At 36.4% G+C, this 144,179-nt stretch overlaps 1 long non-coding RNA gene across 1 annotated transcript; it reads left to right on the top strand.

Annotated features, from left to right (window-relative positions):
* Positions 1-59,706: 59,706 nt before the first annotated feature.
* On the top strand, positions 59,707-141,946 carry LOC149565825 (uncharacterized). Its single transcript, XR_016362071.1, has 2 exons — positions 59,707-59,973; positions 141,557-141,946. It is a non-coding gene; the product is annotated as an uncharacterized LOC149565825 (long non-coding RNA).
* The last annotated feature ends 2,233 nt before the right edge of the window (positions 141,947-144,179 follow it).

Here is a 144,179-nt window from a genome sequence, read left to right as displayed (position 1 = left end):
TCAACCAGGTTAAAGCATCAATAGATTTTGAGCATGTATCCAACCTAGTTGAACCAGGTACTAAGTTATCAATTTAATACTTGGTTAAAATAGATTATTTTCAATTTTTCCATTAACTTATCCTTCTATGTAAATCAAGTCATGTATATGCAATTATTGCATATGAGAATAATGATGAAGGAATAGATTACTTTCTATATTGGTGTATTGAGCCCAAAAAGAAACTGATAGCTGCAGTCATTGATGGTGAGGATATTGAGTACCCAATGGGATTTTTTGTTGTGATAGGCACATGGCTTAGAAGGTAGTATATTTTTGTCGCCTACCATGAATATCTATTTAAGTCAATTTTTCATGTATAATATATTGAAATTTTGACTTTGAAATGTCTTTACAATTAAATGTAGGTACCCTATCAAGAAATCTATCACATGGTTATTTGAGGATTTTGAGACACACAGACATAGCCTTCATTACTCTAACCTTATTGTTGCAACAAATATTTAATTGATACCATATCGTGGTAGGCCTCTTAACAAGAAGTTGTGAAAAGTATGTGAATTTGATCATGAGGCAATACTTGATACAATAAGGGTTAGAGTTGATCCAGAAGGTTCCCTTGATTGATTGCATGCTATTTAGCTAAATCACTCTATATGTGGTAGAATAATTTTGAAAATTTTGTATATATGTTATGCAAAATGTTGCAACTTCACAGTAATGTGCATATTTAGATGCCAAATTTTGTATATAAAGAAGAGAAGACATGTAACATGTGCATATTTTTATGCCATATTTTGTATAAAAATTCGATAAGAGATGTCACATGTGCATATTTAAATGCCAAATTTTGTATATAAAAAGGAGAAGACATGTAACATGTGCATATTTTTATGCCATATTTTGTATAAAAATCCGATAAGAGATGTCACATGTGCATATTTAGATGCCAAATTTTGTATATAAAAAAGATAAAACATGTGACATGTTCATATTTGTATGCCATATATTCTTTTTAATGGGTTTGATGATATCCTCAAAAAATATTTAATTACCTTCAATTATATGGACTTAGATGGCTGTCCTCTTGCATTTTTCTTCCAAATTTCCCAAAACACTAGGAAAATAAATTATATATTTGGATACCCATTTGGCTTCTCTATAACATATGTAAAACTTGGATGGGTTGTTTTGGACCGTGTCCTTGTTGTCACACTATGTCACCCCTTTTTAGGCTTAAAATAGCCCTTTGAGTGGCACAAGGCATGTTGATGATGTCATCATGAGGTCAATAGGGTCCACAAAGATTTAGGGTTAGGTTTTTACTATAGGTAAGGTTTGTGGTTAAGTTTAAGGTAGGGTCAATTTGCAACTTTTTGCAAAAATTGCAAAAGTTGCTCAAGCAAGTTTTGAGCAATTTTTACTCTTGACATCTTTTGGTTGAAAGGGTCCATCTAGGACTATTCTAGGACCCTAGTTAAGATTCCTAGGATGTATTAAGTAACCTAATACCTTAGTTGCCCATCCTAACACCTTTTAACCTATTTGATAACTTTTGGCTTATTGACCAACTTTTGACCAACTTAGGACCTAATCAGCAATTTTGGCTTTTCCTAGCAATCCATGACTACTCCATTAGCTCAAGTTTTTCATCAACCTTGTTTCAGCCACAATGTCCCTTCGATGGTATTGACCACAATGAACAAAAGCATCCCTAAGGGTCTCTAAGCACCATCGAGCTACGATCTTTGATCGGGCATTTCTCTGAGCTTGTACAAGGTATTGATGAACTGTCAAGTGCTACAGGATCACATTATCTAGGCCTACAATAAGATATCTCAATTTTTAGAGATTCAATTTTTTTTGGATTTGGCACCCATATCTCACCTATTGCCAAAAGTTGCAATATCACTCAATTAAAATGAGCAAGGTTGTGTATATTTCAAACTAATGGTCCTAGGATCAAATCGTTTACTCTGTTAGCTCTAGTTGGTTGGGTTTAGCCTAGGACCAACCTCATTTTAGCAAAAACATCCCTCCAACAATATCGACCACACTAAACGGAAGCATCCCTATGGGTCTCTAAGCACCATCGGGCTACAATCTTTGATCGAGCATTTCTCTAAGCTCATGCAAGGTATTGATGAATTGTCAAGTGCTATAGGATTATATTATATAGGCCCACAACAACCTATCTTAGTTTTTAAAGATTCAAATTTGTTTGGATTTGGCACCTGTATCTTGCCTATTGCCAAAAGTTATAATGTTGCTCAATTAAAATGAGCACGGTTGTGTATATTCCAAATCATTGGTCCTAGGATCAAATTTTTTGCTCCATTAGCTTTGGTTGGTCAAGTTTAGCCTAGGACCAACCTTGTTTCAGCTACAATGTCCCTTCGACGATATCAACCACACTAAATGGAAGCATCCCTAAGGGTTTCTAAGCACCATTAGGCTGTGATGTTTAATCAATAATTTCTCTGAGCTCATGTAAGGTATTGAAAAACTATCAGGTCCTACATGATTGTGTTATCTAGGCCCACAACAACCTATTTCAATTTTTAGAGATTTGACTTTTTTTGGATTTGGCACCCCTATCTCGCCTATTGCCAAAAGTTACAATGTTGCTCGATTAAAATGAGAAAGCTTGTATATATTTCAAACCGTTGGCCCTAGGATTGAATCATCTACTCTATTAGCTTAAGTTGGTCAAGTTTAGGCTAGTGCCAACCTCATTTTAGCCACAATGTCCCTCTAATGGTATTGACCACATTGAATGGAAGTGTCCCTAAGGGTCTTTATGCATTATCAGGTTGCAATCTTTGACACCAATATAAAAATTATGACATATTTTTACTTTTTATGTCTTATTACATCAAAATTAGTGACATATGATTACATGATATAATTAATATGATAAACATGTTACATTTTCTATATAAAATAATGAACATTCATGTGTTTGATTAATTGTAAGAAAGTAAGGTGAAACACAAGTTTGTATGGACACATTGAACAAGTTGGATGGAAATCCAAGTTTAATGTCTATCAAAATGAACAATATATTATGTCATATCAATCATATAGTTACAAAAATATGTTTTCTCATCAATACAATACAAAATTTGAATACCTAACAAATGTCGAATGTGTACAATACAAATGTGGAATGTGCACAATACAAATATCAAATATATACAATACAAAAGTTGAATAACCGACAAATGTCAAATGTGCACAATACAAATCTCAAATATATACAATATAAAAGTTAAATATATGTCAATGTCATGTGATGACCACAACTACATATGTATAGCACTATCAATATCTATGATTGTGCATAATCATTAAAATTGAGTCTCTTTGATGTAGTTTATGGTTTGCCAAGTTTTTGCAGAATAAAAATTAAAATACACTATCAAATATCTTATCTTTAAGTAATATGAAAATAACTAGAAATTGGGTTCTAAATTGTGGATAGTTGAGTTGTTCATTACCTCATCCCTTTGTTCCATAGTTCGACTAAATGATATCAATAATGGGCTCCTTCATTGATGGATGGGACTCCTCACAAAATGATGAGGTAGAGTGACGATGGGAGGCACAACTATCAATGAATCAATGCTCATGGGAGGCACAACCTGCAGGATAAGGGATAAAATGTTAGCATTACAGAGTGGCATTAGGGATTACAAATAGAGTTTTGAAAAAATGTATTGTAGCCTGAGCTAGATCTCCAGTGCTAGTAGGAGGTATAAGCACTGATGAATCAATGTTGCTATGAGGCACAACCTATATGGTAAGCATTAAAATATTAGAATTGTAGAGTAGGCATTAGGGATTTCTATCACACACGCAAGCAATCCAAATTGAGATCACAAAAGGGCTTCAACTAAGGCTCTACATACATACATTTGGCCTTTGTTGTGTTTGACCTCGTCTTTGATGCTCGAGACTCCTAAAAAAATGAAATGGGAAAGGATTTGCACGAAGTCTCAAAGACTATTGTAATAGGTAAAGATATATAACACATGTTAATGAGACAAATTGTTGATAATTATTATAAAACTTTAAAATAAAAAAAAAAAACATGTACTCTAGTGGTTTGATATTTCATAGTGTAGAGAAATTCCAAAAATATGTGTAAAAATCATGTAATCCTTGTGTCCTACAGATTAGGGTTTCTCTTCTTATCATTTTTCAAAATCTTGTGTTACCCTAGTCATGCCCTAGTTTCTATGTTGGTTGAATTTTATTAAATTCTCAAGGTTTGTCATCGACATAGTCATCAAAATGTCCTAAGTATGTTAAAGCCCTAGGTTTTTCTTGAATTTTTGAAAGGGTTTGCAAAAATCCTAAGTTGTCTTCTCTTATAGTTCTACGGTGTTCGGGTTGCTCGTATGAGGATTGTGCTCTCTTTCTTTTGTTTCCATGGTCATGCTTCATTGAATGGTGTAGAGGCATAAAATAATTTTAAATTTATGGGTATATGGTTGTATAACTCGTAAAAACAAAGTGATGGACTTTGGAGATTTTTGGTCATACGATTGATCCTTGGGCGAAGGTGTGTAAAAGGTTTTCATATATTGTAAGTTTTGACTTACGGTTCCACAGTGATGGGTTATCCCAAATGAAAAAAAGCTTCTCATTAAGGTACCTCCAGCTATACATTTTCCTTTTAAGTGTACGAGTGTAATAAGGTCTAAAAAGGTTATGTCTATTGATTTATAGGGGTACAAATAACAAGTTGAGTAGATGGGTAGAAAGGTGTATTGGTTTGATCTATGCTCTCATGTTTTGCTGAATGGCATAAAGGATATCTCACAAAGATATTAAATGGGTTTTACAATTCTACGCACAAGGGAAACTTGTAAGAGCGAAACAAGGTTTGATTTCTTCTAGGTGCCTTCATTGTTTTGGCTTGCAGGCAATCATAAAGTGGTGTCATAAGGAGGAACATGTTGTGTGGGACCTAATAAATTTCCACTTGGGCCCTGAGAAGAAGGAATTAGGTTGTGACATGTCACATATGTCAAATGGACCCAACCTGCATGGAAGATAACTTAAGTCATTCATTTTGCATGTGCTTAAATCAACGGTGATGTTTTTTTCTGAGATCTGATTTGGGTCGTTGATTTGTTGAAAGAAAAGTTTTCCCTTATGCTCTTACATTTGCAAGGATATCATGTGGAAAAAGAGGTGCTTCATATCTTTCTCTATGTAGATGAGGTGGGTTTGGCATGTAAACGTAAGAAACTCTTAAAGGAGCAAGATCATTTATTTTAGTGTAGGGGCGTAAAAGATGAAATGAAAGGAAAAATGGGTGCTTATGCTATTACAAAATCTGTTGAATCGTAAACATGTAAAGATATGTCAAGATTGTTTGAGATCTTATGATGAAAGGGGTTGTGTAAGGGCATAAAATGGATTGGAAGGCCAAGCTTAAGGAGCGCTAATGCTTCTACACTTGAAGTTTTCTAAAGCATCACCAGATAAGCATAAGGGTTTGATAGTTGTATCTTCAAAGTTATGAGGATTGAAGGGTTTGGACTGAGCATATAAGCGGAAGACCAAATTTTAAAAGGAGGATGGTTGATTGTCATGCTAGTTAAGAAAAAAGGCAAATTCACCATAGCCAAGTAAAAACAAAAAACAAAAAGGTACTTCATGATCGTATCACAAGGTTGATATTCTTTGCTAACACCCTACAAGGATGGTATTAAAGCTCGTGTATGTAGAATTTATTAGAGCTAGTAGATTGCATGAATAAAGTATTAAGATTTGATTCAAAGTTTAGAGTATTCGCCACTTTCGAAGAGCTTTTGTTTTCTATTCTGAAAATTCTTCAAGTGTCCATAGTTTTGTGATTTTCCATGCCTTTTTTGTAGGAGTTTGAGATATAATTTTGTAGAAAACAATGGCTAACATGGATGTTGAGGAGTTCCCTGCTAAAGAAGTAGAAGCTAGAGAGGAAGGAGATGATGTTGTTGAAGTAACAATGGAGGGAAAAAGGAAGAAGGGCATAGCCAAGGCTGAGAAGAAAACCCAGGTCTGAAAGCCAAACAAACATGTAGAGGAATGGTTAAAGATACTCCCAGGATCATCTAATGCAATTTTGGCTAATGACCATGTTCTTAAAGACCCTTACTTCCTATGCAGAGATGCAAAGAGCCCTAAGGTTGATGGGTTTAATCTGTTCATGTATTTTTACTAGAACAGAACTGAAAATGTACCAATATGCAACCCATGGAATAGGAACATGGAAAAATTAATATTTCCTAAATTATTTGTTGATGTGAACTTGTTGAAGGCATTGATAAATTCTTATAATCCAAACACAATGTCATTCCATAGGCATAATAGGAGCATTTTATGCATACTTGATAGGACTTCTTTTATAGAAACTTTTGGTTTGGAGGGGTAGATGGATGTACCAATAGATATTGATGACTTAAAGGGAAAATTTGGGAGGAATAAGACTCATTATTTGAATAGTATGATGCTACCCTAGGCAGGGAAAATACCAAAGAAAGTAGAGGATCACTTGCCATTGAGTAGATTCAAGAACTATTTTAAGAATATTGTGTATGGATTACATAAAGTTCTAGGAAGTGATGGAGCAGAAGATTGTGTGTATGGCTCATTGTTTTTGATAGCATGTGACATACAAGACCTTTTCCACAACAGGGAATATGATTATGTGGGTTTCATTATTGATAGCATGCACCATTAGATTATGAATGCCAAGAAAAGAGAGATGAAGGACTTCAAGTTTCATCATTACTCATTGCTAATGCACTTGATCCTATACAAGAACATTGTTATATCAGTTAGGATTTCATTGATCAAATGTTTCATGAATTTGGTGAGTTGCCTGTGTAATTATGGACTTGTATTTGGGATAGAAATTTTCACCATTCAAATGCAATTGTGTTTTTCAATTTGTTTAGTTCTGTGATCATGAGAATGGTAGATCATACCTTCTTTAGGGCCCTTAATGTTTTGAAAACATTACTTTTTGGATGAAAAAATGAAACTGGACCATAATTGAAGTGATATATTTTTGTTTAAGGAGTGTACCTTGATGAGAGTTTATGCATGCCCACAGCCACCTCATTTATTACCTAAATATCTTCCTCCTAGGTTAGCTATTATTGAATTCTTTTGGCAATTCTTATTGATGAACAAAGAGATGATTCCTACTTCCCTACATAAACCTAAATTTGTCTGTAGATGCTTTAAAGTAGGAGATTTTATAATTGGGAAGAATGCTTATGAGGAGCTTAGTGAATATCTAGGTCAATATAAATTTGTTACTAGACCTTATAGAATGTATGACCCAAAAAACTATATGACCAATGAGGTCAAAGCTATTAGGGGTTATATTCTACCTCCTAGTAAACCCATCCCTGTGGAAGATTTGATTGCAAATATAGTAGCAAGAGGGGATTTTGATGAGTTACTAGGAATGTATGCTGAAATAAAAAAGGTATAAGATGCCTTAAAGAGGAAGAACCCAGACTTCAAGGGTTTTTACATAGATATGCCATATCCTAGCAATTTGAGAAAGATGGTTGAGAATTTTGATCATATTATGGCCCAAATGCCAAGTGAACCAATAGGAGAAGAGGCAATAGTGAATAGAGAATCCCCTAAGCTTGATGTCCAGTTAGAAATTGATGTTGAGGAGGAGGAACAACCATCATCTTCTACATGGGTGGCAAAAGGAAATAATAGAAAAAAAATCATGCATATCCCAGAAAGGGTGGTGAGTAGAGCCCTGCAAATCATACCAGGCAGTGATCAATATTTTGCTAATATTAGGTAGAATTACTTTCATGAAAGGGCAATAGAGGCAAGAAGAGCCTCAATTGATTTACAAATTGCAGCCTCCAGATTGGATGACAGACTCATCCAATCTAATAAATTCATGGAAGATGATGATTTCATTAAATCATTTAAATTTAATTTTTTTTTATATAAGATTAAGAAAAATGAGCTCACAGTGAGCCTTATGCTAGGAGAAGATCTTGAAAAGAATAAAGAATTAATGGATAAAGTGCTAGCATATGATCTATATAGTGAGACCATGACCCCTACAAAAGCTAGGGAGTTGGTTCATAGAAGTGGTATGATTCTAATATTAGGATGGGAAATTGAAAAGGCCTTTGTACTTGATCAGATCAAGAGACAAGACAAGGCAATCAGTTATGAAGACAACAACAGTGAAGGTTGGAAGAGAGGGTTAGGTTTTAGTATAAATACTAAGACCTTAGTTGTATGGAGTGTTGCCCCTAACACCAAAAAACCTAAAATGATGAATATAGAAGAGACTGCTCAGGGCAATATGATTGTATGGACATTGGACAATACTACAGGCAAAGAAATTTCCAGCATGGTTAAACACTTTGCATTCATGAATGAGGCAAAGATGGAAAAGATTGAGGATAGGTTTGTTGTTTCCTATAATGAATGCTTAGACATCAGGAAGTTGTATGAAGAAGAACTCAAAACAAGTTATGTGCAAAAACAAAGAATAGAAGAGTTGGAGAGAAAGGTTCAGAGCCTAGAAGAGGAAGTTGCATCTTTGAAGGACCAACTCAAAATAGTAGTCAAGGAAGAACATGCACAAGGCAATGTGGAGGAGGTTAGGCACACAATTGAAGTAGAAGTCCAAATAGAGGATATACCCATGGGGGTAATAGTGCTAGTGCCAGTACCAATGGTAAATGTGGAAGGTGAGGTTCCTCAATCTGATAGTGCACCAAAGAGGGGTATAATGCTGAGTATGCTAAATCACAAGGTAAGCATCTTGAAGAGAATCTCTCAAGATGCATATAATTCATTCACCAATTTGCAAGCTACTGAGCAAATGTGCAAAGAAGCAGTAGGTTGGCTTGACCCCATTTTCTAACAATGGGGACCTTACATGCAATTTTTTGATAGATTGATACCTCTGCTAGCTAAGAAGCCAAACCTTCCTGATAAGGTCATTTTTGTTAAAGAGGGTATGGATAAAGTAAAGGATTTGTTACAGTTCTTTACAGGAAAATTGGCAATCATTTACAATAAGATGAAAGTGTTGGTCAATGGTTTTTATTCCTTAATCCTTTCTATTCTTAATTCTTATAGCGAAATAAAAGATTGGAATGAATGGTCTAGTTCTTTTGACCATATAGTAAACTTGCCATAGGTGGCATCCATTTTTGAAGGTAACACTGATGAGTTTTCTTTCAATGAGCTCATTGATACTTTCTTCAAAACTGAAACTAAAATGAATAAATTCATAACAAAAGGGAAAGCAGTTACAAATGCTAGGTGGCAAAATTTTGTTGGTGAATTAACAATCATCAAAGCATGTGAGTTGCCAAAAAAAAGAGAAGTCATTGTATGGGAGGTAATTGCAGAAATAAAGGTTTTACCAATAGGAAGTAGTTGAAGAAGAGGACAAATTGAAGATTTGTTGCTCCAACTATCATATGCAATTGTTTCTATTATTTCTTTTTCTTATAGATATAAAAATATTTTGAAATTTTTTTTGTGTTCCTTGTTGTAAAAGGACACCTGTCAGTCACATTTTTCCCTTTGCTTGTTGCAACTCATGCTTATATAAATGAGTTTTCAAAGAATTGTGATGGGTCCAAAGGCTTGTATAATTTTTACTTCTTTCAAGAAAAGTGCAGTCAATCCAGTTATTGTAGCAAACTTCATGATGTATCTTCTCTATAAATTTTTCTGAGAATACATTGATGTCACATGATCCTTGTGTCTTTTCTAGAATTATTTTGAGTTTTACTACAATTGTATACAATTTTCAAGGAAAATTAATACAGAATTGAGTTGTTCCCATATTTGTTCTTGTTGAATTTTGTCTCCTTTGTTATTACCTGGTTATTCTAATGTTGTGTGAGCAAAGCTTATCCACTTGAATGCAATTCCCTTGGATTGTATGTCAATTCATTATTGCTATTGATTTAATGAATTAAGTAAATTCTTTAGTGAATTCGATGGGATTGCTATGGTAGTAGCAAGGATGTCTATAAGAATGAATTCTAGTAAGAATTGCTGATAACAATTTTTGTAATGCAATAAATTAGATCTATAAATTGGAGTAGGCTCTGAGTCCTAATGGAATAGGCACTAATCTAGTTAATCCAATCTGCAGATAGGTAGATCATGAATAAGCATCAAGTCTAAAATCAAAATCAATTTTATTTTACTGTTTGAAGATTTTTAAAGATGGTCAGCACTTGTTTGCATGTAATATTTTGGCTTTAGTTAGCTGCTATTGTTGGAAATACTTGCAAATCTGAGAAGAATTGTGATCAAATCTACTTATGAGGGATGCATGTGAATCTAAGAATGTCAAGAAATGGATAAACTATGTATGTGTTTAAGATAGAAGATGAGAATCAAAATGAAACTAATATAATTCTCATACAACAATATGCATTTGAATCATCCCCTAGGTATACCACCTTGGTTCTGCAGAGCCTAAAGAGTAGAAAACCATGCTTGGTTTTGTTGAAGTTGGATCTAAATGGTTTACACACATAATTGTTACTAGGAAGTAGCTAACCCTTAGATTATGTGAGTATTATCACTTTGGTATTGAGCCTTTGTTGTTCAATAGTTGAAAAACACCAACATACTCATTTGTAAATGCAATTGTTTAATATATATATATAGAAAAAATGCATACTATAACCTAAAATTTATGAGAAGGAAAATATTAAATTTTACCTCTTCCATTGCCTAAACATTGGCAGTCTCGGGAGCATTCATCAACTCTACAATACTGAATTGTTTCTACATATATTCAACAAACAAGTCAATATGTATTCATCAATATTGAGTACATGTATATACATTCATTCTTATTAAATTTTAAAATATAAACTTGACTTGTATTTAATACCTTTTTTTGTTTTGGTGTTCTTGTTGATTTCTTTCCCTTTCCTCTAGACCTCAAGCTATGTGGAGTACCCTAAAGAAGACACAAATATAACATAAGATGAATCAATAAGACACATCATGAGTTCAAATCAAATTTTAAACTTGATAGGTGTGCAAGCTATGATATTGCATATCTCTCAAGGCCAATGTTAATGGCAAAAAGTGTGGCATCATCAATTTGAGAAATTTCAGTCCCCGACAAGCCCTATAAAATAGTAAAGAGTATTGTTATAAATATGACATAATGTTGTAAATGGAAAGAAGGCACAATAACAACAAGAATATCATAGGAGGGCAAGAAGACAAAAGGAATTGAAGGACAATATTGGAAGGATGGTACAAGGCCTAGAAATTGAAAACAATGAGACCAAGAAGGAAAAGAGAGATGTGAATGAACTTTTGGCACCTTGTCAAGAAATAAAAGTGGAGATTCATGATCTCTATACTCTTGCAAGACACCCTATGTGATATGGAGGTTCTTCAATGTGGATGGTTATATGGAGGATGAACTCACATGAGATTCATTAGATGGAGTTCGGGTATGCTAGGAGCAAGATATGTTGATGGCAATTGGATGGATTTGATGAATTTGGGAGGGTTTCATTGATGGTAGGAGATGGAAAGGTATTATTGTACTTTTAAGAATACCAATTAAGAAACAATATTTCAATTCCAATGTATTATTGTACTTTTAAGAATATTTTAAAAACTTTACCTCAGGTGTTCTTACTCCTAGCCTCGTACCTCTAGTAGAACGAGTACTATGTGATGTTCTCGTACTACTTGTTGCACCCTGCATTGCATATTTTTTGAACATACCAATCTAAAGTTCTCTATAAAATTTAAAAAAATATTTACTTTTATGATATTTCTAGATGATTAAATAATATCATGTCAAAACTAATGAGCTTCATTAGATGGGGCTTGGGTAATGTTAGAAGTAAGAGATGTGGATGGGAATTGGATGGATTAGATGAATGAGAGGGTTTCAATGATGGTGGGAGATGGAAGAGGATCTATAAGTGGGTTGTTAGTGTCATACCAATTAAGAAACAATATTTTAAAGCCAATGCTCATCATGATTAGGCTTATTAAAATAAGCACATTTTGGTCTTTTTGGATTTGATTTACCTCCTTTAAGAGGAGGTGACCCTAATGAACTGTGAGTGGTAGAATCAATCTAAGACTCTATAGAATGAGATTTCTAAGTCTTCTCCTTCATCCCTAAAGATGGCCAAGCTAGGAATGCATGACTCTATGAGCCTATGAGAGAATCCAATTAAGAGAGCTAAGATTGGTCTTGATTCAACCAATCAAAAAAACCTCAAAGGATGGCATGGTAAATATATTACCCAAAGCATCTTTGATGGAATAGAAGGTAGAAGAAAAATTCTAAAAGTTTCCACGAAGCTTAGAAAGACTCAAGTAGATATGCTCAATGTCAGTCTTCATTTCCCATAACCCTACAATATAGATCTCAGTTACTTGAATTTCATCAAGAAGTCCTCAATGGAGGGAAAATAATATGGTATAAGTGAGGTAAGCCCTACCTTAATCTAAAGTGCTTTGAATTCATTCACTATACCAAACAAGCCTTCAAACTTGGTCCACATTTCTAGAGGGGCATTGCACCCATCGAGATGAAACTATAGACTATCTGAGACCTATAAGGAAATCAATCCTATTTCCTCATCCATCTTGTTCCTATGCTACATGACCTTAAAAGGCCTCTATAAAACTAGTTGCACTACATTTAAACAAGACTACAACCCTTTTGACCAAAGAATTCATGTCATCAAGGTCTTCCATGTGTAATAGTTATGATGGGCCAAAAGTTCTAGACAAGAAGAGGTCTTGGCCATTGTTTTAGAAGGTGTTGAATTATTTTTTAATGTATTTATGGTTTACATAAGTAAATAACATGAATAATACAAAAAAACACCCTCCACAATGCAAAACACCAAACCCCAACTACTTGAAGGAATGCATAAATGAGAGAAGAGAAAAAAAAGCTTAAGAAATGAATCAAAAATACCTAGTGCAAAATACTGGTGAAATGACAGATAATCTAGAAAGTGCTTGAGAAAATCTTTCTGGCATTTTTTCAGAATGAAAAAAAAGAGCTATAAGGAAGAAGTTATGCCCCCTAGAAGATAAAAGTCATCAACAAACTTCAAGCTCCATAACAGGTACAAAACTATAAAAAAACCCCAAAAATATGTGTGTCATTATCTCCATCTCAGAACTAGCTTTATGACACTTCTCTTGGATTGAAAAAAGACCCTTGTATGCTCAAGATATTCCAAGAAAACCAATAGGGCCCTTGTAATAGCAATAATATATATATCTATGTGTGTGTGTGTGTGTGTGTGTGTGTGTGTGTGTGTGTGTGTGTGTGTGTGTATGTATATATATATATATATATATATATATATATATATATATATATATATATATATATATATATATATATATATATATGTATATATATATGTATATATGTATATATGTATATATACATATATATATATATATGTATTATACATATATGCATATATACATATATATGTATATATACATATATATATATACATACATATATATATATACACCACCGCTAGTGGTGTGGTGGTGGCAAAGTAGAGGTGCCACTAGAGCAAGAGGCAGCAACAGGTAGCAGTGAAGCTTGTGGTGGTAGTGGCGATGCTCATGCTGGTGGTTGTTGGAGAATGTTGGGGACGACTAGGAAAATGGTAGGCAACATTGAAATTGCAAACCCCAGACAGTAACCACAAACCATAGTGGGGTTGACAAAAAAATGCCATGTGGTTTGTTGAAGCTGCTATGATTTTTTGATAATTGTAGCGCTTGAAGCACTTTTTCTTTATATTAAAACAAAAAATCTTCTCAATCTATGTGCTAGAGGTTGTATGACCCTGATATGAAATTTTTTTGCCTCCCAAGTCAATGTTGTCCAAAATTGACAAACTTTATATGAAAATGGGGTTTTGACGCCTTTTGAATCCATCCATGAGGTTTGTTTGGCCTCAAAGTGCTCCAAAATTTAGAGACCCCCCTATTTTCACAAGAAATACTAAAAAAACTCTAGATTTGTTCTATTAAACCCTCATTCTCTTATTCTCCAAATACTAAACAAGCTACAATAGATCTGGCTCTTATACCATGAAGGATTTGAGCAATACGCAATATAAATCCATAAAGCCCTTGAATACCTACATATAAAATCTTGTCACAGAGAATAAAAAGACAAGAAGAGGTGAGGGTTTTCTCTAAAAAAATATAAATTGTATTCTCAGAAATGAAAAATATGCAAGATAATTACAAACGATCTATCCTTATAGAAGGAGATTGAAACCCAAAAAGGGTAACCTTAAAGGTAAATGTTATTTAATAATTACTAATTAATTATTAAATGAGAATGCAAAAAGTGCATAAAGTGAAATCTTAAGAAGAGAATAAAGTGAATGTAATAAATGAAATGAAATTAACGCTTTACTCTAACAGTCATTTTGAAGCTAAAAGAACAACCTTTAAAATATTGACAATTGGGTACTACTAGCCAAATTTACACAAGGATGCAACTAGATACACCAAGAAATGTGATAAGTGTCAATATATGGGTAGACCCACTAAATCAAACGAGATGCCTTTGAAACCTCAAGTAGTTGTTGCACCCTTTGATAAATGGGCAATTGACTTTGTAAGTCCTATTGAACCTTCTTCACAAGGTAAATCCTATATTCTAGTTTGCACTGATTATGTAACTAAATGCGCAGAGGCTAAACCCATGAAACACCCAAGGGATAACAATGTTGCAAAGTTCTTTTATGAATCCATCTTTACACAGTTTGGAGTCCTTGGAGAGTTGAGATTTAATCAAGGAGCTAAGTTTACATCTAATCTAATAGTTTCTCTCATGAAGGAATATATTATTCACCATGGTAAATCATCACCTTACCATCCACAAGCTAATGCCTAAGTAGAAGTTACAAATAGAGAGTTGGAAGCCATTCTCACGAAAATAGTAGCACTTCATAAGAAGGATTGGGACATGCACCTTCTTGAAGCTCTTTGAGCTTATAGAACCACTTGGAAATCTACAACAGGTTTCACTCCTTTTGAGCTCGTCTATGGTAGGTCAGTTGTAATGCCTATGGAGTTTTAATATAAAACATTAAGGACTACTTTGGAGCTTGGTATGAAACTCACTATTGCACAACAAGACCAGATCTTGAGTTTAAATGATCTTGATGAATGGCGCAAATCTGCATTAAACAACATTGAACTCATCCAACATCAATGGAAGCATTGGAAGAATAAGTTTTTCAAAGTTAAAAATGTCTATTATATGTGACTGGACACTTCTCTATGATTCCAAATATCAACACAATCCAGGCAAGTTTCAAACTCGTTGGTTAGGACCGTATGAAATTGTTGTTTTCTTCCCAAACGGAGTGCTCCAGTTATCTACCATTGATCCTGTTTGATTCAAGTTACTTGTGAATTGGAATCACCTCAAGCTTTATAATATACCAGTTAGTCATGAGGAGTTCATGTAGTAGTTTTAGCATAGTGAAGATATACTCATTCCTACAGCCAAGTAGTCTGAGTCTTCTACCTTGACTACTACTAAATCTTGATTCCATTCAAGATTTTCATAATAAGTTTTTTCTTCTTGAATGTACTTTCTCCACCTTACATTTCATCTCAGCCTCTCTTTTTTCCCTCCTTCCACCCCATCCCATCACTCCATCACTTCTGATGATCTTTTTCAGAACACTTTCCTGCAGCACTTACCACGTATGTGCAACATACTCTTGCATATGCTTTATTTTACTCACTCTTTATTAGAAATTCATGTTGTTTAAATTTATCACTCTTGCATACCCTATCCTAGTGGGACCCATCTCTTTCCTTAGTTGGGGGATATTCATTTTTCAAAATTTCAAATCGCATGTAAACTTTAAGAGTTATTGTCTTATGAGATGTTTGTTGTCACATATTGATGACATGTCCTTTTGTGACTGTGTCATTAAGGGAGTTAAGGACATTTAAAGTTGAGCTTAACTTTTAAATATAATTAGCAACATGTTCAAGGTGATAGACTTGTACACAAGCAAAAAATTATGAGACTTGATGTAAGGAAGGATATCATGAGATTTCGTGCTTTAAATCTTTTAAGAAGCACATAGTAATAGTACATCATTTTCTTTATTTGGTGCCATAACATTGCAAATTCTGTTAACTAGCCATTGTTGAGCTCTAGAAACACCATGATTTTGCCAAAATTTTGTTGTGCATAACAATGGGTGGAGGTCTTTAGATATATGAACCAGTTGATCATCGAGTTTTGTTGGGTGACATGGCCAGTTGCAAGATGTTCAAGAGAAGAGGATGGTTAGAATATTGCCTCAATATTAAGGGATTTGATGAGGTTTCTCTTGAATTTTTGAGAACCTTGAAGGATGGCTTTACAATGGTTAAAGGCCTTAGAATTTAATTTACAAAAGATGTGGTAGCCAAAGTCACTGGGTTAACCCAAGAAGGAGAAAATTAAGCAAAAGATTTTGACCTACAAATGACTAGGGCATAGTTCAATGTGCATCATGACCCTGTACTTGACATTGACAAGAAGTAGGGCAGCTCTAGATTATCTTTGCCTTTGGATTTTATCTAGCCAACAACATTCATCATTCAATACTTCACTTGTGAAGATTTTCATAAATACCTACATGCCCTACATCTCAAGATTTTGGCTCATGTATGGCATGATTACAGATAGGTAAATCTTCCCAATTTCATGTTTAATATTTTTAAGAAGTAAGCTTCTTTAGTACAATCAAGAATGGATTTTTTTATCTCCCATCATTATTTGATCAAATTAGTTGTGGAAAGGGAGTTGAACAAACACTTAATTGGGACCTGGGAAGAGTTTTTGCAGTTGAAACAGGTAGAGCCCAAATTGGTTGACCCTAGAGGTCAAGGTGTTGGACAACGGGAAAGGACATCTACTAGTTTTTGTAAGGTTATTCCCATGACTAAAAATGTTCTTGAAGCCTCTCCCTCTAGTCCTAGACCAACTAAGAAGAGGATTTATAAAATTGATACCTCTACTTCTAGCAAAAAGAAAAGAAAAAATAAAGAAGCTGCCAGTGCCCCTAAGATACCATCGTCTATTAAGACTAGGTCTACTATTAGGGAAAGCAAAGGTAAAGCTATGGAACCTGAAGAATAACCTGATGATGAAAGTAATATTAATGAAATCCTACATTCACAAGAAGATGAAGCTTTAGAAAAACCTCTTGAAGAACCTACTATAGAAATGTCTACAAGTAAGAGGAAATGAATGAATCCTCCATGCCTATCTACACCTCCTACAAGGTGAAGTGTGAGGTTGTCTAAAGGAAGTAGGGTTATTAAAACCCATGTTCCAATGGTTAACCTAGAGTCTTCTGAGGTTGAGAAGGAATCCTTTTTGGAGAGAAAATTGCAACAAGATATAGCCACCAATAATGAGTTTAATAACCAGAGTCCACAACCTAAAGTTGATATTACTGTTAACTATGTACTTATTTTTGGAAATATAGATGGAGTAACTAAGAGGGGGAGGGGGTGAATCATTTTCCACAAAAAAAAATCCACAGATCCCTTAGATGTCATATAAAACTAGTTACTATTGTTACTCGGTAGCCATACAGAAAATGTTGTAACTCGGTAGATGTAATGCATGTTATCTTTAACAGATCTTAAACATTCAAAGTGAATAACATGCATGCATAAAAGAAATAAAATGAACACATGAGACACTAGATTTAACATCGAAACCGATTATGGAAAAAACCACCAAGTAACTAGCTACTGATTTTCACTCTTCTGAAGTGAACCCTATTAGGAGCCAACTCTGTTAAAGGTTACAAAACACACTATTATGTGTGACCTTGTTAAAGGATTTAATCACCCTGCTAGGAGTGGCCTTGCTAGAGGATTTTAGAACACTTCAATAGAACTGTCACCTTGTTAGAGGATTTACAAAAATGGTTGTTAGACCAACTCTGTTAAGAGATTTAGAAATCACTGCTACAATGGTGAGAAAGTAACAATGACTTGACCTGAATGAGATGCAACTGAATTGCTGATACAAATCTCTATTCTGATTTAGTAGATCCTCTTTTGATTGAATACAACTTTGTTTCTCCTCAAGGATATCTAATCCTTCTCCAAAATTCGTTCACACTTTCCTCTTCACATAATCAATACACTTGCATGCTTGCTCATTACACTGATCCATACTTTAGAATTCACAACTTGACCTTTTATTTATACCTTACAATTTGTCAAGTCAGCTCATTTACAAGTTACAATTATCAATAATCATTACATTAGTCAGCTACAATCATTACATGAAACAATTAAACTTTATTTTTCAAAATAATGAAATCCTTCATTGGTCAACACTACTCGGTAAACACTGCTCTAGAAATGATTTCCAGTGTTAACCAACTGAAGCTTCAGTGAACACAATCAACTATGCAAAATCCTTTGGAGACTAAGTGAACTTGATAAACACTAACTTTCCTTCATTAACATTGTGAGCTTGGTTAACACTGACATCTGCCACAAAATCCTTCAACATCCAAGTGAGCTTGGTAAAAATTGTTTCCATAGAGTAACATTCAGGAATGCTTGGTAGACTTTGGAATTTTCTTTGCTGACCAACTAAGCTCTATAGACTCTATAATTTTCTTTTTTGACCAACTAAGCTCGGTAGACTCTTTTTGATAACTGATATGACATTTATGTAACATCAAAGACAACACACAATTGAACAATTGTATCCAACAATCTCCCTCTTTGGCATTGATGGAAAACACAACATGTCATAGCAGATGAAATTTGAAAACAAGTCTTTTTTGAATGGAACATTTCTCCCTCTTAGATTTTATGCCACAAACTTCTCTAATGCAATAATCTCCCTCTGTGAAAGAATTACATAGCTTCTTTTCTAAACAACAAACTCTCCACAAACAAATTCAAATTTTAGAAAGATATGACAGTACATTCTCCCTCTTTGGCAACAAATGCCAAAGACAACACATACCAAATGAGTAACAATGTACCTTGAGTACTGATTCATATGCAATGTTTCCATGACTATGCTACATCAACTAATAGATCTTGAACTTGGTTCCTGTTGATGCATCACTAAAACTTTATTTTAGTGAGCTTCAGATAGGGGAATGACCCCTAGATTACCTCTTAGATACAAGAATGCATCCTTAAAAGAAGCTATGTAATTCCTTTGCAGAGGGAGATTACTACATTAAAGAAGTTTGTGGCATAAAATCTAAGAGGGAAAAATGTTCTGTCCAAAAAAGACTTGTTTTCAAATTTCATCTGCTATGACATGTTGTGTTGCCATCAATGCCAAAGAGGGAGATTGTTGGATACAATTATTCAATTTTGTGTTGTCTTTGGTGTTACACAAATTTCATATCAGTTATCAGACAAAGTCTACCAAACTCAGTTGGTTAAAAAAGAAAATTACAGAGTCTACCAAGCTCAGTTGGTCAGCAAAGCAAATTCTAGAGTCTACCGAGCATTCCTGAATGTTACTTTGTGTAAACAATTTTTATCGAGCTCACTCAAGCATTGAAAGATTTTGTGGTAGAAGTTAGTATTAAACGAGCTCACAAGGTTAACGAAGGAAAGTTAGTGTTTACCGAGTTCACTCAGTCTCTAAAGGATAGTTCATAGTGTTCACCCAAGCTTCAATTGGTTAACACTAGAAATCATTTCTGGAGCAGTGTTTACCGAGCAAGGTCAGCCAATGAAGGATTTCATTGTTTTGAGAAATAAAGTTTAATTGTTTCATGTAATGATTGTAGCTAACTAATGTAATGATGATTGATAATTGTAACTTGTAAATGAGCCAACTTGACAAATTGTAAGGTATAAATAAAAGGTCAAGTTGTGAATTCTAAAGTATGGATGAGTGTAATGAGCAAGAATGCAAGTGTATTGGTTATGTGAAGAGGAAAATGTGAATGAATTTTGGAGAAGGATCAAATATCCTTGAGGAGTAGCAAAGTTGTATTCAATCAAAAGAGAATCTAGTAAAGTAGGACAGAGATTTGTATCAGCAATTCAGTTGTATCTCATTCGAGTCAAGTCATTATTACTTTCTCACCATTGTAGCAATGATTTCTAAATCTCTTAATAGAGTTGGTCTAATAGCCATTTTTGTAAATCCTCTAACAAGGTGAAAATTTTATTGAATTTTCCTAAAGTTCTCTAGTAAGGCCACTCCTAGCAGGGTGATTAAATCCTTTAACAAGGTCACACCTAACAGTTTGTTTTGTAACCTTTAACAGGGTTGGCTCCTAATAGAGCTCACTTCAAAAGAGTCAAAATTAGTAGCTAGTTACTTGGTGGTTTTTCCCATATTGGGTTTCCACATTAAATCTAGTGTCTCATGTGTTCATGTTATTTCTTTTATGCATGCATGTTAATCATTATGAATTTTTAAGATCTGTTAAAGATAACATACATTGCATCTACTGAGTTACAACATTTTTTGTATGGCTACCAAGTAACAACAGTAACTAGTTTTATATGACATCTAAGGGATATGTGGATTTGTTTTGCTAACCAACTGAGCTCAGCAGTTTGTGTAACATCAAAGACAATACACAATTGAACAGTTGTATCCAACACTTATTGATAGTGACAAGGAGTCTAACAAACCGATAGCATCTGAGGAGTTTGAAGGAAGTTCTATTATGCAAGATGCTTGTGAGAATTCAAAAGACCTTCCTTCTAAGGACTATGCATAAATCAAGCAAGAAATTGTTGAGGAAGTAATGGAAAAGCTTAATAAGGATGGATTGGATACACTAGTTGAAGCAATAACTAAATCTAGTAAGGAAGAGAATGTGGTGAAAACAATTGTCATAAGCAAAGGAGAATGCCCTCATTTGACATATGAATGGATATGTATTTTTAACCAAGAACCATTGCCACCACCCATTCTGTCTACATGTTTTTCCACAAGGATTAATTTGTTCCAACAATTGTTATGGGAAAGAGCTCAATGGAAGATGGAAAGGGAAAAATTTAAAAATATCATTAATGAACAAAGCTATCAATTAAAATAGAGTTTAGACGAGAATGAAGTTTTAAAAAGGAGAATTGAACAAGTCATAGAATTGATTCTTGAACTAATGAAATGTGGATCACCATCACCGGTGTGTGGATTGTTTCTCAAAGAGCAACTTATATATTTTAAACTGACTAGAATTATGGAAGGGTTTAATCCCTCCATTTCAAATCCACATGATTTTTATGAAACATTCTAATCTATTTTAATTCCTTTAAAGAATTTACTATGTGAATTGTATCTCCATAATTTGGTAGTGCCTAATTACATAGAGTGGAACTCACTCTTGTATATAGGGGATGTGCAGTTGAGAGCAATGATGTCTCGGATGCAGAATGACATAAGTAGGGAACATCAAGTTGCACCTTACATGGAAAATGAAATGACAGTTCCTCTACTCATGAGACCAAAAGTTCAACACACTAGACAAACATTTTTGGATTGAATTTCTATCCTAGGAAACCCTGTTGGAGCTAGTAAAGTATTTTCAATCAGAGAAAAAGGCTTTGCAGATTAGGAACATTACTCCTCTCAATATGTTGAGACAACAATTTTTTCTTCTAGACAAAGGTGGACACGGATTCCACATGACCTGAAGATAAGAGAACCCCACTCTTCTTAAAATTTAACTCTTTTTACTATCAAGATTCCATGGTATATCGATTTGGGAAGGAATCAACGCAAACATGGGCTCCCCTTAATGTATCAACCTCCTTTTCTCTTGCAGCCACTACTGGTAGTGAATGAAAATGTAGAGGATCATGATATGACAATGATAGAGAAGGCTCAAGGAAAATTATGGGTACTTTGACTATGTTAAGAATGAGCTAGGGGAGAGGGCAACCAGTGATTGGAGAGTTTAGGCTAGAATCAAAAACTTCATGGTTGTTGGGGACAAACAATAGCTCAGTTGGGGGGAATGATGGGCCTATAAAAGGCCATTGTTTTAAGATCTTTTTATCTTGGTTTTAAGCAATTATCTTGTAGAAATAGTCATGACCTTATGGTTTTAAGCATATGAACTTATGTTTTTATGTATATGTTATGTAGATGTTAAGACATGAAGTAGAAGTATGGATAGTTCAAATATGCTATATTTTCTTGAATCTATGGACAAAAATGGTATAATAAAGTAATATTACATGTTGATAAATGTGTCCCCATTTATGCTATGTCTTGGGTAGTTTTCCTCCTGTAGCCATAGGATTTGCAAGAGTGGTAATTTGAACTTCTTTTCTAATATTGATGATGAAATAAATATATGGTTGTGGAAGTTGTGTGTTCATTGAATATTTTTCAGGTATTTGTTGTGGATATTTTAGGGTAAACACCTCAGTGTTAAAGTTAGTGAATTGGATTGTTGAACCATCATAAGTGGAGCAAGTCATTATATGCTTTCTGTTGGAACATCACATGAATGTAGCCTCCACAACTTGCTACATTCCTGGAGGATTTAATCTTGATTAATGTTGATTTTGCTTCAAAATTTATGAGTTTGTAATTGATCCTCATTAATGGAGTGGTCGTAGAGTCAGGAAGTAGTTGTAGTTTCCTTTAAATAACATTTATTGTAGCTTTAAGTGCAATTTTTGAAAGAGAAAGAATAGGAAGTTAATTTTCATAGCAATAGAGTGTGATACTATTTTTAAGTGTAATCTTTCACCATGAATGAATAGAATGAGCAATTCAAGTTCATTTATTTATATTGATTATCTTTTCTATTCACTCATCCAAGGGGGCCCACTTGGTGAGTGAACTATTCTATTAGAATAGATTTCATTTCCTTGTTTGTTTCCTTGCAAGATAGAATAATGTTGCTCCTGCAGCCATTGGTAACAGAATCAGTTAGTTGTTCGTGTAGCATAGACACACAAATAGGTTTATCATTTGTAGTATTACTTTAAGCTTTGAGTTAAGTTGTTGTTTCAGTTGCTAGCATAGATTTCCTTTAGCATTGCCTTCACTTTAGTTGTAATAACTTTAAGGAGAATAAGAGCATATGCTTTGCAATCATCCTCTCAAGTTTACGCTCCTAGGTTGACAAATTAAATGAAGTGAAAGTACTATTTTAGGAAAATCGCATGAAGTTGGCTAATCATAGAATCACTATGGAAGGATGTCCAATCCTTTATTACTAAGGTACTAAGCCAACTGACCAAACAAAAATTTTAATTTTTGTGAACGAAAATAAATATTTGGCGATCCTAAAATAAAGACAAGCCTAAAAGAAGAAATAGCTGCAGAAGGAAAAGCTTATCATGATTCTTCCTAGGGTAGCTAAAAATATGTCTTTAGGTGCCTCAAAGAATCTTACAATAGATATAATAGAGGTAAAAAATGATCAGATAGATCAAGAAGGAACCAAAGTTGATGTGAAAGAGAAAGTGGTGGATAAAGAGGCAAGTTGGGGGGGCAGGGGGTGGGGGGGTGTTATTACAAGAGTCGTACAACCCCTCTTCCTCTTCTTTACTTTTATCACTAGAGCTATACTTAAATAACCTCATGGATATGAAAAGGAGGCTTGAAGCTGTAGAGGCTAAAGTAAAACTAGAGAGTGAAAAATTACATGAAGTTATAGTGACTAGTTAGGAACTCAAAAGAGACAATAAATGGTTGAAAATTAGGTCATAAGTCTAAAAAACAACATTAAGAGAGGCCTGTAAGAGCTAACCAGCCTCAAACATGACATGGTCTAAGAGAAAATAATAGAGAAGGGTTCCCCAAAATCAACAACTTATACAACACAAATAGAGGAGATTCAGGGAATACTAGCAGAGATGATAGTGAGAGAAAATGAATTAAAGGAGAAGATAAAGTAGGCCAAATCTTGGGCTCAAGTGGCAAATGCATCATTATGAGAGAAAATGGAAATAATTGAAAAGAAAATCAAGAAACATAATAAGAGGAAAAAGACAAACAAGAGAAAGTAGTCAACATCATTATTAAGGATTGAAGGAATATGAGGAATTTGAAACAATAGGTATTTTAGCATGAGACTTCCTCAAAGACAAGTTGAATTGGACATGGATTATGAGACAACAAAAGGATTTGTAAAAGGACCGAAGTAGGGAAAGACAAAAATATGAGAATTACTCTAGGTAGTATAGAGGACAAGAATGTGATTTTGAAGAATGTGGGGTCACTTAAGGGAACTCATATGTTTTCGATGATTATTTAACAATTATTTAGCAAGAGGAGAGGAGGAAAGAATGGGAGAAAGAAAAATCAGCAAGGGGTGCAAGCAAATGGGTATGGCTGAAAATTGGTAAAGCATAGGCTGCTAATAGACCAAGAACACAAAAATATGAACTTGGGGTCCCATGAGAGCAGCTAAACATGATGACCTTGAATTGTAGGGGATATTTGTGGAGAAGAGGATTGGGGTTAGAGCCCATAGCTAAGCAACAAGACATTATTTGTCTCATAGAAAAACAAGAACATGAAGGATGTAAAGTTCTAGAATTTGAAGGATAAAATTAAAATTTTGTTTGGAATTAAGAGAGAGAAATAGGTAAAGGTCATGGTGGGGTCACAATACCAATAGAAGAAACTTGGAACAAACATGTAAAAGTGGAAAGAGAAGATCCAAATAAATAATTTTTATGGCTGAAAATAAAGGACAATGAGGAGATCACATGGTTGGTTACATGTTATTTCATGCCTAAAGCTCAAAGTTTTACAATAAGAGAAACCTAGATGATGAAGACCCTTTTACAACATTAAAGAAAGATATATTTTCTTTTAGTTCTAAAGGAAACACAATTTTAGTAGGCCATTTCAATGCTAGGACATTAGGTAATCAATCTATTCAGCTAGGAAATGATTTAGTTGAGGACTGTAGCCCCTTGTAGCTAAAGGAATGTAAAGGTAATTTCAGTAAAAGAATTTCTAAGGATGAGAAAGGATGTGTGTCACACTTTGGAGTAGAGTTGTTGGATTTATTTAGCCTTCATGGGATGGTTATTTTTAATGGCATGAAGTATTGGCAAATTTCTAACATAATCACTTGTAAGACATACAATGGGAAAAGTGTGATGGAGTATGTGATATGTTCACACTTGATTATTCCCAAATTAGTGGATATTAGGATAGAAAGCTACATTATAGAATTAAACTTGGATCACATGCCTTTATTTATTAAATATGATGCTAGAGAAAGAGGAAACAAAGGTTAACATACCAAAAATGTTAGAACAAAAGTCCTCATAGACTATGAGAATAAAGAGATATTTTGCTATGCTCTTGAACAAACATATTCATTTAACTAATTACAACAACAATTCCAAGGATAAAAATGGAGAGAATGAACATCTAAACAATAGTATATTGGTCCCCTAGTTCAAAGCACCTTAAAATGATGTAAGAGATCAAAGTCAAAGAGGGGAGATTCAAATACCTTTCTAGCTAATTCATGGTATGATGAAGAATGCAAGGTTGCATAGAGAGATCTAAAAGAGAGAAAAGAAAGAAAAGATAACATAAAGAATTACATGAAATTGATAATTTAAAAATATATATAGTTATGTCACTGCTTGAAGGAAATAGTTAATCTCACTAGAGAAACAAAATCCTAAAGGATTTTGGAGAGAGTTGCAACAAGTTAGAAAAAAATATTATATATACTCAATGGTTGGATTGTATATCTCTTATATGAGAGGCCAAATAAAGGGTCCACCTATTAAATATTGCACTACAATAGAGTTATTTTCTATTGAGAACATTAAGGTGGGTATACAGAGGATTTCAAGTGGCAAAGCTCAAGATATTGATGGTCTGCAAGAAATTTCTTTAAAGTGGGGGTAGATCTCTTGACCCTGCACATCAAGAACATTTTTAATAAGGTAACTCAGGGATGCTTTTCTATTGATTGGACTACTAGCATGGTTATCCCCCTATACAAGGGTGGGGACATCAATAACCCCTCCAATTATTGTACCATAATGGTGAACCCCTTTTTAAGAAAACTCTTTGGGAGTATATTAGAGCATAGAATGTATGGTTGAACAGAAAAAGAGGAGAAAAGTGCAAAGGGTCATGTTAGTTTTAGACCAAAACACTCTACCACTGCATTGACCATTACATCAATCTATGGTATCTCATTGAAAGTGTGTGGGAAAAGCAAGGTGAGGAAGCTTCTTGTTGCTTTGTGGATTTTAGGAAGGCTTTTGACATTATCCCTAGGCATAAACTTTGGTACAAAATGGAAGAATTGGAACTTCCAAAAGAATATAGGTTTTTTGTTTATAAATTATATGAATGGGTTCAAGAAAAAATTAGAACTAAAGAGGGTATATTTGAATGTTTTGGGAGCAACATTCGGGTCAAGAAGGGATTCCCTTTATTGCCTACTCTCTTCATCCTCTACATTGATAAGTTAGAAGAGTGGTTAAAAAAGGTTAATGGAGAAGGCATACAAATGACAAATTATGTGATAAAATTACTTCTTCATGATGATGACCTTATCCTTATTGCAAAAAACTATGCAAGATTTGAGAGATCATTTGGAAAATAGAGTCCTTTTGCTTAGAGGTAGGGATGGAGGTCAATATTTATAAGACTAAAGTCATGATATTCTCTTTGAAAAATAAAAAATAGAAACACACATTCATATTTGAAGGCAACTTGTTAGAAATAGTGGAGGAGTATAAATATCTTGGCATTGACTTCCATTATAGATTAAGCTGGGAGACATGCATATCAAAAAGGATTTAAGAGGTATGAAAGGCCTCTTACCTTCTTTGGAAGAGATGTAGCAAAGCAAAACTATGAGATTGGAAAACTAGGTAGACCCTCTTGATCTTTTGGTCATTTTAGTTATTCTGTATGGGTTCAAGGTTTGTGGGAGCAACATGTCAAATCATAAATTGTGAAAAATAGAAAGAATCTAGAAACATCTGATTACTACTAACCTCAAGGTCAAGTCAATGGTTCCTCATGAGATCCTTTTGGCAAAGGTGGGCATGTTCCTAATTGAGGGTGTATCAATTATCTAATTGCTAAGCTATCTAAAGTAAGTGGAAATTATGGATAAAAATCATTGGCCTAAATGGGTGGCTAAGAAGGAACTAGTACATAGGAAAAAAATGTCGAAGAAATAAAATAGCAACTGGTTGAACAAATAGAAAATTAACCCTTAGGAGTGTCCAAACACCAATAAAGAAATAAAGAAATGGGTGTTAGATAAATTTAGAGCTACCATGTGGGAAATTCTGATAGGTAGGAAAAAGACCTATTGCATTAAAAAAAAAATCAAGCATGGAGACATGGGGAGAAAGTACATTTAGGATCCCTAATTAAAGAAAAAAGCACAATTTTAATTTCTTAGTTAAGGACCAACTCTCATCACTTAAAATGTGAAACTAGTAGATGGAAGGTCCCTAAGAAGGGTGGGAAGAGAGAATATGTACTTTTTGCAAAAAAGGAGTGGTTGAAACGTGCAAAAAATACAAGAATAACCTACAAGGGTGCAACATGAACTTTTGAAGAGAAAGATTACACTAGATGACTCACTTCCCAATATAGATCTATAACAAAAAGAAACAACCTAGAGAAATTAAAACAAGATGCTTAACAAGCCTTTAGGTCCCTTAGATTGGTGGTCTCATGGACGTCATTAAAACCTTTCATTTCATTTCATCTTGAGCCCCAAATAATTTTACAATGATATTTAGAATCCACACTTTGTAAAGTATTATGTATCTTTGTAATGATTTTGGAATTCATAATCTACCAATGTATAACATGGTTCACATTAATATCCATGTCATTATTCATTGCCATCTACATGAGTTACACTATTATGTCTTTACACTCAGTCAAATCAAAGCCAAATCATCTCCAATAAGCCAACATGGATGATGCTATTTACAACATGTGTGTATCATATTAATTCATGCAAAGTATGCTAACCAAAAAGAAACTTTACAATATTTCAATATAAGCCAACTGAATAAGTCTTTAGCTCAAAATGTTCTTTGTAACTTCTTTTTAGGTTGAGAGTTTGATTTCTTGCTATCTTAACATTACCTAAAGTCACCTATGATCAATTTTTTTCCAAATGATCTAAAGACATAAATGTCCTTTATGAATGAGGTATTGATAGCAAGAAGAACATAAAATATAAAGATAATCATTCAAAGAGCATGCTATGACACATATTCAAATACATAGATTGCCTAACAAGGAAAATAAATTTAAAAAAATCTCAATCACAATATGCAACTACAATATAAATAAATAATCAAACTTTATTCGTATTGAAATTTCATAATTTTGCCTTAAGCGAATACATGGTAGTCATCTCTTGTGAAAGAATATCTATGTGATCTTACTCTGCATGAGAGCAATCTAAAACTATGACAAAGCTATGTTAAACATAAAATAGTCTTTGACTAAGTTGTAAAATAGTCAATTTATTTTTTAACATCTTTTCATGGAATTGACATGGAGTCTTTTCTCCTTATTCCAGGAAAAACTAACTAATTCACTGCATGTATTTTTCCATGTTTATTCGGTTGATCAAGGCTAGTAGTTCAATTGTTGCATTATTTTTATCAATCTTATTCAATGTATTTGATGCATGCAAGACTAGAATAGACTATTAGTTGAAACAGTGTAAGAAGAACATACACTATCTATCATTCCTCAATTTCTTCAACTCCAATTACTCCCAAATTTTCTCGTAGATATTCAAAAATTTCTTTAGGAAATGCTTTAGTGAAGATGTTGGATAACTAACCTTAGGATCTACAATAATCAAGATTAATTTCTCCATTGTTAACCAATTCTCTAATGAAATGAAATCTCACATTAATTGTATGCACCCTAAAATGGTCGCCTAGACTATGGGCCCCAAACTTCAATTTATCAATTTCCTAAATCAATTCATCTATTTCCTGAATCAATGCATTACAATATTTTATTGAATCAATTCAAATCATTTTCCTTGATCAAATTGCAATTAATTTAATCATTTCAAAATTTCCTAAGGTTTGATCAATTCATCAATAATCTTATTTAATTAAAAGAAAAATATCCCTTTTAAATAAATAAAATAATTTTATTTAATTAAAATAAAATCTCTCTTTTAATTAAATAATTTTATCTTATTTAATTAAAAGAAAATCTCTCTTTTAATTAACTAGTTTTATCTTATTTAATTAAAATCTCTCTTTTTATTAAACAATCTTATCTTATTTAATTAAAAGAAAACGTCATTTTAAATAAATAAAATAATCTTATTTAATTAAAAGAAAATCTCTTTTTTAATTAAATATTTTTATCTTATTTAATTAAAATCTCCCTTTTAATTAAATAATCTTATCTTATTTAAGCAAAAGAAAATCCCTCTTTTAATTAAAATAAATCCCCTCTTTAAACTCCTTTTTTGATGAAAAAAAGAAATAAATCAAATAAAATCTTATAAAGATTCCTTTTTTTGCACATATCTCTAAGTGGTGGGCTTTTTTTCCTTTTACTTGTCTTTTCAGGGATTTATCCCACATTGCTCTTGTGAGAAGCCTCCTACCTCCATAGTTTTCTTTATAAGGAGCCATCTCCTTCTCATTTAGATAGATGTTAGTTGTTATAGTATTGTTGTGTTGCAGGTTTGGAGAGTGGTTTTGGAGGAGTTTGAGCTTTGGGGATTGGACATTGGAGCTTCATTGCAACTTCTCTCTTCTTGTCTTCTTCTCTCATGCATCCATGACTTCCATCATCATGCTTCATTCTCGCATTTTCATATTAGCTTAGAGTCATATTTGCTTCATAAATTAATTTTGCATTATTATTTCCTTTCATAGATTAGATTTCATTTCTTGCATTGATTTGTATTGTCATCATTTAGGGCCTATTTGGCTGTAAGAAGTGCCCAATGTGACATTCATCTATGCTAGAATAAGCTCTCTTCTGGTATTCATGCATTCTTAAAATAAGTTCTAGAATATTATTTTGAGTTGTTTGGTTGACCAGGAAGAGGTGACGAAATATGCATATTCTATGTTTGGTTGCAACAATTGAAATATGAATTGGAATAAGTTTTTTTTTGAAATTTTAATAATTAAATTATTATTTTTAGTTTGGTAATATTTTAAATAAACAAGATTTTATTTATAAAAACTAATTTTTTAAAAAGCCAAATTATTTTAATTGGCCTTTATTTTATTTTTTAAATTGACTTTATAAGTGAAAGATATACCACAACCTTTGAAATTCATCAAAATTCAAAGGACATATTATATTGTATAGTATATTATTTCTAAATTAAATCAAATTATTTTAATGAGTATAAGTGTTGGAAATACAAGTGGGAAGAGTAAACTTCTAAGAGAGGCATAGGAGTGTGGGGGGTGAATCAGGAGTTTAAACTTGGACCCATAAAACTTTTATCATTCATTCATCATATACATTAATATGTAAACTGAAATAACATGTAAAGCATATGCATCTAAATCATGTAAACATGTAATCAATCACAAATATAACACCAAATATAATTACCCAAAAACCCTCCAAGTGAGAAGGTAAAACTGGGGTGGGGATGACATCCACAAATCTTTACTACTATAGCGATAAAGTGTATCTAATGAAAGTTACAATGATTTGACCATGAATTATGGTCTACCGTGTGAAAGATCTACCCTGTTAAAGGCTTACAAAGATTGTTAGGTCTCACCTTTTTAGAGGATTTCAACACCCTATTAGAAATGTGCCTTTTTAGAGGACTTCAACTTATAATTAAGTAAGTACCCTGTTAAAGGATTTCATACAGCCTGTTAGGACTACTCTGTTAAGATATTTAACTAAAATCACCAATTAAAATGTCTCAGCATAGATCCTGTGATTGGCACTTGCTTTCCTAATAACATATCACCTATGCACAATGTCGTTTGATCCTTCATGATTAGATGTCTCCAATGTTGTATCCTTCTCTCTATCCTCTATTCTTCTCTAGGTAATTTTGAAATTCATCCTTACTTCTAAGTCACCTTGAATTCTCTACAAACTGTCTTGTTCAAATTCCTCAATTTGATCATTCACCCCTTGTTACTTCATAAAGAGTTTAGGGCTCTATCCTCCTTAAGAAGACTTAGGTGGCTTAAGGTTAGGTATGAATCTACTACTGGGATTCATCCATTTTTCCACTTAAACCTTCCCATTTTTTGATTGGTTACATGTAATTGCATAGGGAATCCAAATATAGATTCATACTTATCTTCAAAAGATTGTACTATATCCTTAAGTCGGCTCAAAAATGATTTACATAGTTTTTTGTGCTATTACAAAAAAATATGTCAAAACTGTGTCACTGGGCATATGAAGTTACTAATGCTCGGCATGCATTGTTCTGTATAGTATGACTTGGCACCTGCATCCACTATTTACTCGACATGCTCTATCTACTCAACACTTAAGTGACTTGGCACTCATTGCAACTCAGTATGGTCTAATATTTACATGTTGTGCTCGGCATGTATTACTAGTTTGGCATGAACTAAGTAAATTGCTTAAGTGTGTTGACACTCACTTGTCAAAACCAATCTGAGATCAACAATCTCCCCCTTTGACATGAGTGTCAAAAACACTTAAATATAAAATATTATCCTTAACTTCTCAAGCATAACATATCCATGACTTGGCTTATATACAAAACTTTCAAATTTTCAAAATTCTACAATAACCTATATACCTCAAAATTGATAACTTCCCTTAAGTTAATTTGCTTGATTTGTATACAAAATCTATGCTCCTCTCTAACTTCAGTGCTCTATATTTCATAACCTTTCATTTGATATGCTCTGTCATGATGTATCTCCCCATTCTTTATTCTTCCTCTATTTCTATCTCCCCCTTTCTTTATTCTCCCACATTTATTGTTAGATCTCCTTTTTTCTTTTTTCTCCCCCTTTTTGACACTTATGTCAAATGGGCTATACACATATAGTGTGTTTTTCCAAAAAGGATTTATGGACATCCATTATGATCTTGAGGGCTACATCCCAGTTGTCACGTGCAACATCCAATTACTTGATTTGGATTGCAAGCTCAATAGCAAGGTGCACTAGGCCATCTAAAGTAGAAAGATTGGGGTCTTTCTTTAGTAGAGTCTTGGCATAACCTAGTTCCTTATGTAGTATCTCCATGTGTGGGGTAAGGGATTCTTGTATACATGTCAATTTGGCTCTTATGCTAGCCTCATCTGCTATCAGTACAACTAATTAACTTTTTGTCTAAAGCAGTGTTCTCAAATGCTTCTCACTTTGAGCTGGGTTTTGAGGTAGCTTAGTACCTGATATGTTGAGGTTCCTCTCCAGACTCAAAATATGACTCTTGGTCTCTTGAGTCAAGATTGTAGGATCACATAGCTTTGTGTACAGTGAGAATATATTCTCAAGTACCTTCTTCACCTCTTCAAATTTAGTTGCTTATGCAACTTGAGTTAGTGTTATTTCACTAGATATTTTCTCATTCACCTTTCCTTGAAACTTCTTCTCAGAATCAAGGTCTTCATTACTGACCTTTTCCACTATATCTATCAGTTATTATATTAGTGGCTTAGTCTCTTCAGGAGTTGGCAGGCTGAATGCATCTAAAAAGATGTCTTTAATATCTTGGAGTGCTTGCTTCTGCTTGTGTTCTATCCTAAGCATTTCTTGATGCTTTTTCTTTTCTAAGGCTTGTTATGAAATGCCTATTTCCAATGTCATGGTGTCATTTTCGAATCTTGGAATCACAATTTCTTCATCAAGGTTTATGTCTCCATAGTGAATTACCTTATCAACCTTTGATGAGCTAGGGCTTGGCACTAAGACTTGTAATGGAATGACTTCTATGCTTGGCTTTTGAAAAACCTATGTAGAAGGAGTGTCAGATGCTAGTAGAGTTACCAATGCTTGGATGGCTTCTTGTTCCTTCACATTAGGTGTTAGCTCATGCTCTTCAGGCTTGCTTTGATCTATCACTACGACTTGAATAGAACTTTGTTCTTGTGTTTTAGGTATAGATGAATCTATCTATCCTATTTTCTATTGTCCTTCAATATCTTTCTCTTTTGCTTGCTTCTCTGCAATAGTATCAACTTTAGCACTTGTATCAACCTTAGTAGATGTATCTACTATTGTTTGAACTAAAGTTTGTACATTAGTAATTGAAGGGATGACAAAAGGTGGTTCTTGTGTATTCACCTTTTCCCTTGTGACCTCAATTACTGCCTTTTGCAATTCTTCTACACTGACCAAAACTAGATTTTCACATAGTTTAGCTTGGAGTGTAGATTGGTCTGGAATCTTCTTTAGGTCTTCTGTAGTAAGTGGATTGATGTTTTGAGCTAAAGCATTAGAAAAATCCTTAATAGTTATAGCCTCAGTTATTACACTTATATCATGAGAGGGACTGACATTAGGCATTTGTGTGTCCTACACACTTTATTCATCTTGTTGTTGCTCAATTGTTACCTTGTCACCATCTTGCTTTGTTGTTTCTTCCCCAATTGTATCATCTTTCTTATCATCATTTTCCTTGTCATCATCATTGTCATCATCCTTATCATCCAGTTTACCGTCTGAAGGGTCAGCTTCTCCTTGTTTTATAGTTGTCAACCCATAAATAAGTTTCCATATTTAGGTTGATTTCTTGACCACATCTTCAATGTTATTTTGAAGAATGTTGAAGGATCTATATTTAGGTGTAAACCTAACTGCATACCTCTTGACAACCTTAGCAATCTGTCTCTTTGTCAGCTCTGGCATTACTTGAGCTAATATTGTTTCCCTGATTTGTTTTTCCAAATTCAAATGGTAATACCATTTTTTCTCAATAGTATCATATAAACCTTTTGGTATTGTGTTGGCAAATTCTAGTGGAGTGTTCTTAAACTTAGACATCATGGTATATAATGCCTCTTCCACTTGATTTTTCTCTCCTTTTCCAAGTTTATCAAAGTCGATGTGTATCAAACTAGATAAATTTGCATTGTTTTTTATATTTTCACATAAATTTTCAAGATCAAATAAGGGATTGAGACTTATCACTTTAAATTGGTTATTTTCATCTGATTTTGTCCTCTCTTCATCTGAATCTAGTTGTGCCACATATTTTCTTCTTTGTCTTTTATGCTCTTGGCCACCTTGCTCTATTTGCTTCATCTTGTCCCTGGCCTTTTGAGTTGTAGCACATGTACTAGCTCCAGTGATAGGAGAAGTGGGCTTGGTTGGGCTAGGTTTGAAAATTTTCTTTGTTTTGCCACTAGTTGTACTTTAGCCTTCCTTTTCTTTGGCTCAGTAGGAGTAGGTGTTTCCTTGGCTTCTTCTCCCTTAGCACCTTTAGTTTCCTCCTCTTCCTTGTCTTCTCCCATGCCTTGGGTTAGAGCTAGAGGTTCTTCTACTTGTTCCTCCTCTTCATCCTCTTCTTTTTCTTCTTCATATTCTTCCTCTTCTGCACCTTCTCCAAATTTTTCTTTCAACTTCTTAACTAGTTTATCTTTCTTCTTGAGTGTGGAGGTAGTTTTCAATTCCATGGTAATCTCTGGTTTTACCATCTCATAATTGCCAAATATTTTTGCACTTTTATCTATTTCCTTTGCTAGTAGTATTGTGATGGTTGTTGAGGCTTCATCAACATTAATTTCATACCCAAGTGGCCTTAACCATCTTACCCTTGGTGTGACAGCTTGCACAAAAGTGTAATCAACATCAACAAGAAAACATATGTCATTATAGTGTTGTTCAACCAAAAAAATTGGTATCCTTATTCTTTCCTTCATTGATTTCTTAAAATCTTCAAAGTTGTCATCAAGGTTTCAAATTTTTCTCCCATCTATTCAATGAACTCATTGATCTCCATTGCAATTGACCTATTGGTCTTCCACCCTATAGTACCAAAAGAGGGAAATGTATTTTATACATAAAAGAATATACAAACTAGAATTGAACCAAATTTACATTGTGCACTCTTGGTTTTCCTGATAGCTCCAAGATTTTCCATCAATTGTTGTAATTGTAGCTCTGGCAAATTATATGTATGATCTTTCTTTACAATGTTGTAGTCAACATCCATAGCTATACAAGGTACACTATTCAATCTACTAGATTGATATAATTTATGAGAGATTACCCTTACAACAAAGTTTAGCAATGGACCAATGATGGTATCTATAGTCATACCTCTCTTATTCGAAACTGCTCTAGTGTTCTTAATTACTTCCTTGTAGTCACTTCTAAGTGTCTTTGATTGATCTAGGGTTGGGTAACTAGTAACACTATGAATTATTCTCATGGTGATCTTAATTGGTCCTCCTTCCAGCCATAAAGAACCATCATGAATTCAACTTAGTACAATTCTTATCCACTCAGTTTTAAACACATTCAAAAAATCTAAGGCTCGTGTTAAACCCTTTTTTTCTCAACAATTTTGTATTCCTCCTTCAAAACACCATTCTCACACAATCTGTTATATGCATCTCTAATCTCCATGTCTCCTATACCTCCTATTTTACAATTGTAACACTTCCTCACATCTTGCACCATAATTTCCCTTGGCAGGATCATTGACAGTGCGCCAGAAGGATCTTGTTTATAGGAAATATCAAGAATAGCTTTAAATATGGGTTGCTTAACTTCATTACTGACAAGATGAAAATTCAAAACTTCCTTCCCTTCAACATTTTTCGAACTAGATGCCATTTTGTCAAACTAGGATTTATGCAAAAGTAATCTGCGTAGCTTAGCATATGATAAATACCTTGTGAAATCTCATAAATTGATGTGATATCATTACTAGATTCTCTACAAATTCTTTGGATAGATTTCTAAATTGTCTTATGCTCTACTTGCTCTTTCTTGAATTTGAAATGATGAATAATGAGCAAAAATTGATCATATACCCTTCAAAAACCTTGCATTTAATGTTGAGTGCTTACACAACTGTAAGCTCGACATCAACCAATTTTAGAATCACTCGACATCCATTGATATTTCCATCACTTGGTAGCTACTATGAGCTCAGCATCAACTAGATAGTCTAATAGCTTAGCATCAACTAACATTCCACTTGGCACACACAAGAAACATTTCATGCTCAACAACAACATGAAAAACTTAAGGATTAATTTAAATTTTCAACATCTTGCATCTTTATTCATGCTAATGTAGTCCTTTCAGTACTATCTCCTTTGGAACTGATGTATGATATAACACTTGAATATCAGTTCCACATACCTCTTGATTGCTTAGTTTGATGAGGTGTGATCACTTGACCCATTGGGTGAAGTGATCCCTTCTCCATTTGATGTGCTACAAGCATCTTTCTTTTTCCATGTCTTTTTCATCTCATCTCTGATGTGTTCAACATCGGCCTTTCCTTTGCCTTTAGCAAATTCACAACTTGGTGCCTTTGACCTAGCTGGAAAATGCTTATTGATGTGACTAGTCATCAAATAGCTAAAACATGTAGTCTAACTCAACCACCTTTTGTAGTTACCACTAAAGTGTGTCCTAATACAATTCTCAGGAATGTGTCCATATTCTTCACAATAGTGATAGGTATATCTTGTATTATAATACCAATTATAAAAGTTTTCATTGTTTCTTACCTTTTTTGGCTTATTTGATGACCACAGATTTGGATTTGTATTCAAAGGCTCTATGTCCATACTTCTGACAATTGTAGCAATATCCTACAAATCTTTGTTTATGCGTGGTCCTAGTTCTACATTCATGTTCCTTATGACCTTGATTGTTGCACTTATGACAATGAGTCATGTTCTTAGGCTTGACATTTTGATTTGTATTCTTGCTCTTGCACACATTAGTAGTATGTCCTTTCTTACCACAATTATGACAAGTAGGTTTGGATTTGTTACCTTTGATGTTCCTTTCTTCAACGACTTTGGATGATTCTCCTTCTTTATTGCTTGTGTAACCCAGTCTTGATGCATCATTTTTGGATATAGGGAATCTCAATAATTGCTCAAAGTATTTGATCGCTTCATTTGGCTTGTTGAGACTTTCAACAAATTCCTTTTCTCTTTTTAGGCTAGTTTTTAATTGTTCATTCTGCAACTTTAATGTAGTTATCTCAATGTCCTTGACATTCAGTTCATAGTTGGAATTCATCATTTGACTTAGAGTATCCAATTGCATGTTGGAAATCTTGGTTAGTTCTGTTGACTTCTCTTCCAATCTGTTTTCCAGAACTCTTTTGTCTTCTTCAATCATGGCTTTGTCTTCCATGGTTTTCTTCTTCTATTTAATCACCTCACATAGTAGTATAGCTTGTGATTCTTGTTCTAGCTTGACATTTCTAATTTCCTCAGCTTGGATTTTGTTCTTTTCCATTAGATCTACAAGTGCTACATCAAATTCACTAGAGCCACCATCTGCAAATAGCTCGGTAGTGTCTATCTCTTTGTATAGTGTGTCATTCTCTACAATAGCAATTTATTTCCTTCTCTTCAAGGATTTCTTTAGTTCCTCTCTTGCCTCATTCAATTGATGTAGTATGAGATGTATTTCAATCTCTTGATTCTCAATAGTCTTTCCCATCTTGTAGATTTCCATTTCAAGATCTTTCCTCAAATTTGCAAAGCTTCTCTTTTAAAGAACTATCCTCTGATACCAATCGTTGGAATTACAAGTGGGAAGAGTAAACTTCTGAGAGGGTAGGGGCAGGGGGGGGTGAATTAGGAGTTTAAACTTGAACTCATAAAACTTTTATCATTCATTCATCATATGCATTAATATGTAAATTGAAATAACATGTAAAGCATATGCATCTAAATTAGGTAAACATGTAATCAATCACACACATACAACCAAATATGATTACCCAAAAACCCTCCAAGTGAGAAGGTAAAACTAGGGTGGGGATGACACCCACAAATTTTCACTATTGCAGCAATAAAGTGTATCTAATGAAGGTTACAATGATTTGACCATGAATCATGATCTACCTTGTGAAAGGTCTACCCTATTAAAGGCTTACAAAGACTATTAGGTCTCACCTTGTTAGAGGATTTCAACACCCTGTTAGAAGTGTACCTTGTTAGAGGACTTCAACCTACAATTAAATAAGCACCCTATTAAAGGATTTCATACAGCCTGTTAGGACTACTCTATTAAGAGATTTAACTAAAATCATCTATTAAAATGTCATAGCATAGATCCTGTGTTTGGCACTTGGCTACCTGATAATAGATCACCTCTACACAATGTCTTTTGATCCTTCACAATTAGATGTTTCCATGTTGTATCCTTCTCTCTATCCTCTTTTCTTCTCTAATTTATTTTGCAATTCACTCTTCTAAGTCACCTTTAATGCTCTACAAACTGTCTTGTTCAAATTCTTCAATTTGATCATTCACCCCTTGTTACTTCATAAAGAGTTTAAGGCTTCGTCCTCCTTAAGAAGACTTAGGTGGCTTAGGGTTAGGTATGAATCTACAGTTGAGATTCATCCATTTTTTTGCTTAAACCTTCCCATTTTTGGATTTCCTGCATGTAATTTCATAGAGAATCCAAATATAGATTCGTCCTTATCTTCAAAAGATCGTACTCTATCCTTAAGTCGGCTTAGAAATGGTTTACATAGTTGTTTCTGCCATTACAAACAAATATGTCAAAATTATGTCACTCGACATATGAAGTCACCGATGCTTGACATGCACTATTCTATATACTATGACTTGAAACCTGCATTACTCGGCATCCACTATTTACTCGGCATGGTCTATCTACTCGTTACTTGAGTGACTCAACAGTCATTGCAACTTGGCATGGTCTAATATTTACATGTTGTGCTCAACATGTATTACTAGTTCAGCATGAACAGAGTAAATGGCTTAAGTGTGTTGACACTCACTTGTCAAAACCAATCTGAGATCAACATATAAGATCAAAACTAAAATCATTTTATTTTTAAATATATTAAAGAAAATAAAAAATACAAATAAGATGAGATCATTAGTATGACATTTAAATGATCTTTCAACATAGTTTTAATTATAAGACTAAACACACGATTTATTTGTAAAGATAATTTTATGAAAGTTTAGAAAGATATCAAATCTAATATTAGTCTTTTTTGTCATTTAAAAAAAACACATATTAAATGTTAAATAATGTTGACCTAGTTTATATATTATGATGAATAGAGAAAATAGTCTAAAAATGCATTTGAGTGACAAAATACAATTAAATGACAAAGTCACTGACTTAACAACCCATCAAATTAGGTTTATTAAAATTTGGAATAAGAATAAGCTATGCTTATTCCATCTTTTTTAAAGAATTCTGCTATGCTCATTTTGGGGTAAAATTAGGATAGACGAATTCTAATTCCAATTTTGTATTTTGCAAACAAATGTCAAATTAGTGAATACGAGTATTTAGATATTCCTATTCCCGCCTAATTCCTGCAACCAAACAAGGCCTTAGATTAGTTTGCATCTTCATTTTCATGCATATTTTGATATTTAAATCTCTCATTCTATGGTGTGCTTTCATGGGCAGAAACTAGGTCAAATTGAGGGCCTTCATTACAAACCCTTGTGCTCCATGAATAGAGAGCTATGAGTCACCATTTGAGATCTCATTCTTGAGAAATCTTGGATATAATGACTTTGAAGTGTGTCAACATTTTAGCACACATTTTTGGCAGCCACCATGGGACAACCCACCTTTACATGTTGATTTTGGCTTTTTTTGGAGCTAACCCCCTTCTATAGATTTGTTTGGAGATGAAAAACCCTAGATCTTAAAAATTTGATCATATCTCCCAAATGGCTTGGTATTTTGGTCTGAATTTTATTTTTCAAGTTGGAAAACAATAAGGGAAGCTTTGGTTAAAAATTCATAATTTTCCAAGGTGATTTTCATTTTTAATAATTTTTTCCTTATTTTTCATGAAAAATAATTTTTGGGTGCAAATTAGCAAATTTTTTTGGAAAGTCTACATTTTTGGAAAGATCTTTGAATTCTAAATAGGGCAATTTCTTTGTGTTTTGAGTTTAGAGCTCATATGATTGCTCAAACACTTGGCTTACAAAAATTGGTTTGTTTTGAAAAAAATAGGTCCCTGTGGCACAAATGAAAATATTTAATTCTAACATTTTTGGAAAGGTTTATATTTTTTTAACAAGGGTCTATTTTCTATATTTAGGAGTTTTGGTCCAAATTCATGGCATATTGGTCCAATCTTGTTGACTAGGTCAGAAAAAATCAAAATTAAAAAAAGGGAATTTAGTGATTAACTTGCATTTAATTTTCACATGATTTAATGCATGATGTCAGTTTTCATTTGGGTTGTGTTTTGGTTATTATTACTTCTAATGATCATATTTTGATATGTAACCCTAGGGTTTGCATAAGACATATCTATCTTGTATTGGTTTGCTTGTTTTCTTAGAGCACTTGCTTGGTTTGTTAGATCAGTAAAGCGATACACACGCGTTTCTTTGGATCTTAGGTATTCTTATACATCTCTATAACATTTAGACTTTGGAATTAAAAGTGAACCTCTCATGTATTTGGATTGAGTGTTTTACATGCTTTCATCATTCATATTTCGATTGGTGCTCTAAAATTGGACCTAGATTTTCTTTCTTGCATACACATTTCACATAGTAATTAGGCCCTATGAACATTATTTGTGGTGATCTTGAGAGAGTGAGCTTGATTCACTTGCCTTACATGTGAAGCTCTTCTTGACAATAGATCCCCTTGTAGGTAAGGAAGGATTTGATATTATTTCATTGTCTCGTTTGGTTTGTCTTTGGCATTTGCTGGTACTTTCTCTCTTGAGATTGGTGGTTATTGTTGTTGGCTTTCTAAATCTCAAGAAGTGATTTCAAATTAGTGTGTCAATGAATTTTTTTTCTATTTTTGGGTGAGATGAAGAGGCTAGAGGAGTATGTTATGTTCCCTTTTGGGCACATCAGAAACTTGGAACCCTTAAATCCAAACTAAGTCCCCATGTGGTCCAATTTTGAAAATCTTTCTTGATTAGAGAGGGTTAACCATAGTGGACACTCCCTTTATTAGGTAAAACACATGGATGGAACCTCAAGTGGTAGTAGCTACTTTCACTGTGGTAGCAACAACTGCTATATAAATGTCCTTGTGGAAGAAATCTCCATGGTTGTATTCTTTTGTTAAATTCTTGGAATGTGTCAAAACCCTGGTGCTCCAGCATTGAATTTTGCCCATTTGAGATTGCAAGAGTTGCAGAGTTGACCATTACTAAGAACCATAGTGCAACCCATTTTTTCTTTTTTAGGACTGTGTGCATGATTGGAAAACATTTTGAGAACATAAATAGTAGTGGTTCTAGGGATTAGATTCATAATAAGAGACTATTCTTGTTTATGTGCAAGGTTGCTTTGTCCCTTGCCCATTTCTTGTAGATGTTTTCTTGAACTCCCTAAGTGTTGTCTTGTGTGCCTAATTTATGATAAAAATCTAGTAATGAATCTAGTCGATCAATTAAAACAAACAAGAAAATTGAGTTCCTGAGTTGAATCCTTCGATTGTTTTGTTTTGACCTCTTGAATTGGTAATCTTTGATTTTAGGAGTGATATTTCTTGGAGTCAGTGAGTTACAAACCATCCTTGTTGAGAAGATAAACCTTTGGATTCTTTGATATCACACTTGGAGAGTCTTAGTAATCTCTTGTCCATTCACTTCCATTGAAATTCAATTTCACTTAATTATAATTTGGGTAGATCATCCTCCTAATCCATATGTGTTATGGTATTCACCCAAAGTAGAAGGCACCTCTATGACAGTGTTGGTTTATTCCTATTGCAAAAATTCTATCTTATCATCTCTCATTTGCACAAGTGAGTGCTTTTACTATCCTAGTTTGGTACCAACATTCTTAGGGTTTTCCTATCACCTAGTACCTTTTCTTTCATGTTGGTTACAACAAGATATCAAGTAGATCAAGGAAAGATACCTCAATTTGTTTTTAACCAGTTAGCCTTAGTTAGAACTTGCCAAAGACTTAAGAAAATTGAGCATGAAAAGAAAGCCTTCCTACATGAACAAGCTACAAAGGAAGATCAATTTAGATTCCTAGAGTTAGAGAGACAAACCTTGTTGGAAATAGAAGAGACAAATGATCCTACTTACCTTTATCTCACTAACTGCATAATGGGAATGCAATCTAAATTTAAAAAATTATTAGAGGAGAAGATTACATCATTACATGAACCATCTTCTTTAAGGTCTATATCTTCTACTCCAAGACATCAATTGTCTTCATCTTCTAGATACAAAGACCTCTTGAGAGAGAAAGCGAGTAATAACTCTGGGCGTATGCCAATATTTCATGATGGACCTATCCTTGACAAAGATGAGAATTACAAAAATGGTCCTAGACATACTTTTGAGAGAACTTTTACTCCTTTGCGATTCTCATGTGACATGGTGCTTGAGACCTTAGTTACAAACAAGATCATTACTTTACCATACAATTTTTCTACACCTTATGAACCTAAGGTAAAACCTTCATGGTAGAGAGATGATCATTATTGTGGTTACCATAGAAATAAATGTCATAAAACTGAAGGGTGTATTGCATTGAAACATATAATTTAAGATCTTGATGTTGAAATTCCTAGACTTATATGATGAAGATACTTCTCTTGAGCAAGATCATTTTGATGAACCTATGTCTAGTGATGGTTTCCTTGGTACCTCCACTTGTTCTAGTACTTATGCAACTCCCAAAAGCTTAAAGCTATCCAAAATTCCTCCATCAAACAAAGATCTTAATGTTTTCCACACTGACTATGCATATCCTCAAGGGCTACCTCTAAAAGAAACTCAAAGTAATCTACACTTGGCTACAAACATTTTTCATGCTACTAAGACTAAAGATTCTCGACCTTCATTTGATGCTATACCTACAATGCTCCTTCAACTAGTCATTCACTATTTTCTCAAGATACTATCATGCAAACCTCATATTATCCCTTGTCCTTAGAAGTGGCTCCATGTCGAGAGGACTCTCAAAAGGATAAAGATAAAAATTTCAATATAGATCAAAATCAAGCACCCCTTCATCTCCTTTGAGATTTCAATCTTCCATATCCTATGTCTTATCGACCTCCTAAGTATGATGAAGACACTACTTCCACTATTTCCCTCACACTTACTAAAAATTGTGAACAAATTTACATGCCTATTCTATCCAAAGAAACTTGTCAAGCTCAAAGTATTCCATCTTCTTGTTCTACCACTCCATGTTTGTTTCTACGTTCTACTCTTCCTAAGTCTTTTCAAGATCCAAGAAATCCTATCAAATAATTTTCTCCTATTCAAGATGATCATGATACTATTGAAAATCCTATGCTCACTCTAAAGATGTGGATGTCCTTGGTTGTAATATAGACATTGATGGACTTATTGATTATCCTTTTTTATCTTCCATGTCCATCCTTGGACTTCCTCCACCAATACTAAGGGCTTCATGTCTTCCTTCCATCTTTGGTCCTTATGTCCCTTCATTTTACCCTCCTGACTCTCCTAATTCATCATCCATCTTGGGTCCTTACATCCCTCCATCTCCTATATTTCCTAAAGATGAAAGTGGATGGAGATCCTTGAATCCTTTTCATCCACCCACCATCTAAACCGGTCATATCCTCTTTCTTCAATTAGCCCTAAGTCTTTTGGAAGTAACTTGAATGTTTAATACAATACAAAGAATAAATATAAGAATCCATCTAAAAAAGAAGATCACCATGTCTCCTCTAATCAACATAGGGGCATAATTTCAAAAGAGATATCTAAGAAGAGAACTACAAAACAAGTATGGGTTCACAAATCCATCATTGAAGATATTCTCTTTAAATCATCAAAAAGAAATGAAAAGCATACGACTATATGGATTCCAAAGTCTCTCTTGAAAGAGTCTAATGTTGAGCAACAAGTGAAGTTGACATTCAATCTTACAAAGACTTCCATTTCATCTTCTTCCAAAAGAATTCTTCCATTCCATGTGCCTAAACTACAACCTCTTCTATCTATTCACCATATTCCTTTACGTATTCCTTCATTTATGTTTCCTCCATCCTCTCACCACCCTTCAAGGTGTGTGTTGGCATTGATCTTTCCTTCCTTTTCGTTTACCCTTTCACAATCCTTCCATTCACTATCCTTCTACCTTCTATCCCTTTTCCTCATCTTCATGTTCCTCCTATCTTCCAACCTCACTCGCTTTGCATAAAACCTTATCCTCCATTTTTCTCTTCCATCTTCCTTTCCCTATTAGCATCTTTGAGCATATCATTTTGAATCCTTAGTAAATCATGGTTTATCCTTTCAAGGATCATTATATAAAAAGCATGCCTTCTTCCAAAAAAAATTCAAAAAAAAAAAAATTGAAAGTGTGCCTTGGTGAAAACCTAGAAATAGGCCCCTTGGTAGCAAAATTAAAGAGAAATAAATTCATCCTATGGTGAAAACCACTCCCTTGTGGTGTCTGGGATAAGTACCATAATGAAAACCTAACAATTAGGCATCATGTGTAGTTCTTCTACATCTTTCATTCATTTCGTTGTCTCACTTTGATCTTGACAATGTTGACCTACACATGAACATTTAGCTATCTTGTGAGCTATCTTATGATGGTATTGCTTTCATTCCTTTCATGTTTAGCCTTCATATCTATTTTCCTCCATTCATTCTAACCTTTCGCTATCCTTTTCTCATTTTGTTTTTATCTAATAAAAAAGAGTAAAACATGATGCTATGAAGTCTCTTGACTTTTATACTTCTTTGGACTACATCCTTTCCTACTTTTGCATTATGCTTTCATGACTTATCATATGCTAGCCTTTCATTGCTTGTTCAAATGTGCTTTACATGACAATTTTTTTCTAGCTGGGGTACTCTTGAGGAGTTTTCCCTTGAGGATTTCTTCTCTTCATTTTCCTTCATTCTCTTGTCGTCCATCTCTTTTTCCAACTCGTTATTCCCTCTTGTCCTCCACCTTGCTAGATATTGGGACTACACAATGTGATCTTGCTTGGAGTTTGATGCTTGTTCTATCTGGGGGCATCCTTTGTATATATTTATTGATCCTCAAAAATCCAAAACAAAATGATATATTTTAGAAAATCCAAAAGAATGATATATTGTCAAAAATTCTAAAAATTGAAAAATGTCTTAAAAAATGATCATCTTAGTCAAAACCTAGCAATAGGCACTTTGATGTCACTCCAAAAAAAAATATATTCAAAAAAATACAAAAAATCAAAAATAAATAAATAAATAAAATTTGCAATAAGATCCTTAGTACGTGTCCTTGACACTTAGCCTTTCTCTATCATGCCTTGTCCTTGTTGCCTTGGTTTGGAATTGGTCTTTGTCTTTGTCTAAGGGGCATAACTATATTAGCTTTTGTCTCTTGGATGTGTTAGTCTTTAGGACACCTTGCAAATGGTGTTTTCCAAAACCACTCCAACTATATTTTTCAGTACAACCTCTGATATCGAGTGTTTTTAACACTTATTGGTTTGCTCTTACCCAATTTTGTCATGTGATCTTACATACTTGCAAGAATTTGATCCTTATCCTCGGAACTTAATATCAGTTAGCACACTTATATTTTTAAATGTAAACACTTAATACTTGAGCTATGTCATGATCTTTTCTTGTGTGCTGACTGTTATTGATTTTTGTTGAATGTTCTTGTCTAATAAGTCTCTCTGATATGCCTAGCTAGAGGACTTGGGACATGGGGTGTCTTTTTATTTTATTTTTGTTTGTGGGTGTGGTCTTGAAACTCTAGAGTGTCTCTTGTTGTCCCCTTGAAACACTTAGGAGATTTGAGGCATCATCCTTCATATTTTTGCACAATGGTTCTTATGGTCATTGCAACATTTATGCCTTAATGTGAGCATGGTTTTTATACATTAAATTGGGTAAGCTAACATTGAAGTCATCTTGACCTTTATGTCTTTGATGCTTGTGTTAGAATCTTTCCACATTCCAATCCAATATAAATCACATTCATATCTTCATTGTTGCCCTTGTGACTAGTGATGATTGTGTGATTTTTCAATGTTTGTTAATAATGACCTAGTGATCAAAATAAGTTCCTTCACATTCTTTCATGAATGGTGAACAAAAAATCCTATGTTATAGTTTCCCTATTGCAAGTACACCTTTGCATTTTTATGTAGGTTGCATTATTAGACTTTATTTTTAGGTTGCATTATGAGTTTGAGAGGGTTTTCCTTCATCTTTCTTGTGGAATTTTAATCAATTGTGGTCATGTATTGATCTTCATTTCCTTATCTTCTTTTGTGATCTCAATCGAAATTTTCTATCTTAAACAGTTGAATGATTTTGAGGCATTCTCTTTCTTGAGGCAAATTCTCTTTTTTCTTTCCATTTCTTTCCACCTCTTCCAAACTTCTATCTTGCATTTTCTTTCACCCCACTTCTTTTCTTCTAATTCAACTTTGGAGCCATAATCTTTCATGCTTGATGATCTACCTTGGTTCTGTGATCCTTATATTTGTCATTTTACATCAAGAACCTTATCTTTAGTTCGATTTGATCAAATTTATTAATTTTTTGTTTCTCCTTTATTTCATTTTGATTTCGATCACAAGGGGGTAGTACCTATCAAACTTCAATCCTTGATTCATATTTTATCAATCTTTGATCCATCTGGGACAACCTCGTCTTTGCCAAGACAAAATTGTTATAAAAAATTGTATTCTTTGTATTCCTAAGTTGACCACACATCTGTGCTATTTTGTGATCCCAAATCAACCTCACACTTCAATTGCATTATTTGACTACATGTGTTCCCGAAATAATCACACATTAGTGAAAGAAGGGCAAATATATGCTCCCTAAAATGGTTGCCTAGACTATGGACCCCATTCTTCAATTTATCAATTTCCTAAATCAATTTATCAATTTCTTAAATCAATGCATCACAATATTTTATTAAATCAATTCAAATCATTTTCCTTGATCAAATTGCAATTAATTTAATTATTTCAATATTTCCTAAAGTTTGATCATTTCATCAATAATCTTATTTAATTAAAAGAAAAACATCCTATTGAAATAAATAAAATAATCTTATTTAATTAAAATAAAATCTCTCTTTTAATTAAATAATTTTATGTTATTTAATTAAAATCTCTCTTTTTATTAAATAATATTATCTTATTTAATTAAAAGAAAACATCCTTTTAAATAAATAAAACAATCTTATTTAATTAAAATAAAATCTCTCTTTTAATTAAATAGTTTTATCTTATTTAATCACAATCTCCCTTTTTATTAAATTATCTTATCTTATTTAATTAAAAGAAAACATCCTTTTAAATAAATAAAATAATCTTATTTAATTAAAAGGAAATCTCTCTTTTAATTAAATAGTTTTATCTTATTTAATTAAAAGACCTCTTTTTTATTAAATAATCTTATCTTATTTAATTAAAAGAAAACATCCTTTTAAATAAATAAAATAATCTTATTTAATTAAAAGAAAATCTCTCTTTTAATTAAATAGTTTTATCCTATTTAATTAAAATCTCCCTTTTAATTAAATAATTGTATCTTATTTAATTAAAAGAAAATCCCTCTTTTATCTAAATAAATAAATCACCACTTAAAACTCTCTTTTTGATGAAAAAAGGAAATAAATCAAATAAAATCTTACTACTGAAATTGCATTGTACATCCAGAATAACCCTAAGAAGACATGATCCCAGGCAGATACTTGGCATGTTCCTCCTCTACCAAGCCCATCGCAAGGAAAACGAAAACCAAGCTTCGCTTTATCAGGTATTAAATGAGAACGCTTTTTTTCCCTTTTACTTGCCTTTTCAAGGATTTATCCCACATTGCTCTTGTGAGAAGCCTCCCACCTCCACAGTTTCCTTTATAAGGAGCCCGCTCCTCATTTAGATAGATGTTAGTTGCTATAATATTGTTGTGTTGCTGGTTTGGAGAGCGATTTTGGAGAAGGAGTTTGAGCTTTAGGGATTGGACATTGGAGCTTCATTGCAACTTCTCTCTTCTTATCTTCTTCTCTCATGCATCCATGGCTTCAAGCATCATGCTTCATCCTTGCATTTTCATATTAGCTTAGAGTCATATTTGCTTCATAAATTAATCTTGCATTGTTTTTTCCTTTTATAGTTTATATTTCATTTATTGCATTGATTTGCATTGTCATCATTTAGATTAGTTTGCATCTTCATTTGCATGCATATTTTGATCTTTGAATCTCTTGTTTTATGGTGTATTTGCATGGGCATAAACTAAATCAAACTGAGGGCCTTCATTACAAACCCTTGCACTCCATGAATAGAGAGCTATGAGTCACCACTTGAGATCTCATTCTTGAGAAATCTTGGATATAATGACTCATAGAAGTGTGTCAACATTTTAGTTCACATTAATATGTTTTCTTCTTTTGTGAAAGACATGGTTTATAGAAAGTGCAATCACTGATTTATTATCACAAAAAACATGTGTTGACTCCTCTTGTTCTTGTAGTAGATCCTTCAACATTCTCCTCATCCAAATTGCTTGGCATGTGACTAATGTGATTGCTACATATTCCACTTCAGCTGATGAAATAGTTACTATCCATTTCTTCTTTGATGCCCAAGAGATTGCACCTATACCACAATGACGTATATATCCAAAAGTGCTCCTTCTATCATTGAGATTACCTGCAAAATCACCGTTAGAATAACTAATCAAAGAAAAATCATTAGTTTTGGAATCTAAAATTCCATATCCTTTTGTTCCTGCAACATATTTGAGTGTCATTTTTCCAACTTGCCAATGTGAGTCTTTTGGTGACTCCATGAATCTTGAAATCAAATTAACACTATACACAATGTCACGTCTTGTAGCTGTGAGATACATCAAACTCCCCACAAGTTTCTTAATAAAAGTTGAATTAACATAGTGCCCAAAATTATTTTTGCTAAGTTTTGTTCCTGTTAAAATTGGTGTTGGTGCTAGATTACAATTCATCATATTGAATCTTTTTAACACATCCTTGGTGTACTTTGTTTGACAAATAAAAATCCCTTTGATTAATCAACTTCAATGCCCAAAAATATGTTATCAAACCCAAATCAGTCATTCAAATTCTTCCATCATTGATTTCTTAAACATTTCTATAGACACATTTTTAATGAAAATTAAATCATCAACATTCAAGCATACAATCAAAATCTAGCCTTCTTTGTTGATATTTGTATATAAGGTGGACTCATTAAGACTCTTGCAAAAACCATTGCTTTTCATGTATGAATCAATTCTACTATACCACACCCTACCATCAAGAACCTTTTTCAATCTACACGCTTTATTTTCATGCACATGTACCTCATAACTAGGAGGTTTGAATATAAACTTCTTCTTCAAGAAAACCATTCAAAAAGATGATTTCACATCAATTTGAAAAAAATTCCAACCATTTTGTGTAGTTATAGCTAGAACCAATCTAGTTGTATCAAGTCTAGCAACTAAAGCAAATTTTTCATTATAATCTATACCATATTATTGCGAAAAACCTTTTGCTACCAATCTAGCCTTATACCTTTCAACTTCACCTTGTGCATTAAATTTAGTTTTAAAAACTCATTTAATTCCAATGCAATCCTTACCTTCTGGTAGATCTACAAGTTCCCACATATCATTTCTTTCTATGGACTCAATTTCTTCATCCATGGCTTTGATCTAATGTTCCTCCTTAATTGCTTCTTCAAAACACAATGAATCACAAGAGAAAAATGCAAAATTTGAACAAAAATCCAAACTCTCATTTCCTTGATCATCAATATCTTTCAAACTTCTCATCTTTTTTACCTTTTTTCACAGAAGGTGTATTACTTACAATTGGAATAGGTTGATTTCTAGGACTTGATGTTTGATCTTACACATGATTTCTTTGTGGAGTTCCTAGTTCTGCTTGATTTGGCTAACACACTCACTCTCCATGCTCTTCTTCTTTAGGTATTGGTGCTCCAATTGTTATTACCTTGTTTATTTTTCCATCCCATGATTAGTTCTCCTTAAATATGACATCCATGCTTGTAATCATCTTCTTTGAAATAGGGTTATATAATTTGTAAGCTTTTGAATCCTCACTATATAACCAATGAAAATACACTTTTCACTCTTATCACCCAATTTTCTTCTTAGTTCAGCTAGAACCAAAACATATGCAACACAACCAAAAATTCTAAAATGAGATACACAATGTTTCATACCACTCCATCTTCTTGTGGGATTGCGTCTTTCACACTTTTTGTGGGACTTCTATTCGAAAAATAAACCACACATGTAGCAACTTCAAACCAAAATTCAATACATAAATTCTTTGCCTTCAACATACTCCCTGCCATGTCTATTATGGTTTTGTTTTTCCTCTCTACTACACCATTCTGTTGTGGTGTGTATCTAGTTGTAAATTGTTTCTTGATCCCATGATATCTATAAAAATCCAAGAATTCATTAGAATTGTATTATCCACCTCTATCAGATCTAAGTACCGTGATGAAGATGGAGATTGCTTAGGACCACATATGTTATCTCCAAAAGATCTCTTTCTCTAATTAAATTTCCTATTGGAAAAATTTCTCTATGTTGTTTTTCCATTATATGACTTTCACAAAAATTTGGAGGTATTGAAATAGGTGGCGAACCTTTGACTGTATTCTTCTTCTGCAATAAACTCAAGCCATCAAAATGAAGGTGTCCATACCTCAAATACCATAACCATGTCTGATCTAGGGCTTCTACCTTGAAATTAGCTTCCATAATTCCTTCAATACAGTGGATTTGAAGAGGATACATAATGTTCCTATTCATCTCAACTTTAGCAATCAACCTATCTGTAGAATTTCAATACAAGATTGTGCACACATTATCATTAAAAATAATTTAATACCCCTTTTTAGCTAATTGACCAACACTCATTAGATTATGTGTTAATGCAAACACATTGTAAACATCTTTTTCAATTTTTAGTCCATGCAAGAATAACACCTTTTCCCATTGTAACACCCCGCTAAGGGATCCAAAGAATTAACCTAAAATTTCACTAAGTTTTGTAACATTTAAAAATAAAAAAATAAAAAAATCATGAAAGTAAAAACCATTTACAACTTATACATAGTAACAGAAGCAATAGCAACAATTCAAAAGAAAGTAAACATAAACATTCATAACAGGTTACATTCTTTAAGGATCCCTTAACGTTGAATCACATCTAAATTAACTATTAATAAATTCATCTAATACAACATCCACATGAAATAATAATGAAAAGTCCAATGTTCTTAAATTATATTTCTGATTGCTCAATCATCCACTGTACATGCCATAGGGTATGAAAGGCTTAAAAGAATATACATATGTGAAATAAAGTATATCATCATTCTAAATCTAATCCATGATGCAACAAAGTAAAGGTAATCACATGCCATACATGATACATCATCATAAAAGATAACCATTTATCACAAACATAATTAACTAAGTGCACGATTCCTCCCAACCGTAAATAGCATCATTAGACCATCGTGGGTCCTAGCCATCCCTCCGTGCATAACATTCGAGGAATGTTATTCCTAAAAACATACTACTTCATATGCATAAAGTAATCTAACATGCAAAATAAAGCATAAGATAACATCATCTAACATATGCAAATCATCAATGTAAGGATACATGTCCACCATCATAATCCATGAATAGAAGATAGACGCCAACAAGAGAATGCATTAGCCATGATGTCTCGTATGGATCTCAAATGATAAGAGTGGAAAAGCACTACCACCCGACCGCGTGGTACCTAAATGGTCCACTCCCACCGCGCTGAGGAGATAATCTCAAGTCCCAAACAGGCTGTCAAAATAACATAGCATAATACTCTCTAAGTCCATGAATCCTAAAAGTATACTAACTCAAGGGTTCCAATCAAAAAATTGACATCTAATCCCAGAGGCACAACAAAGACATGTAGGAAACCTACTATGCAAGTAGGAAAGTGTCATCGCACGGATCATGCTAGAGTTACCCTAGTAGTCTCTCAATAGACCTCGGCTCCCTAGTGATCCCTATGCGGCCACTAGTATCCTCTCATATAGACAAGGCATACTACGGAATGCAAGGTCGCAACCAAACGTTCTCTCTACTCCCATCCTAGTTTGTACTAGCACTCGAGGCATGGGCGAGAACAAAACAATTATGTTTTTAGGTTCATTAAGTCAGTATTAGGTGTGAATGTTTTCACTTATTAAGATAACTTACAATGAGTTACCCTGGCAGCCTCTTAGGGCCTCGGCCCCCATTACAAGCCACTTCTCGACACTACAAGTAGATAACCTACCCTAAGCTCACGGAATCATAAATCTCAAAATCACAAAAGATAATCCACAATATAAACATAAAATCTCCATGAGTCAACTGAAAAGCATCATAGATAATCATGACCACAACAATTCTCTATTGGCAACTGAAGGTATCCCTGATAATCACAATAATCATTGGTTCTTAATAAGCAACCAAAAAGTATCTCAAAGTAATATTGATCGAAGTCTCCAAAATGGTTGAGTCAAAACATGTCACAACATGACATCATCAAGATCAGATAAATAATTCAATTCCATCAAATGACTGGAAAGTAACCCAAGTATAATTGATCGATGACCCAAAATGGTTAAGTCAAGTGTCTCATACATACGAATCTCAGCTTCACACAAGAAGACTGGAAAGCAATAACAATCAACAAATACAAACATCTCATAGAGCATACCATCACATAACCATGGTTGGGTTTATAAAGATCGAAATCAAAAGACATTATTATGACATCACAATCATAACCCTCGAGCATCTGGTAAACATCTTATAACTGGTCAACACTAGTCAACCCAAAACCCAAAACAAGAAGCATAGAGAAAACACAATGCAAGCACATGTTTTGGTTTGCTAAAATTACATAGTTGAATAAGTGTGGAGGTCTTAATTTTCGTTTTCAAATTTAGACATCAAGTGGAGAAACATTTTGTACGTTTTCCTAACCCATGTATTTTTTTGATGGATTTAAGTTTTCCCCTCTAACTCTTAGAGTTCAATTTTCTAACTGTTCTAGGAATATACGTTATACTTATTTTGGTAATGAGTTATAGTTTTTCAATAACTCAATTTACGATTTTGAGAAGCACTAAAATATTTGATAACTTAAATGTTATAACTTTTAGTTAACCTTAATTAGGTTACACTCTAATTAAATATATTGATTAATTTAAAATTATTTTATTTATTTAAAATCTTAAATATTTAAAATTTCATTAATATATATATATATATATATATATATATATATATATATATATATATATATATATATATATATATATATATATATATATATATATATATATATATATATATACATACATACATATATATATATATACTAATAATTAATATATATAACAATTATTAATATATATATATGTATATATATATATGTATTATATATATATATATATGTATTATATATCTATATATATACATATATATATATGTATTATATATCTATATATATGTATTATATATCTATATATATACATATATATATATGTATTATATATCTATATATATACATATATATATACACATATATGTATATATATATGTATTATATATCTATGTATATATGTATTATATATCTATATATATATATACATATATGTATTATATATCTATATATATATATATATATGTATTATATATCTACACATATATGTATTATATATCTATATATATATATATATATATATATGTATTATATATCTATATATATATATGTATTATATATCTATATATATATATGTATTATATATCTATATATAATACATATATATATATATATATAATACATATATATATATGTATTATATATATATATATATATATATATATATATATATATATATATATGTATTATATATCTATATATATATATGTATTATATATCTATATATATATATATATACATATATATATACACACATATATGTATATATATATATGTATTATATATCTATATATATATGTAAAAAATTCGATTTCAAACACAATTTTAAAAAAAGTTGCAATCCATACATAATCCGAGCTGTCGTAATACGTAGGTACCCTGTGGTGACAGCGGTACCAAGTACCAGCTGTCGATGCAGCGTTCGACTGCAGGCGGGGTACGAGGTGCGGGTCCATCCCCCCCACGACTCTCAATAATTTTTTTTCTATAAAAACGTTTAATCAAACCCGCATTAAAGATTTTCTTTTATTAAAACAATTTGGCATTAAACTTTTTTTTTTATAACGTTTTTTTTTTTAAACGTTTGTTTTCAATGCGCGATTTGGTTTTTTTTTGTCATTGCGTTTTAACATATATATATATATATATATATATATATAAGTATATATAATTTTTAAAACAGGAAGGGCTTTTCAATTCTATCAATTAGGAATTCTATTCATAATAATCGTTCCTCAAATTTACCTATTAATTCATCTAATAGGTTTGATCATTAACAATTGAATCCTAGTTTCAGAAATTATTCAAATCTACGCATGTGGGGGCTTTCTCACATAAAAAATTAAATATCCATTACAAGATCTAAACAACTGGAACATTCACACATAAAATCCTCAAAAAGTATTCAGAAGACACGAAGAAGACAGGAAGTGCAAGAAGTGAAAATGAAATATGCAAAAATCACAAGTGTCTACCTAGATACTGATGCTAATCACTTCTCCTCAGAATTTGCAAAGCAAGCTCTTTCCTTCTCCAACATTCTCGGGTCCTCCCAAACACGCTCCCTAAGCTTCTAGGAGTGCCTAAATATAAAAAACTCTCAGGAAGCACCTAGAATGTCTCTAGAAACAACCAGAAGGTGTTGACAACTAAGCATGAGTCTTTTCGAACCTTCTAGGTGAGTCATAAGATTGTAGACACCATGTGCTTAATTTGTGCGCTAACTCCTGTGTTGTTGACATATGTGCAATCAAGAGGTGCGTTTACTCCTAGGCAAGCTTATAACTTTTATTTTAATTCTTTTATCTTTTCTATTATTATTATTTATTTATTATATATTATTATTATTATTATTATTATTATTAATTTTAATTTCTAATTTCTTTTATTTAATTCTTTTCTCAATTAATTCTCATTTAATTAATTATAATCAAAATATCTAAAGGTCATGATATCATATTAATTTTTTTCAAATAATTAAATTATTAATTAAATCTTTTAATTTAGACTTAATTAATAGAAAATTCACCATAGACCTCCAAGATAAAATATGAAAACCCATCATAGAACAATCCATACAAAATCAGTCTAAAGGGTTAAAAATCACAAATTATGTTATCTGACACATTCGGAAGGTAAAATATCCAGATACTTGTCCTACTTCACTAGGACAAATGATTTAGGGGTTTAGGATTTGGACTTGAGAATTTATCTTCCCTCTCTTACCATTGAGATAGTGTGATAGGGTATGCTCATCTTGGCAATTCAGGGAAGTCGATACCCGGTACCTACAACCTGCATAAAAACTATGCATGTACATACAATATATATATATGCTAAACTAAATAGGCAATGGCAGGAAGTGGTGCATCGTGTAGATCCCGACTAGTAGGTGACTACGACTCCCTTCCTTAACCACATCAAAAATGCCATACATAAGAACAAACATGCACACCATACACATGCAAGTATGGGATGAGTATCCATAATAAAAACATGTGATAATAAACCATCTAACTAATCATCATCAATAACTGGAATAATGTAATAATCATCATGCATATATGAAATGTAGAGTCTAAGTAATCCTATCACATATCAACTGAGTCCATCACACAATATTTGATAGTCTCAAAACAATGTTACTAATAATCATCAACATAGAACTAGCCCTAAAAGAGTTCGACAATGATAACAAAATGCAAACTAGGGGCAGACACTACACCCATTATAGACACTATACTACCATTTTCTAATTTAATTTCAAATTTCATGGAATCATCCAAATTAAAAAATAACTCCCTATTTCTAGTCATGTGGTTGCTACAACCACTATCTAAAAACCATACATCCTTAGAACTTTCTTGTGCCACATTGCATGTTATAAATAAACTGTCTAAATTACTATGAGATATATTTGAATAATTTGCACCAACATTTTCTAAATTTGTGTGTTTCTTTTGGCATTCAATGGCCAAATGACCATACCTCTTACAATAATAACACTAGTTTTAGATTTATCAAACCTTGATGATCGTTGATTTCTACCATGTCCTCTATTATTGAAACTCTGATTAGGCTAATTTTTCCTTCCTCCTTGATCTGTATTCACTTGTCTAGCTCTACCTCTTCCTCTTCCTCTAAATTTTGATCTCCCTATTCCTCTTGATGACCTTTGAGCTCTGAAAGCATTCTCAGAAGATGAATTATTATTTGTGTTAACTCTAGACTCATGAGATAACAAGGAACCATTAGTTCATCCAATGACAATATTGATAAGTCTTCTGATTCTTCAATGACAACTACAATTGAGTCAAACTTATTGGATAAACTTCTAAGCACCTTTTCAACCACCTTCTGATTAGATATATCATCCCTATGTGTCATCAATTGATTAACAATATTCATTACTTCATTAATTTTTTTAATCTATATTATCTGATGCATTCATATTAAGATTCTCAAACTTTCTTCTTAATATGTGTAATCTTGCTACCTTCACCTTTGTTGTACCTTCATAAATAACTTGTAAGGCATCCCATGCTTGCTTGGATCTCGTTGCTCTAGAAACTCTTGAAAATAATGACTCATCTATTACTTGTTGAATGAAAAGTAAAGTCTTCGAATCTTTCTTCTCCTTATCCTTGTATCTTTTTCTCCTTGTGATAATGCCAGATAGGCTACCTGATCCTGTAGTTCTACAAAACCCTTCTCAACCGAATCCCATATATCTTGAGAGTGAAATAAAATCTTCATTTTAACATACCAAATATAATAATTCTTACCATTAAATATCGATATTTGAGGTTGCGATATACTATTGATCATTGCCATGTCTATAGATGTAATTCTCCAATTTCAGCTTCAACTTCCTCCTTCAATGTAACATATTCAACTCCTCAAAATGTTGGCTTTGATACCACTTTGATAGCAAAGAGAACTTTAAATCCAAAGATAATCATTCAAAGAGCATGCTACAACACATATTCAAATACATAGGTAGCCTAATAAGGAGCAAAAATTAAAAACAATCTCAATCATAATATGCAACTACAACAAAAACAAATAATTAGACTTTATTCATATTGAAATCTCAAAATTCTACTTTGAGTGAATACATGACAATCATCTCTTATTAAAGAAGATCTAAGTGATCTTACTCTACATGAGTGCAGCCTACTATGACAAAGCTATGTTAAACATAAAGTAGACTGGGACTAAGTTGTAATATATTGGAGTTTTACAAGCTCTTAAACCACTAACCTAATAGTTAGTTTATTTTATTAACATCTTTCATGGAATTGACATGTAGTATTTTCTCCTTATTCCTAGAAAATATTAACTAATTAACTGCATGTATTTTTGCATGTTTATTCAATGGATCAAGACTAATGGTTCAACTACTACATTATTTTTGTCAACCCTATTCAATGTATTCGATGCATGCAAGACTAGAACAAACTATTAGTTGAAATGGTGCTAGAAGAAATTACACTATCTATCAAGTATATGAATCATCCCCATCAAGATTCTTCTCTTGATATATGTTTTTGAGCCTTTAAGAGCAAAGTAGCAGTCATCTATATAATCACTTCACTTGAAAAAAAAATACTTTTATTAAATGAAGACATATGAATTGAGAATAATAATGCATATTGAGAATAGTAATGACTATTCTAACAACTACTATTTTTTGGAATGGATATAAACTCATTTTAAGGACAAAATGAAAATATATATTCTTATTGTACTTGTCGTAGGCAACGTACTATTGTATTCAGTTTGAACAATTTTTGAATTAGTTTTGAACATACCAACCAATCAAATTCAATTATTCTCAATTGATTTCAATTTTTGTTAAGTTTGCATATTTTATATCAATTAAATATATTATGAAAATGATTTATCTTCACTGTAATTGGTTCAATTTATTGGGTGCTATAAGACCCCTTTTTTCGGACCTCCCTCCATATTCCATTTTTAATGGCAAGATTATGGGAAATTTATGTATAAATAAAGATATGTACATACTAAAATTAAATATTATTACTTGACTGCCTTCAATTTTTCTACATCTCCATGTTGCTATGAGATTTTAGTCTATTGTAATGTTTAAATATATTTATCTTATCAATATTCATTTCATATGATGAAAATATTTATGATTAGAATTAAAATTATTACTTAATTATTATGATCTACCTAAATTATTTAAATAACTAGATTCTACTAAGCTTTCTCAAATTTTAAATTTTATCTAAGTTATATTAATTTAACTAAATTCTTACTACACAAATTTCATGCAACAACTACCATACTAAAATACTCAAACTAAAAGTTGTAATATAGAAAAATATTGTTATATTAATATAATTTTTAATTAAAATTTAAATAATAGCATATTCATTAAATCAAGACAATAATTAATATTTAAATTAAATTGAATATAGATTGACAATTAATTTGTTAAATAAAAAGATATGTACAAGACACGGATATGAAGAAATGTATCCAAACTTATCTTCTAATCACTTTATTTTTTAATAAGCATTTGAGTGATGGGAAAATTAAAGACACTACAAAACTATTTAATTATTTATAAAATATGACATTGTTTGGTTGCAAGCGTAGGAATTGATAATTAGAATAGAAAATTTGAATGAGAATAGAGAATGAAGAATAGGAATGGAAAAATGCAATCCAATCTTGTTTATCCCTTGTTTGGTTATGCAAGCTTAAATTAGAATAGGGTTAACTTGCAATCGGCGCCATTTGAAAATATTTTTGAAGATACAATTGGCGCCATTGGAAAATTGCTGAAATATTTGAAAATATTGAAAACAAAGTTCTAGCGCTCACCCTAGGTCAAAGCGGATTTGAAAATTTAATCAAATTTGAAAAAGTTAAAATGAATGCAAGAATAGCAATTCCAATTACAGGTATTTTTTGGAATGGACAAAAGCTCATTTTGGAGCTAAAATGAGAATATGTATTTCTATTCCCTATTCCTATTCCATGCACCAAACACAGAATACAAATCATATTCTAATTTCCTATTTCTATTCCAATTGTATTCCAGCAACCAAACGGACCCTAACTATAATGACAAGTACTTGACACTTCCCTATTCCAATTAACCAAACATAAAATAGAAAATATATTCCTATCCTATTCCATCAACCAGAAGTACCGTGAACAATCCATCAATCAAAGGCATGCCTCGGATACCTGTCGCAAAGAATACCGTTAGTCCATATCGTAAACTATAAAACGATCCCCATAACTGATATCGTTAACTATAGTAAAACGATCTGTCCTTTGTGAACATTTACTCTGTTACGTGCAAGTGCCTTAGTAGTGTACAAGCGTAGCGGTGCGAAAGATCTTGCCAGTCCCGCGAAGGATAACAGTGTCGAATAGCTAGCTTTTCACAGGACGTAGCCATCTAAATCTTCTAATAAACAGCAGCGCCTCTACAATGTCCAAAAGTGTAGCTGATGATCAGCGACAGATTGAGGTGGGTAAAGGTTATTTGGATGGGATAGCTCAAGTGTATATCAGGGGCATTTCACTTCTCACTAGCCACAGTTTCCTCTGGAGGAGATAAATCATATTCTACTCAAATGGTACAAGCAACAGAAACCCTCATTTTATCCTCCTGGGCAGAGGGCCGGGAGTTTTCAAAGCTGATACAAGCAACCAAACGCCCAACAATTTCTAAAAAGCAAGTTTCCTTGAACCACAAGACCGTTTTTTTCTTCACCCTAAGCCTATGACAATGCCCATAATTTAACCTCAAATAAAATAATAACAATCTGGAAAAGAGCATTCTACACCTAGTGAGGAAGTCCGAGGATCATCCCACCAAATTGCGATCACGGATGAATATTTTTTCCATTTGACATGCAATGAGGACAAATAAAATGAGTGCATTGATCAATTAAGTATCCGAGGAGAATTTCAACAACATTGCTTTGGACCACGACAGGAAATGGTGATATGTGATCCTAATTAGGCTCCTGATTGGGAGGTTATCACGGAAAATGTAGAGGAGAAAGGGAGCAGCTCCAACTCTGGACAACCGCAAGAAACTGATTGTCATATGCTGATGTATTGTCCGCGGAAAAGGCCACCAATTAAAGCCCATCGGACTCCAGAGCCAATGCATACATTTTCTTTAATGCATCAAGGACCCGGACGCGGAGATAAGTAAAGGGGCATAAGTTGCCTGTAAATGTTGAGCCTTCCCAATTTTGTTTTCTATGTATAGGACGCCTCTGCAACAAAGGTTTCATTTTCCAAATATGTTTTTCTTTTTCAAGAAATATTATTTCAGAATTAATAGTAATAGTCCTTGCAATTGGTTAAGAGTTTTAGAATCCTAGTATCAGGTGGACCAGTTTCCTTTTATGACGTCTGGAAACATATTGGTACTTTTGGAATCGTTATGCTGAAACGTGAATCTTGTGTAAGGTTGAATGATAACATGTGCTTTTGTATCTCCAGAGGCTGCTCACCGATAAGAATTTTTTTCTCTCTGTGATACATGATACTTTCACTATTGTATCTGACAGCTCTCATACAACTTATTCGGTAAGGTAAGGAGAACATGGGGAAGTTAGGCGGGTTCATCATCAGTTTGGACAAAGAAACTGATTACTAAAGCTGATTTAGTGGTAAGGCTTTCCCATAGACTTTGTTTAGCCTGTGAACGTTAAGATTTCATCTATCTATGTATCTAATAAGAAAACATAAAATGTTCTAAGGGATTGCACTTACTGCTGTACGTACAAAATATCTCCTTGTTTGAAAATGCGCAGAATTTGTTTGGGTGAATTTGAAATACTTCTAGTTTATGAAATACCAAACTCAGCAGTCGTAGCAGCACCCCTGTAAAAAATGGGAGCTTTGGAAGAGAGTGTGGAGACACTTCAAACTTACAAACAAATTTTTTTAGGCGTTCTTGTGCCTGCCGTGAGAAACAGATATAAATCATAAAATCATATAGAAGACATACCAATTTTTGTAATGATATACAACTACAAAATATAGCTTCATGAATATGCTAGTTAGAGCTTTTGCCCAATATGAGAAATTAGAGAAGGCCTCAAGTTGTTTTTCAAATATGCCTCAACTCAATTAAATCTTACGGAGAACATTCATTCCTGAACAGGCATGTTAGCCAAACCACCTATGTGTGCAATTAACATGCTACTTAGCACTTAATGTCCTTACACAAAGGCACGTCAGTCCATGGGACTGCTCCCTCGTGGCATGCTAGTCTCAGACCCTTGAACAGATCTGCAAACTGGAAAATAAACCTTTAACTAAGCAAGCAGTCATATGCTCAATAAATGCTTGAGGAATCGCATGCTGATATTCAACCAAACGTTTCTATATTAATCTCAGCAATAAAAATAAAAAATTATAGAATAGTGTGTACAAATGGTGTTTATAGAGAATTTCTACCTAGCAGCGCCTCAACTAAACATGGATTGATGCAAATCTAAGATTTCTTTATTTATTCATGTGCAACTTCCACTTTCAATTCTTTTAAAGGCGTGCAGGCTCAAACTTTTATTGCTTTTCCTACAATCTAGGTAGAAACCCTATCCTATGATACTCAAAATGGTGACTTCTAGAATTCCCTAAGTCACAAGGTTCTAGTTCGAGTTCGTGTTCGACAACAAAAAAATTCGGATGAAGTTCGACAAAAGTAAAATGTTCAAAAAAAAATTCGACATTTAATTTTCCTTATATAAATTTAATTTTTTATATATAATAATAAATTGATTAAATTATAAAAATAACTTAACATCGTTAGATGAAATTGAAATAAAATAAATTATTTAATTATTTATTAAAATAAAATAATATTACTTTAAATTTGAAACTTAATGTATATATTTTAGTTTTACAATTGATAAGCTAAAATTATAGAAAATAGATCAATGTAAACATTACAACAAATTTAAAATCAGTATAATGTAAACAAAATTAAAGTTTTAATTATTTATTTAATTAACATATAAATTAGAAAAGTGTTATTTATACTATATAGTATATGAAATAATAAGTAATAAATATATCTTAAATATGTACATTAAGTAATGTGTTTTAATGTATTATTTAGTACTTCATATACATTTGCGTATACATTTGTAGGACTTAAAAATACTTGGAGGACTTGTATTATCGACTCTCATTTTGAGCGCTCACCATGCTGGAGAGGATTTGCGTTACAGGGAACAATCCAGACGCCTAGTAGACAATCTCTTTGTGTGGATTTTCTTTTGCAGGGATTTTCTTTTGATTGTTGGCGTGTCTTGCAGCGATATGACTTGTACATTTCCCTAGATTCCAACATTGGTGTGTCTTGCATCGATAATATTTCTTCATTTCGGGACTTCCATTCATTCCGCCCGAGAATGTGTTTCAAAGATCCAAATGTATCACCTAAAATAGCCCTAACCCTATTGCATACGATTTTTGGGACGAGTAAGAGCGAATTTTATAGATTCTTTCAGAATTTGCCGAATTTCGAATTTCATACATGAAATGCGGCGAACCCTGTGACACAGAGAATTCCTATCCTTATTCACTCTTTTATCTATCATCGAATGTATCAAGAACTGCTTACAGAATTGGAGCCAAACCACACATGAATGCGATTGTCTTGTTGAATAGAACTCAATACCCTTGTGCATTGGCATATTAGTCTCTATGGGATCACTCAGTTGAAACACACTAAAGCTCTAGATGCTTGAACAGATCAACCCACCATTAGAGAAACCTTAGCATTGCAAAATAATCATGTAGTCAATAAAATTATAAATACTTAATCAATATACTCCAATTCAGCAACACTTTTCTATATTATTCTTGAAATCATAAGTTATAGAAAAGTGTGTATTATTAGAGTTCATATAGAATTTCTATCTGGGATTGCCTCAACTATAGATGGATTTCTGTGTGTACTAAGGGACGTCATATATAATTTCTATATAGGATTGCCTCAACCATAGATGGATTGCTTGAAGTCTAAGCTAGCTTTATTATACTTACATCTGCACGTAACTTCTAGTTTGGAATCATCTAGAAGGCACAGGCACAGGCACAGACACAAAGTTCCATTGCTTTTCCTACAAATTATCTATAAATATGTCATGTCCCTTCTTTAGTCTGACAAGAAGAGTTATGCGAGTTGGCCTATCATGGGGGTCTCATAGGCTAGCAGTTGTGGATAGAGATTCATACAGGATATTCAGTGACCGGGCTTAACTTTACAGGCAATTGGGAGCTAGTTGGGTGCAGTTCCTTGACTTAGGGGATATCCCTACATTTTAGGAGGATGTGATAGTTTCTAGATGTGAGGTTCCATGAGACCATTCCATGGTTTCAGTTTCAGGATGACAAGGTGTGTTTCCCTAGTTTATAGGAGCATCCCTAGATTATAGGGAAGGGACTGGTAGTTGACCCATCTCGTCAGGTATTAGTCACAGATAGGTGACATGGTCAGTTTTATATTTATTTGGTTGGTTTGGGATTTCAGAGGCAAAATGGAGAAATTTTTAATATATTTAAATATTTCCTAAAATAGCATTTAAATAATTTATAATAAGGCTATTTATATAGCCATTTCAGAGTAATAAGGGGAATATGGCTTTGTTTGGTCAGATGTGCCCTTGTGTTATAGCTTGTTGGAAAGGTCTTGAATTATTATAAATTATTTTCACTATTTGGAAACTTTTTGGCTTTTTGAGTTATGACATTTTAATAAAGTAATGTTTTCCCTAAAGCTTGGACGCCTTTATTTGAGAAAATGTTATTTTATTATAAAGTGCAAAGTTTAATTCTCATTTAAAGTTTGAGTACACTTGGGAGGAGTTATAAGGAGATGAAGACCTAATTGTTCATTATCTTTTGGCATTTTGAAAATTATACATTGTGAAATTGCTTTGGAAGGGCGATTTTGTGGCATGGGACAAAACCCTCAAGTCTGGACTGTTGGGACGCAAACCTCAGCAGGTCTTGGTGATTGGAGTTGTATTTCATTGCATTTAGATTGACAGATGAGGTGGTCAGTTGAGTGGAGTAGGGCGCTTGTAGCTGGGCGACCATCTTTTGGCAATAGGCATTTCATTGCAGCATCTCCTTGTGTGGGTTGGAGGTCTTATCTTCATCACTAGATGCCATAGCTTCCCTTTGGCGTTGGACAGTTCATTGCAGCAATTTCTTTAGGGTTGAATCATTCTCAAAGTATTTCCTTGTAGCTGGCGTTGATCCTTGTTTAAGACAGTATTGTATATTGGCAGTGATCTCTTTGGAGTTAATATATATGGTTGCTAGTTGGTTCGGGTATGTACTATTTCAGAATTCAGTAATGATAAAATTTGCAGCATATGTTTACATTTCTTAAGTGCTATTTATTTCCTATTTGTTATGCAATTATTTTATTTCCGATAAACCCCAAAAAATTGAAAAAACAAGGAAAAGAAAAGAAAAATGAGAATTCAGCTTAGATCATTCAGTGGTAACAAACACTAGTCATAGATTCAGATTTTGAAACAAACGGTAAATTTCTACGGTCACCGGAATTGGAATCTTTCAGTGGTATCAGAGCCTTGAACTTGCCAGCATGTGAATTTAATTGACACTTCTATGCATTCAGGTAGAGCTGAGATAAAAAAAATTTACACACGTAGGAGAGCTTAACTTGAGCAAGGGTTTAGAACTGAACAAGAAACTATTATGGCAAATGAAGAGAAAGGTGCCAAACATAACCAAATGGAGGAGGAAGAGAGGGAGATGATGCGAACTCTCATCACTACAAAACCTAGAATAGTTCATACCTTGGAAAAGGTTACATGGTACCTTGGAATGGATGGAGTTGGATAGACAGGGAGGCAGACATGAGGGACAAGGGCTGGAGCAGATCAATTTCAGTCGTAGGAAGTTAGCATAGTCATAGATCCCACACATCAGTTGGGAGCTCTCTTCATTCCAATAGACAGACATGCCCTCATACACCAGTTAGGGATAGACCTCTACTTCCGCGGTTTGTATCGGGTGAGCAGTCGGCATAGGTAGAGCCACCTGAGGTGGGATTCCAGGATTCAATTATGGCAGCCACGGATGAGTGGAGAGGCCTACCTTTGGAGGTTAGGGACACTTTTCCTCTTCCCAAGTATTGTGCACAATGGAGAGATGCTTCCAGGTTTAGAAGAGATAGGGGCCATAGGCCACAACAAAACAATAACCTTAGTAGAGCTACTGGGAAGATTACATTGGCTACATATGATGCTATTTTCATGATCTGGAGACTTTTTAGCGCTTTGAGTTATGACATTTTAATAAAGTAATGTTTTTCCTATAGCCTAGATGCCTTTATTTGGGAAAATGCTATTTTACTATAAAGTGCAAAGTGTAATTCTCATTTAGGGTTCTATTTGCACTTGGGAAGAGTTATAAGGAGATGAAGACCTAATTGTTCATTATCTTTTGGCATTTTGAAACTTATGAATTGTGAAATTGCTTTGGAAGGGTGATTTTGTGGTATGGGACGAAACCCTCAAGTCCGGACTATTGAAACGCAAGCCTCAACAGGTCTTGGTGATTGGAGTTGTATTTCATTGCATTCAGATTGATAGATGAGGTGGTCGATTTACCTTGGCATTATCATTTGAGTGGAGTAGGGTAGTTGCAATTGGGCGGCCATCTTTGGCAACAGGCATTTCATTGCAGTAGCTCACGTGGGGATTAGAGAAGGTCTTTTCTTCATCACTGGACGTCATAGCTTTCCTTTGACATTGGACGGTTCATTGCAGCAATTTCTTTAGGGTTGAATCATTCTAAAAGCATTTCCCTATAGCTGGTGTTGATCCCTGTTTAAGACAGTATTGTATATTGGCAGTGACCTCTTTAAAGTTGATATATCAAGTTGCTGGTTGGTTCGGGTATGTACTATTTCAGAATTCAGTAATGATAAAATTTGCAGCATATGTTTACATTTCTTAAGTGATAATTTATTTCCTATTTGTTATGCAATTATTTTATTTCAGAAAAACCCCAAAAAACTGAAAGAACAAGGAAAAGAAAAGAAAATCAGAATTCAGCTAAGATCATTCAGTGGTAACAAACGCTAGTCAGAGATTCAGATTTTGAAACAAACAGTAATTTGTATGGTCACTAGAATTGGGAATCTTTCAAAATAATCTCATATGCAACCTATATTCATACATTCAAAAATAACAGCTTTCTAAAAGGCATATCCATTCATGTGCTTTTATCCAGTGCATTTGGAAATGCTGAAATTGGCATCCCATTCTTTGACAAAGTTATGTGTTTTGTCTTCCAAACACCTAAAACCGTACACAAAACATCACCTAATAGGCTAATATTCTTGGAGAAAACATTGTTAACTTTTTAGCACAAAAGTAAAAATTTGTGCATTGAGGATATGTTGCCACTTTGTTCACATGTTGTTAATAACTTAATGGTACCCTCTGATTTCTAGATATTTGGATGATAAGCTCAACCACATCATCCTCATTTGGCTTGATGGTGGAAAGCTCTAAAAATAAAATGATTTTGTATCTGGCCCTTATTCTGTTGAACAAAAGTTATCGAAGTACTTTAAGCATTGCCATATTGTTGCACAAGTTTGCTCAATCTATGCCATAAGTGCCTACACTTGCTTTTCTATATTCCATCTGCATCTTTGTTTGTTAGGTCGTTTGCAAACCTTCCTTGTAGGGTTCTAAGTTTGGCTACCTTTTTGACAAGTTTTGTGTTGATTCATGTGTGCCACTATGTTTCAGTCGCCAAAATCTTCCATGCTTAATAATTTCCTTCATTGAATTGCATACACAACTCACTAATGTAAAGAGTTGTCTTGTGACCTTGATGCTCATTTCCTTAATCCTGACTCTTTATTTGAAGTTTCCTTGCTTGCTCCGCCTCATTTTCTCTTTGCTTTGCCTCCTCTACTTCGCACTTGAGTTTTTCCTTCTCCACTTGCATTGTTAATTTGATTCTTTACTTTTTCAATCCCAATACCATAATACAGTTCTTTATTTTATCAATCAGTTGCACAATATCAGTCACATAAAATGCAACAATTACACAACACAAGATATTTGTGGAAATCTATTGCAAAATATTTGCTTATATGTCCTACAATTTTCATAGGCACCAATCAACAGTAGATACCAATCTCCTCAATTTATAGTGTCATTCTCCTTCTCACTAGAAAAGAACATTACTAGCAGTTTGTGTGTTGGAGTTCGGTTCTTTGCTGGTCTTATTTGTTAGCGCCAGGAGTATTTCTACCAGATTGTCTGGCTTTGCATTTGGGACAAACAAACTGATGGGGACAATTTATTGGATGGAGTCATAGACGTGGAACATATCCTGCTGGAGGTGAGCCATTTGCGGTTTTCTGGATGTTTGGGTGCAATATGCTCTTATCCCTGACATGGTCATTGCTAGAGATCAGGAGCCTTGTTCTTTTCTAAGTGACACCTATTCTTTGTGTTGAAGGCACTGAAGTTTAGGTCGGAGAAAATTTAATAATTTGTGGTCAGAATTGTCTTAGCTGGGTGTGATTGCAAGGAGAGGCAGATGTTGTAGTTGATAGCTGGGCAAATAACCTTGTGTTTGGGTAACATCTGGTGTCTCTGTTTGTTGGATTGAATGAGGAGTATGGCTAGGTACATGTTTCTATGCAGATTGACATCTAGTCCAAGCACAAACCTCTAACTTCAATCTTGAGTATCCAGTTTGCATAGATAATAAATGATTGGCATTGCAGTGTCTTGCTTGAGTTCTGAAATCTGTAGTCTTAGAGCAATAAATCTCTTTCAGAGCTGGATCTTCTAATGAAAGGTAAGCCTGCTAATCTAATGAAATATTAATATTCCAGTGTGTGAAAATATTAACATTGATTTGGTATTGTCTCCTCCTTTCCAAGCATAACAAACTGTTCATTTAAAATTACTCTTGCAATTCCGAAACTGTTTACCCCATCTCTGTTCAACAATCTGTTTGCCATTTTTGCTGGAAGAATATTGTATTGTATTTCAAATGCAATCTTCGTAATTCAGGTAAAAAATCATTATCTTGAAACTATGCAACAGATTGTCATAATATAAATTGTTGGAAAAAAGATCTCTGAGTGAGTAGGTGATAAACTGGGTAAAATCCAGCTGGGGTATTTGTCATGTGCCCTCCTTAGCCTGGACATAAATCTTATTTTCTGTTTGCTCATATGGTCTCCTGTGAGCTAATTAGCCTTGAAAGGGGGCCCATTGGGAGGGGGAAGACTTGTGTGCCACCTCTCTTAGCCAGGACCTATTTTCACTTTATGCAATTGTGGTGCCATTTGAGTTTGCCGATTAGTTTAGATTCAAATTCCAGGCCATCATAGTGATATTGCTTCTGGAGAGAGCATTTACATCGTTCATCTTGTTTTCTAATTATCTTTCAAATTCCATTTGTTGAATTCGTTGGGTGAGAACAGTTTTGGAGGTGAAACATCCTCCATTGACTGCCATCACTTCAATTAGGTGGAGTCTCTTAGTAAGATGATCCTTATTTTTAAGATCATGCGATCATTAAGTATATGTAATGTCTTAAACAATATTCAACAAATGGGTTCAACAATAATCAAATTCAAGAGGTCTGGTTCTTACAATTTTCCAATTGAATCTAGATACTAAGTCCAATTTTAATCATAATCTGAACTGGAGGAACAAATCATCTATAATCATTGAACATATATAAAAAAAAACCTGAATTTCGAGCCACCTATGAAATACTGTTGGCAATTCTCAGGCTGAGTTGGAATGGGTTTCAGTCTCACCTTAATCTGTTTGAAGGGGAAAAATCGCACATTACTGGCGGCGCTTCCAACTGTGTCTAGACCCGTGCCCTTCTGCGATTTTAAAATCGTTTTTCCAGATCCGCGCGGATGATCAAAAATGACTGCAGTGCTGTAGGAAAAGTTGCCGAAAATGATTAATAAAATGGTTCTCCCGCTCGAATCCCTTTCTCTGACCCCTTGATTCAAGTGAGCTTTGGCGTGTAGCAATTCGTATTTCATGCAAACGATTAACTGAGAAAATTCGGGCGCAGGTTATTGTTTGCCGGCTGGATCTTTTGCAATTCGACTATCACCATGACTGTATGGCCGATAGTTACTAAATTTCCTCTCCAATAATAACGGAACATCCACCTTTCATAACACCTGCGATGGGAAACTGGATGCTAAAATTGGAGACGCCTTAGGGTATTATACAGCTCGTCCAAGCAGAAAATTCCGAGTCCTGCTCTGTGAAGAGTTATGAACAAATATGCATTTGGTCTTGATCCAAACCTTGTTCGAAAAGCACAATTTCTTCTCCTAAGCTCGGCCAGTATATATTGTAAAAAGTAGATTACCTCCAAACCCTTGCGAGGAACTAAAATCTACAATCCTATCTCTCAGAAAATGATCCTTCATGAAAATAATACAAGTATCATAAAGTCGCCACCCTTCAAACAATCTGAATATGCAATAAGCCCACATGAAATGGTTGAAGACCACTTCCAATGTGCAACCCTTCGGAGGATATCTCACCACCTCAGTTATGCAGATCCCAGGGAGTTTTCGTTCCCAAAGACCTAATGGAAATTTGCAGACCGAAGACCACAAATTGCTCCAATATGATAAATAGTGAAATCCACAAAATCGCTTGCCTTCAAAAGGGAGCCCTATGTCCTCTATTTATCTCCTTGCTGAGAAGTTTCTGGAAATTATCCGGAATCATCTTGCACTACAAATATTAACTTTATAAAATTAAATAATTAACTTTAGAATACAACCTTTATTTAATATTGGAATGAGTAGGCCCCGCTTACTTAATTGGAAGACAAAATCGACCCTCTTCCCATAATTATTTGCCTACGAGAGTCAATGATAGGCAAATCCCCTGTTATAATTATGTTGCTAAGAGAGGGACATGACAGTCCGCCCTTCCAGATATTGCTTGCCCTCAAGCAATCTCAGAGCTGGATGCTGCAAAATGGTCTCATTCTCCCAAGTAGCATCTTCGATCGGTAGATCCTTCCATTTAACCAAATATTCTTTGATTACTCTTCGGCGGAGCTGTTTTTCTCTGCTTCCTAAAATGAATTCCGGTACCATGATCAATTTCCCTTCATCATCCAGAGGCGGCAAGACTGCAGAAGGTATTACATTCTGTCCCAATGCCTTTTTGAGACGTGATACATGAAACACATTGTATACTTTGCTGTCTGCTGGAAGCTCAAGTTCATAAGCCAATTCCCCTATTCGCCTACTGATCCTGAAAGGTCCATAATACCTGGGTTTAAGCTTCTCTGACCCACTCTTTTTGAGAGTAGATTGTCGAAATGGTTGAAGCATTAAGTAAACCATGTCGCCCACCTCAAAGCTTCTCTCCGTCCTCTTTTGATCTGCGTATTGCTTATACTGATTCTGTGCTCGAGCGATGTTATCACGTAGAGAGCTAATGATATCTTTACTTTCTTGCAGTAAATCCCCAGCACGTGGAACCCGAACATCACTCATCAATAAGTCAATGAAACTGGGTGTATCATAGCCGTACAATGCTCGAAAAGGTGTCATTCGGATAGACATGTGGAAAGTGGTGTTATAGCAATACTCACACAAATAAATCCATCTTACCCAAGCCTTCTGCTGATCAGCTACGTAATTCCTCAAGTAGCCTTCCACCCATTTGTTTACTATTTCCGTCTGACCATCGGTTTGCGGGTGATAACTAGTACTGGGTGTGAGCTCAGTGCCGCATAATCGAAACACCTCTTGCCAGAAATGACTCAAGAATCTACTATCCCTGTCACTGATAATACTGCGGGGTATCCCATGTAACCTGAAAACCTCCCTGAAGAATACTTCAGCTACCTGTACTGCAGTATAAGTAGTGGTGATGGGAAAGAAATGAGCATATTTTGTTAGCCTATCCACCACCACATAAATGCAATCACGTCCTTGAGCCTTGGGCAACCCAGTAATGAAATCCATGGATATGCATTCCCACTTTTGACACGGAATGGGAAGTGGCTGTAGAAGCCCCGCTGGAAAGGTGTGCTCCTGTTTATTCTGTTGGCAAACGGAACACTCACGAACATACTGCAAAACATCCTTCTTAAGTCCTTTCCATGTAAACCGTTCTCGCACCTGTCTATATGTTTTAAAGTATCCGGGGTGACCAGCTATAGGTGAATCATGAAGAGCTCGCATAATGAACTGCTTCACCTTCGATCTTGGGACTAAAAATATCCTGCTCTTGTAAATAATTAATTCATCCACAAGTGTATACCTGGTATCAACAAGTGTCCCATCAACTATCCTAGATGCCCATGAATCTCTGGCATATTCTGCAATAATCAGATGCTTCCAATCCTCAGAGATCTCAATCATTGAACTAAGATGTGGTCTGCGTGACAAGGCATCTGCTACCACATTCTGTGTGCCCTTAACATAAGATATATCGAAGTCATATGCCTGTAACTTACTGACCCATTTCTGCTGCCTATCATTGAGATCCCTTTGCCCGAGGAAATGTCTTAAACTGTTGTGGTCAGTTTTTATGCAGAATTTGCCACCTACTAAGTACTGCCTGAACTTAGCTAGTGCATGCATGATAGCTAACATCTCCTTATCGTAAATGCTGAATGATCTCTCTGGCCCACGGAGTTTCCTGCTTTCATATGCAATTGGGTGTTTATCCTGCATTAAAACAGCCCCAATACCATCTCCTGAGGCATCACACTGGAGTTCAAATGGTTTCGAGAAATCAGGCAAGGCTAGTACCGGACATGAAGTCATGATCTCCTTGAATCTGTCAAAACAAGCCTGTGCCTTTGCTGTCCAAACGAAAGCTCCCCTTTTAAGCAAATCTGTTATAGGGGCCGCGTGTCGTGAATACCCGCAAACAAATCTGCGGTAGAAGCCACATAACCCAAGGAATCCTCTTAACTGAGTTAGGTTCTCAGGAGTAGGCCATTCCACAATAGCACGAATCTTGTCAGGATCCATCCGCACTCCTTCTTGGCTGATAATATGACCTAAGTATAACAACTCAATCATTCCCAAATCGCATTTGGACTCTTTGGCATACAAGGATTCTTCTTGCAAGGTCTTCAATACTGTTTCTAGATGCGCCATGTGCTCCTGCCATGTTCGACTGTATACCAAGATATCATCAAAAAATACCAACACGAATTTTCTCAGCTGATGATGGAAGACCTTATTCATGGTGGACTGGAAAGTAGCTGGTGCATTGGTCAATCCAAATGGCATCACTACAAACTCAAAATGCCCACAATGGCACCTGAATGCCGTCTTCTCAATGTCCTGTTCTCTGACTCTAATCTGGTGGTAACCTGATCTCAAATCAATCTTACTAAAGTAGCATGCCCCATGCAGTTCATCTATTAGCTCATCAATCCGTGGAATAGGATATCTATTCTTAATGGTTTTCTTATTCAGCATCCTGTAATCTATACACATCCGTAATGAACCATCTTTCTTCTTAACCAAAACTACTGAAGAAGCAAAAGGAGACTTACTAGGTCTGATGTGTCCCATCGCGAGAAGCTCCTTGATGGTTTTTTCTATCTCATCTTTAAGCCTTTTGGGATGCCTGTATGGAGTGATCATAACTGGTTTAGCGCCTTCTTCTAATTTGATGATGTGTTCGATCCCTCTATCAGGTGGTGTACCAGGTGGGATATCGCTGAATACCTTACTATACTTTTTCCTCAATATTTGTATGTCGGGATGATATTCTGTCTTTGGTTGTTCCTTCTGTGTAGGCATGAGAGTACACATGGCTGCCCATTCAAGATCCTCATGTCTCACCAATCTTTCCAATCGTCTAAGAGAGATCGTTCGGATATCACCATTCCGAATAGCTCTCAATACATGCTGCCTCCCATCTACTTCGAACTTAATCTCCATGTCCCTGAGTCGAAAGGTAACCTCACCCAATAAACGTAACCATGTCATGCCTAAAACGATATCCAAATCACCCATATTGACCACGTGGTAATCCGCTTTGAACTCATAATTATTCAGGCGTAAAGGCATGTCTCTGACTATCTTGTTACACGTAAGAGTGTATCCGTCAGCAACCTGAACTCGAAGACCTTCGAATTCTTCTGTCTTAATACCACGACGCTCAACTAATCTTGCATCAATGAAGTTATGTGTAGCTCCGGTATCAACTAATGTAATCACCTTCTGTCCTGCTAGGACACCACGTAATCTGAAAGATCCTTCCTGTTGAATGCTAGACAAACGCCCTTGCTGTAGATGCAATTCAGGTTCTTCTTTCAGTTCTGACTTTCCCATCTCTTCCTCAGATTCTGAACCAATGTGTTCATCCTCTTTTGCCGCACTGTCGGAATCTGATCCTTCGCAATATGCCCACATAACTCTATTGGCTTTTCCTTTTGGTCGCAAGGGACAATCATGATCCCTGTCATATGGACCTTTGCAATAGAAGCATAATTTCTTCCTTCGCAAGTCATTTAATGCCTCTGTATCTAGGGGCGTGGTAGATTTCCCTTTGGTTTCAATGCTCTTCCCTTTATTTTTATCAAACTTCCTATTGTCTTTGAAAGAGGTAGTACTCCTGGGAGTGAACCGGCTAGAAGGGGCTGTAAGTTCCATACTTCGTGCTTTCCTCATGGCTTCCTGCAGTGTTGGTGGGTCAAATGCCTTAATCCATCCCTTGAGGGGTTCAGACAATCCTTCTGTAAATAAGATAACTAACCTCCTTTCCGATACATCTGGTACCATGACTGACAACCTTTGAAATTCACTAATATAAACCTCGACATTGCCAGTCTGTCTTAATTGTGCAAGGTCGCGAAAATAAATTTCTGAATCCTTCTTATCAAAACGTTCAACTAATCTATCTACAAAGTCTTGATACGTTGTTACCTAGTTGTGTTGCAAAGTAACCATTCCATGTGACCACCAGTCATGAGCTGCGCCTTCCAGATGCAAGGTAGCATATCGGATGGCATCTATTTCAGACATAGGCCTTAACGCTAGAAAGGTGTCCAACTTATGAATCCAAGCTTGTGCCGTCATCTGACCACTTCCATCGAAAAAGGGTAAAGTAAGTTTACTGACAGCTCGCTGTAACTCGCTATCATAACCTCCTCTAGGTCTCCTATTTTGGCGGCTGTTCCTCATATGTTCCCTTCTTTGGTTTAGATATCGATCGAAGTTTAATAATTCACGCACATGCGGGGGTAATGCCTGCCATTCTGCTGTAGCAGCCCTAAGATCATCCTGGAAATCTTCTGGTGCATCGTCTTCTCCCATCTCCTGAGCCTCTTCCCTTAGGAAGGTGGGACGAGTAGGCCTATTTGCTGTCCATGATCTGCGCCTAGGAGCACCTTGTGATCCGGCCACACTCCTATCATCGTGATCAGATGTGCCTCTTCCTTGATCCTGAATCCTGGGCTGAATAACTCTTTCCATTATGGTAGTCAAAGCCTGTAGTGTCTGAGTTATTTCTTGTTGTCCGGTAGTCATGGTTCTGTAAAATTCTCTAGTTTCATCCTCGTTGACTCTGGGAAATCTTGGCGGACTCTGTCTTTCACCCATATCCCTGTTCTTGAATATGGTTCTCGAGTACAACTCCGGAAATTAAAGTACTTTTACCCAATCAGGATGGCAGGACTACTGCTCTGATACCACTAAGATGATCCTTATTTTTAAGATCATGCGATCATTAAGTATATGTAATGTCTTAAACAATATTCAACAAATGGGTTCAACAATAATCAAATTCAAGAGGTCTGGTTGTTACAATTTTCCAATTGAATCTAGATACTAAGTCCAATTTTAATCATAATCTGAACTGGAGGAACAAATCATCTATAATCATTGAACATATATAAAAAAAAACCTGAATTTCGAGCCACCTATGAAATACTGTTGGCAATTCTCAGGCTGAGTTGGAATGGGTTTCAGTCTCACCTTAATCTGTTTGAAGGGGAAAAATCGCACATTACTGGCGGCGCTTCCAACTGTGTCTAGACCCGTACCCTTCTGCGATTTTAAAATCGTTTTTCCAGATCCGCGCGGATGATCAAAAATGACTGCAGTGCTGTAGGAAAAGTTGCCGAAAATGATTAATAAAATGGTTCTCCCGCTCGAATCCCTTTCTCTGACCCCTTGATTCAAGTGAGCTTTGGCGTGTAGCAATTCGTATTTCATGCAAACGATTAACTGAGAAAATTCGAGCGCAGGTTATTGTTTGCCGGCTGGATCTTTTGCAATCCGACTATCACCATGACTGTATGGCCGATAGTTACTAAATTTCCTCTCCAATAATAACGGAACATCCACCTTTCATAACACCTGCGATGGGAAACTGGATGCTAAAATTGGAGACGCCTTAGGGTATTATACAGCTCGTCCAAGCAGAAAATTCCGAGTCCTGCTCTGTGAAGAGTTATGAACAAATATGCATTTGGTCTTGATCCAAACCTTGTTCGAAAAGCACAATTTCTTCTCCTAAGCTCGGCCAGTATATACTGTAAAAAGTAGATTACCTCCAAACCCTTGCGAGGAACTAAAATCTACAATCCTATCTCTCAGAAAATGATCCTTCATGAAAATAATACAAGTATCATAAAGTCGCCACCCTTCAAACAATCTGAATATGCAATAAGCCCACATGAAATGGTTGAAGACCACTTCCAATGTGCAACCCTTCGGAGGATATCTCACCACCTCAGTTATGCAGATCCCAGGGAGTTTTCGTTCCCAAAGACCTAATGGAAATTTGCAGACCGAAGACCACAAATTGCTCCAATATGATAAATAGTGAAATCCACAAAATCGCTTGCCTTCAAAAGGGAGCCCTATGTCCTCTATTTATCTCCTTGCCGAGAAGTTTCTGGAAATTATCCGGAATCATCTTGCACTACAAATATTAACTTTATAAAATTAAATAATTAACTTTAGAATACAACCTTTATTTAATATTGGAATGAGTAGGCCCCGCTTACTTAATTGGAAGACAAAATCGACCCTCTTCCCATAATTATTTGCCTACGAGAGTCAATGATAGGCAAATCCCCTGTTATAATTATGTTGCTAAGAGAGGGACATGACACTTAGCGACCTAATTAGACTGATATGTTCCATTGTCATTCTATTGCAAGATCAATGATACCATTCTATACTTGGACCGGATTTCATTATCATCACCATACATCAGAGCCAATGAGACTATTCACAACCGTATCATTTGCACTAAATCAGATTGCAGTGTACTTACATAGGAATGTGATAGTGAGCATAATGCTGATCATAACATCTTTGGAGGTTGCGACATCATTACTGGCATTGAGCAAAGATTGTCACATTTAAGTTGCACGTCATTTGGAGTGGACAACACAGAGATACAAAAATCGCCATCCTTAGACCACGAGACTCGATCCATAGTGGGAGCAGTGATCAAGGTTGCGTGTTACATCCATAGGCCGCGATACTTGCTATACAATCATAATTCCAGAATTTTCTTGATCACAATATTAGCAACCTTGCATTAGATGACAATCACATTTCGAAGCATTTGATTGCAGCAGCAATTTATTATGTTAGAGACATGCGATATAAGCTTCCACATTGGACGATCAACCATCTTGTAAAGCATCCATCAACAAGGAGGTTGCAATATGTATCTTGTGGAGCACACTTCAGCAATAAGAGGTGACAGGAATCTACATCAGCAATAAGCAAGTCAACAATTTTGAGAAGACAATCTCATTGGTGCTACAACTTCATCATCTATTCATTGTGCTTTAGTTCTCCACGACTCCCAATGTGGAGCTATCGTTAGAAGATAAGGTGCAAGTTAGTACCATCTTGATTATAATAAGCACTAACAAGTTATTTGAATGTAAAATCTTAGATTCTCTATCATCGTGCAATTTGTCTATTTTTTTTTTCTTTATGTGCTTGGGATATTTGAATGGTCTTAGAGCCTTCATCCTACAAGCTTGTTGGGTTAAGGCTAATATATGATGACTTGAGAGTCTGTCAAAGGAGAAGGCATTGTTCCTTGGATAGGATGGGAGATTCACATATAGATATGATGGCCATATTGAGAGAGTTGACAAGAGGGCAACAGAAGATTGGTAAGACTCTTAGTTGCTTGGTAGGCAAAAGAACAAATTGAACTAATGGAGAAAACAATGGCCATGGGGATAATTCAATTAATAGGAGATCAAACATACATTGGACCAATATAGGGCCAATAATGCCACCTTCCCCTCAAAGGAACAAATAATAAGAGAACCAACCTCCCTCATTGGTTGAGTGCAAGATCAGTTCAGGCATGATTGTCTTGATGGAGGATTCTAATAGGATTTGAGTATCTACCCTTTAGGGGTAATGAAAAATACAATAACAATCGAAGCCAGATTATTGGAAAGCTAAATTTTCCCTTTTTTTGGTGGATCTGGAAAATCGACAGTAAGAGCATGGGTGCAAAAGGCGGATACATAGGTTTGCAGTAATGCACCTTGATGGGATTGCTCACAAGTGGTGGCACAATGGGTTGGTCACACTTGGATATGACCAAATCTCTTCCTATGCCAACTTTGCAGAGAGACTCTTTGATAGATTTGATGGGAAGAGAATGAAGCTAAACCTCAAGGACTTGACGCAACTAAGACAAGGAGGATCCATGGATAACTACATTGTCAAGTTCTAGAGGCCTTTGATTTTGGTGACTAACAATATAGAGAGGAGATTGATAGCACTCTTAATGGATGATTTAATGGTTTCCTTGAGGGGTTGGGTTAAGGCCATAAATCCTAGCAGAGTGACCTCTAAGAATCAAGTATACCTGTTGTGTGGTTTTCACAGCATTGTTCCATTGCAAATGGGTACACCCTCTTGTTTCTTTATTAGTTTTAGTTGGAAACATGTTCAAGTCTCCAAATCCAAGGGCGAGTTTGAACAATTTGGTTTGCTGGAAAGTAATATTTGTTTGAGGTTTCTATAGGAGTTTTGATGTCCTTTTGAGGTATTTTCATAGCTCAAGTCCTAGCGGAAGGGTAGAGTTTTAGTTTAAGTGAGAAGGGTTTACATGTTGTTTTCCCTCCAGGGGTAAGTGAAACTAATGCATAACAACAGAATAAGATGTTGAACATAGGAAATGTAAACTTAGAAGTAACTTATGTATTCATTATTCATCGAATGAAAGATTAAATTTCCAATGCACATGTCCTTTTTGATGAAGGGGATTCATACATATAGTACTTGAGGGGGTGCAAGGCAAACCGTCGCACTCGTTTAACTTCCCTTGGTTATGCCAAATTGCCTAACTACCCAATTTCCTGATAACATCATCGACCCAAAAAAGAAAGTCGTCTTCGGATGACAATATACAAAATATTTGGAACAGAAACACAAAATAGGGATGATGTTGTACATTCATACATCAAAGAAATTAATTAAGATAGAGGAAAGGTGACGTCCCTGGAACTACATTGGAGGGTTGAGCCTCGTCCGAAGTTGGTACACTGGCTATGTAGTTCTAGAGATGCCACCTTTCCTTATTCACATGCTTGGAGATGGGAGAAGGATTGTAAGCAAATTTGGAAATTGGAGGAAATCCTCTAATCAAAGGGAAATCCTTTGATTAAAGGATTTCCCTCAGTGGAAATCCTCTCTCCAAAGGATTCCCATCAGATATTGTTTCTCCCCCGTATCTCAAGATTTCCCCTTAAGACAAAGTTAAAATTGATCAATGCAATGTTAAATGAAGAAGAAAAGGAAAACGGTAATTTTCTAAGGATATTTGGCAGTCATGTTTGGTGGCAATCCTCTGAGCTAAGAGTTTCAACCCTTCTCATCAACTTAAGATTGATGCAACATCATCCTAAGGCATAGCAAATCGAAAATTAGTGAAAGAATTAGCATAAGGGTGCAAAATGACAAGCCTTGGGAGGCCAGTGGCAAAAGTGAATTTGGTGGAAATCCTCTGAGCTTAGGATTTCCACTAGTGGAAATCCTACGAGCCAAGGATTTCCACCACATTAATCCTCCCAAACCCAAAATTCCACCACCCTCTTAGACATTTAAATCTGATTCATGGCATGAAAGAAACATCATGAGTACAAATAGAACAAGAGATCGCCAAGGAATGTTGAAATGGGGTAAGTTTTGAGAAAATCATATTTGGTGGAAACCCTCTAAGCTTAGGATTTCCACTGGTAGAAATCCTTTGAGCTTAGGATTCCCATCGCCTTTAATCCTCTCAAGCCAAAATTTCCCTCTTTTCAATTTGCATCAAAATGAATTTTAAACACGTGTTAGAGGTAAAAGAAGGTGAGCTAAAATGGAATTGATGAGATTTTGGAGGGATGGAAGGAAATGAAGCGCTATTTTTTTTTAAAGAAATCTTTTGAACTTATGATTTCTACCAACGGAATCCTCCAATGTCAAGAATTCCACCACTCCATTTTTTCGATTCTAAACAACAGTTGGGGATGAGGAATGCAGAGATTTAATAATAACGAGAGAAAAATCTGAAATAATTGTGTAAAAGGGCAAAATCATGTTTGATGGAAATCCTTGAAAATACAATGAAATTGAATAAGGAACCTGAAATAATAATTTGGCTATGACTGCCAGCTGTTTGCAAACTACAGAATTCTAACTGATCCTTATCCACACCAAACATTGGCCTCATATACAAAATCGCAGGTCCAAATGATGTTGCTGCAGTGTCTTTTTGCAATCACAGGGGGTCTGAAATATAATCACACCCTGTTTAGTTTGGACGCAGGCCTGATAAACTCAGCTGCAGGATGTATGAAACGCTGGCCTTGAAAATTCGTCACCAATTTCTATATTCAGATTGCAGCCCTGATCTGATTAATGCCAGCCCTCCACAACTCTCACAGACTCTGATTTGCTGGCTCAGCTCTAAAGAACAAGGAATTGCTGCTGTGTAATGGGTGGCAGCCAGAGATAATTCCCAATCAACTTCCTTAGGTAGGGCACAGATTTCACGTGCAATTAATCTTCTCTTATAATTCAGACAGTTACCTTCAGAAAACACCCTCCTTAGGCACAGTATGAACAATAGGATAATTTGGAAATTGTTTACCTCAGCACAATTTGCAAGATGCAATCTCAGAAATGATTCACAAAACTCCAAACCCTCAGCCAAGTAACAAAAGCAATTAAAATATTCAATTGGATAGCTTTTTCTCAAAATGAGAGTCATATATATAATTCCCTTGTGCAACCTAACTTCTTCATTACACCTTTCACTTAAAACACCACTTTATAGTATAAAGTACAATTACTTTATAATATAAAGTACATAATTATAAGTGCATTACATTTTTTTTTGATAGGTAATATTTATATTGTATTGATAAAGAGAGTACATTATGGCAATATGGCTAAGAGCCTTACAGTTTAAACTACCCTTACCTTGCCCATACAGATGCCATTAGATAAACAAAAAACAGAGTATAAACACTCTGAAAGTACAAACCACCCACCCATACATTAAATGTGATGACCCTCGAATAGGGTATAATTGTGAATATAAATTGTACCTTTGTAATCTATCGAAATTAATTGTACCTTTGGGCTCTTTGTAATTACTATATTCTCAATCTGAGAATATCTAGGACAAGATTCATTAGTGTTGGATACTCTCTCTTGATGCAATATTTCTTTTGCATTCCTTTTTTGTATCAGGCAATGATCGGAGTTTTTCTTTTCTGGTTCTTTTCTCCGGGAGCTCTTTTGAACCAGTTATTATTAATATAAATATAATGTTTTGCCAAAAAAAAAAAAATTAATTGTACTTTGTAATCTAATCTATCAAAATTAATTGTACCTTGGTAATTTAATATCATAATATATCAAAATTATCATAATTTAGTATAAATATGTTTTTCTTTTGTTTAAAATATATTAAAATTTTCATAAAATAATATTATATAATATATATTATTATAATCACAATATTAAATAATAATAATAAAATATTAAATATTATAATATATATAATATAATATATATATTATAATACATATAATTAAATATTATCAAATATATAATATAATATATATTATAATACATATATATGATATATATTATATTATATAATAACAACACCTTAAAATATAAAAACGAAAACTATTAAACAAATGTAGTGTGACAGTCACCCTTCTGGCGTGACTGAATCACAGCCAAAGGCTGCGATCAGTACCACTGTAAGGTACGATTGAGGGAGGGGATGTGACTCCCTCTCCCTCCTCTATTTAAATTCGGATGAACTTTGGCAAGTTGAGGGCAAGGACGGTAGTAGAGCAGAGTAGATCGAGAGTTATTTAAGAAACAAGCGATTCCAGATTTTTTGAGCATCTGAGAAGGTAAATTTTATATATATGTATGTAATTACTATCATTTCTTATCAACATTCAATAATGTAAAATGGTGCATTCTGAAAAGGAAACTAATAAAATATTTATTTGAATCATTTATCCGGGATTCCATAGAGGATGAGTGTAATGCTCATTAGAGATGGATCCCGATATCTTTAGGGGGGCTATAGAGGATTGTCATGGTCACCATAGTCTTAGGGTTCATACCCAAATTTAGGCAGATATGGTTACCATATAAAATGAACTATATATTCATTAGAGATGGATTCCTATTTGAGGGGAATCAAAAGGAATTTATGGCTTCCCTAATCTCCCATAAGCAGTATATATACTGAAAACTAGTCATATGCATATGTGTAGGCTTGGATAACGGTGACCGTATCCAAGAGATCTTGGAATTAGTGCTCTATGGAAAGACGACAAGATGCTTGACCTAGAGTCAATCCTAGGATCAAATTCCCTTACTAACTTAGAATGGATTATATTTCTTACTAATATATCGGATATTATGCTATACTAATATTGGTTTTGTAGGTAATTTGTGAGGAAAATATCCAGAGACATTACAATGGTATCAGAGCATAATCCTGCCAACCTGTGGATTCCAATTCATGCAAAAGTACCAACATACCAAAGGAAGAAAAGCAATGGCGGAACAACTAGCCTACGAATTAGGAAACTTCATGGAACAAACCAATGAAAGATTTGAGAGGACAAATCAATTAATACTCCAAGCCATTCAAAACATGAGCAATAATAACCAAAGTGAAAGAACCACTCTTGCTTCAAGAGATAATCTAATCACTCTGAGAATGAGCACTCAACTCGAAACTCTTTCCTTAGACCTACATTACCATCATTCCTCCCAAGGGAAGAGCCTATTATCAAAGAAGGTGAACCGGTCACAAAGAGCATGGAAGAACCAACTCAAATGTATGCAAAGTTAGAACCTAAGATCCAAAGGATTATTCCTTTTAAAGAATTTTGTGAAACCAAATTTCTAGCCAACCACAACAAATGTAGAAATCATGAGGGAGGAGACCTCCGCACAAATATAGGCAAAACGACACTACCATACTTTGATGGTTCTAGAAAAGAACCGCACAAGCTTGGGTACAAAAACTTGATACTTACCTATCCCTCAGCCCTATGACAGAGGAAAATGCCATTAAATTTGCAGTAATCCATCTAACCGGAGAAGCCCATAACTGGTGGCATCATGGTATTATCACTTTAGGACATGAGAGTATAACTACTTATAGTGAATTTACACAAAAACTCATTAGCAGATTCGACCAAAAAGAACCAAAATGATATTTTCAAGAATTAACCCATCTCAAGCAAATCGGGACTATTGAAGAGTTTGCCAACAAATTTTAAAGCCTATCAGTCATGGTTCCTGACATATCTCAAAGGAGAAGGGTCTATATGTTCATTGAAGGTCTTAAGAAGCATATCAAGATAAGGGTGAAGCCTTTCGAACCTCAAACACTAGAAGAAGCCATCCAGAAAGCAAAAATGATAGAATATGATACTTCAAAGGAAAAAACAAAGATCAGTTCCCTAAAAACAAATTGAAATGAAGGACCAAAAAAGGGACCAACAAAATGCTTTCTTTGTTAACAGCCATGGGATAAGGACCATTGATGTAAAGAAAGGGGCGAATTCATCAAGAAGGAATTATGTTTCAAGTGTAAGGAATCATGGACTAAGGAGCATCGATGCCAAAGAGGGCAAATGAATAATCTGGAGGAAACATTCAGTGAAGGATCTACAAAAAGGGTTAGAATGGAGGACTCCGAGCATGGGACATTAGCTGTCATCACTCAAGGAAATGTGAACATGCCTTTCCGACTTAAAGGAATTGTTAAAGGATAGAAGGTAACCGCCTTGGTGGATACAGGAGCCTCACATGATTTTATTAGCCAGAAACTTGTGGATAGATGAGAGATAGCCACTCAAGAGTTCGAGGGATTCGAAGTAATCATGAGCAATGGCACCATGGACCAGTGCACCAAAATTACTCCACAGTTAGAAGTTAGGATAGGAGATCATCTAATCAAGAGAAACTTCTTTGTGGTCAAACTGCAAAACAACATCATTCTAGGAATGCTATGGATAAATTCCTTGGGAAGATTTACAATGGATAGCCCAAACCTTGAGATATGTTTTCAACACCAAGGGAAGGAAGTAATTTTAAAGGGAAAACCAGATGGCTTTCCAAAAAGGGTATCATTTAACAGAATGGAAAAAATCATTTGGCACCATCGAGGAGAATGGATGGCTCAATGTATGATCCTTGATGAATCTTTCACCCATGACTAGAGTGTCGCCAATAAATATTGTGTAGCCGATGGGTTAATGTCACCAGTAAATATTGTGTAGTTGATGGGTTGATGTCGTCGGTAAATATTGTGTAGCCGAAGGGTTGATGTTGTCGGTAAATATTATGTAGCTGATGGGTTGATGTCCTCGGTAATTGTTATGTAGCCAACAAGCCCCTTCGGGAAGGTTCTTTGGAATGGTATATGTACAACTTTAGATCATCATTATAATCATGATCATAAGCCTAATGTAATGTCTTTGGTATATGTGAATAATAAAAGGAGTACTATTGTTCTTGTTTATAGTCTGTATGCATTAATCTATTTACCCTGTATGGTAAACACAGACTACACATATCGACATTCAACCCATACTTAGGAAGCATAAGAGGGTCTTTGAAGATATTTTGGCCAAACTACCCCCAAAACAAAGGATTTGAACATTCAATTGAATTAGAAGGAGAAAAACCTGTAATCACCACTCCTTATCACCACCTTCACAAATTTAAAGAAGAAATTGAAAAAACCATTAAGGAATTATTGGAAATGGGACATATTCAACCCAACAAAAGTCCTTTTACTTCATCGGTAGTCCTTGTGAAAAAGAAAGATAAAACAATGAGAATGTTTATAGATTATTGATCCTTGAATAAAAAGAAAATTAAAAATAGATACCCTATTCCTAGAATTGATGAACTAATGGATGAATTACATGGGGCCAAATACTTCTCAAAAATTGATCTAATATCAGGGTATCACCAAATTAGGATGAGAAAGGAAGATGTTCCCAAAATAGCCTTCCGTTATCATTATGGCCATTTTGAATTCCTAGTTCTTCCTTTTGGCCTCACTAATGCACCTGCAACCTTCCAATCTTGTATGAACCATATCTTCCGTCAACAACTAAGGAGATTTTTACTCTTTTTTTTTTATGACATTCTCATTTACAGCAAGACATGGGAAGAACATCTCAAACACATTGAGGAAGTTTTAACCATCTTAGAAATGGAGTCCCTATATGCAAAATTATCAAAGTGGGAATTTGGATTTTGAGGAAATCATTTATTTGAGGTACAAAATCAGATACGAAGGAGTAAGCGTAGATGAAGAAAAAATTAAGTTAATCTAAGAGTGGAAAACTCTTAAAAACTTAACACAACTAAGAGGATTTGTTGGATTATGCAGCTATTATCAACGGTTTGTGAAAGGGCTCTCAAAAATTGCCGCACCTCTCACAGACCTAACTAAAAAGGGAGCTTTCACTTGGAATGAGAGGGCCCAATCAGCCTTCGAACAACTTAAAATAACCACGAGCTCCTGCCCAGTGTTAGCTATTCCTGTTTTTCCATACCCTTGAACTACAGTGTGATGCTTCCGGTGAAGGGATTGGAGCTGTACTCATGCAAAGGAAACACGCCATAGCTTTTGAAAGTCGCAAACTTATAGAGGCAGAAAGACTCTATTCTATTTATGACAAAGAAATGTTGGCTATAATGCATGCCTTGGTCAAATTTCATCAATATATAGGTTGTGGGAAGTTCGTGGTGAAAACAAATCATAACAATCTAAGTTTCTTTTTGAGCCAAAGGGACCTTAATGATAGACAACAAAAGTGGGTGAGTAAAATACATGCCTATGATTTCGATATAAAATATATGAAGGGAGCAAATAATGGAGTCACAGATGCACTTTCCAGAAAGGTTCACCTTAACGCTATCACCAACATTTCTAAAGATTGGAAGGAAGGGATTATCAAGGAATATGACCAAGATTCACAAGCTCAAGAAATCATTTAAGGCAACCTACCTAATGAAGACTATAAAATTAGAGATAACCTCATATATTATAAGGGAAGAGTAATGCTTTCCCCCCACTCCCAATTTAAAGATAAGATACTTAAAGAATTTCATGATAAACCCTTAGTAGGGCATTAAGGATACTATAAGACATATAAACACATCGGAGAAAGATATTTTTGGAAAAATAAAAAATTCAATGTAAGACAGTATATACAAGAATGTTTGATATGTCAACGTAATAAGGTTGAACTCACCCATCCAGCCGGGTTACTTCAACCATTATCTATTCCACATCAAAAGTGGGAAAGCATATCAATGGACTTCATAACGGGTTTGCCCAAAACTCAAGGGAAGGATGGTATCTTTGTAGTAGTGGACAGGGTTACTAAGTATGCACATGTCTTTGCAGTTTCTTTCGAATTTAATGCCTATCAGGTTGCTGAGCTTTTCTTCAAAGAAGTTTTCTGACTTCATGGACTTCCCCTCAACATTATCAGTGATATAGTAAGTTCATTAGTAAATTCTGGCAGGAACTCTTCAGATTGGCCGGGACATCCTTAACACCTAATACAAGTTACCACCCCCAAATAGATGGACAAACGAAAATAGTAAACTAGTGGTTGGAAGGCTACCTCAGAAATAATGTTACAGGACAACAAAACGCTTGGATCAGATGGCTACATTTGGGAGAATAATTCTATAATACTACATATCACATGTCAATTGGGATGAGTCCCTTTAAGGCACTATATAGGTATGAAGCTTTGGATTTCGAAGAACTGTTGCAACCAAAAAGTAATGTACCTAAGGCACAAGACTTCATTCAACAAAATAGAGATATCATGAAGTCCCTAAAAGAAAATCTACATTAAGCTTTAAATCAACAAAAAATCTATGCTGATAAAAAATGCATAGAAAGGACCTTCGAAAAGGGAGATCTCATGTTCTTATGACTACAGCCATATAGACTATCCACTCTTAAAAAAAGTGGAGCGGAAAAATTAAAGCCTTGTTTCTATGGACCCTACAAGGTATTACAAAGAATTGGAGAGGTAGCTTATGAACTCGAACTCCTTGAATGCAGTAAAATCCATTACGTGTTTCACGTGTCCTGACTTAAGAAAGTCATTGGATAGTAGAAAACTCCTTGTAATGAATTAACCCCATTAGATAACGAAGGAAAACTCATTTTATGTCCTGAAATTATCCTAGACACTTGGGCAAAGAAATTAAGAAACCGCACCATCAAAGAATATCTAATTAAATGGAAACATTTGCCAAGTGAAGATGCCACTTGGGAAAATGAAGTTCTTAAGTTGCTTGAGGACAAGCAAAATCGAGAGGGGTAAAATGTGATGACCCTCGAATAGGGTATAATTGTGAATATAAATTGTACCTTTGTAATCTATCAAAATTAATTGTACCTTGGTAATTTAATATCATAATATATCAAAATTATCATAATTTAGTATAAATATGTTTTTCTTTTGTTTAAAGTATATTAAAATTTTCATAAAATAATATTATATAATATATATATTATTATAATCATAATATTAAATAATAATAATTAAATATTATATATCATATATATGTATTATAATATATATTATATTATATATGATGATATAATAATTTTTAATTATAAGTAAAAATTATTATATCATCATATATAATATAATATATATTATAATATGTATTATATTATATACTAACAACACCTTAAAATATAAAAATGAAAATTATTAAACAAACACAGTTTGACAGTCACCCTTCTGGCGGGATTGAATTACAGCCAAAGGCTGCGATATGTCACACCATAAGGTGAGACTTAGGGAGGGGACATGAATCCCTCTCCCTCCTCCATTTAAATATGGATAAACTTTGCCAAGTTGAGTGCAGGGACGGTAGTAGAGCGGAGTAGATCGGGAGTTGTTTAAGAAACAAGCAATTCCAGATTTGCTGAGCATTTGAGAAGGTAAATTTCTTATATATATATGTAATTACTATCATTTCTTATCAACATTCAATAATGTAAAATGGTGCATTCAGAAAAAGGAAACTAATAAAATATTTATTTGAATCACTTATCCGGGATTCCATAGAGGATGAGTGTAATGCTCATTAGAGATGGATCCCTATATCTTTAGGGGGGCTATAGGTGATTGTCATGATCACCATAGTCTCAAGGTTCATACCCAAATTTAGGCAGATATGGTTACCATATAAAATGAACTATATATTCATTAGAGATGGATTTTTATCTGAGGGAGATTAAAAGGAACTTATGGCTTCACTAATCTCCCATAGGCAGTATATATATTGAAAACTAGTCATATGCATATGTGTAGGCTTGGATAATTGTGACCGTATCCAAAAGATCTTGGAATTAGTGCTCTATGGAAAGACGACAAGATGCCCGACCTAGAGTCAATCTTAGATCAAATTCCCTTACTAACTTAGAATAGATTATATTTCTTACTAATATATTGGATATTATGCTATACTAATACTGGTTTTGCAGGTAATTTGTGAGGAAAATACCTAGGGACATTACATTAAACTAATCAACCAAGACAAAAAGAGCCACCACCACCCTCGTTGTTAGCTACTTCTTGAACCAATTTGCCGCTTCCTCATGAGTGAAAGTTGGAGTTGAGTGGTCATCCATCATTGAGATCCCCTGGCTCACCTTGTAGCGCTTTCCACTACCCTTCCCCTCGTTGGCAAGCAGGGAGGCATCAACCCAAGCTCCCTTTGTTGTGGACTCACCCTCATGCAAGCGAGATTTCTTCTCAATTTGATGGCGAATTTGTTATCCAGGGGCTAGCGTGCTCTTCCTCGGTGTGGCCTTCATAAAGCCTCGTTCATGCTCCTTTGTCACCCAAATGTGCTCAGTCAGGAATTCCATGATCGTTTTCCAACCTTGTTCTGCTTTGGGGATATGTGTGCCTTGCGGATTTGTAGATGGCCACACCACTAGTGGTTGAAGGGAAGAGTCCCCTTCGCCAATTAGCCTCCAAGGCATAGTACCCATCTCAATTTCAACACCTAGAACAACTCTCTCAATAATGTCATCCAGTCCCAGAAGCCATTGCCTGCCCACACTTGTAGCCATGACCCGACGAACCTCTAAATTCGATTCGCCCACCATCAATGTGAGCACAACAAACAACGAAGCCACATCCAAATTTGATCTCTTCCAGAATGCCTCCAGATACTTTGGCTCTAAAATCTGCTGAACGCCCTTCAAAAAGCTTGGGTCATCAAAAAGAAAGATATGTTTCAGATGCCACATGGATATCTGGCCTTCATAGGTTTGTATCTGAGAATCCGAGCCAAGAGCAAAATTCACCTCCATTGCTAGCAAATGAACTTTACCTGCCTTTAGCCTGAATATAACTGCCTCAGAACTCTCTAGAATGAAGTACCAAAGCAAATCAAACACTCCTTTAGACATGCATGAGGGATACATCGGTAGCATGAAGATCTTTGCTTACCGTGGGATGATTAATGTCATCGTAAGTCGGACTCATCATGCCTTTCCCTTCAGACTCCAAATTGAAGTACCATGAGTGAATTATTAAGTCTAATGACCGAACAAATTTGCTCTCTTTAATTAACACCAAGGTGACGAAAGTCCTGAAAAATTTCATATTGAGGACCTAATGCTGAATTGGCAGCTAAATTGCCTAACTAATCCGCCACTCTATTCACTTCCTGAAAGCAATGTGAAACCTTAAAATCATTAAAGTCCAAAAGCAACTCCTTGATTTTCTGTATACTTTGTTCCAGATGCCAAGCCTCCATCTTTCCTCTCTTAATGCCATTTATAATGATCTTCGAGTCTCCTTCCAGATGTATGCATTTGCATCCAATTTTTGCTCCCAATCCCAAAGCCTCCCTAGCAGCAAAATATTTTGCAGTATTATTTGTATCATCTTGCAAGCGTTTAGCTGCAAATGCAAGTATGTTGCCCTTATGGTCTCTTGCCACACATCCACACCCTAATACACCTAGATTTCCCCTTGCCACCCTGTTAAAATTAATTTTTAACCATCCCTCCTCTGGAGGTATCCATAACACCATCTCCCTTTTCGAAATTGGATTAGCCCCAATAAGCCCATGAACGGACCTAAGTGCATTTATTTATTATAAAGCCTCATCATAAGCAATAAATATAGCTCCCAATAGGAAGTCCTTTTCTGAGCCCAAAATTGCATGAATGACAATCACCACTGCCAACATTGCCTTGCCAAAAATAGAAAGTGGTTGAGAGAAAGACTTATTAAAAATAATGAATCTGCAATAAAGACCCTCAAATCCAATCGTCAACTTATGAGGGTCGCAATGATGAGTTGATAGAACCCAGCTCTACAAATCTGCTAAATTGGGGACATTACACCTCTTTACTAGGTTGACCAAGGCAACAAAGTTAAATATTTATTTTTCATCTGCCTCCAAAAATGACCACTCAATTTCACAAGGTTGGCCTAAAGAGATTATCAAACTATGACTACCGATCATCAACATTCCATATGAGGATTCAATTTTGTTACCTATTTACATTTTTATATATTTAGATCAGCTTGTTTGGTTGGTTTACTCATTTATTGACTCATTAGATGCATCTCCTTATTGAATTTTGCAAAATAAATGCATTTCTAATTAAATTTCAGTAGTTTTTTAAAGTCACCAATAAGTTTCCAACTTATATCCAATATTTTTTGACATCTTTTTTTTTTGCCCTTGGTGATAAATTACTAGTAATGATATTTTAAACTATGGCTGAAACCCTCACTTAAAAAGAACACGAAGGTTGTTCCTCCAACATCATATGTAGATGCGTGGGATAGACCAACGGACTTAGGAATGCCCATATAACATGAATACACGTAGTCACAAGTGCTGTTTACACAAGAGTTGTCCACGTTTGCAATAGTGGGCAACCCTTAGTCGATGAACACCACTGCATCATTTGGCAGATACCGAAACAATTGATGTGGAGGAAGGAGTAATAGTAACAATAATAATAGCCAAAGCCGCATCCAGTATGATGCAAAAGGTCGACCAATGATCTAGTGTCATGCATGCAATCAATGGGGGCACTTCGTCCATGACTGTCCAAGGAAGGAAACACCATAAATTTTGTTCAAATAATGTTGTCTGGGGGACTACGAGGATGTTAATTGTCCAAAATCGGGCATTAACCTATTGAACATTAAGAAGGGCATAGATGAAGAAGTGTTGGCAGTTATTTGCGCACAAGAAAAGGTCACATACTTGGACCCCTGTATGAAGAACAAGAGAGTACGGAAAGCCAAGGCCAACATTGAGAGAGAAATGATGATGGAAATAAGGGAAATACATGAAATGATAAGTTCTTCACTTCGGATGGAAGCGGTGAAAAATATTCTAAGGCAAATGTGTAGTCGGTAAAATGTATAGTGTAGCCGATGGGTAGAATAGTATCCGACGCTTGAGTCACCCCTTCGGAAAGGTATATGTACACGTCTGAGATGGACTTTGGAATCATCATTGTAATCATGGTGATCATCGTAGTTATTGTATTCGGATTGTAATTAGTAAATGCATATATGAATAAAGTATCAGTTCTACGTTGAATCATGCTATACTACATGTGTTAAGTTTCTTACCCTGTACGGTAAACATTTGGCACCGTTGCCAGACGTAACTGGAACAAAGGAATGATATGAAGATTAATGCCGAATTTTCTTAACAAAGATAGGAACAAGGTGAAAGATAAGGATGAACTACGTACAACACGAGAAATTTTAATTTTAGCACAGTAGGCAGAACACAAGCAAAGACTTCAGCAGATTGCCGAGGGGCACCGAAGGGGTGAAGAGGCACAGACGGAGGGAGTGCACTCACCTAGTAGGCTGAGGAGTGCCGAGGAATTGTTGGAGGAGACTTGACAATGCTTAAATTTGGTAGAAGAAACAAAGGAGTTCCATAACCTTTATACGCTGAGGGGAGTGTCCAAATGGAAGGGAAGCAACTTGTACGGCTCAAAGTGCCGAGGGAGCACGAGCGTGGAGTGATCTCTTTCTTCCTGATACACCGGACGAACAGATACAGGCAGAGAATAGAACAACATCACTTGAAGACTTTTCACCAGACAACACGATTGTTGGAAACAAGACTATTATATAGAACAACGTAGGAGTGTAGAATAGTGCGGGAGTGTAGAACAACGCGGGAGTTCAGAATAGCGCGGACACTAAGAACAGCGCAGGCACACAAGTACCTTAGAATCAAAGGAAAATAATGATGGTAGGTCCTAAGAAAAATTACCCAAGTTTCATGGTGATGGTATATCAGACCCTACCCGACACTGTAAAACATGTGAAACCATATGGACGGAAAATGGCGTGACAGATGAAGACAATTGGGCTAGACAGTTCTTAGCGACCCTGCGGGGTGTGGTAATAGATTGGTTTTTTGACACCAGTCCTCAGAAACTCAATACATGGGAGAATGTTAAAAAAGAGTCTATAGTGGAATTCAGCTTGCTTTGAGACAATAATGAAATAGTGGTAGAGATATATAGTACTAAACAAGGAAAGAATGAAACAATCTGGGCCTATGCCAAACGATGGAAGAACTGGTTGGAAAGATGGAAAGTTAATTGGCGGATGGTTTGAAAAAATGGTGGTTTGTGGAGGGGCTACGGCCGGCTCTAAAAAAGAAGATGAAGATCGTACCACTAGCATTGTACACCGATGCGTATACTTGTGCAATGGATTTAGAAAGTGAACAAAAGACAAGTAAGAAGAAAAAGCATAAATCCTCCGATTTAGATGATTCATCCTCAGAAAGCAGCAGTAGTGATGAGGAGTCGTACAAGAAGGTGCGAGCATTACAGAAAGATATGCTTCGGATGATGAAAGAATTCAAGAATTTGAAAAAGAATCTAGACACAGTGAAGGGAGAACTATGGTGCACAGATTGTAAAGAGGATGGCCATATGAAGGGCTCATGTCCGAAGAAACAGTTTTGTGACATCTGCCAGGTGGCGGGACATTCCCTAAAAGAGTGTCCGTTTAATATGAAAACAAAAAGACACTAGCAAGTGTTACTAACACAGGAAGCATCCAACAACAATAACACAAGCAATGATGCAACTTCGGGCGGATATCAAAATAATAATAGATGCGGAAGGGGTGGAAACAATAACAATAACAATGGAGGCTAAAGTAGAATACAGTATGATGCGAGTGGACAATCGATGATACAGTGCCGGGCATGCAATCTTTGGGGTCACTTCGCGAGGGACTGTACTACGAAGGAGACGCCACAGCTACTCTGCAGATGGTGTGGTCCAGGGGACCATGAGGATTCAAAATGTCCCAAGCAAGGCGTAAATCTATTAAGCATTAAAATGTGTGATGAGAAGGTACTGGCAATCACGGGAATAGGCGAAGAAAGAAAAATATCCGAATGTGGAAGAAGAGGAGGAGAGGTTACAAAAAGTCTGAATAGAGATGGAAAAGTAGATGAAAGCAGAGAAGTCACAAGTAAAGGACACTGTTGAAACTTTGAAGAGAAACTTGGTGGAACAAAACATGGTGAAACAAATAATGCAAACGGACGTGCCGATTAAACTAAATGACCTCATGATGCCATAGTTGCATACGGCTATTATAAATGACGCCGTCCCCGAGAGTGATGGAGGAAACAAAGGATAGCAAGGAAACAACAGCGGCAGCAACAGACTCGATGCTATTGGCACTTACGACAGGAAGACACCTGGCAGTAGTGGAGATGGGCATTTTGGGTTCTGTGCTGACGGATACAATTGTAGACAGAGGATCGGAGGTGAACGTGCTGCTGGAAGATATTTGGAAAAAGCTTGGACAACCCACACTATGGCCACCTACTTTTCAGTTACTCACAGCAGATCAGCATGGGATAAAGCCATTGGGAACTTTGATGGCACAACCAATAACAATTGGGACACAACCATTTTTACTGGATTTTGTGGTCATCCCACTGAAGAGAAGAGGATACGATGCCATCCTTGGATGGGGGTGGCTGGTGCAAGCAAAGCTAAAACATGATTGGAAACGGAACACCCTATCCATGGAGCGAGGACGCAAAAGATTCATAATTGATTTGCATACACAAATGGTAGGGGAAGAGGCAGCATCGTTAGACTCAAAAGGTGAAGGTGAGAGTGATGATGAAGGAAAAAAGAGGATGGAACTAGATGAAGAAGGGGTGTTGAGATTGGAAGGAGGGTCGACTAATGATGACCTAGATTCGGTGAATGGACTACTACATTGGCAGATGGAGGATTACGAGCTCTTTCTGAGCTGTAATATGTTAAGAGTCAATGAAGGTGAAAAAGAAGAGGAAAATGAATGTCCAAAGGAATATAGAGAAGCGGAAGAAGGAAAGAAGGTTATGACTGAAGCTGAAGGGAGAAACATACCGTACAAACCCAGAAAAAAGGAAGATTCCACTATACGATACACAGTGAATGGACCGCGCGGAAAGAAAAGGTTACACCGCACCACGAATTTAGTAGAAAGGGGCTGGCAGCAAGGAAAACACATCGTATGGGCTGTGTAGGAAACAAAGGAACCAAAGAGGAAGGGCTTAATAAAAACTATAGTTGTACGGAGTGAAGGTTCTAGAATCAAGAATACAGTTATTGATAGCAAGGAGTGGCAGCAGATGAAATTCATGGTACCAAGTTCGAAGATTGCAACCGAGAACAAGTTGGCGACATGGAAAGCTTAAGGGAAAGATTGAATAAATTGAACAAACTTGATGAGCGATGGCAGCAGGCATAGTGGGCCATCGAAGTTACACAAAACCGGCAGAAGCCATGGCACGATAAGCACTTAAAATTAAACAAGTTTCAACTGGGCCAATTAGTATTGAAGTATGATGGACAGAATGAAATTAGGCCTAGAAAGTTCAAAGTTAAATGGGTCGGACCGTACAAGATACGGGAAGTTGGATATAATGGCGCAATTAAGTTATGGACACTGGATGGAAAGAAATAGTGGATGCAGTAAATGGATCAAAGTTAAAGATATACCATGAAAGAAATGATCCCCTGCCGACAAACAATTGAGGAAAAAAAATAAATGTCTGTAATAATGTATATATGTATAATAAGTAATAAAATATTGAAGTCGATTATAGTTTTAAAATGCCAAGTGATAAACTATAGTTTTAAAAGTATGAAGTAATAAAATAATAAAACATGGAGTAGGAAGCAAATGTATTAAAATAACAGGAATTTTAAAATATTAAAAGTACTTGGGAGCAAAAGTCTGCCGTACGACCTACCATATGGCCTTAAAGATGTAATATGAAGTTAAAAACCTGTACATTCATTGTTGGAAGGAGAATTAGAAGTCCGTATGGCTATTCAGGAGTGGTGGATAAAAATCTAAATACTGTACGAGAAGAAGGGCAATCACCATACTTAAGGAGCAAAACATCAAGTTATAAAAGATCTTGTACGGTTAGAGGGAAGTTGAGACAGAAGAGGATAATTGGAATACCGTACGCCAAGAGCACAAGAGGAGGAAATTCTAGCCGTATAGCCTAAGGTATATGGAAAAGGTAGCCATACGATGCTAAAAAAGAAGAAGAACTGGAAGCCATACAACTAGGGAGGAAAAAAATTAAAAACAAGGAAGCTGTACGAAGAGAACACTTCACAAAGAGATAAGGGAAAAGACCATACAGCCATTGGGAGAAAACTAAGAACCGTACGGCCATACGGGAACGAAGAGGGATTTCTCACATGTTCAAATAAGGATTTGGGACCGTACAGTTGAAGCAGGAAGGATTTGATACTGTACAGCAAAATCAATTAATAATCAGGAGTTGGACACCGTACAAGATAGGGAAAAGAAGGCCGTACGTCAGACAGGAAGAGGGAAAGCTGTCTGTACGGCGTGTGGAGTTGCAAAGAAATTGCAAAATTAGAACTTAAGAACTTAAGTAAGATGCAAAATTGATACAATATGGTAAAGGGTGAGCAAGAGCAACATTGGTGGAAACTTGGCCGTATGGAAACCACAGTAGGGAGTTTGAATTGGCAGTACGGAATGAGTTAGGAGAAAATAAATTAGAAGATCGTACGGCTGGATTTCACAGTATGTTGGAAAGATATAAAGAATGTATGGATAGAGGAGAGTAGGGAGGTGTTAAAATTGTTGCGAATAAACCATACAACACATTTAAAAAAAAAAAGAATTGAAGAGCCATACTTCACCAAGATTGAGGAAGCTGTACAGTACGGAAATTGTAGCAAGTTTTGTACGAACAACTACTGCCCTAACAGTTTGTGATTTATTCACAAAACGACAAAGAGTGATAGTTATGCAGTCAGCTGGAAAGAGGGCTTGGAAGAGAAAACTAGACGAAGACATTGCCATGAATAGGAATTCGAAAACACTACCATTGGGAATTCGTGTAGCAGGAGGGACTTATGCAAGGACCAGTGCAGGTGCAAGTAAGAAGAAAGTAAAGCAACCGAAGCAGCCAGGAGACATTCCTTCAGTACAAAGTATTACATTCGAAGGGTTAAATGGTGCAGAGTGCCAGAAGTGGTGGCAGGAGACTCTAGACAACCACCAGGTGAAGCCTAGTATTCAGAAAGCTTAGGTAGAATGGGTAGCGCAAATGCGAGTATTTTGCATCAGAGACTATGAAGGGTTTTGGTGCATAATGATTGAAACGTATGACAGGTTCTCTTGAACTAGTACGTTTGAATATCTTGATTGCAATTTAGTAGTATCATTCAAACCGACTGATTTTACATGGGTATTTGGTATACCTGGTCATGCTCAGGGTGGAAGAAAAATAGAAAGCAAGCCAAAAAAGATGAGCCGTGAAGTGAAGCTGAAGTTGATATAGCTTGTGTGCGGAGACCTGTCACAAGCAGAACAGGAGGCTCTTTCAGACATGTCTAAGGGCAGAGGGTTAAAGAAATCTAATATTTAGGAGGGTCATTAGTGTTGTTTGATGGACATAGTGAAAAGCTGCCTCACAGGTTTGAGTCGTGCTTTGGATATCTCTTTTCCCCATGTAGCCATGATGAATGGAATTTTGCACAGTAGGGTATATGATTGGGCAGCATTATTGGCTGAATGGATGTTGGAGTCTATGACATTGCAGCACAAAACGTTCTATATGGCACATTATGCTATTGGTCTGTTCGTGGATGCGACGACGCGGATGATCCCCAATGATGCACTAGAGGCAAAACCGGGATCACTCGCACCTAGCGAACCACTTATTATGAAATGGAGGCATTTGGATACTCTCGGCACCAAAACCGTAGGACAAAAGCGACGAAGGCTAGATGGTGGAAACACAGATAGTAGCCAAGAGGAGACATCTTTAGAGGAGAGTAGGTCTAAGGGGGGAAGAAGAGGACAAAGAGGTTGAGGTGATCACGGCTACACCATTGAGATTCTCGTGACTTCTGCTTTCGGCTACGACACACTTGGCTCCTGTAGGCATACATGGCATCCTAGGATTTGGACAGTTCAGGCAGCTAGTGGTGATGACACCTGTTTCAGCTATGACGCAGCCTATCGTAGGGACATGAGCTATAGCACAGTCACATCTGTCATTGATGGAGATAGCAGCTCCAAAGATACTGACAGAGCTTGCTCATGAGGCTCTATCAAATACAGGAGGTGAGACTCTACTAGATATAGGAGAGACTTTGGTACCTGATATGGAGATGAACATAGAGACAGGGGTGATGGAGGTATCGGTAGGCGAGGAGTCGGGTGTCCGACTGGATGTAGTAGGTTTTGATGCAGTGGTCATAGTAGATACAACACTGCTAGCATCACCTGAGCGAGACAGAAAGAGCCAAACCTAGAAGGTGAGTGCTTTCCTAAGTACACAGTTCCATCGAACCCCGACACCTCAAGTGACATACCTGTCGACACCCACACGGGAGGCAGTTCCGGAGAACCCATTACAAGAGGTTGGGCAGAGATCGACTGAGGGAGTACCACATAGTGTTGTTGAGCGTATGGTGGAAGCAGTGGAGAGGGCTATGGGTGTGTAGTGGGAACATCCAGTAGCGTAGGAGACATGGATGAGAGAGGCATTTCTTGCTGATGTAGTAGCTCTAGCGTCGCTAGCATCTTGGGCTCGCTAGGTGTTAGATTCAATAGAAACTTAGGCGTTGGAGTCAGTGGTGAAGGAGTTGGAGGGAGTCATCTTTCATGAGGTTGGAATGTCTAGCTGCCTTTATAGTTTGTTTTGAGGAGAGGGGACGGCCGGATGTGGAGATTGCGGAGATGCGGTAGGACTGGGCCATGACGAGAGATCCTGCTATGGAGAGCTAGGTTGAGGCTTTGATTCATGAGATAGTGAAGTTACACAGGGAGGCATACTACACTCTTCGGAGGAGTCAGGCAGATTAGGTAGCAACTGAGAGAGCTCGGGAGGAGTTAGCTGCCAGGTTAGCTTCAGAGAGGGTAGCCTAGAAATCTGAGAGGGCGGCCTGGCAATCTGAGAGGACAACCCTATTAGCCAGACAAAGTCAGTTGGCAGCAGAAAAAGAATAGTTGGCAGTAGAGGAGTTGGGAGAAGTCGGAGAGATGATGCAGTCAGCCCTAGAGGTTCGGATGGAAGTAGAAGTAGAACTGAAGATTAGGAAAGAATAAGTCTACAAGCTATGGGCAGAGCTGAATGAGTTGAGGGCACGGACAACCACTACGCTGGGGATGCATCCCTCTGTCTAGTATTTATGCACTGATGTATTTTTTTTATTTTGAGTTTTGTTGTATCATCGTCCGGAGACGACTTTTCTTTTGGGGGGATGATGTAGTCGGTAAAATGTATAGTGTCGCCAACAGGTAGAATAGTATCCAAACGGGCACGTGACACTTGAGTCACCCCTTTAGAAAGGTATATGTACACGTCTGAGATGGACTTTGGAATCATCATTGTAATCATGGTGATCATTGTAGTCATTGTATTCGGATTGTAATCAGTAAATGCATATATGAATAAAGTATCAGTTCTACGTTGAATCATGCTATACTACATGTGTTAAGTTTCTTATCCTCTACGGTAAACAAAATGATGTAGATGGAAATCCCAATTATAGTCAAAGACCTCCTCAAAACTATGGCACAACTATGAGCAACTCTGCTAAACATTGTACCAATACCAAACCATACGACATACTGTATAGAGGATCCCGTTGGCCCTTTCACAGATCCCATGTTTTTGGGGGTAAATAGTGGTAGACAATCCATAGTGTTGGAGATGGACATTCTCAACACCATCCTACGGGTACCATTATGGATGGAGGGATGGGTGTCAATGTACTACTTAAGAAACATGGAAGAAATTGGGGCAGCCTACATTATGGCCACCAACTTTTCATTTGGTGTTGTAGACCAATACAAGATCAAGCCGATTGGGATGTTGATGGGGAAAATGGTGATGATTGGCACTCAACCGTTTGTCTTAGACTTTGTGGTAATCCCTTTGAAGAAGAAAGGATATGACATGATCCTCAGGAGAGGGTGGTTGGTTGCAAAAAAAGTGAACCCTAATTGGAAAAGGAACACCCTATTGATGGAGAAGTGCAGGAGGAAGTCAAGAGTTGATCTCAAAACATAGGTGGTGAGTGAAGATATTCCTTCCTCTTTGGTGTCCAAGTTTGAAGGGGCAATGGAGAGGATGGAATTTAAGGGGGAAGACATTCTGTAACTGGAGGGATGCTCTAAGGATGATTTGAATTCAATGAATAGACTCTGTCATTGGCAAATTGAAGACTTTGAATTTTTCCATTGTAATATGCTGCAAGTAAACGAAGAAGCGGACCACTTATTTCCAATAGAGTATGAGTATATGTAATGTTCCCAATTTTAATTAATTTGGGTACAAGTTATAAATGTTTGTATTTAGGGGTTCCGATTCATTTAGTTTATCTCAGACCCATTTTTATTTTTGTGTTCGAAGTTTGTGTCGCCGTTGGCTATCTTTGTACACCCTTGGAATGGTTTCCCGACGTGTATTTAAGCACGGTTTGTAAGAAGTCTTAGGTATGCTTTGGAATATATCTACTCTGTACTATGAATTACTATTGGGGATTCTCTGTAATTCACCATTTCGGAAGTGAAAGACCTTCCCTATTTGGCTCGTGCGGTTTCGGTGGGATTCAACCCTCACCCTATTCCATCGGTGTTCAACTCGGTCTGTATCTAGCAAATTGATGACTTAATTGTATGAGGAAACATCAGTACCTATTAGTGAATCTTTGGCTCTACGTCTGCAATTTGTGTATGTTACATTCTGTATTTTCAAGTGGTATCAAGTTGGTTTGTATTGTTGATTTCCCTCCCTTCAACTCCCCACGCTTCAGGAATAATATCTTACTGTATGACATCCCTATTTCCTCTATTTGCACCATACGACTATTGTGGCATTACCCTCTGTACACCCCTTACCCAAACACATCGTACAAAACCTCCATCTTGCCATCGTACGAATTCCATCACTATACAGCCTGTGGACATCACCGTATGGCATTCCCTACTAACTGTACGAGTCCCCAAAATCACCGTATGGCCTCCTAAATATCGTATGACATTCTCTATTCTGTGTACTGTACGGCTAATTCCAACGTACGGCTAGTTATTGTATGGCCATTTACTCTGCTCCCGTACACCATTTTCTGTACATCGTCTTCCAGTCACCGTACGTCCTGCATTGTTCAGGCAATCTCCGGAAAGTAATGCATGTTTTTAAATCAAAGGGACATTGGAACATAATAGTGGTAGTTTTTAGCTTTCACACACCGTACGACCACATACTGTACGGTCAATTTCAGTCACTCTCCTACAGTATGCGTCCTCCCTTTCTATCTTTGTATGGTCTCCTCTTGTTCTTGAATCCTGTACGGTCTCCTCCTGTTCTTGAATCCCGTATGATTCTTAGCTACCTACGTACGGTGTCTAGATTTCTAGTATTCACCTTCCTTGTCTTCTGTATGGTAGATTTCACACGCTTGGACAATTTTCTTGGGGTCGTATGGTCATTTGATCACCTTAAGATTGATCTCTATTCCTTCTTGGGTGGCCGTACGGTCCTCTTCTTAACTCCAATTTCAGTCCTTTACTGTACAGACTGCCTTCTCATATAGCTTCAGTCGTACAACCTATATAGCTTCAGGTATATATATTTTTCCTAAGCTACACACCAAATGGAGTTGTTCATAGTTTATAACTACATGCCAAATGCAGTTGTTCCCATTCTTTATTAACCGTACGATTTTCTGCTTTTAGTTGTGTTCTTCCTTTGGCCGTACGTCTTCCAATTCCTCTTCCCCTGGCCATACAGCTTCCAATTCCTCCTGTGCTCTTAGTTTACCGTGCGTCGTACGGTCTCATGCAAGTTTTTATTTTCTTCTGGCTTTCCTCTAGCCGTATGGAGTATTAATACCTCTGTGGTGTGCCTCTTAAGTCCGTATGGTAGGCCATACTCTCATTGCTTTTAAAGTTTGATTTCACCATTATATTTTGATTTCACTTCCTGCTCTTTTAATACTTCATTTTTAAATTTTTTTAAATTCCTTTTTACTACTTTGCACTTAGAATTATGTTTTTAACTCCATATTTTATTTACTTATTATACATATATACATTATTTACAGTCATTTTTTCTTTCTCAGTTGTTTGTTAACGGGGGTCCATTTCTTTCATGGTATATTTTTAACTTTGATCCATTTACTGCATCTAGTATTTCTTTTTCGTCTAGTTTCCATAACTTAATTGCTTCGTTATAGCCAACTTCCCATATCTTGTATGGCCCGACCCATTTAACTTTGAACTTTCCAGGTCTGATTTCATTCCGTCCGTTATACTTCAATCTAATTGGCCCGGTTGAAAGTTGTTTAATTTTAAGTACTTATCATGCCATGCCTTCTGCCGGTTTTGTGCAACTTCCATGGCCCATGCTGCATAGTTCTTATTCATTCAGTACGACCGCTTTTGTACGGGTACTGCACCTTTGATCAATGGTATCCGGTGAACACATAGCTTCGGTGGCACTCCTTTTAAGTCTTTATATGTCCAAGAAAAAACATCCTTGTACTCCATGAATATTCTGAATGCTGCTGCCTTCAACACTGGGTTCCAATCATCTCCTACAAGAATGTTCTTCGGATTTTCCTCATCACCCAAGTTCATTGTTTTCACCGTAGGCTCTTCATACTTGATCAGTTTATCTTCATTGAACGTATGGGTCGGTGTTTCATCCACCTACGCTTCTCCCTTGTTCAGTTCACTATACTCCTTCAGGAACTCGTTGCCCTCGATACTCAACATGTTGCAGCGCAGAAAGACCTCATAATCTTCCATTTGTTAGTGTAGTAGTCTGTTTACCGAATCTAGGTCATCATCAGTTACCCTCCTAATCTCAACACCCCTTCTTAATCTGGTTCCATCCTCTTTTTCCCTTCGTTGTCACTCTCACCTTCGCCTTCTAAGTCCGATGACGTTGCTTCTTTCCCTACCATTTGTGTATGCAAATCAATTATAAATCTCCTGCCTCCTTTCTCCATGGACAGGGTGTTCCATTTCCAATCATGCTTTACCCTCACTTACACCAGCCACCCTCGTCCCAGGATGGCATCGTACCCTCTTCTCTTCAGTGGGATGACCACAAAATCTAGTAAAAATAGTTGTGTCGCAATTGTTACCAACTGTGTCATCAAAGTTCCCAACGGTTTTATCTCGTGCCGATTTGTTGTAACTGGAAAGTAGGTGACCATAGTGTGGGTTGTCCAAGCTTTTTCCAAATATCTTCCGACAACATGTTCACTCCCGATTCTCCGTCTACAATTGTATCCGTTAGCACAGTACCCAAAATGCCCATCTCCACTACTGCTGGGTGTCTTCCTGTTGTAAGTGCTAGTAGCATCGGGTCTATTGCCGTTGTTCCCTTACTACTCCTTACTTCCTTCATCACTCTTGGGACGGTGTCATATTCATAATGGCTGTACGCAACTGCAGCATCATGAGGTCATTTAGTTTAATCGACACTTCTATTTGTATTATCTGTTTCATCATGTTTTGTTTTGCCAAATTCCTTTTCGAAGTTTCGGCCGTGTCCTTTACTTGTGATTTCTCTGCTTTTCTATCTCTGCTCATGCTTTTTGTAACCTTTCCTTCTCTTCTTTTGCATCTAGATATTTTGCTTTCCTTGCCTGCTCCCGTGTAACTGCCAATACTTTCTCGTCACACATTTCAATGCTTAATAGATTTACACCTTGTTTTGGACATTTTGCATCTTCGTGGTCCCCTGGACTGCACCATCTACATAGTAGTTGTGGCATCTCCTTTGTAGGACAGTCCTTAGCGAAGTGGCCCCACAGATTGCATGCCCGACACTGTATCATCGGCCATCCACTCGCATCATACTATATTTGACTCTAGCCTCCATTGTTATTATTGTTGTTTCCACCTCTTTTGCGTCTGTTATTATTGCGATATCCACCCGAAGTTGCATCATTGCTTATGTTATTGTTATTGTTCGCTTCTTGCGTTAGTAACACCTATTGGTGTCCTTTTGCTTTCATGTTAAACGAGCACTCTTTCAGGGAATGTCTTGCCACCTGGTAGATGTCACAAAACTATTTCTTCGAGCATGAGCCCTTCATATGGCCATCCTCTTTACAATCTGTGCACCACAATTCTCCCTTCACTGTGTTTGGATTTTTTTTCAAATTCTTAAATTGTTTCATTATACGAAACATATCTTTTTGCAATGCTTGCACCTTCTTGTTCGACTCTTCATCACTAGTGCTACTTTCAGATGATGAATCATCTGAATCAGAGGATTTATGCTCTTTCTTCTTACTCATCTTTTGTTCACTTTCTAAATCCATTGCACGAGTATACGCATCGGTGTACAATGCTGGTGGTACAATCTTCATCTTCTTTTTCAGAGCCGGTCGTAGCCCCTCCACAAACCATTGTTTTTTCAAACTGTCTGCTGGTTGACTTTCCATCTTCCCGACCAGCTCTTTTAGTTGTCTGGCATAGGCCTGTATTGTTTCATTCTTCCCTTGCTTAGTACTATATATCTTGACTACTATTTCATTATCATCTTGAAGCAATCTGAATTCTGCTATGAACTCTTTTTTAACATCTGCCCATGTAGTGAGTTTATGAGGGTCGACGTCGGAAAACCAGTCAATAGTCATACCCCGCAGAGTTGCTGGGAACTGTCTAATCCAATCATCGTCATCTGTCACGCCATTTGCCGCCCATATGGTTTCACACATTTTACAATGTCGGATAGGATTTGTTGTACCATCACTGTTAAACTTGGATAATTTTTCTTTAGGACCTGCCATCACTACTTTCCTTTGATTCTGAGGTACTTGCTGAACACCCGTGCTATTCTAAGCACCTGCTCTGTTCAAAGCACCTACGCTGCTCTAGATAGTAGCCTTGTTTTTGACAACCTGGTGAAAGGTCTTCTTTAAGCGAGGCTATTCTATTCTCCACCTATATCCATTGGTTCGGTGTATCGGGAACGAAGAGTTCACTCCATGCTCGTGCTCACTTGGCACTCTGAGCCGTGTGAGTTGCTTCCCGTCCAGTTGGACACTCTCCCATTGGCGTATATAAGGTTAAGAAACTCCTCCTTCATTTCTTCCACTAAATTTAATCGCTCTTGAGTCTCCTCCAACAATTCCTCGGCATTCCTCAGTCTACTAGGTGAGTGCACTCCCTCCGTTTGTGCCTCTTCACCCCTTTGGTGTCCCTTGGCAATTTGTTGAAGCCTTTGCCTGCGCTTTTCCTGTTGTGCTAGAATTAAAACTTCTTGTGTTGTATGTAGTTCATCCTTATCTTTCACCTTGTTTCTATCCTTGTTAAGAAAATTCGGCATTAATCTTCATATCATTCCTTCATTCTAGGTCCGTTTGGCAATGATGCCAAATGTTTATCGTACAGGGTAAGAAACTTAACACATGTAGTATAGCACGATTCAACGTAGAACTGATACTTTATTCATATATGCATTTATTGATTACAATCCGAATACAATGACTACAATGATTACAATGATTTCAAAGTCCATCTCGGATGTGTACATATACCTTTCTGAAAGGGTGACTCAAGTGTCACGCACCCGTTCGGATCCTATTCTACCCATCGGCTACACTATACATTTTATTGACAACACCGAATACAATGACTACAATGATTACAATGATTTCAAAGTCCATATCGGATGTGTACATATACCTTTTCGAAGGGGTGACTCAAGCATCACATGCCCGTTCGGATACTATTCTACCTGTCGGCTACACTATACATTTTACCGACAACATCAAATGTTTACCGTATAGGGTAAGAACTTAACACATGTAGTATAACACGATTCATCGCAGAACAGATACTTTATTCATATATGCACTTGCTGATTACAATCCGAATACAATGACTACAATGATCACCATGATTCCAATTCCATTTTGGACGTATACATATACCTTTTCGAAGGGGTGACTCAAGCGTCACGCGCCCATTTAGATGCTATTCTACCTGTTAGCTACTCTATACATTTTACCCAAAGAAATTGATGAACTTGATGACATCGATATATGTTATGATTGGCATCCTTGGGATCCCGATGACTCAAGATGGATAATGTTTATATCAGAGTGGTGCATCGAAATCCTGATGGTGGTCTACTAACCTTAGTTGAATTCAATCATGCTCATGTGATTTTGAAGAAGCATGGTATTTCCAGCAGATATGGCTATCTGCGTCAATGCACGGTTTCAAATCCGAGAGTTGCGAAGTGCTTGAGGACAAGCGATTTTTGGGCGGCGAGGATTTGTAATGTTCCCAATTTTAATTAATTTGGGCCCAAGTTATTAATGTTTGTATTTAGGGGTTCCGATTGATTTAGTTTATCTCGGACCCATTTTTATTTGTATTCAAAGTTTGTGTTGCCGTCGACTATCTTTGTACACCCTTGGAATGGTTTCCTGATGGGTATTTAAGCACGGCTTGTAGGAAGTCTTAGGTATGCTTTGGAATATATCTGCTCTGTACTGTGAATTCTTCTTGGGGATTTTCTGTAATTCACCATTTTGGAAGTGAAAGACCTTCCCTATTTGGCTCATGCAGTTTTGGTGGGATTCAACCCTCACCCTATTTTGTTGGTGTTCAACTCGGTTTGTATTTGGCAAATTAATGACTTAATTGTAGGAGGAAACATTAGTACCTGTTAGTGAATCTTTGGCTCTATGTCTACAATTTGTGTATGTTACATTCTGCATTTTCAAGTGGTATCAAGTTGGTTTGTAGTGTGGATTTCCCTCCCTTCAACTCCCCACACTTTACGAACAATATCTTACTATACGACATCCCTATTTCCTCTATTTGCACTGTATGGCCATTGTGGCATTACCCTTTGTACACCCCTCACCCAAACACACCATATGGAGCCTCCATCTTGCCACCGTACGGACTCCATCACCGTACAGCTTGCATACATCATCGTACAACATTCCCTACTAACCATACAGGTCCCCAAAATCACCATACGACCTCCTAAATACCGTACAAAATTCTTTATTCTGTGTACCGTACGACTAATTCCAACATATAGCTAGTTACCGTACGGCCATTGACTTTGCTCCCGTACATCATTTTGTGTACGCCGTCTTCTAGTCACCATATGTCTTACATTGTTCAGGCAATCTCTAGAAAGTAATGTTCATTTTTAATCAAAGGGACATTGGAACATTACAGTATATCGAAGGGGAGGCTCGAGTGAATGAATCACCAACGCACCAATTTGATGTAATGTTCCCATCATAAAATAAATGTATTTAACTAAACCTTGTAATGGGCCAATTGATTTAATTTATCTTGGTCCCATTTTTATTTTTATTTTTGTGTTCGAAGTTTGTGTCACCGTCGGCTATCTTTGTACACCCTCAGAATGGTTTCCTGACAGGTATTTAAGCACGGCTTGTAGGAAGTCTTAGGTATGCTTTGGATTATATCTCTCTGTACTGCGGATTCCTGTTGGAGTTTAGAATTGTTTGCCATTTTGGAAGTGAAAGATCTTCCCTATTTGGCCCCGTGCGGTTTCGGTGGGATTCAACCCTCACTCTATTCCGTCTGTATACTTCTTGGTTCAAATCTGGAAAATCAAAGCTCTACCATTTGCAAATTGATTCTCATGTGATTGAATGAATAAGGTATTTCACCAAAATGTTCTGTGTTTTTCTTGCACTTCACTTTCCATTCTATTGTCTGCAAATTTCATCTTCATTCCGTATTCACTCTCTGCCTGTGCAACTTTCATTAATTGTACTGCTCTCCTTGTTCCACCATATGGTCTTCTTGTACGGCTTCCCATTTTCATTACTCCCACTACACCTCTGTACCTTCAGTGCTCATCTATTTCCCCCACTGTACGACCTGCTGTATGATATATTATGTCTACATTCCGTACACTACTCTCACCTCCCTTCTACGTCACCGTATTGCCCCTTCTACTCCCTGTACAACACAACAAACACCACCCTTCCATTAATGTACGGCCACTGATCATTATACTTCCATAGTAGCCATCGTATGACCATCTTTACATAACCGTACGACTTCATATGGTAACCGTACAACCATATTTCCACACCGTATGGGTCATTTCTCTAAGGTACAGCCTACCCCCAATCACCGTACAGTTTGCATAGTCCTTGTCTTGGCGTACGAACACTTATAAGGCAGAATATTGTAGGATTCCAACCGTACGGCTTCCTATGCATACTTCCCACCACTGTACATCCTCTACAAACCTAGTATCATCAATGTATGGCTACTCTAGTCAGCACCTCCTCATATTATAGACTTCATTCAAAGGCATAGTTCCAGTCATTCACTGTAACATCAGTCTACTAATTAATCCATTGCACATCAGGAACATTACAGTGGTATGAGAGCTTTTGATCTTGCCTACCTGTTTAAGTGAATGTAAGTTTATACTCAGAGGAGAAGATGAAATAACTCTATTGATAGAATGGTAGATCATCAGGATCCTATGATAGAACTCATGAATCTTTTAAGAGAGTTGAACATAAATCAAATGCAAATCAACGAAACCCAAAGGCTTATGTAGGAAACTCTACAAAAATTGACTGAGGGAAAGACAACAGGAGAACAAAATGGGCATAGTGACAATTCTGTCTCCGGAAAGACAAACTTTCAACTCTCTTGCTCTTGACCCTCAATACCCATCTTCCTTCTAAGGACGGAAGCACCACACAAAGGAAGAGAGCCCACTTTTGAGGAAATGCAAGAAAAACTTTGGGAAGATTGGCGGAACGCAAATATGGAAGGTGATATATCTTATAGAGGCTATGTTGATCTAAGAATGAGATATTCGGGCGGAGGAAATCGTGGATATTTTAATGATAATCTTAGGAGAAAGATCGAAAAGGTAAACTTATCGCCATTTGATGGCTCTGGAGTCATTACCACACAGTCGTGGGTCGTAAAGGAAGATACCTATTTCCAACTCAATCCAATAGCAATCAAGTTCACAGCACTTCATCTGGAACGAGTGGCGCATGAGTGGTGGCATCATGGACTGGTCACTTTCGGTTATGACCAAGTGACCTCTTATGTTGAGTTTACTGAGAGACTCATTGATCGTTTTGATGGGAAGGATCCTGAGCTAAACTTCAAAGATCTAGCTCAACTAAAGCAAACGGGCACGGTAGACAACTATGTCACTAAGTTCCAAAGGCTGTCAGTATTAGTCACAAACATCTTTGAAAGACATCGAATTGTGTTATTCATGGATGGGCTGAGAGAGCCTTTGAGAGGCTGGATCAAAGGGTTCAACCCGGGTACACTCAACAAAGCTATTAAGAAGGTGCATGACATGGCCACATCTTCCTCCAAAACTCATGTAGTTACATCAACACCATCCCCACAAGAAGACAAAGATAAGGAGCCAATTTAGAAAAAACCTCAGTTTGATGAAGACTCTCGGCAAGAATTTCGGAGGAGAAAGCTTTGTTTCACGTGCAAAGAATCATAAGGTCCTGGTCGTCACTGCCTCGTGAAGGGGAAGATTCACTACATTGAGGTGATGCTTGATGACGACGAAGAACAAATACCTGCAGCGATTGACGAAGAAATTACCCAGCAGGAGAGAATAAATGCCCTGATACAAAAAGGGGGTTCCATTGCTACCCTCACTACATCGGCTGGAGGTGGTATCTTCAGAGTTTGCGGCACACTTCACGGAAAATGAGTCCCAATCATGATTGATAGTGGCGCCACACTCAATTTCATCAATTCATTTTTGGTCACTAGTAAAGGCCTGCACGCAGTTGAGCACAGAGGAATTGAGGTTAAGGTCGCAAGAGGAACCTTGTTACCTTGCACTCATGTGATCCCACGGCTACAAATTTCCATGGGAAACTATGCCCTGGCAGATGATTTCTTTGTCATAGATTTGGTTGATACTGATATCATTTTGGGCATCTAGTGGTTGGAAACTCTTGACCAGTACACTCAAAGTTTCAAAAGGATGGACTTTTCATTCGAGATGGAGGGCAAGAAGGTGTTGCTAAGAGGTATGTCAAATAAAGGATCGAGGGAAGTCACAAATAAGAAGATGGAGGCAATTTTTAAATAGGATTTGGCCCCAAACGTTGCAAGTAAAAAGAAAATAGTCAACCCATCACTGCATTCCTTGGATAATTGACGAGCTCATCTATTGGCCGAGTATTCCAAGAACTCTTTTGCATGTGAGTTGATGGATGGTTATGTACATGATGAGAGATACAAGGTTATCGATGACATCATTTACTTTGACGGGAAGATCTACTTAGTGCCTGACTCAGAATTGAAGGAGCTGATCACGGAAGGTTTAGAACCGAGTTTGCATTTTCTTGAGGACAAACAAATTTTGGGACGGGAGGACTGTAATGTTCCCGTCATAAAATAAATGTATTTAATTAAACCTTGTAACGAGCCGATTGATTTAATTTATCTCGGTCCCATTTTTGTGTTCGAAGTTTGTGTTGTTGTCGGCTATCTTTGTACACCCTCAGAATGGTTTCCCGACAGGTATTTAAGCACGGCTTGTAGGAAGTCTTAGGTATGCTTTGGATTATATCTCTCTATATTGTGGATTCCTATTGGAGTTCAAAATTGTTCACCATTTCGAAAGTGAAAGATCTTCCCTATTTGCCTTGTGCAGTTTCGGTGGGATTCAACCCTCACCCTATTCCGTTTGTATACTTCTTGGTTCAAATTTGGCAAATCGAAGCTCTATCATTTGCAAATTGATTCTCATGTGATTGAATGAATAAGGTATTTCACCAAAATGTTCTGTGTTTTCCTTGCACTTCACTTTACATTCTATTGTCTGCAAATTCCGTCTTCATTCCATATTCACTCTATGCCTTTGCAACTTTCATTAACTGTACTGCTCTCCTTGTTCCACCATATGGTCTTCTTGTACAACTTCCCAATTTCATTACTCCCACTACACCTTTGTACCTTCAGTGCTCATCTATTTTCCCCATCGTACGACCTGCTGTATGGCATATTGCGTCTACATTCCGTAGACTACCCTCACCTCCCTTCCACACCACTGTACTGCCCTTTCTACTCCCTGTACGACACACCAGACACCACCCTTCCATTAACGTACGGCCATTGTTCATTATCCTTCCATAGTAGCCACCATATGGCCATCTTACATAACCATACGGCTTCATATGGTAACGGTACGACCATATTTCCACACTGTATGGCTCATTTCTTTGAAGTACAGCCTACCCCCAATCACCATATAGTCTGCATAATCCTTGTCTTGGTGTATGGACACTTATAAGGTAGAATATTGTAGGATTCCAACTGTACGGCTTCCTATGCATACTTCCCACCACCGTACATCCTCTGCAAACTTAGTATCATCACTGTACGGCTACTCCAATTTGCACCTCCTCATAGTACGAACTTCATTCAAAGGCATAGTTGCAGTCATTCATTGTAACATCAGTCTGCTAATTAATCCATTGCACGTCAGGAACATTATATTTGATAAGGAGAAAACAATTTAGTATGAGGAGCCTTTGCTATAAATTGCTAGCCTTGACAACAAGGAAAACTTGAGAAACATACTCATGGGGGAATGATTGGAACCCAGTTTTGAAGGCTTTAGTGTTCAAAACCTTCATGGCATATAAAGATGGGTTTCCATGGACATATAAAGAGCCAAAGGGTGTACCTCCAAAGTTATGTGTGTACTGCATCCCATCAGTACCTGGGGTTGTACTGGTGTATAAGAGACCATAACAAATGAACAAAAACTATGCTATAAGGCTTGATGAAGAGATAGAATGCAAGCTTGAAGAAACTATCATTTTTAGAGTTCAGATGAGTAAATGTGTGTCCTACATTGTCATATCATTAAAGAAAGATGTGAGCTAGATCCACATTTGTGTAGACTTTAGGTGTGTCAATAATGACATGATCAAGGAACCCTTTCCCATTCCATTCATAGACAACATCTTGAGGAAGTTGCAGGGCTCAAAATCTATTCATTTACGGATGGGTTTTTCAGGTACAATCAAATATCCATCACGTAAGCAGACGAACCAAAAATATTTGTGGTAGAGGACGATGTCCTACAATAGAATGCCCGTTCGACTTTGCAATGTGCCAAGCACGTTCAGAGGATAATCTTGTATATATTTGACAAAATGTCTATGGGGAACTTTAAGGCATTCTTTGATGATTGGTTTATTAGTGCTCAGGATACACACTCAATAGCTCTTTAGGTTTGCATGGAGAAATGCAAAAGAGCGAGGTTGGTACTAAATCCCAAAAAGTGCAGATTCATGGTGCCACAAGGGAAATTGTTAGGGCCCATCATATGTAAAGATGGACTAAAAAATAATCTTGACAAGGTAGAAGTAATTGCGGAGATGGAACTCCCTACAAACATTAGAGGAGTGAAGTGGTTCCTTGGGTATTATGGACAATTTATCAAAAAAAAATTCCCATGTTACATACTCATTGGAAAAAATAACACAAAGGTGAGCGATACATGTGGGGGAGGACACATGGGGACAAAGTTTTCTATGGCACTGTAATGGGCACCCCTGGATGTCCCAAAAAACTAAACCAAATTGCTGAAAGGAATTATGTCAAACAGTTTGCATTCAACTTCTTATTTCTCCGTTTAATGTTTTAAACCCCTTATAATTCCGGAAATCAAACATTTATTGTTTGTTGTGTTTCGTGCATGGAATTGGTATCATACAACATAAACAAGAAAGCAACTACAATGATATGCAAAGTGGAGATGAACTGCTGCTAATAAAATGTTATTTTCAGAATTCATAAAATCAAATACATAGCAGATTTATCAACTCACTAATTACTTCAGCAATATTGTCATAATACTCCAGCCCATGCTTACGAACTTGCTGCTACAATACTTTGTCCTCCAATCAGTCCACTACCTTCATAATACCATTCCCTCCAAGTGGCATAAGCGTCGGACAAGTAGTGAAGAAGATATGAGCAAAATATCAAATCTGTCTGTAGCCGGAAATGCAACTAAACTGTCTGATAATGAAGCCAATAAGAAAGAATTCCAAAGGCCAAACCCCAAGGGAATGACGTCTAGAATGTTACAAGAGAGGATAGACGTCCTCAAATGCCAAAAACAAAGCTGCAACTCACACACCAATTTCTTCTCATATTCCACCTGCCTAATGAAGCCACAAATGCTTCCTTTTATTCTATTCCCATGGGTCCGCTCAACTCATATGGGCAATGTGGGATAAAAGATGTATAATATAAAACATATATTAAAATACCCCTTATGTCTCCTTTGGGTACACATCACCATAAAATAAATATTAAAGTAACAATTTAATATTTTACAATTAAATTAGACATTACTTTAATAAAACTTCAAGCATTAAAATGTATTAGCAATCGGACTCCGAATAATGCGAGTGATAGCTCATCGGAAAGCTCTCACCGAGGAGTATCGAATCCAATCACCAAAATTGACCTGCACTGTGTCCTGCCGACTTACTAAAAATAGTAAGTATGCCTGAAACTGAGTAAATCAACTTCGTTTTGGCCCAAATTGGAAATGACTAGGCCAAAACACTCCAAGATCCCATTAAACCCTTCGTTAGCCCTCGGGACCATGTAGAACAAGGCTAACGCACACACACTTGGTCAACTGCTAAAAGATGGGATCATTACACGCACCTTGGCTCAGGTGGGTGACTGTGGGTTGGATAACCCTATTTACTTCGCTAGTAGGTTGTTGTCAAAGGTGGAAGATAATTATAGCCCGACCAAAAGTAACTTAGAATGGTGTATGTCATTTAGAAGTTTAGAAACTATTTACTAGCGATCCCATGTACATTCAATGTGGACCACCAAGGGCTAATGTACTTGGTTGATAAAATTGTCATCCAAGGGAGGGTAAATAGGTGGTTGTTTCTGTAGGAATTTACTTTCACAATCATTGCATCCTGGACCTACTCTCCGAATTTGGAGAACCACCCCAGGGGGTGAATGATGACTTCCCATACACACATTTGTTCAATAGTGCATTGTTGCCCACATGGTACACAAGTATTGGTGACTACTTGTCCCATCATAGTTTTTGAGGGATATGACACTTGGGGAGAGGAGAAAGCTTGTCCTTAGGAGTAGAATTTCCCAGTTTAGTAATGGACTGTTGTATAAATGGGACCCGACTAGGTGTTATAGAGATGTCTTATGGAGGAAGAGATTCCTAGAATCGTTAGGGAATTATATAGACATCCAAAAAAAAGATACATGCAATTAAACATGACCACAAAAAAGGTGTTACTTGTAGGCTTGTGGTGGTCTATAGTATACAATGACGCTAGGGAGTGGGTCATACGCTATGACACCTGCTAGAGGGCCGGAAAACTGTTAAAGAGGGACTCCATGCCTCTGAACCCTTCACATGCATAGGAACTATTTGAACAATGGGTACTAGATTTCATTGGACCACTAAAGGTCAACCAAGCGCGAAGATGCAGATCACCAAGTGGGTAGAAGTGTGGGACCTACCTAAAAACCCAACACTTAGTATAAAAAGGTTCATTCATGAAGAAATAATAACAAGGTATGACATCACTATCCAATTGACATGTGACTGAGGGGCCATTCTGTGAACCACATCATTAGGTTGTTGACCATATAATTCAAAAAATTTCATTCTTTGTCAAGTCCCTACTAGTCGAGAGAAATTGGGTAGGCAAAAGCCATGCACAAGATTCTAGCGTCAGTAATCTATAAGCTGTGTGGAATAGAACAAGAAGATTGGGAGGAGAAGCTACCTTCAGTGTCGTGGGCCTACTACACAACCTACAAGCTAATAACCGGTTGAAGACCCTTCTAGTTAATGTACGGTTGGAAGGCTATTGTTCTCGATGAGCTTATGGTCCAGAGCCTACCAATAGCAATCGGAAATAGACTAGGCGACATGGAGAGTCTAAAAGAAAGATTTTATGCATTGATAAATCTTGATGAATGTTGGATGATGGTACAGTGAGTTACGAAGGTAGTCCAACAATAGAGAAAAGTGTAGCATGACAAGCATTTGAGGTGAGTGCAATTCACTCCCAAACAACTTGAGTTGAAATATAATGGGCAAAATGAAATAAAGTTGGGAAAACTCAAGGTGAGGTGGTTGGATGCCTATAAAGTACGTAAAGTTATGGAGAATGGGGCAAGCTAGTTATGGACGCTCAATAGATAGGAGATTCCAAATGTGGCGAATGGGTCAAAGTTGAAGCCACACAATGAATTGTGACAAAGAGATGGAGGGCAACCTGGTTTAACCAAGAATGTTGCGTAGAGGGTTTAAGAAAAAAAGGGTGAACTTGCTATTGTACGACAAGTCACCATACGGGGATCCATTGTACAGTGAGCCATCATACAAGTGGATGTCATGGGGTGGTGTCATCTGGCACATCACCACCGCATAGGCGATCAATGTGTGGTAGCGCGGACAACCCACCGCATAGGGTGGACGTCATTCGACAACCCCACTGACAATAGCGACATACCAAAGAATCATGTGGCGATTTTAGAAAAGAAATTAAAAAATATAATGCTTAATTTGAGTGCCTTTAGTACAATAATTTTAGAAAAAAGCCAAAAATATAAAGCAAGTAATAAGTGTCGATGACCCCATTTCTATAATTAAATTTAATAAATAAATAAATATTAAATGTATAAATAAATAAATAAAATCCTAATAGTTAAATAATAAGATATTACAAATGATAAATAAATAATTAACAATTAATTAAAAAATATGTATATTGTTGAATAAATATACTCATCAAATGATATTACATTTATATAATTAATGCATGATCTATTAATATAATAGCATATTATATCATTAAATATAATAATATATGAATGCTAGTAATCATAACTTTCTCGCCTATTACAAGGAGCCTTGATGATGTTAAGGGAGCCTCTATATAGGATCAATTATTATTGGAGATACTCGAACATGTAAGTCCAAGTCAATTTCATTGGCAAGAAACAGAATATAGCAAAGGGTCTGACACTAAAGATATCGTCTATTCAAAAGTGATAAGTATAAAAGTCCAATACCATGAACATCAATTGTTAAGAGATGGTCACTACATCTGATTATTCCATGTGATAGTAAATAACATGGATATTATTCCAATGTTGAGGAGGAGACCAGAGCATCGAAGGAGGGAGAAGTTGTCTTGGTTTCAGTCAGAGGAATACCAACTTGGAGGGATTTGGACGATATTCAGAAGACTATATTAGTATGAACAAGGGTAGAAAGAGCATCAATCAATCATATTGAATATAGAATCAAAAATCAATTTAGATAGCGGGTCTGAGAACTACTCGATTAAGCATTTTCTCTTACGATTTACTGGCTGCATATGTGCAAAGGAGATCAGAGGCAACGACATTGTGCAAGGAAACATCAATTGTAGTAGACACAACTTGCTCATAATTCCAGCAGTATATCAGCTCTTATTAGACACAAAAAGTGGAAATTTTTTGTATGATACAAAGGTTATCATTTAAAGCAGCAACCCAATTGCTGTCAGTAACTATAAAACAATATTACAGTACCTCCATTATTGCCAAATGGAGGAAGCTATCAATACCATTTTGAATTTTTAATCTATCATCTAAGATATAGAAACAAATTTATCTTTTCACACTAAGCATAAATTCATTGAGCATATATCTAAGGCTATCATTATATGTCATACAGTGAGAGCCACTATTATCTAATATTTTGAAGCAAAATTGCCAGTTCTAATATCTTATGTATATTACATAAGAAGCATCATATATTAAAATTCATAGCAAAGTAAAGAATTTGAGGAAATTGTTTCCAAATTCTTGAGATATCCTAGAGGGGACATTACATAAATATAAAATTCATAATTTGAGGAGAGAAGCCTATGAAATCCCAGAAATGGCCATCTGAGGAAAGGACCACATGAAGTATTGAGGAGGCCGATGGTAGCGAAGGTTGCAGTACATACAATGATGTTAAGAGTGAGTGAGTGGAGGTGTTAGATATCATATGAAGCAAACACAGGAAGGAACAAGCTATTTGTGGAAAGCACACCTGTGGCACCATTTAAAAGGCTCACGATGATATTGGAAAGGTCTATGGCTTGAGAAGTTGAGTTCATAAAACCGCAACCCGTGTCTAGAGAACATTGATTTAGGCCATCTAGACAAACAAGAGGCACAAAGGGGACAAATGATGCTAGGAAGGTTTAGTCCACAACCAGGGTTCTCCAGTTAGGAAAAATTGCACACTAAAGAGCCGAACGGAGGATTGGTGATTAGGGAAACATTTCTGAAGAAATCATATGCTAGGATGGTGACTCCTACCCTTGCCCTGATTGAATTTGGGTTTACACTACATTTGCAAAACGACAATTTAGGAGAGTTTATGGACTTAAAGAAAGAAAATTGTTGGAACCAATTAAGACAACTACCTAGAATAGCAGCATCACCTTCTTCCATGACCAAAACAACTACGATATTACCGTATGGAGTTCAAGTTATAGGTAGAATGGATGGCAGGAAGAATAAAGGGAAAAAGACAAAAACCAGGCCAAAGGTGCAGAGTCAGATAGCAAAGGTGGATTTTGCAGTAGATACCATCACTTTTGAGGGCTTCTATGGGGAGGATTGTAGAAAATGGTTGCTGGAAACATCTCATGACAATCCTATCAAAGAACCATTGAGGTGTGTGTAGGTTCAATGGGCTATCAAAATGCCCATATTTTGTATCTGAGATTTTGACGTAGTCCTGTGTGCTATGATTGGTGTTGGTAAGCAGATTTGTCCTCTCAAAAACACCTTCACAAATGACTCTTGAATGCCCAAATGAGAAGACAAACATAACTAACAGTTGAGTTACTTGCAGTTGTATGTGCAAGTGCTCTCTGAGTTTTGTTATGAAGGCTCAACTCCCTTCTTCAGGTTTATGATGAATGAAAGAACTTGGTGTGTCTTCTTTAACTAGAAGACACAAAGGCGTACTAACATTCATCCATTAACGAGGAATGAATGTGGTTATCAGGTTTACGATGAGATAATGAGAGAAAGATCAACAGACGGCCATAGGACCACTTATTGAGTTTTTCACGTTACAAAGGGAATAGAAAGAATCAAATATATTATTTCTCAAAAGACAACAACGCATGACTGCATTCAAAATAGGATAGAAAAGACCACAAGATGTTGCTCAATCAGAAAAATATATATTCAGACCTTAAGATCTGACATACAAATATTCCTTTCCATTTCAAAATCATAACAAAATAACCATAAGATTACTCTGTCCCTGCCATTACAATGAGATGCAGGAAATATAAAATAAACTCTTCTATATTCCCTTGTTACAATTAGAAACACCATTCGTCTCCTCCTACAGCTACAAAACTTCAAACAGAAAAAGAAGAACCTCTGTCTTCACCTACTATTAGATATTTATCACCTGAACTTTCTCGTATCTTTTTAGTTACATAATTAATTCTTGTAAAAGAGCATGATTAATTCCTTTCATCTAGCTTTTACCCCTCACAAATGACCTTTGCTTTGGAATTTTAATCCTTTATGTCAATTATACTACTAATAAGTATAATCAAATCATGTGACGTTTGGATTTCATTCTTTATCTTCATATGGGTTTTTTGACAATTCAAATTAATTGACAAATGTCCATCAATGAATATTCCACAATGCCACTCCTGCTGATGAATGTTGCCAAGTGTACTATGGAGTTTGAAAACTTCTAGTTTCAACCTGAATTCTCCGTTGTGGACCAATGAATCAACTCCAAAATATCTACACATCTCACTATTTGAGACCTTCATTTACTCTATTGAAACCCGCATCGCCATAATCAACCGTATGCACTTCGTTGGATGTCTTTATATCTTGAAGCCTCCTTGAAAATCTCTGTTGCCTCATTTGGTGCGGTTTAAGATACATATTTCCTTGTTGAGTCTCTTCTCCCTATTTAATCAGGGGTCTGTTAGTAAGTAACCCAACAATATGCATGAGAAGGCAATATTATCTTCATTTCAGGGGGACAATCATGAACTTCCACTCCCCGGCCATCATTGCTTCTATTTGTATGACTTCAGAGACCTGGTCTTAATGCTCACATCAAGCTCAGAAAGGTCCAAATCACCCATTTCCATGGACCATAGGAGAAGATTTGGATACGTGTGTTTGTTAGGCACTTTTGTTAAGCTATCTGCACACATTTTCAATGAGAGACTCCCAAAACCGAGCCTGGAGACTGATGGAGCCAAAAAATTTGGGCCTCGATTTGTGGTCCTTCTCCCATCAAATTTTATTTGACATAGGAGCAGCAACATAATTGCAAATGATGGCACAGGATGAAGAAACATAAGTGGAGGCAGAAGAAGGATCTAAAGAAGAGTCTTCATATTTCTTGGCAAAGTATGTGCTCAGGGGATGTGTGGTGTTGCTGTCAGTCTATGGAGATCTTTTATTCTCCTTCCACACTAGATATAGTTTTTGGCAAAGAGTGTGTATTGAGGCTGGTAGTTATCAGTAATAATGGGTTGTACAATCAGCAAACAGTATTTGGCACCATTAAGATCTTTCTATGTTTCCATAAATTGGCAGTACCATTCCAATAAGATCATTTTTAGTATATTGAAAGGACATTCTGGAATCATGTGTTTTACAAGAATGGTAAAATAAAAAGTTTTTTCTATTTATCAGACTTTCATGGAGACTATGATCCAAATTCAGCAGATGATATTTAAACAGTATACAGATTAGTATAATGTGTTTGGCACAGAAAGCTCTAATCTGTTTTCAATATAAGCATCATCACCAAAACTTGTCGATGAGTTAAGAATTCGCATATGTATTTTGTAGACAAAGTATTACTCCCAGAACATTCATGTTAGGATATTGTGCAGGACAAATGATTAGTAGAATCTCACATGATACTATGATAATTGATTATCGGAAGAGTCAATCTATATGAAAGTTAATGACTAATAAAGTGAGCAGTATCTCTCAGTTAACCAGGAAGTCATTTAGCAAAATCAGTGATGTGTATCACCAGCATGGTTTTCAATTGAAGTCATAAAAGGAAATATGATTACATTAATGATGCACAACAAAAGGAATTTAAGGATGGCAGCTGAAAATTCATTACTATTATCGCATGTGTGTAAAGCCTTGCCGCTCATGTATCCAGAGATTCAGGGACAATACTCCTTGATCAATTCAAAGTTGCAGAGACTAACCGTAATGGCATACTGATTAATTTCAGAAGCAAATATGTAATGTTAATCTATTATTTTGTAGGCCTGGAGACATGCACCAATGCAGAGGAAATGCACCTGGTTATTTGCAGATACCGTGGAAGTAGAAACTTGAGCCACATAGACCACTCAATACACACCCGAACAATAGATACAAGGGCAGAGAGAATATGCTCAAGGGGGAATTGATATGACATGAAGATCATTCCCGATTGTGGTTGTTGGTTCGAATTTAGCAATTCTTGAGTGTCATCAAACCTTGAGTATGGACATTGGACGAGCCCTATATGGCATTAGCGATACCAAGCTCCTAACAACGAGTAGATGCAGAACGAAATTCCTGTGCTCTTGAGAGATGTAGCAATCATGAGGATTTTGGTCTATGTGATGAGCGATTGGAAGAGAACATTGAAGGTTTGGAAATGTGCTTAGAGGGAGAATATATGGTTCGATAGCATACCCAATGGAGAACAAAATCAATGCATCCAAGGAAATGTAATTGAGCGTTATATCTATTTAATTAAATCTTGAAGCAAGGTTTCATTTATAAAGATGAAATTGTTTGTAATTTATTAAGATTAGCTGGTAGTTCCAATCTTAAAAGAGAGATTAGGTGCCCGTAAAAGGTTGTTCATTTTCCTTGCGCACCTGTTCATAATTTATAAATAGGAGATGAAAATCAAAACAAAGGACAATTTTCATATTCCTAAAAATTTTTACATACCCAAGTTACATATCTTATGCACAATTTGATATATTATATTCTTTCATTAGCAAATGAATGAACGATTGAACAAAGCTTGTGGATTTGAATTATTGGGTGAAATTTATGTGGTTTGGATAGATTCGCAGTAGATAGATCATCTGTAAGGAGTTTCTTTATTGCAATTTTATTTATGACATAATTATTTATTTTTAAATTTTGGAGTTAGAAATATTATTAAGTTGTGTCCTTTATAATATTTTTAAAAAAATTCTATAAATGTTTAAGTGTTTGGACAAGTGGATTGGGTCATTATTGCATTTTAAACTTGATAATCATAAATATTGTGAAATATTTAATTGTTTCCATATTTATGTCTAGTTTGTCTCCATATCATAGGAGTTAAAGTGCATCCTAGACTAGTTTAAAATTGCATTTATATAATTGATCTGTCGCGTCTGAATTATTAAAATTGTTTACAGTTTAAGTACATTGAACTTTATAAAGTTGTACGTTTCAACTTATAATACTAACTCTATCACCGTTTGACACTGGTCTTTATATTTTCCATAATTCGTAATCCATATACTGGCAATTATTTCATATCTTTCCTTTGAAGAATTAAAATATTAATTTGTTGCATTAATCTATACTTATTCTTATTTTAAAAACATTCATATAATCATTTACTTTTATTCTTGATTTGTAATTTGCAAATTTGAAGTTTTCTATAATTCTTGTCATTTGGAATACTTTGGTTATATTCATGTTCTAACCAATCTGCTTTAAGCATCTTGGGTTTAAGCTTGTTGTCCAGGATTAGGTACACCCACCTTGGTTTTGCAGAGCTAGAAGTGCAGGGAATTTGGATCGCATCAATCAAGCCTGTCAAGTTGGTCATAACTGGTTGGATATCCTAGCATCGAGTTGGCAAGGCTCATAGGATTCCAATCTGCAGTTTTGGGAACCAATAGAGACATTCATAGTCTTCTTTTGAATTCCCATTCACATATTTGATTTCACATTCATTCCTATGTTCCACCTGAAACTCCTAATATGCTATTTGCATTGTTGAATTGGGCATTTCTGTTTATCTAGGTAACTCAGGATTGATACATTGTACCAAATAGTTGGCATGAAGCTCCTTGCAACCCATGATCGATGAAATCGAGTAAGGGGCTCTATGCTTTTGTAATATTATCATAACCAGATTGTCCTATTTTGGATCCTACCATTATTCACTGGTAGTGTTACACACATATTAGGCATTTCTATGAGCCATTAAATTTAAGAGGGTGTGAAGTGTTACAATCAGATACCCCATTCATCATCAAAACCAACTAGTACAACAATCAAGCCGAAATTTGGAGAGTGACATTGCAATTGACGATATGTCACAGATCTGATCGAGTATATGGGGGGAGACCTTTTAGTTTGCTCATTTGCATAGAGTCCCTTTATTGTTCGACACTTGATCAAGTGGATTCTTATATGTTTCCCCTTCAATTTTACATCATCCCACTTTGATGAGGAATTGGGTCTTTTATGATGCATATAGAACATGTTTATGAGCATTAAATAGGATTCGACCACCATTTTTTATAGCCACCTGATGGGAATATTTGGTGCACTGAGATGATGATCTAAAGCGTGGAGAGCACTGATGTAGGAGCATCCAATGGTGTAAGGGCAATCTTGTATCACCCAAAAATATGCATAGCGTTAGTTTCTATTTAAAGTGTTTTCATTTATGGATACCCATTTGGGTCAAATAAAGAATCCAATTCTCATAGTTCTACTATTGTTTTTCTGGGTTAGAGTTTTTGAGCACCTTGGGATATGTGCCAATGCAACAAATAAGTTATATTGTAATTGAGCCATAATTATAATGAGTTAGAGGGTGTAAGTTGGAGGCATGACTAGTAATTTAAAGCACTCCAAAAAAATAATCAGGTCAAAAGGCTTTACAATTTGAAAGTTATTGCAGTTTTAAGTTGCTTGGAGACCTCCTAATAGCACTTCGAAGTTAGATTGGAGACCATGCTTCTCCAAGATAGAGTGTTTTGACTTTGAAACCTTTTGTAAGCTTGGCTTCTAAACATGCAGTATGAACTCGTATAAGCTAAGACATATCTGACCTTTTACACAACCATTTTGCATCATGGCTTTTTGCCACTGTCGTACATTTGCCTAGTTTCACCTCTCCCCATCGAGCCTTGTCAAGAAAGATTGGTTCAATTACATTGAATGATTTGTACCTGCATTTTCCCTTTAGGAACCATGTCATTACTTCCACATGATTTAGTTATTGTACTTGAGATCCCTTGTTGCAGACACCATTCTTTCCCCAACCTCATGATGAATGCAAGAATCTACAATGTTGAGTCTATGGTTCACCATTTAAAGTAATATGAATCTTCTTTGAATAAGCCAACACATTCCTTTCTCACATAATGTGCACTCTTGTATGCTTTATTGCAAATGAAGTCTTACACAAAAGACATTCTTAGATCTTTAGCAAGATTTATGCTTTTACCTCTTTATAGAGGTTGAGCATTCTCTACTTCTTGCATCTTTCTGATCATTTGGAAGCGATGAGTTTTGGATCTTTTGAACGTTACAAGTCTACAACTTTGAAAGTGAACCTTGAACTTGTATATCAAAAGCTTAAATTTGAACTTGAATTGGGGATCAACAAACTTGAACCATACATTGGAACCTCATAAATCTGGCATCTTGAACTCCAAACTTGAACATTGAACTGAATTCCTGAACTAACGAGTCTGAATTGTGAAACATGAACTTGAACTTGAACTTGAACTTCTGAATTGTGAGGTTCAAGTTCAAGTCCAACATATTCTCAAAACTCTGCCTTTTTCACAAGACATGGTCTACAAAATCATCGTTAGCAATAAAAAACAACCAAAACACTAGGACAACTTAGGGAATCTCTCTATGGGGCTAATGTTTCAAATTTTAAAACATGGGTGTTAAAACTGTGCTTACAATTGGTACGTATGATAGGTTTTAGAGGAAATCTGTATCTGATTGCTATCATCATGAGGTCACTATTTCTTTTTCTGCCTATGAATTCACAAGAGGTTTTGGTATTCTGGGGACAAACAGGAAGAAGATTGACAAAGTGTAAAAATCACAGCAGAGCATAAGGGTACACACCTACAGATGATGTACCGTAGTGACCTAATGGTAGCAAAGTGAGATAGCTTAACACATGCAATAGAGGAGGGGAGTGAAGAAATCCCTTCTTCGGCAAGTTGAGTGGAGATGCCTGCTAGATGTTCTGAAGAGTTGTCTAATAGGAGCAAGCTGTGCGCCAGATATTTTCATGACCCAGATAGCCTTGATGAATGGGCTCAGGAATGACACAGTCTATTATTGAGTTTCTTTAAAAGCAGACCGGATGGAGTTCATGACATTGCAACACATAACATTTTACATGGCACACCATGCTATTGAGCTCTTCCTCGAAGCTATGCGTACTCAGGTATGCCCACACAACATTTGGAGCCACAAGGCTGAGAACACCCCAATCAGCCACCCATATTTCACTGGTTGCATCTTGACATTATGGGACTTGATGAGGGTGTTCGAGAGTGAGTTTGACATAGACAACAAAGAGGGTGTTGATAGTAGATAGGAGGGGTTAGTCGGCACATCACAGACTAGTGAAGGTAGTAACTTCTTGGTGGGCAAAGTAGAGCACTTTGTTGCACATGAAACAATGGAGTTTGAGGTTAGCATGGAAGGGCCGCCAGTGATAAATGTTACCACATCCTTTAGGTTGGCATCGACCCTTGTATCTAGTGGTAGTTTGGTTTAGTCTATCTCATTAGGGATACAAATATTTGGTGAGTCTGGGGTCCTATCATCTTAACACCCCCCATACACCTTGATGGTGGAATCTCTTTAGATGGAGGTAGTAGAAGTGGTAGTAGTAGAGGGGGCTGAGACAGAGTGGCAACAAGGGCAACCATGGGAATGGAGGTAGTGATTGTAACAAAGCAAGATGGCATAAACATGGCCAAAGATGGTGTGATGGAGATGCTAGTTAGTGTTGGTATGGAGTTCGAGATGGACATGGGTACTTGGCTCAACTATTTTCAGCTTGCGCTCTTGACAGCTAGCAAGTCTACAACCTATTCACCATGAAAGAAAGTGTTTATCGTACAGGGTAAAAAGCTGTTTATCGCACTAAGGGACTAGAATTTAACACAAAACAAAATACTTTATTCATATAAGTAGATATGCAATTCCAATTACAATGATGATTCATAAATCCATTCAGATGATGTACATATACTTCCTGAAGGGGTGAATCAATTGTCACACAACGTTTTAGATACTAACTCTTCCTATCGGCTCTAATATAGTATTTACTGACAACATCATCTCCCCCAAAAGCAAAGTCATCTTCGAACTACAAAATAGAGACAACTAAGTATATCTAGACTCAAAATAAACAAGGAAAAAGAGGGTTGTGTCCCTCGTAGAGTTAGTGTGGTAGACGTCCTCTGTGCCCACAACTTGTGTACCTGCTGCGTTCGGGCGTCCAAATTCAGTGGGCTTGCATTTGGAGTTCGAGTTCTCTTTTCATCATGTCAGTTGTTTTTCAAAGCTCCACCTCCTGTATATTTGACTTTCTTTGCATCCCCCAACTGAGATACATTTGCTTCTACTATGGTTAGACTGGTAGTCTCCTCTCGAGCCCTTACTACTACTACCTAATCTGCCTCACTCCTGTGTAGAGCATAGTATGCCTCTCGATACACCTATACTATCTCTCGCTTAAGCTGCTCAACTCTGCTCTCCACTACAGGCTCCTTAGTATTCCACTCCTGCTGCATCTCTGCGGTCTCTATGTTTGGCCATCCTCTTGCCTCAAAACATACTAAGAAAGCTACTGGACAACCAACCTGCATAAATGCCAAGACTTGCTCTAACTCTTGTACCACCAACTCCAAAGCACATCTTTGTGTCGAGATTACTACTCTCATCGACCTCAAGTCAGCACATCTGCTAAGTATGTCTCAACATCCTCCTTTATAGTTGTTAGAGGGTCAGATGGTGTGGTGTGCTTCGTGGCCAATGCTGTCTCTACTGCTTCTAACATCCTCTTCGCAGTACTCCCTATCGAAGGTGGGGGTGGTGGTGGCTCCATTGTGATGGTAGGATGACTCTCTGCTGGGTTTGGAGGATCTATTACCTCAGGTACTTCTCTCATGGGTGAGATAGTGACAAGTGTCGGTACTACTGGTTTAATGTTGAATCTCCTACCCAAGTACTCACTTAAGTCTTGCTCACTTAAGTCCTCAATTGCGGTATCCTCATTGGTGGCTAGTAATGCATTGTTTATCATGACCACTGCATCAAATCCCACTACCTTTAGTTTGACCTGTGGTGTCCCCAAACTCTCAAGAACCTCTTGTGGAGGTAACTCCATCGCCTCCTCTGGCAAGGCTGTCGTTGGTGATGGATGTGACTCTATCCCAACTATGGTCATAGTGTCCAAAATGATCGAGGTTTCTAGAATTGTTGCGGTCGGTTAAGCCGCTACTATGATAGGCGTCATCACCACCGATTGTCTGAACTGTCCAAACCTTGGAATATGTGCACTATGTGCCCCCACACGAACCAAGTGTGTTGTTGCTGAAAATGTGGGTCGTGGGAATAGTAGTGGTGTAGCCATAATCACTTCCACCTCTTCGTCATCTTCTTCCTCCTCTCTGTCGATCTTGCTTTCATCAGAAGAGGTCCCTGTCGACCACTACCTATATCTCCTCCACCTTGTCTCGATTGCTTTTGCCTGACCGTGGTCTTGTTGCCAAGTGTGTCAAGGTGTCTCCATTGCATAATAGGGGGCTCACCTAGTGCAAGCGGCCCAAGCTTGACCTCTAACCTATCAGAAGGAATCATTCGCACTGTTGCATCGAGGAATAACCCGATTGTGCAGTGAGGCATGTAGAAGGTTTTATGCTGAAGTGTCATGAACTCATACATCCTTTTTGCCAGTAGTGCAACCCAATCGTACACCCTCCCATTCATTATCTTGTTCATCAATGCGACCTATGGAAATGAGATATCAGATGCGCGGCTTAATCCTGTGAGCCAACTCTTCACTAAATCCATGAGAGAATGCTAGTGCCCTTCCTGAATGTTCGACTTCTTCAGTCCTCTACCCTTTGAAGTGCCCATGCAGGCTTCTTTTTCTATTTGTGACAGGTCACTGCATACCAATTGTATTAGCTGCGCCTTCACCTCTTGATTTAATTTTTTTGGCTTGTTGTCAATTTTCTTCCCCCCTTGTGTATGGCTAGGTATTCCAAATACCCACGTGAAATCCAGTGCCCTGAATGAGATTATTAGGTCACGCCCAAGATAAGCAAACAAGATGGTTCGAGAGAACTGATCGTAGGTCTCTATTATCATGCATAGAAAGGCCTCGTAATCCCAAATGCAAAATATTGGCATTTGTATCGCCCATTCCACTTGCGTCTTCCAGATGCTATTCTTCACCAGTTGGTTCTTGGGTGTCTCTTGCCACCATTTCCTACATTCAACTCCATTCAGGCCTTTGAAGGAAACATTCAGTGGTGTGAGGTGATCAGGTGCAGCTGGCTGTGCTGCTTGCTTGTCCTCCTTTTTACTTCTGCTTGTGCTTGTGCCTCCTGCAACACGCACTCCTGATGGCAAGGTCTTCACATTTTTGTTTATGGTTGTGCTCGTTACTGAATCTTTGTCTAACTTCTTCCAAGCTCTCTTCCCAACTGACTGCATAATTGTCTCTTCTTTTGTCTTTTTGTGTGAAGAGGACAAAAATGGTTAGGTCAATTTCAAAATGCTCTCCCAACTTCTTCGAAAGTACACACTAGAAGTGTACGGTACCCTGACCTCCAATCTAGTTGCATTTTGGAACTTTGATATTTCCTCATTACTTAATCCGTACGACGATTTGTAATGTCCCCACTAATAGGGTTAGTTAGGGACAAGTAATACCTGCAAAAATAAATGTTAGAATCACAATAATAATATAATTAACTATATTATTCTACCCTCTAAGTTAACCCCAATCTTAAGGACGTCTCGAAATTGGGCTTCATAGCTCATTGCTCCTTCGCCGCCATCCTGGGAGCGCACCCCTTAAGATTCTTCTTGGACAGGCATCCTCTATACAAGGCCAATGACATATGCATATGTTTGACAACATCAGAATATTCTGGCAACACGGAGAATTTTCGGCCATGGTGGTCGGTTCAAGGTGTTAATACCTTGCCACCCCCATGCTTCGAGTCTTATAATTCTCCTAACAGATTAATGTATTATTACTCGATTATCGGCCATGGCGAACAATGGGGATCTTAATATCTTCATGCTTCATGCTTCGATATTGAATCTTAACCATGGCGGACAATGTAGATATTAATATCTCACATGCTCCGTGTTTCAAGTTCACATTGATTCTTGGCCATGGTGGACAATGAAGATCTTAATATCTCACATGCTCCATGCTTCGAGTCTCATTAATATCTATGGTGTTAACCCCATGAGCTAACACAATATTATCCACAAGTATTGTTCATAAATAAATTCATAAACATAATTGAACAAATATAAGTCATAAACATACCTTTCTTACCTTATTCTTTTCCAAGAGTCGCACCCTTTCATAATACAAATCCTTTGAACAGTCACAACACTTCATAGTTATAATCCTTTCGAAAAGTCACAACCCTTCATAACTAAAATCCTTTGGAAAAGTCACAATACTTTATAATTAAAATATTTTTGAAGAGTCACAACTGTTCATAATTATGACCCTTTCAAAGGTTCGCATATTTTCAATGATCATTGATACCTTTTCAGAAAGTCAATTCCTTATTTTCTTCATATTACTTCCTCTTCCATTTTTCCTTTTGAACTCCTCTCCTCTTCTCTTCCTTTTTTCCCCTCTCTAAGATAATCTCTCCTCCCTTTTATATCTTAATTTTAAGGAGTCATGTCTATTTGTTAAACATCTCGTGAATTTTTATTAGATTTAGTTAATTTATATTATTCTATGTTATATTATTTATTTACTTATGTGTTTATTTTATTTATTATTAAATTCTATGTAGAAAGTTAACATACTTTCTACAATATTGTCTCTTGTATTTAATTTTATTTATTTATTTCTTTACTCATTGAAATTTTATTACTTTTTAAAATATTATTTTATTAATAATATAGATTAAATAATTATTATTTCTTTGGTTTATAGTTTACTATTTATTTTAATATAACGTTATTATTTATTTAATAACATTGTATTATATAATTATTATTAAAATTCATCTTAAAATGGGGATATGACACGATCTTGCTTGTGCTTGCAAGGAATGGGAGAGTCTACACCTAATTTAATTGTCCATATATTCGAAGCCTTGATACCATTCGTACAGTGTCCGTACGGCTCCTAGAAGCTAAGCCACTACGTTTTTTGTGCTATCATTATGTGCTTATTCTTTAGAGATTGTAAAGTGTTCCTCTTGATGGTGATTTATTAATGATAGTACGGTGTTCCTTTTTGCATTCATGTGTGGCCGTACAATGTTTCAGTTTAGCTGATATGGCCTACATGAATTATTAAATAGACACTTCTTGTGCACTCCTATTCATTATGCAGTCTGTACGATCAATATGGCCTACTTTTAAAAACTTGATTTTGTGCATCGTATAGTATGTACCAAATGGGTGTGCTTCCGTATGATCGATTACATGATCCACATGGTGCTAGTGTTACCTTTCTTCTTCTGCCTGCACACCTTTCCCAGGTCTGTATGGTGTACAGTGTGCTTATGATAGAGTCCGTACAGTGCTTTAACCCTTCTATAATGCTAGAGTACCTTACGATGGTCGTGGTTTTCTGTACAATGATGTTTCCTCCTCTTCTTGAATTGGCCGTACGGTATGTATACTTGCGCCTCCTAGCATTAGCTTGTAATTGTGTGTCCATAAGGTATCATCTATACTACCGTACAGTGTTATGTGTATACTATATAGTGGCCGTATAGTTGTCAACGCACATTGATGCTCTCTCCTGGCTGTACGATTGTGCCTATCTCTCCTAACCGTACAGTTGTGACAGTTTTAGTGCATTTCAATGACTATACAGCTATGTTTTCCTTTATACGATGATATCTTTTTATTCGTGTCTTGGCCGTATGGTACTAATATTCTATCTTGAGATCCTAATCCCTTTATTTGCTCATTTTAAGAATCCTTGTCTCAGTATTTGCCTACAATTATTACTATTATTATTATTATTGTTTACTTACTATTATAATTATATTATTATTATTTACCTTCTTTTGTCCGGTTGACATTATTTTCCCAGACTTCTTCATTTCGCTAGTGGTAGATTTTTAACTTCGACCTATTTACTGCATCTACCATCTTTTTCCCATCCAACGTCCATAATTTAATTGCTCTGTTACTTTGTGAATTTTGATGGTCCAACCTACTTTACTTTGAATTTGCCAAGTTTGATTTCATTATGCCCGTTATATTTTAATATCAATTGACCTGGTTGGAACCTATTTATTTTTAAGTGCTTGTTGTGCCACTCCTTGCATCTGCACTGTGAAACTTTGGTGGCCCATTGTGCTTGTAGTCATCATTTGTTAAATTTATTCAAGTTATACAACCTTTACTTGAGACTTTCCATGTTTCCTAGATTATTTTCAATCCCTATTCGTAAACTTGGTACCATGAACTCTAGTGGTACCATGGCTTCCTGACCATACATCAGCTGGAACAGAGTGTCCCATGGTAACTTAGTAAGAGGTACGGTATGCCCATAATGTTGATGACAACTTTTCTTCCCAATCCTCCCCTTCAACTGCACAAGACATGTAAATTAATGCAAAGATTTTATTTGTGGCTTCCGCTTGTCCGTTTGCTCTAGGATATATTTTGAATTCTGTGGTTAGTAGCCAGAGGACATGATTGAAAAAATGTCTCCCAAGGTCGCTCGTCAACTGTATCGGGATTCCGTACCTTGTAATGATCTATTCGTATATGAATCTAGTCGTGGTCAGTGCTGAGTTGTTCGGTAGGGCTCGCATTTTGACCTACTTTGTAAGGTACTCTGTTGCTACAAAAATGTACCTATATCTTTGGGTTTTGCTCACCTTGAGGGGTTCTACAAAGTTTAGCCCCCAACATTCAAATAGTTCTTGCGCATGTGAAGGGTTCAGAGGCATGAAATCCCTCTTCAGTGGCTTCCTGACCCTCTGACATGTATCACATGCAATGACCCATTCCATGGCATCCTTGTGCATGGTTGGCCACCATAATCTTGCCAGAAGTATCTTCCGTGTTGTCGTGTTCGACCCCTTATGTCCTACGGGCCCTTCATTTGCTTCCTTCAATACTTTTAGTATTTCTTCCTCTAGAACACATCGTTGTAAAATCTGGTCGAGTCCCATCTTATATAACAACCCATTGACAAATTGGAACGTTTGACTTCTTAGCACCTATTTACTTTTCTCGCTTGGTGGCATTTCCTTATGAAATTGCCCTGTTGAAAGATACTCCCAGATACTCACGTACTAGGGTGGTAGTATGATAATCTAGAATAATTGTGATTGGGAAAGTCATTGTTGACTCCCTTCGAAGGTTCGCCCGATTTGATTCTGGATAGATGATCCACATTGACGTGGCATTTTTCAGGCGGTATCACGATTTTAAATGTGAATTTTTGCAACAAAAGTAGCCATCTACTTATTCATCCTTGAATGATTGGTTTGTTCATGAGGTATAGCAAGGCTTGATGATCCATGTAGAACATGAGTGGAGTTGCCAGTAGGCAGTTTCTAAACTTTTGTATTGTGTATACCATCCCAAGAGCCTCCTACTCTGTCATGCTATAATTCTTTTCTACCTTAGACAATAGTCTACTTGCGAAATACACCGGGTGGTCCAATCCGTGATCACCTGTCTGTGCCAACGTTGCTCCAACTGTGTAGTTCAACACATTGACATGTACATGGAACTCCTTGTCCCAATTCAGAGAAGCCAGGATAGGTGTTGTGGCTAACCGTGGTTTCAATCCTGCAGGCTTCATCCTGCTCTATTTCTCATTTGTAGGGTTCTCCCATGCAGGTTAGTTTGTCGAGTGGTTAAGATATTTTGGCAAATTTCTTAATAAACCTTCGATAGTACCTTATGTGTCCTAGGAATGATTCTACTTCAGTCACATCTGTCGAAGGTGGCATTTCTAGAATTACCTGGACTTTGTTAGGTCCGTCTTTAATCCTTCTTTGTATATGATGAGTCCCAATAGTTTCCTTTGGGGTACCATATATATGCACTTCTTCGGGTTTAGTACTAGTTGTTCTTGTCTCCATCTTTCCATGAATTCCCTGAGTGCAGTTAGATGCTTGTTCTCTGAACTAAAAATTGACCAATCATCCAAGAATGCTTTGAAGTTTCCAATTGACATCTTGTCGAAGATGTGCAGGATGATTCTTTGAAACATTGCCAGAGTGTTGTGTAGACCAAATGACATTCTGTTGTAGGCGTACACTCCATCTTCAACCACAAAAGTTGCTTTTAGCTTATCTTCTTCCGCGATGGATACTTGGTTGTATTTAAAAACTCCATCCATGAATGCATAAATTTCATGCCCTGCTACTTCCAAAATATTGTCAATGAATAGTATCGGAAATGGATCCTTAATCATTATCGCATTCAAGTAGTGAAAGTCTACACATATCCTTATTTGAATGGTATCCTTTTTCAGAGATATCATAATTGGGGATACCCACTCACTCGTCTATACCCTAAAAATAATGCTTGCTTCAAGCATCCGGATAATCTCATCCCTGACCTGTGCAGCATAGTTTTTGTTCATTTGGTATGGTCGCTTCCGTACGAGTGTTGCTCCTATCTATGGTATGCAATGGATGCATAATTCTAGCAGTACCCCTTTCAAGTCTTTGTATGTCCACGCAAAAACATCCTTATACTTCATAAATATTTTAAACACTGCTACTTTCAGAACTGGATTCTAGTCATCTTCCACAAATATATTTTCGGATTAGACTTGTCCCCTAAGTTCACAGTGTTCACCATGGTTTCTTCGTATTTAATAGGCTTATCGTCACTAAATGTATGTGCAGGTGTTTCATCTATTTGTGCCTCTCCTTTCACTTCTTTATATTTTGTCGGAAATTCATTCTTTTCGTCTCCCCTACTTCCTTCCTCGACCCTAACATGTGACAGCTCGAAAAGAGCTCATAATCCTCCATTTGCCAATGGAGTAGGCCATTCATCGAATCCAAGCCATCATTGTCGAATCCTCCTTCCAATCTCAGGATTCCTTCTTCATTGGGTTTCATTCGCTACTTCCCTTCATCGTCCCCTTCTTTGCCTTCAGGGTCTGATGACACTGCCTCTTCTCCCACCATTTGGGTGTGTAGAGCGATTACGAACCTACGACCTCCTTCATAGTCAGTTATTCCAATTATTGCCAATTATTCCTACGACCTGCTTTGCTTGCGCACAAGTGATTGCCAATTATTCCTCGTCACATATTTCTATGGTTAACAATTTCACCCCAAATTTAGGGCATTTTGAATCTTCATGGTCTCCAGGACCTCACCATCTACACAATAGCTGCGGTTTTCCCTTCATAGTATAGTCTTTGGTGAAGTGGCCGCAAAGGTTGAACACACGACATTGTATCATCGATCATCCACTCAGATCGTACTGTATTTGGCTATGACCCTTGTTATTGTTGTTGCCACCTCGTCCACGTTGGTTGTTGTTTTGGTACCCTCCTGAGCTCACCGCATCATTGTTCGTATTTGTTCCCTCTCCCGAGGTGGACACTTCTTGCATTTGTAATACTTGTTGGTGCCCCTTCGTTTTCATATTGAATGGGCATTCCTTGGTGGATGTCCCAGAATTTGGTAGATATCACAAAATTGGTTCTTAGGATAGGAGCCCTTTGTGTAGCCCTCTTTGCAATCCATACACCATAGTTCCCCTTCTCTTGCTTGGCCAAGATTCTTTTTCATGTTTTTGAACTCTTTCATCATACGTAACATGTCTTTCTGTATTGCCTAAACCTTTTTAATTAATTCCTCATTGTTGCTGCTTTCAAAGAATGAATCTTCTAAATCCGGCAATCTATATTTCTTCTTTTTTCCTATTTTTTGTTTACATTCCAAGTCTATCGCGTGGTTATATGCATCAACGTATGATGCTAGAGGTACAATTTTCATCTTTTTTCACAGTGTTGGTTGTAACCCTTTGACAAACCACCTTTTCTTCAACTCATCTGTTGGTTGGCTTTCCATGTTTCCTGCCAGCCCTTCAGCCTCCTCACATATATGCGGACTATTTCATTCCCTGTTTGGTGCTGTAAATTTCCGCTACTATCTCATTATCATCCATGAGTAGTCAAAACTCTGCTATGAATTCTTTCTTGACGTTTGGCCATGTAGTTAACTTCTTCGGGTTCGTGTTTGAAAACCAATTGATTGCTACACCTCGTAGGGTAGCCAAAAACTATTGAACCTAGTAATCCTATTCTGTTACACCGTTTACAGTCCAAATTGTTTCACATGTTTTACAATGTCTGACTGGATTGGCTGTCTCATCGCCATAAAATGTAGACAATTTTTCCTTTGGACCTACCATTGTTAATTTTTTTTGTATTTGTGGTACTTGTTGTGCACGCGCATTGTTGTTATACTTGTTGCGCACCCGCGCTGTTCTGAGCACCCGTGTTGTTCTGCACAACCGTGCTACTTCGGACAATTGCATTACTCTGTGGTGTGAAGAGGACTTCTAGAAGAGAAGTTCAATTTTAAACTTATATCCATTTGTCAGGTGTATTGGGAATGAAGAGTTCACCCCATGTGTTTACCGTATGGGGTAAATAGATTAATGCATATGGACTATAAACAAGAGCAACAGTACTCCTTTTATTATTCGCATATGTCAAAGACATTACATTATGCTTATGATCATAATTACAATGATGATCTGGAGTTGTACATATACCATTCTGAAGAACCTTCCCAAAGGGGATCGTCGGCTACATAACAATTACCAACGACATCAACCTGTCGGCTACACAATATTTACCGACAACATTAACCTGTCGACTACACAATATTTACCGGCGACATCAACTTGTTGGCTACACAATATTTACCGGCGACATCATCCCCCCCAAAAGAAAAAGTCGTCTCCAGACGACAATTACAAAATATTCGAGACAGATTAACAAAACGGAATACATTAACTGACTAACTACAACAAGATAGATTTGTTTCTGCCACACTACTTTCACATTCATCCCGTGCTTGCACCAAATTGGTCTCCAAACCACGTTGCATCTGTAGCCTCTGCTAACACAATATTGTCTCCTTAGTCAAGCTGACCTTGATAGCCACTTGTGCCGCTTTCTCTGCTATCAACTCCTAGGTACCTTGAGCCAAGTGTCGCTGTACTGCCTTCAACTGGATGATCAGCTCCACCTGAGCTCTCTATGCATCCAACATGAGAGCTTCACATCCAACACCTACTCCAAGTGCCTCAAAGCGTATCACCCCTCTCGAAAGGCTTGCTCCATTGATCTTTCCACCTCTGTCACACTATGCCTACAGTAGCTCCAGGTCTAATCAACAAGTCACAAAACTCCATGGAATACACCATTTTTGTGATTTTCTTCCGATCCCACACTCTTTCTGGCAACTGCTTATGTTTTACTACTTATTTATGTCTTTCCCTTCCCCTTGACATCATACATTATTCATTCTGAACATCTTTGAGTTGTCATTTTTTTTTGACTCCTTCCTCTGCTCGTCCATTATTGTGCCTCTTTCATCTATTTTTCCTCTCTATCACTCCTAACTGCTCTAATGCTTTTGCCTTCCAAGTTGAAGATTAGTACCGTCGCTGCATCATCACTAAACTTCACACAAAACACCCCTTGCATTTGTTTGACACAGAATGTAGAGCCGTGGAGGATAGAAAAAATCCATGGGAGACAAGGAACCACCCACGAAGCCCAAGGAATTGCGTCCATGGGACACCTTTCGCGAAAATTCAGAGCTCTGTCCACGGGAATGCTACGAAAGTACTTTGTCCACGGGAAGTTTATAACCAGCTCGCCGAAATGCAAAATCTGAACACGAAAACATACGCGGAACTCAAACTCCCGCAGAGCACATATCCCTGAGACACGTGGTCTGCGGCCACATGTCCGTGGGACACTTTGTGTCCATGGGACACCCCGCGTCTATAGAACATGTGTCCGCGGGACTCCCTGCATCCACAGAACAGGTGTCCGCAGGACACTCTCGCAACACTACTTTTTTTTATTTTTTCATTTTATTTTCAATTTCGCATGATAGGGTGATTATTACTTCTCCTCGTTGTCGCTCTTGGTAAATTTTTAGCTTCGATCCATTGATGGCCTCGGGAATCCTGTGCACGTCCAAGGTTCACAGCTTTATTGCTCCATTATCACTTACTTCCCGAATCTGGTATGGCCCGACCTATTTGACTTTAGATTTGCCTAGTTTGATTTCATTCCATCTGTCATACTTCAACACCAGTTGTCCTGGTTGAAACTTATTCAATTTCAAACGCTTCTCTTACCATATCTTCCACTTGTTTTGTGTAACTTCCGTGGCCCATTGTGCCTACAGTCCTCGCTCATCTAGTTTATTTCTTTGCTATCGACACCTTTCTTTTAATTTCATGGTGCGGTGTAACCTTTTCTTTTCGCGCAGTCCGTTCACCGTGTACTAGATAGTGGAATCTTTCCTTTTTTTGGGTTCGTACTCTATGTTCTTCCCCTCAGTTTTAGCCATATCTTCCTTTCCTTCTTCCGCTTCTTTGTATTCCTTTGGACATTCATTTTCCTCTTCTTTCTCACCTTCGTCGACCCTTAACATATTACAGCTCAGAAAGAGTTCATAATCCTCTATCTGCCAGTGGAAAAGGTTGTTCACTGAGTCTAGGTCATCCTCATTCGATCCTCCTAATCTCAATACTCCTTTGTCCGGTTCGATTCTCTTCTTTCTTTCATCGTCGATCTCGCCTTCACCTTCTGAGTTTGATGATGCTGCCTCCTCACCTACCATTTGTGTGTGTAGGTCAATTATGAATCTTTTGCCTTCGTGCTCCATTGATAGGGTATTTCATTTCTAATCATGTTTTACTTTTGCTTGCACTAACCAATTTTGTTCCAAAATAGCGTCATATCCTTTTCTTTTCAATGGGATGACCACGAAGTCCAATAAAAATGGTTGCGTTCCAATAGTTACCGGTTGCGCCATCAAGGTTCCCAATGGTTTGATCTCGTGCTGGTTTGCCGTGAGTAACTGGAATATTGGGGGCCACAATGTAGGTTGTCCTAACTTTTTCCATACATCTTCTGGTAACACATTCACGCCTAACCCTCCGTCCACAATTGTGTCTGTCAAAACAGTTCTCAGAATGCCCATCTCGACTACTATCGGATGCCTTCCTGTTGTGAGTGTTAGTAGCATTGGGTCTGTTGCCATCATTCCACTACTGTCCCTTCCTATTTCCCCCGCCCAATTAGTTAATTTTTTTGGATCTGCATTGGCAAACCAATCAATTGCTACACCTCTTAGGGTTGCCAAAAATTGTCGGACCCATTCATTTGTGTCACTTATGCCATTTTCCGTCCAAATTGTTTTGCATGTCTTACAGTGTCAGATTGGATCAGCCATTCCATCACCATTAAACTTCGGCAATTTCTCCTTTGGTCCTGCCATTATTACTTGATTTTGTGTACAAGCACTGTTCTGTACTCTGACACCGGTGCTGTTCTACACTCCCACACTGGCGCTCTACACTCTCGCATCGGCACTTTGTACTGCCACACCGGCGCTTTGAACTCCCACACTGGCGCTCTACACTCCAACACCGGCGTTGTTTTGGACAGTTGTCTTATTTCCAACAGCTATGTTTTTTGGTGAAGAAGGGCCTTCATTAAGTGAAGTGTATCGCGGACGAAGAGTTCACTCCACGCTTGTGCTCTTTCGGCACTCCGAGCCGTGCGAGTTAGTTCCCTTCCGTTTGGATTCTCCTCCCTCAGTGCATACAGGTTCAGAAATTCCTCCCTTGCTTCTTCCACCAAATCCAATCCTTGTCGAGTTTCTTGCAACAATTCCTCGGCGCTTTGGTGTTCGTTGGCAATCTGCTGAAACCTCCGTCTGTGCTCAGCATATTGTGCCAAAATTAAATTTTCTTGTGCAGTGTGTATTCCATCTTTTCCCTTTATCTTATTTATATCCTTGTTAAGCTAATTTGGCATTGGTCTTCATTCCTCTACCTTCGTTCCAGGTCCATTGGGCAATGACGCCAAATGTTTACCATACCGTGTAAATAGATTAATGCATACAGACTAGAAACAAGAACAATAGTACTCCTTTTATTATTCACATATGCGAAAGACATTACATTATGCTTATGATAATGATTACAATGATGATCTAAAGTTGTACATATAACATTCCAAAGAACCTTCCCGAAGGGGCCCGTCCGCTATATAACAATTACTGACGACATCAACCTGTCGGTTACACCATATTTACTGATGATATCAATCTGTCGGCTACACAATATTTATCGACGACATCAACCCATTGGCTATAAAATATTTACCGGCGACATCAACCTGTTGACTACATAATATTCATCAGCAACACCATGCTCGTGCTCCTTCGATACTTCAAGCAGTGCGGGTTCCTTCCCTTCTGTCCAGATTCTCTACCCTTAGCGTATACGAGTTTAGGAACTCCTCCCTTGTCTCTATCGAATTCAATCTTTGTTGCATTTCCTCAAGCAAGTCCTCAGCACTCCTCGCTCTGCTAGGTTAATGTACTCCCTCGGTTCGAGTTCCTTCACCACTTTGGTGTCCGTTGGCGAGTTGTTGAAACTACTACCTTCACTCGGCCTATTGTGTGAGAATTAATGCTTCCTATGCTATGCGTACATCATCCTTGTTTTTTATTTTATTTTGATCTCTATTGAGAAAATTCGGCATTAGTCTTCATAACACATCTTTTGCACCAGGTTCGACTAGCAACGATGCCAAATGTTTACCGTACAGGGTAAACGGATGTATATCACATTAAGGGACTAGAATGCAACACATAACAATATACATTATTCATATAAGTAGATATGCAATTCCAATGACAATAATGATTCATAAATCCATTTAGACGATGTACATATACTTCCCAAAGGGGTGACTCAATCGTCACACAAGCTTTGAGATACTAACTCATCCTGTTGGCTCTAATATAGTTTTAACCGACAACAGTAAGTGCTGCCGCCTAGCAAGATTGTACACTTGAAGGTTGGACACTTGTGAGGGAGCCAAATATAGAGAAGGTTCTTGTGGTTGATACTTGTGGGGAGGGATGTATGGGCATAGTTGAGACACTTCTTCTGCAGCTTTCCCTTCGTAAGGAGATTCAAAGAGAGTCCAGCAACCTATAACTTGACCATACCTACTAGACATGGTGGCAAGTGCTTGGAGGGTAGTTGCTTCCGTTTGGCTATGGGCCTAAGAGGGGATAAACCAATAGGTTGAGAAACTCTTGACATTTGTTAGTTGAGGTTGTATCTAGGATTTTTCCAGGTGCTTCAACTGTTGGGGGTGGCCTACTACTAACCCTTGAGATGTTGGTGGATTGGGGCCTTCCAGATAATACAAAAGAGAGCCACATTCAGGCCTTATTGCAGAGGGTTGAGCATGTTTTTTTATGAAGGGTATAATCAGTGGAGGTGGACTTAGCATATGGCCTCAAGGGTTGAAGCCCAATGACTGGCAATAGTTGAAGCTTGAGAGGAGTTTGCCAAGTGTTTACATGAGGTAGAGGAGTAGCTCACCTAGAATAAGGATGAATTGGCTCAGTGTAGGGATTAGTTGGCCAAGAGAAAGGCACAATTTGATGAGCATAAGGCACATTTGGCTGAGTGTAAGGCACAGTTGGTTGAAGAGAAGGCTGAGCTAGTGATGTTGGAGACACGCCTTGCTAGTGCCATGGAGTTAGAAAACAAGAAAAATAAGGAAATTTGGAAGCAATCTACACGGTGAAGTCAACACATAAATGTTAGATGGTAGCGGATAGCAACTTGAAGTACCAAACTAAGCAAGTATACTGGCTTGGAGAGCAGTTGGCGGCTTCCACACCACCTCCTTCGTTAGGGATGCTTTCCCGACCCCCTTCTTGATGTCTTTCTTTGTATAGTTTCTCTTATCATTCTCCCATTTTGTTTTGTGTTGTTAGGAGATGACTTTTCTTTTTGGGAGGGAGGGGGATGATGTTGTTGGTAAAATTAGATGTTAGTGTGCCTGAAGAGTAGGTAGTTTGGGTTGGCATTTTGAGTTGGTTATGACGTTTTGTAGTTGCACCCCTTCAACATTTATATATGAAAGTACTTGACTCTGATAATAATCATTGTGGTGGAGTAACAATCATGTTGGCATTGTGAGTACGTCTGGTACATATATGGCTAAAAATAGTTTCTGATATTAATGAAGAAGGCTTGGCAATTTCTCCGATACTTTGTGTTGTATCACATTTCTTTCTGTCACTATATATTCTTGTATGTATTAACTTGTTACCTAAAGGGGAAAACACTATTTTAGCCATTGTCGTTGGAGATATTTACATTGATCAAGGTTCATTCTTTTAGCATTATCTTACTCGACACGATAAAGCAAGGTCCAATCCTAATACTTGGTTATCGTATTTGATATTTTGTCAACCCTTATCCACTCTTCCTTGCCATCTTTTAATGCCAGTTGATAATCTTGACTCTATTAGTTGATAGATACCTTCTTTAGATGCAGTGATACTTAATTTATTTGCTGATGTTGAACATTTCACCTATTTTTAACCATATTACTGTTATTTGGTCAAGCCATTGGATATATTTCATTGTCTTCTATGTGGCCTGTATTCTTATCATCTTATCGTTCCTTGATTTGGGACGTAGTTATGGTTTAGTAAAATATGCCTTTTCTTATCAATACTAGTCACTGACTTGGCAGATTGCTATTGATGGCTGATTATTATTCCTCTATCATATGTGCCTTGCTTATAATCATTTTTGATGGTTTCTATATCTTGCTTGGATGCTACTTAGTTTGATTTATTACTGATGTATGTGAAAGGACATCTATCCAGAGAAGTCACAGAGACTTTGATATTACATCAAGATAAATTTGATTATTTCCAATAAGGTATCTCTATCACTATTCACATTTGATCACAGTCAAGCTAGTGACTGCTGACTTCTGTAATTATGATCTTCCGATTTATTATTGCAATTTTGTTTCTCCAGAGACTTCACAAAATCAAGATACTTAGTTGTCTCATAATTATACTACACTATAATTTATTTATTTATATTTAAATTTTATTTATTATTAAAGCTTATTTCAGAAAGGGAACATCACATCTCTACAAGAAACAATCAAAAGGGCTCTAACCAGATTAACGAGAATCACTATGATTTGGACGATGTTGGCAATTTAGTGATCTGAGGAAGCATGGGCGATTTTTGCTGACTCATTAAAACAGCTTGCATAGCTCTCTATATCTGGCTAAAACAGTCTCAAACTCTCACAATAGCCTTTGTAACTCTATTGGCGTCCTCAAGCCTTGTTGGTAATATTTATTTAAGTATCCTGGAAATTATCACATCCCTTCTCTATCAAATTATTTATCTGTCTATTTGTTTTTTTTGATCTAATTTATTTTGCTATTGTGTAGGTGGAAACTCCAAAGCAGGGACTTGACTGAGCCAAATCTCCAAACAATCCTAGACTTGTTTCCTCTTCTTGGAGTGTAGGTTTATTGGAAGTGCTTGAATGCATGAAGGTTGCTTGTAACGCATTATTTAATTCTATTTATCTTTGTTATCTAGTATTTGCTGTTGCATTTTTTACTTTCAGGTTTGCAAGTCAGTTGAAACAAAAAGTTTAATCTTTGCTACTTTGTAATCTTTTTTGGCCATGGTGAATACGAGACTACAACATGCCATATGGACTTCCATGTGCCACACTGTCATCTTTGGCTGAGACATTGAGAATTTGGTTGAAAACTATTTGTCATCTGTTCTTTCCAATTCTATATTTAGAACTTTATTTTATTCATTTGTAATTAGATATGTTTTAGTTGGAGTTGTTTGAATGTATGCAATGAAATTGGGTCTCAAAAGGAATATAGGTTTTCTTTTATAAAGTCATATTTCCTCTACTACACAATTGACAGGATTCTTTGACCTTATCAATTACTACAGTAGGTTTATAATATTACTAAGAGGTTTTTCAGGTAGCAAACATCCTTTACTAAATGACAAAAAATCCTTTGCATCGAGATAAACAACACAAGAAGCTTAGGATAAGCTTAATGAAGTAACGAGTTCATACCTTGCACTTACTATTCTTGATTTTTCTTTTCATTTGGTGTAGAATGTGATGCTTTGGAGGACAAAATTGGAGCCGTAGTGGTACAGAAAAGACATCCCATAAATTTTGAAAGTAGGAAGTTGTAAGAATCGAAAAAGAGCTTCTCTATCCATGACAAGAGATGTTGGCCATCATACATGTCCTGGCCAAGTTTAAACAGTATTTAGTTTCTGGAACATTTTTGGTGAAAACCTGTTTTAACAACTTGGAGTTCTTCCTTGGACAACATAATATGAAGGGTAGACAACAATATAATGGTGAGAAAGCTCCAAGCTATCACTCTGACATAGAGACTTAGAGTACATGGGAAAAAATTAGTTGTTGATACTTTTTCTAGATCGCATACTATTTTTTCTACTACTATTTTTGTTGATTGAAAGATTTCAATTATGATAGAATGTATTTACAACGTATTTAACCTTCTTACTAGGAATATGAGAGATGCCAAATAATTAGTAGTGGATGGTTCATTCTTTATAAAAGAAAAATTTTATTGGCGCTTGAATGCAAAATGAAGGAGAAGATTCTTGGAGCTTATTATGACACACCTCTAGCAGGACAGCCAAGATAATACAAGGCCTACAAGTAAATTTGAGAAAGATTCTCATGGAAGGGCCTCAAGGAGGATAATGCATAACCTCTTAGCAAAAAGACGTAGAAAATGCCTATCCAGCTTCAGCTGTTGCCTATCCCAAATCAGAAAGTGGGAAAGCATATCCATGGACTTTCATTACAAGCCTCCTCAAGGTACATGGTAATGATTACATTTTTGTTGTAGTGAATATGTTAAGTATGCTCATTTCTTTAGAATTCAAATTACATTAGGTGGTAGATTTATTCTTCAAAGAAGTGTTTAAGTTACATGGATTGCCTGCATCTATTGCTAATGATAGAGATGATAGATTCCTTGACTCTTTTTTTCAGGAAAATTGTCATTTGATTGGTACAAATCTTACTCCTAGTGGAAGTGCTCATCCAAAAACATATGGAGAAATAGAAACAGTGAAAGTGGGTTGAAAACTACTTGAGGAAATATGTTTTAGATCAATGGTCAACATGACTTAAGTAATTGCATTGGAGAGAATATTACCACATCACCTCTCACCATATGTCCGTGGGCATGTCTCAACCTATGGCATTTTATGTTTATGATGCATCAACCTTTATTGTTTTGGTGCTCACAAGTATCAGAGTGCTAGCAATTAGTGGCTAGTTGAGACAGTGTCAAAACATACCAAAGGCACTCAATGATCATCTCCAATTAGCCCAGAGTAAATGGAAGTTTTGTGTGGATTAGAACTGCATTGAGAGGTCATTTGAAGTTGATGATATGGCCTTTCTGAGATTGCAGCCTTAGAGGTAGTCTTCCTTTAAAGGAAGTGGGGACCAAAAGCTCAAGCCTCACTTATTCAGGCTTTGTAGGGGTGTGAGAAGAGTTGGTGAAATTGCATATGAGTTGGATTTGCTAGAAAATAATAAATACTTAAGGTTTTCCATATGTCATGCCTCTTCCCTTGAAAGAAGTGGGGATAAAAAGCTCAAACCTCGCTTGTTTAGGCTCCATAGGGTAATGAGGAGAGTGGGTAAAATTGGATGACTTGGATTTGCTAGGAAATAATAAGATACATAATCTTTTCCATATGTCTTGCCTCAAAAGGGAACTTGGGCAATATTTCATAGATTAAGTGGAGTTGCCACTCTTGGATGATGAGGGAGAACTTATATTGGTGCCTAATGTTGTGATTATACTAGCGTGTGTTTAACTCGTAGGTGAATAGGAAAGAAACATGTAAATGACTTAACAAAGTAAAATACTATTCATTCATCAAATGCTTTCCGTACATAACAATAATGTTCCATACACTGATGCAATATACATAAGTGAAAGCCACATTTATAATACCTGATACGGTGCTAATGAGACG

Source organism: Cupressus sempervirens, chromosome 3 (assembly GCF_028749045.1).
Source record: "Cupressus sempervirens isolate cs-2001-9-10 chromosome 3, ASM2874904v1, whole genome shotgun sequence".
Lineage (NCBI taxonomy): Eukaryota > Viridiplantae > Streptophyta > Pinopsida > Cupressales > Cupressaceae > Cupressus > Cupressus sempervirens.
The sequence above is the reverse complement of the archived record's forward strand: the minus strand, read 5'-3'. Positions and strand labels throughout refer to the sequence as shown.